The 144179-nt window shown below is 36.3% G+C and overlaps 1 protein-coding gene across 4 annotated transcripts; it reads right to left on the bottom strand.

Annotated features, from left to right (window-relative positions):
- Positions 1-45715: 45715 nt before the first annotated feature.
- On the bottom strand, positions 45716-129530 carry UBE2E3 (ubiquitin conjugating enzyme E2 E3). 4 transcript variants are annotated; one of them, XM_025404905.1, is made up of 7 exons: positions 129366-129530; positions 128940-128971; positions 127673-127891; positions 125817-125867; positions 50989-51121; positions 48002-48149; positions 45716-46350 (listed from the first exon to the last, which is right to left on the bottom strand). In XM_025404905.1, exons 3-7 carry the CDS (start codon positions 127864-127866, stop codon positions 46253-46255), a joined length of 624 nt encoding a protein of 207 aa, XP_025260690.1. In that variant the 5' UTR covers positions 127867-127891; positions 128940-128971; positions 129366-129530; the 3' UTR covers positions 45716-46252. The 4 variants fall into 4 exon arrangements, with proteins under 4 accessions (XP_025260690.1, XP_025260692.1, XP_025260691.1 ...); XM_025404907.1 differs by lacking the exon at positions 128940-128971; XM_025404906.1 differs by lacking the exons at positions 128940-128971; positions 129366-129530 and adding an exon at positions 128430-128781.
- Positions 129531-144179: the final 14649 nt, after the last annotated feature.

Raw genomic sequence — 144179 nt, 5'->3', positions numbered from 1 at the left:
GTTTGAGTTCTTTGTAGGTTCTGGATATTAGCCGTTTGTCAGATGAGTAGATTGCAAACATTTTCTCCCATTCTGTAGGTTGCCTGTTCACTCTGATGGTAGTTTCTTTTGCTGTGCAGAAGCTCTTTAGTTTAATTAGATCCCATTTGTCAGTTCTGGCTTTTGTTGCCGTTGCTGTAGGTGTTTTAGACATGAAGTCCTTGCCCATGCCTATGTCCTGAATGGTATTACCTAGGTTTTCTTCTAGGGTTTTTATGGTTTTAGGTCTAACATTTAAGTCTCTAATCCATCTTGAATTAATTTTCGTATAAGGAGTAAGGAAAGGATCCAGTTTCAGCTTTCTACTTATGGCTAGCCAATTTTCCCAGCACCATTTATTAAATAAGGAATCCTTTCCCCATTTCTTGTTTTTGTCAAGTTTGTCAAAGATCAGATGGCTGTAGATGTGTGGTATTATTTCTGAGGACTCTGTTCTGTTCCATTGGTCTATATCTCTGTTTTGGTACCAGTACCATGCTGTTTTGGTTACTGTAGGCTTGTAGTATAGTTTGAAGTCAGGTAGCGTGATGCCTCCAGCTTTGTTCTTTTGACTTAGGATTGTCTTGGCAATACGGGCTCTTTTTTGGTTCCATATGAACTTTAAAGCAGTTTTTTCCAATTCTGTGAAGAAACTCATTGGTAGCTTGATGGGGGTGGCATTGAATCTATAAATTACCTTGGGTAGTATGGCCATTTTCACGATATTGATTCTTCCTATCCATGAGCATGGTATGTTCTTCCATTTGTTTGTGTCCTCTTTTATTTTGTTGAGCAGTGGTTTGTAGTTCTCCTTGAAGAGGTCCTTTACATTCCTTGCAAGTTGGATTCCTAGGTATTTTATTCTCTTTGAAGCAATTGTGAATGGAAGTTCATTCATGATTTGGCTCTCTGTTTGTCTATTACTATTTGGCTCTCTGTTTGTCATAAGAATGCTTGTGATTTTTGCACATTAATTTTGTATCCTGAGACTTTGCTGAAGTTTCTTATCAGCTTAAGGAGATTTTGGGCTGAGATGATGGGGTTTTCTAAATATACAATCATGTCATCTGCAAACAGGGACAATTTGACTTCTTCTTTTCCTAACTGAATACCCTTTATTTCTTTCTCTTGCCTGATTGCCCTAGCCAGAACTTCCAACACTATGTTGATTAGGAGTGGTGAGAGAGGGCATCCCTTGCCCATTTTTTATTGGATTATTAGACTCTTTCCTAGAGTTGTTTGAGCTCCTTATATATTCTGATTATTAATCCCTTGTAAGATGAGTGGTTTGCAAATATTTCCTCCCATTCTGTCGGTTGTCTTTTCACTTTGTTTGACTGTATCCTTTGCTGTGCAGTAGCTTTTTAACTTGATGTGACCCCATTTGTCCATTTTTGCTTTGGTTGCCTATGCTTATGTGTTATTATTCAAGAAAGATGTGCCCAGACAAATGTCCTAGAGAGTTTTCCCAGGGTTTTCTTGTAGTAATTTCATAGTTTGAGGTCTTAAAGTCTTTAATCCATTTTGATTTGATTCTTGTATATGGTGACAGACAAGGGTCTAGTTTCATTCTTCTGCATGTGGATATTCAATTTTACCAGCACCATTTATTGATGAGACTGTCTTTTCCCCAGTGTGTGTTCTTGGCACCTTTGTCAAAAATGAGTTCACTGTGGATATGTGGATTTTTTTCTGGGATGCTATTCTGTTCCATTTCTGTATGTGTCTGTTTCTATACCTGAACCAGGCTTTTTTGATTACTATAGCTCTGTAGATCATTTGAAGTCAGGTAATGGGATTCCTCCAGTTTTGTCCCTTTTGCTTAGGACAGTTTTGGCTATTCTGGGTCTTTTGTGGTTCCATATCAATTTTAGGATTGCTTTTTCTATTTCTGTAGAAATAGAAATAGAAAATGTTATTGGTATTTTGATAGGGATTGTACTGAATATGTAGATTTCTTTGGGTAGTACAGACATTTTAGCAATACTGATTCTTCCAGTCCAGGAGCATTAAATCGTTTTCCAATTTTGTGTCCTTTTCTGTTTCTTTCATCAATGTTTTGTAGTTTTTGTTATAGATATCTTTCACTTCTTTGTTTAAGTTAATTCCTAGGTATTTAATTTTATGTGTGGCTATTGTATTTTTTTTTTTAATTTCTTTTTCACATTGTTCCCTGTTGGCATTTAGAAATGCTATTGATCTTTGTATGTTGCTTTTGTATCTTACAAATTTACTGAATTTATTTAACAGTTTTAATAGTTTTCCTGTGGAATCTCTAGATTTTTCCAAATATGTCATATCATCAGCAAACAAGGATAAGTTGACTTCTTCATTTTCAGTTTGGATGCACTTTATAGCTTTCTCTTGTCTGATTGCTCTAGCTAGAACTTCCAGTAGTATGTTGAATAACAGTGGTGACAGTGAATATCCTTGTCATTAGAGTAAAAGGCTTTCAATTTTTTTTTTCCCATTCAGCATGATACAGGCTGTGGGTCTGTCACATATGGCTTTTATTATGTTATGAAGTATGTTCCTTCTACACCTAGTTTTTTAAAGGTTTTTACCATGAAGGAATATTGAATTTTCTCAAAGGCTTTTTCAGCATCAATTGAGATAATCATATGGTTTTCGTCCTTCATTCTGTTAATATGATGTATCACACTGACTGATTTGCATAGTTGAACCATCCTGGCATCCCAGGGATAAATCCCACTTGGTCATGATAATGATCTTTCTAATGTATTGTTAAATTTGGTTTGCTAGTATTTTGTTGAGGATTTTTGCATCAACATTCGTCAGAGATATTGGCCTGTAGTAGTTTTCTTTTTTGACAGTCTTTTTCTGGTTTTGGAATCAGGATAATACTGGCCTCATAGAATGAATTTGAAAGTATTCCCTTCTCCTCTATTTTTCAAAATAGTTTCTTTTCTTTTCTTCTTTTATTTTTTCTTTCTTTTTCTTTTTTTCTTTTCTTTTCTTTCTTTTCTTTTTTTTTTTTTTTTTAACAGAGCCTCACTCTGTTACCTCAGGCTGGAGTACAGTGGCACAATCTCAGCTCACTGCAACCTCCACCTCCCAGGTTCAAGTGAGTCTCATGCCTCAGCCTCCTGAGTAGCTGGGATTACAGGTGTGTGCCACCACACCCAGCTACTTTTTTGTGTGTGATTTTTTTTTTTTTTTTAAGTAGGGTATGGTTTATATACTTTTTGCTGGGCCACAGTGGATTTGTACCAAGTCAAGTGTATTCCTTAACCCAGTCTTCCCTAGGGCCACTGTTGTGTGTGATTTTTAATAGATACAGGATTTTACCATGTTGGCCAGGCTCAACTCGAATTCCTGACCTCAGGTGATCCACCTGCCTCAGCCTTCCAAAGTGTTGGGATTACCGGTATAAGCCACAGCACCCAGTCTCGGAAGAGTTTGAGTAGGATTGTTATTAATTCTTCTCTAAATGTTTGATAGAATTTAGCAGTGAAGCCATCAGTTCCTGGGCTTTTCTTTAGTGGGAGACTTTTTATTTTTTTATCACAGCTTCAATCTCCTTACTTCTTGTTGGTCTGTTCAGGTTTTGGATTTCTTCCCAGTTCAGTATTGGTAGATTGTATGTTTCTAGGAATTTATCAATGTCTTCTGGATTTTCCAATTTATCAGCATATAGTTGCTCATAGTAGCCACTAATGATCCTTTGATTTTCTGCAGTATCAGTTGTAATGTTTCCTTTTTCATTTCTGATTTTATTTATTTGGATCTTCTCTTTTTTTTTTCTTAGTCTGGTTAAAGGTTTGCCTTTTTTTTTTTTTAAACTTTTTGAAAAACCAACTTTTGGTGTCATTGATCTTTTTTATTTTTTTTTTAATTGAGTTTCATTTATTTCTGCTCTGATCTTTTTTCTTTTTCTACTAATTTTGGGCTTGGTTTGCTCTTGCTTTTCTAGTTCTTTAAGATGCATGATTAGATTGTTCAGTTGAAGCTTTCTTCTTCTTTTTTTTTTTTTATAAAGACACGCATAGCTATAAAATTCCTTCTTAGTATTGCTTTTGCTGTATCCCATAGGTTTTACTATGTTGTGTGTCCATTATCATTGTTTCAAGAAGAAACTGATAGATTAGCTATGTGTCCAACTTTTATATTAAGAGGATGTTTAGAGAGCTAATAAATGTTTAGAAATAAGTTATCAATAAGAACATAGCAAGGCAAGTAAGCAAAATAAAATTAGGTGATTTTCAGGAGGAGAAAGTTGTATAAGAAAGAAGATGCAGTTATACTACACTATATTGCTTTGCTATCGAAGCAATATAGTGTACTACATTGCTATATTTATGCTGGCATATTAATGTAACATTCAATATATATTTGACTCAAATGTGACATGATTTGAGAAAAATGCAGTAAGAGAAATTAGAAGAGTGTATGGGACTGGGTAAGGGGTTAGTATAAATATCCATTTTCCATGGTAGAATGTCATGTCAACAGATAATGTCTGAAATAGGAAAGGCAAGAAATAGCAGTGCAAATGTGTTATTCAAAACATAGAGTTTAAAACCAGAAAAATTAGCTAAAAGAGTTGAAAGTGAATGCCTGTGGGGAATGTGAATCACAGCATGGGGAGGGGTAGAAAAGAGGCCTGTGAACTTCCTCATGAGCTTTGTAGTACTATTTTACTTTAACTATATGATGTGTTATTTTGGTTAAAATTAATTTGAAAATAACAATGCACTCAAAAAATAGGAGCAATACAAAATGGTACTTACCCAAAATTAACTTTCTCCCTCTTCTCCGAAGTCTAAGGTGACACATTCTCTTTAGATGTAAACATTCTAGTGTATATTCTTCCCAAGATTTTTCTCTGCACACAAAAATATACATCTAAGAAAAACAGCAGCTGGCCGGGCGCGGTGCCTCAAGCCTGTAATCCCAGCACTTTGGGAGGCCGAGATGTGCAGATCACGAGGTCAGGAGATCGAGACCATCCTGGCTAACACAGTGAAACCCCGTCTCTACTAAAAAAATACAAAAAACTCGCCGGGCGAGGTGGCGGGCGCCTGTAGTCCCAGCTACTTGGGAGGCTGAGGCAGGATAATGGCGTGAACCCGGGAGGCGGAGCTTGCAGTGAGCTGAGATCCGGCCACTGCACTCCAGCCTGGGCGACAGAGCGAGACTCCGTCTCCAAAAAAAAAAAGAAAAGAAAAGAAAAACAGCAGCTTAGGAGTAAGTAGTTATGATGGTTAATTCTGTCTGTCACCTTAGCTAGGTCACGATACCCAGAAATTTGGTTCAAACAGTATTCTAGATGTTTCAGTAAGGGTATTTTTTGGATAGAATTAACATTTAAATCAGTAGACTTTGAGTAAAGAAGATTGCCCTACCTAACATAGATAAACCTCATCCAATCAGTTGAAGGCCTCAAGAGAAAGCGGTTCCCCAGTGAAGAGGGAATTCTGCCTCCAGGCTGTCTTAGAACTCAGATAGTAACTCTTCTCTGAGTCTCCAGTCTGCCAGTAGACTCTGCAGAGTTTGGACTTGCCAGCCGTATCATGTAAGTCAACATCTTAAAATAAATCTCTCTTAATGTACACACACACACACACACACACACACCCTATTTGTTCTGTTTCTCTGGAGAACTCTAATACAGTAGTGTTTAAGGACATACGGAGAAGGGACTTGAAGGCTGGGAGGAATGAGTCTGAAACAAGAAATCTGGGATATTCTCTAAAGTCTTTCAAGAATGGAACGATCTACTAGTTAGGTATTTTCCGTGATTGGAGTACAGAAAATTTGCATAGTAAGGCTCATAATATGAGGCACATTTGTGGAAATATTTGAATTTTAATAGTAATTTGAGAGATGACATACTGGTAGCTATGTTACACTAGTGCAGCTGTAATTCTTTCAGTCGAGCCAAAGATTTTAAAAAAATGAGAAGCTGAAATAATAGAAATATTTCAAGTCAGACAAACTTGCTTTCAAACCCCTGAGGACAGAGTTGGTTTCAAAGCCCTACTCTGTCTTGAGTTTGCTGTGTTGTCTTGAACCAGTTATTTCCGTAATCTTGTGTTACCATATTTATAAAAATTGGGGCCGGGTGCGGTGGCTCACGCCTGTAATCCCAACACTTTGGGAGACCGAGGCAGGCAGTTTGAGACCAACATGACCAACATGACGAAACCCCATCTCTACTAAAAATACAAAAATTAGTTGGGCATGGTGGTGCGTGCCTGTAATCCCAGCTAGTAAGGAGGCTGAGGCAGGAGAGTGGCTTGAACCAGGGAGGCGGATGTTGCAGTGAGCCAAGATTGCACCATTGCATTCCAGCTTGGGTGACAGATCGAGACTACATCTCAAAAAAAAAAGGGATAATTGTACCTCTCTCATATGGTTATGGAGGTAATTAAAGAAGAGGATGTATATGAATGTAAAACCCACATTAAGGAGGGCAAGAAGTCGTGAAAAAGTAATGAATATTAGTTGCTTCCAAGGAGCAGTTTAAAGGACACCAAGTCCTAAGTGACTTCCTGACAGGGAGAGCTTAATATCCCTCTCATGGTCGCAGAGGAGAGGTGGGGGGAAAAGGAGAGAGAAGAAGGAAAAGGGCAGAGAAAGAACACTGACCACCCGAAAATAATGCACTGTCATTTTGAAAGAAAATGTAGATGGAGTGTTCAAGTTAGTGAGGCAGAGACCTCAGGAACAAAAGGGGATTATACTTACTTGTTACATTTGTCACTTGTCATTGTATGTGCAATGAGGTTAAATTTTTATTAAGATTTTAATAGCCAGCAGCAGAATTTCTGTTAGGAAAAAAACTGTCTTTATTTGAAAATAACTTGATTGGTTACTCCTTCCCAACTTGGAGCAGAGCCTGGATGTCAGCAGTAAACAAGACATCAGAGAAAGGGGAAGCTGTCAGATGAAAGGAGGAATTTCTTGTGTGTTTGTTTGCTTTTTCTCCCTCGGGATAAAAGAAGCAAAAATGAGTAATGGTTAGAGAAAAGGAGGGAAGGAGAGAAGCCAGCAAGGTAGAAAAAAAGCCTGGAAGGAGGGACGTGACTCATCAGTGAACCCTCAGATAGTAGAGTAGCTCACAAATGCAATGCCTCATACATTGGAGTTTTGTTAGATGTCACTGCTAAGATGCTAAGATGGGCTCTCATTTGTGCATAGGTACTTTTATTCTCAGGGGCATATATTTTAAAGACCCCAGAACAGAAGGTGTTGTCCCATAAAGTCTCAAGCAACCTACCAGTTTTCAATGAATTCGCTTTTTCAATCTGATTTCTTTTCTTTTTTTTTCATTATTATACTTTAAGTTCTGGGATACATGTGCAGAACATGCAGGTTTGTTATATAAATATACACGTGCCATGGTGGTTTGCTGCAACCATCAACCCATCATCTACATTAGGTATTTCTCCTAATGCTCTCCCTGCCCTAGCCCCCTACCACGCAACAGGCCCCAGTGTGTGATGTTCCCCTCCCTGTGCCCACATGTTTTCATTGTTCAGCTCCCACTTATGAGTGAGAACATGCAGTGTTTGGTTCTCTGTTCCTGTGTTAGTTTGCTGAGAATGATGGTTTCCAGCTTCAACCATGTCCCTGCAAAGGGCGTAAACTCATTCTTTTTATGGCTGCATAGTATTCCATGGTGTATATGTGCCACATTTACTTTATCCAGTCTAACATTGATGGGCATTTGTTTCGTTTCCAAGTCTTTGCTATTGAAAACAGTGCTGCAACAAATATACATGTGCATGTGTCTTTATAGTAGAATGCTTTACAATCCTTTGGGTATATACCCAGTAATGGAATTACTGGGTTAAATGGTATTTCTGGTTCCAGATCCTTGAGGAATTGCCACACCGTCTTCCACAATGGTTGAACTAATTTACACTCCCACCAACAGTGTAAAAGCGTTCCTGTTTCTCCACATCCTCTCCAGCATCTATTGTTTGCTGACTTTGTAATGATCGCCATTCTAACTGGCATGAGATGGTATCTCATTCTGGTTTTGATTTGCATTTCTCAAATGACCAGTGATCATGAGCTTTTTTTTCATGTTTATTGGCCGCATAAATGTCTTCCTTTGAGAAGTGTCTGTTCATATCCTTTGTCCACTTTTTGATGGGTTTTTTTTTTTCTTGTAAATTTGTTTAAGTTCCTTGTAGATTCTGGATACTAGCCATTTTTCACATTGCAAAAATTTTCTCCCATTCTATAGGTTGCCTGTTCACTCTGATGATAATTTCTGTTGCTGTGCAGAAGCTCTTTAATTTAATAAGATCCCATTTGTCAATTTTGGTTTTTGTTGCCATTGCTTTTGGTGTTTTACTCATGAAGTCTTTGCCCATGCCTATGTCCTGAATGGTATTGCCTAGGTTTTCTTCTAGGGTTTTTATGGATTTAGGTCTTACATTTAAATCTTTAGTCCATCTTGAGGTAGTTTTTGTATAAGGTGTAAGGAAGGGGTCCAGTTTCAGTTTTCTGCATATGGCTAGCCAGTTTTCCCAGCACCATTTATTAAATAGGGAATCTTTTCCCCATTGCTTTTGTCAGGTTTGTCAAAAAACAGATGGTTGTAGATGTGTGGTGTTATTCCTGAGGCCTCTGTTCTGTTCCATTGGTCTATATATCTATTTTGGTACCAGTACCATGCTGTTTTAGTTAATGTAGCCTTGTAGCATAATTTGAAGTCAGGTAGAGTGATGCTTCCAGCTTTGTTCTTTTTGCTTAGAATTGTCTTGGCTATACGGGCTCTTTTTTGGTTCCATATGAACTTTAAAGTAGTTTTTTCCAATTCTGTGAAGAAAAGTCAGTGGTAGCTTGGTGGGAATAGCATGAATTTATAAATTCCTTTTGGCAGTATGGCCATTTTCATGATATTGATTCTTCCTAACTATGAGCATGGAATGTTTTTCCATTTGTTTATGTCCTCTCTTATTTCCTTGGGCAGTGGTTTGTAGTTCTCCTGGAAGAGGTCCTTCACATCCCTTGTAAGTTGGATTCCTAGGTATTTTATTCTCTTTGTAGCAACTGTAAATGGGAGTTCACTCATGATTTGGTTCTCTGTTTGTCTATTATAGGTGTGTAGGAATTATTATGATTTTTGCACATTGATTTTGTATCCTGAGAGTTTGCTAAAGTTGCTTACCAGCTTAAGGAGTTTTGGTGCTGAGACGATGGGGTTTTCTAAATACACAATCATGTCATCTGCAAACAGGGATAATTTGACTTCCTCCTTTCCTATTAGAATACCCTTTATTTCCTTCTCTTGCCTGATTGCCCTGCCCAGAACTCCCCATACTATGCTGAACAGGAGTGGTGAGAGAAGGCATCCTTATCTTGTGCTGGTTTTCAAAGGCAATGCTTCCAGCTTTTGCCAATTCAGTAAGATATTGGCTGTGGATTTGTGAAAAGTAGCTCATTATTTTGAGATATGTTCCATCAATACCTAGTTTACTGAGAGTTTTTAGTATGAAGGGCTGTTGAATTTTGTCGAAGGCCTTTTCTTCATCTATTGAGACAATCGTGTGTGTGTGTGTTTTTTTTTTTGTCCTCGGTTCTGTTTATGTGATGGATTACATTTATCACCAGCCTGGCATCCCAGGGATGAAGCTGACTTGATCGTGGTGGATAAGCTTTTTAACGTGCTGCTGGATTCGGTTTGCCATTGTTTTATTGAGGATTTTCGCATCAATGTTCATCAGAGATATTGGCCTGAAATTCTCTTTTTCTGTTGTGTCTCTGCCAGGTTTTGGTATCAGGATGATGCTTGCCTTATAAAATAAGTTAGGGAGGAGAACCTCTTTTTCTATTGGTTGGAATCGTTTCAGAAGGAATGGTACCAGCTTCTCTTTGTACCTCTGGTAGAATTTGGCTGTGAATCCGTTTCATCCTGGGCTTTTTTTTAGTTGACAGGCTATTAATCACTGCCTCAATTTCAGAACTTGTTATTGGTCTATTCAGGGATTTGACTTCTTCTGGTGTAGTCTTGGGAGGGTGCATGTGTCCAGGAATTTATCTATTTCTTCTAGATTTTCTAGTTTATTTGCATAGAGGTGTTTATAGTATTCTCTGATGGTGGTTTGTATTTCTGTGGGATAAGTGGTGATAACCCCTTTATCATTTTTTATTGTGTCTATTTTATTCTTCTCTCTTTTCTTATTTATTAGTCTAGTGAATGGTCTATCTATTTTGTTAATCTTTTCAAAAAGCCAGCTCCTGGATTCACGGATTTTTTGAAGGATTTTTCGTGTCTCTGTTGCCTTCAGTTCTGCTCTGATCTCAGTTATTTCTTTGCTTCTGCCAGCTTTAGAATTTGTTTGCTCTTGCTTCTCCAGTTCTTTTACTTGTGATATTAGGGTGTCAATTTTAGATCTTTCCTGCTTTCTCTTGTGGGAATTTAGTACTATAAATTTCCCTCTAAACACTGCTTTTGCTGTGTCCCAGAGATTCTTGTACATTGTGTCTTTTTTCTCATTGGTTTGAAAGAATTTATTTATCTCTGCCTTAGTTTTGTTATTTACCCAATAGCCATTCAGGAGAAGGTTTTTTAGTTCCCACATAGTTGTGTGGTTTTGAGTGAGTTTCTTAACCCTAAGTTCTAATTTGATTGCACTGTCTGAGAGACTGTTATAATTTCCATTCTTTTTTATTTGCTGAGGAGTGTTTTACTTCCAATTATGTGGTCAATTTTATAATAAATGTGATGTGGTGCTGAGAAGAATGTATATTCTGTGGATTTGGGGTGGACAGTTCTGTAGACGTCTATTAGGTGCACTTGGTCAAGAGATGAGTTCAAGTTCTGAATATCCTTGTTAATTTTCAGTCTCATCAATCTGTCTAATATTGACAGTGGGGTGTTGAAGTCTCCCACTATTATTATGTGGGAGTCTAAGTCTCTTTATAGGTCTCTGAGAACTTGCTTTATGAATCTGGGTGCTCCTGTATTGGGTGCATATATATTTAGGATAGTTAGCTATTTTTGTTGCATTGATCCCTTTACCATTGTGTAATACCCTTCTTTGTCTTTTTAAATCTTTGTTGGTTAGAAGTCTGTTTCATCACAAACTAGGATTGCCTTTTTTTGGTTTGTTTTCCATTTGCTTGGTAAATCTTCCTCCACCCCTTTATTTTTAGCCTGTGAGTGCCTTTGTATGTAAGATGGGCCTCCTGAATACAACACACTGATGGGTCTTGACTCTTTATCCAATTTGCCAGTCTGTGCCTTTTAATTGGGGCATTTAAGCCAATTACATTTAAGGTTAATATTGTTATGTGTGAATTTGATCCTGTCATTATAATGTTAGCTGGTTATTTTGCTCGTTAGTTGATTCAGTTTCTTCATAGTGTCAATGACCTTTCCATTTTGGTTTGTTTTTGCAATGGCTGGTACCGGTTTTTCCTTTCCATGTTTAGTGCTTCTTTCAGGAGCTCTTGTAAGGCAGGCCTGGTGGTGACAAAATCCCTCAGCAGTTGCTTGTCTGTAAAGGATTTTATTTGTCCTTCACTTGTGAAGCTTAGTTTGGCTGGATATGAAATTCTGGGTTGAAACTTCTTTTCTTTAAGAATGTTGAATATTGGCCCCCACTCTCTTCTGGCTTGTAGGGTTTCTGCAGAGAGATCTGCTGTTAGTCTGATGGTCTTCCCTTTGTGGGTAACTAGACCTTTCTCTCTGGCGGCCGTTAACATTTTTTTCCTTCTTTCAACCTTGGTGATCTGACAATGATGTGTCTTGGAGATGCTCTTCTCAAGGAGTATCTTTGTCGTATTCTCTGTATTTCCTGAATCTGAATGTTGGCCTGTCTTGCTAGGTTGAAGAAGTTTTCCTGGATAATATCCTGAAGTGTGTTTTCCACCTTGGTTCCATTCTCTCCATGACTTTCAAGTACACCAATCAACCGTAGGTTTGGTCTTTTCACATAGTCACATATGTCTTGGAGGCTTTGTTCCTTCCTTTTCATTCTTTTTTCTCTAATCTTGTCTTCACACTTTATTTCATTTAGTTGGTCATCAATCTCTGATATCCTTTTTTCTGCTTGTTTGATTTGGCTATTGATAATTGTGTATGTTTCACAAAGTTCTTGTGCTGTGTTTTTCAGCTACATTGGGTCATTTGTGTTCTTCTCTAAACTGGTTATTCTAGTTAGCAATTCCTCTAACCTTTTATCAAGGTTCTTAACTTCCTTGCATTGGGTTAGAACATGCTCCTTTAGCTCGGAGGAGTTTGCTATAACCCATCTTCTGAAGCCTACTTCTGTCAATTAATCAAACCCATTCTCCATACAGTTTTGTTCCTTTGCTTGTGAGGAGTTGTGATCCTTTGGAAGAGAAGAGGCATTCTGGTTTTTGGAATTTTCAGTCTTTTTGCACTGGTTTTTCCTCATCTTCTTGGATTTATTTACCTTTGGTCTTTGCTGTTGGTGACCTTCAGATGAAGTTTTGTGTTGTTATCCTTTTTGTTGAAGTTGATGTTATTGCTTTCTGTTTGTTAGTCTTCCTTCTAACAGTCAGGCCCCTCTTCTGCAGGTCTGCTGGAGTTCACTAGAGGTCCACTCCAGACCCTGTTTGCCTGGGTATCAGCAGCAGAGGCTGCAGAACAGCAAAGATTGCTGCCCACTCCTTCCTCTGGAAGCTACGTCCCAGAGGGGCACCCACCAGATGCCAGCCAGAGTTCTCCTGTATAAGGTGTCTGTTGATCTCTGCTGGGAGGTGTCTGCCAGTCAGGAGGCACAGTGATCACGGACCCACTTGAGGAGGCAGTCTGTCCCTTACCACAGCTCGAGCACTGTGCTGGGAGATCTGCTGCTCCCTTCAGAGTTGGCAGGCAAAAATGTTTCAGTATCCTGAAGCTGTGCCCACAGCCCCACTTCCCCCAGGTGCTCTGTCCCAGGGAGATGGGAGTTTTTTCTATAAGACCCTGACTGAGGCTTCTGCCTTTCTTTCAGAGATGCCCTGCCCAGAGAGGAGAAATCTAGAGAGGCAGCCTGGCTACAGCAGCTTTGTGGCATTGCAGTGGGCTCCACCAAGTCCAAACTTCCAGGGGACGTTGTTTACATTGTGAGGGGAAAACCACCTACTCGACCCTCATTAATGGCAGATGTCCTTCCCTCCACCAAGCTTGAATGTCCCAGGTCTACTTCAGACTGCTGTGCTGCCAGTGAGAATTTCAAGACAGTAGATCTTACCGTGTTGGCCTCCGTGGGGGTGGGATCCTCTGAGCACGACCACTTGGCTCCCTGGCTTCAGCCCCCTTTCCAAGGGAGTGAACAGTTCTCTCTTGCTGGCATTCTAGGTGCCACTTGGATATGAAAAAAAAAAAAAAAAAATCATGCAGCTAGCTTGGTGTCTGCCCAAACAGTCCCCCAGTTTTGTGCTTGAAACCCAGGGCCCTGGTGATATAGGTACCTGAGGGAATCTCCTGGTCTGTGGGTTGTGAAGACATGAGAAAAGCATAGTGTCTGGGCCAGAATGCACCGTTCCTCATGGCACAGTCCCTCATGGCTTCGCTTGGCTAGGGGAGGGAGTTCCCTATACCTTGTGCTTCCTGGGTGAGGTGACACCCCACCCTGCTTCTGCTTGCCATCTGTGGGCTGCACCCACTGTCTAACCAGTCCCAATGAGATGAAGTGGGTACTTCAGTTGGAAATACAGAAATCACCCACCTTTTGCGTTGGTCTCGCTGGGAGCTACAGACCGGAGCTGTTCCTATTCTGCCGTCTTGCCCAGGAATCCAATCTGATTTCTTACTCCTTCTCAACACACATATTTTCCTAAAACTATATTTAAGCACATAATTTACCAAATGCACTTTTTCATATCACCCATGTTATTACCACTGTCTTCTTCCATCTTCTGTTCCCCGATTCCTATAAAGGTTCAGCTCAATGGCCCCTTCTTCCAGGAAGCCTTCTTGATTATTCCAGCTTAGAGCTATCTCCTCGCCACCCTAATGTCTTTAGGATATGGATATATATATATATATATATATATATATATATATATATATATAAAACTAATTTGATTTCTCATTCCTATCTTTTCATATGTATATATGTTAGGGAAGGTGCTTGTAAGTTTAGTAAAAGTAACTGAAAACATCATTGAGTTCCATTGCTTAATGTTATAGAGAAAAATGACAAGGAAGCTGCCTGAGCTTTTCCACTTTTCGGCTATGTTTTAAGCAGAATTATATCTAATAATAAAATCTGGTTAATTCTCATTTCTTTGAGTTTTTAATAATTTTGTGGCACAATGCTTTGGCTAATGCTTGAAAATGGATCTTCATCATAAGCCCGGGCTACAAAACATTTAATTTGGGGTGCATAGGACTCAGGCTCTACTAGTGTGTAGAGCACACCCATTGTGCTTATTTATCAAATGCTCAGTGAATTATCTCTTTACAGAAACTCCCGATTAGCACTAAGCATAGTTTCCTAGGCACAACGTATTTTTGACTGAGGGTTTTCAATCAACATCGAATCCCTTTACACACATGGAATCAATCAAATTATTTTGTTGATCTTTCTATAAATGTAAAAATGGAATTTTGGAGCCATAAAGCTGTCTCCACAAACACTTTTTGTACTTTTTCTTGGTTACTTTTTGTTTCATATCACTTAAGAAATCAGAGTGACCATGGCATGCTGTGCTCTGTATGGGACAAATTTTTGCTTCATTTCATTGATTGAGCATTGTATTTGGGTAGCACTAAACAGCACTATTATAGTGCACTACTTGGGAGAAACATTTTTTTGGCTAACTCCATGAAAAATCACTGAAAATTACAACTACAGAAATTTTAAAAAAGAAAAAGAATAAAGCTATGAAAATGGAACACCAGTGTTTTATGGCATATGAAATGCCCTCTCACACAAAGCACATAAATGTTTAACCAGCAAGAGGCATCCTTTTAGAAGGCTGTGACTATAGCAGGTATGCTATAGTGGTTGTTACCAAATAAAAAGCAGTGGTTGTTACCAAATAAAAATGATGACTTTCTTTTTTTGTGTGCCCCATCTCAGGATGTAGAGAAGAAAAATGAACAACAGATGGCTGTAGAGAAACTATTTCTATGGACCTGTTCTTGTCTGTTACTCTGGGAAAAATACCTCTACTGTTGAAAAGCACTGTATGGCCACGATCCACATCTTGACCAGTTGTTTCAACCATTTGTATGCATAAAAATTATATTGGACATTTAGTAAAATGCACATTCCTGGGCCACTTTGCAATAATTTCTTTTAGAGATTTGGAGCAGAGCCCAGGTGCCTGGATATTAACTATCACTAAAATGATGTGTTCTTGGACCACACTTTAAGAAACACTGCTTTGGCTCTTGTACAACATAGACTCTACATTGTCTAGGATAGGAAATAGAAGTAATGATGAGTTGCCCCCAATACTGTTTAGGACCTGAACCAATCTGTATTCTATGGCAGTTTATCATGTCTGAAGCAACATGCTGAACTGGCGTAGGAAGGATTTCTTTTTCTTTTTCTGTTTTTTTTTTTTTTTTGCTTTGTTTTTTTGTTTTTGAGATAGAGTCTCATTCTGTCGCCCAGGCTGGAGTGCAGTGGCACTATCTCAGCTCACTGCAACCTCCGTCTCCTGGGTTTAAGTGATTCTCCTGCCTCACCCTCCCGAGTATCTGGGACTACAGGTGCGTGCTACCACGCCCAGCTAATTTTTTGTATTTTAGTGGAGACGGGGTTTCATCGTGTTAGCCAGAATGGTCTCGATCTCCTGACCTCATGATCCACCTGCCTTGGCCTCCCAAAGTGCTGGGATTACAGGCGTGAGGCGCCACGGCCAGCCAGGAAGGATTTCAAATGCAAAAATTTCCAGGAACGAAGGTTCAATATAAGAACAGCTTACAAACGGCAGTTGGTTCAGTACAGGAATGTTTGATATTTAGTTTCAAGGTCTATGGCCAATTTTATAACTATTAAAACAGCAAAACACTGCAGCACTATATTTTCAGTGATTCAATTGTGTGCCCAAGCAAGTTTCTCTTTAATTAAATGTGTAGCATTTGAAACAAATGGAGAAAGTATGACTAGGCAGGTTGTTGCAGACATTGAGTCTTTACAAAAACTATTACTTTCTTTTTTTGGCATAGTTCTATTCATTTGACAGGTTTGTGTTATAGAATTGGGACACAATTCTAGTAGCGTCCTTACCAAGATAGTGTGGCTTATGTTTCTCTTCACCATGATGTTGTAACAAAAGGCCACTGGCTTTGCAGTTAAAAGGTCCTGAACTTGAATCCTGGTCTCTTTAGCTTTGTAAACTTGGACAAATCACTTAGTCTTATTATGTCTCCCTCACTGGAATTTTCAGAGAATCATGAAATCACACATGGCAATGACCAGGTACAGTAACAGTGAGTTCTCTCCTTTTTCTGCTCTTACTGTTTTCCTTAGTGATAATTCCTTTCTTGATTGATATAGCAAGTTACCTGAACTAAAAGACGTAGGGTCATTTTTAAAAATCCACCTCCTTCTTCATATTTCTTATCCAATTAGTTACCAAGTATATCAACTTTGCTCCTAAAACGCTGACTGACTGCTATCTGCTCTATGAGGCCTCTAACCGTGATGTGTCCTTTAACTAGAATGTCCATCCTCTATTCCTCTACAGGGAAGGCAGCGATGTTTCATGCTCTGAGTGTCACAAAGCCTTTGATTATTCAGTGCAGCAGAGTCTTCCCCAGGGTAACAAGCAAGCTGAATGACAGTGCCACAGTCGAGACTATGCCCCGGTGCACCTTGGTTATTCCCTGTGGTTGTGTTCCTTCATCTGGATCACTGCTGTAGGAGTTACAGAGCGACCTTTTAATAAGAGCTCCCAGTAGAGTCCTAAAGAGTCACCATCTTTAATGTATATAATCAATACTTACCCCTTCCCTCTTATGCTGCTCCTAAGGCCACCTGTGCAAAAGGAAAAAATAAAAAATAAAAGCCCACTGTCAGCTTACTCCTCGGGTAAGATAAACAAATCACTCCTTTTACAGACACTATGAGCTATAAGCCACATTGTTTCAACTTGACTGAAAGGAGTTTTGTATGAATTTGTTTTAATTAAGGGAATCAAGATACAAAAAAATAGCTATGTTAATCAGAAATGTGGATGCTTGGAAAAAAGGAATCAAGAGATATTTTCAGAGAAAAAAATTTCTCTAAAAGTAGAAAAAAAGAATGATGTATGTAAGAATGAATATCTCAAAAGATTTATCTTAAAGTGTAACTATCCTACCTTTTTACCTTGGTTCTTCCAAATCATTTCTGAAAGCTAAACAACAGAGACTACACATTAGAAAACCAGTAAACGTTTACTAAATGATTTTCAGAAATTAATGTATCTGTTGTACATGTTGAAGCTAAATAGATATTAAAGAGTACAGTTATACAAAATATAATCATCCAAAAAGGAGTGATGTCAATTATTGACAGCACAGTTATAAAACCAGCAGGGGCAAAGTTAGATCTAGTAGGAAAAGAAAACCAGCCTGCTTGAGGCCCTGGGACAGGTTCATTGTATATGGCCCAGGAAATCTGCCCTCAGAAAGGATAAACACATTTAGGACTTCCCGGAGAGTAACAGATTTATTGAAACATCTGCCGAATACAAGGCAGTTTGATGAGGTTATGACAAGAGTGCATTTTAGGATTCAAGGAGAGTCATGTTCCTTCTGCAACTTCATGACAATGAGGCATATGACAATTTACTTGACTACTCTAATCTCCCATTTTTTGTGGGTTTTTAAAAAAAGTTTACGTATGGTTGGAAATATTTATGCCACTTCTGCTTCCACTAAATAAATAAGCTAGCTTATTTATTAAATAATAAATAAATAAATAAGCTAGCTATGACAAAGTGGAATCGTTTCAGTTAATCAAGAGATTAAAGCAAGAGAAAGAACTGGATTGGTCAGATTGTCTAGGAAATAGGGTTTCTTTTCTGAAAACGAAGACTTGAAGGAGCTGTTTGATACTTTGTTTTTTTTTACAATCATTATCTCATTCAATCCTTATAGCAACTCTACAAAATAGTACTATTGACATTTGCATCTTACAGATGAAAAATTTAGACCAGAGAGTTAAGCAATGTTCCCAAGGTTAAACAGCTGGTGTGGGTCCGGGAGCCCAAAGCTCTGCCATGCTACATGCCCAGTCTTGTTATCAAGTTTCCTCTCAGCAAATTCTGTTTGCTTCTCATAAACTAGAAACAAACAAACAAACAAACAAACAAACAACTACCAAAAATCTTGTTAAAAGCTTGAAGGCAACTACCAAATCATTCATCCTCTCTACAGAGGATAAAATTAAAGATTTAATTAATACAATTAAGTGGATTATACTGTAAAAAAAAATAAGGATAAAGGAATCAAATGATTAGATGAAAACGACAGGGATGGCCAGTGTTCTTGAGGTCTAAAACAAAGTTTTCCTATTAATGAAAAAAGGAATTCAAACTGTACAGATGGCCCAAGATAATGTGAATCCAAGACCTGGTTTACATATCTTTTAATTTTAAACTTGCAAAAGTCTTCGTGTATTTTATATCTATAACCTCAAAGAAATAGCAACAATACTAAATGTAGAAACAATTTGATGCAAAACATTGCCTCTGTATATTTCTTGATGTCACATTTTAAGATATGAGTTCACACTTTTGTAGTCAAAAGTCCTCTTCCTCTCTCCCACAGGAAATTATGCCAGGGAGTGGGAGACACCTGGCTGACCAGGCAGAGGATCCAGAAGGGAAGGAGGGAGGACACAGAGGGAGAGGGAAAGAAAATTCTTAGGCTGGGCTGAGTTGAGAACAGTCAGAAACAACTCACAAAATGACTTCAGAAGCGGTGGAAACAGTGTGCTTAGGTAAACCTTTAGGTGATAGGCTCTGGAGAATTTTAGTTTACCAGAAGAAATAGACCTGAAAGCCCCAAGTCCCTGGACACAGAAGTAGGAAAATCTCTCTCAAATATGCTTTGTTAGCATCATTTGTTACAGGCATAAAAATGTATGTCATCAAGTTAGACAATGAATATAGAAAAATGACAACCCTGTCTCCAAGGAGCCTATTTGTAGCATAGGATGAGATAAATACAATATTTCAGCAGTCCCTAGCTATGGAGGGTCTGCTGGGTTTACAGGGAGTGGAAGCAGAAAAGTATGGACATGGAGGAGAAGGTTGACTCTGCAAGCATCTGACAGCTCCCTTGTCCTTGGTGAAGGCAGCTTCATGTGAAGTGAGGCACCCCAGGTCCAGGGGAGGTGGGAGCTCCACCTGCTGCAGCAGCCATGGCCTATGGGTTCTCAGGGCTACTCTGGAGGTTAATCAGAGAATGTCAAAGCAACCACATTTTAACAGAAGGAATATGGCAGTTGGGAAGTTTCCAAGCAATCAGTCCTCCTTTATTTGAACTAGAGGAAGAAATTTTGGGGACTGAGGCACAAAATAACTACTAATACACATTCTGACTGGCTCCCAAGACTGACGGTCTAAGGAAATAACATCTGTTACATATGAGTATAGGTAAGTCTTTAATACCAAATAACTACTAACTATTTATTGAGCTACTACAAAGTAAGACAATATGCAGGACCCTGGAGATGCAATGAAGAGTAAGAAGCTTCAGTCCTTGAGCTCATGTGCTTCAGAAGCCCAGGCAGGGAAGACAATCAGATAGTCACACAAATGAGGAAGTACCCTAATGACCGACTGAAGTCATTTCTATTAAGGAAAAAGCCTGGTTATAACATATAACAAAGGACATTGGTTAAGCAATGTTCCCAAGGTTAAACAGCTGTGAACTAGGTGGGTTGATGAAGTTGAGGAGCTTTCTCATTTTAAAATCTTTCATAGTGTTACAATAGTATGTAACTAAACTATCAACATTGAAAGTTATCCAAGAAATAATCCATCCAATGTAGTAGATAACCTAGAGATTTTTACATTATGGAACGAAAAAAAATATGCTTTGGATAGATTTGTTCAGAATAGCATTGCTATTTAGACCAGCCTCTAACAAGCAGTATTTGGTAAAATCTTATTATTGTAGTTTTCAAATAGTACATGTTGTTATGTTATGAAACCAAGGTTGCTTAGCTATTTCCAATTGTAGTGACCAGTTGTGGCATGGAATACTTTATTAGTTCTCTCACAAATCTCCAATGGGGAAAGCTAATATTGTTAATTGCATGACCACTGAGAGAAATTTTACAAATTGCAAAACACTACAGCTCAAAAAGAATAACTGTGTATTAATGAAAGAAGTAAAACTGATTTTAAAAATGAAAAAAATATAATTTCCACATTGAACATGCTTTAATCTTTGAGAAAAGTTAAAATTTGATAATACTTAAAGAGATTATCAAATACTGCTATAAAAATGTCAAGGAACTATAAGCATATTTTCTCATAATAAAACATTCAAAGACACTGAAGAAAATAAAACTGATTAAAATAAAAAGGGGAGGGGGACACCCAAGTTGGCCGAATAGAAACAGCTCCAGCCTCCAGCTCCCAGTGTGAGCCACACAAAAGACAGGTGATTTCTGCATTTTCAATTGAGGAACTGGGTTCATCTCACTGGGGTGTGCCGGACACTTGGTGCTGGTCAGTAGGTGCAGCCCAACCAGCGAGAGCTGAAGCAGGGCGAGGCGTCATCTCACCTGGGAAGCGCAAGGGGGAAGGGAATTCCTATTCCTAGCCAAGGGAAACTGAGACACACAACACCTGGAAAAATCGGGTAACTCCCACGCTAATACTGCACTTTACCAAGGGTCTTAGCAAACGGCACACCAGGAGATTATATCCCATGCCTGGCCCAGAAGGTCCCACGCCCATGGAGCCTCCCTCATTGCTAGCACAGCAGTCTGAGATCTAACTGCAAGGTGGCAGTGAGGCTGGGGGAGGGGCGCCCGCCATTGCTGAGGATTAAGTAGGTAAACAAAGCTGCAGGGAAGCTCAAACTGGGTGGAGCCCACCGCAACTCAAGGAGGCCTGCCTGCCTCTGTAGACTCCACCTTTGGGGACAGGGCATAGATAAACAAAAAGCAGCAGAAACCTATGCAGATGTCAATGTCCCTGTCTGACAGCTTTGAAGAGAGCAGTGGTTCTCCCAGCATGGAGGTTGAGATCTGAGAATGGACAGACTGCCTGCTCAAGTGGGTCCCTGACTCCTGAGTAGCCTAACTGGGAGACATCCCCGACTAGACACATACTGACACCTCACACCTCACACAGCTGGGTACACCTCTGAGACAAAGCTTCCAGAGCAAGAATCAGACAGCAACACTTGCTGTTCAGCAATATTCTATCTTCTGCAGCCTCTGCTGCTGATACCCAGGCAAACAGGGTCTGGCATGGACCTCAAGCAAACTCCAACAGACCTGTAGCTGAGGGTCCTGACTGTTAGAAGGAAAACTAACAAACAGAAAGGACACCCACACCAAAATCCCATCAGTACGTCACCATCATCAAAGACCAAAGGCAGATAAAACCACAAAGATGGGGAAAAAGCAGGGCAGAAAAGCTGGAAATTCAAAAACTCAGAGTGCATCTCCCCCTCCAAAGGAACACAACTCATCGCCAGCAACGGAACAAAGCTGGACAGAGAATGACTTTGACGAGCTGAAAGAAGAAGGCTTCAGTCGATCAAACTTCTCAGGGCTAAAGGAAGAACTATGTACCCAGCACAAAGAAACTAAAAACCTTGGAAAAAGAATGGAAGAATGGATAACTAGAATAACCAATGCAAAGAAGTTCATAAACGAACTGATAGAGATGAAAACCATGACACGAGAACTACGTGACAAATGCACAAGCTTAAGTAACCAACTCGATCAACTGGAAGAAAGAGTATCAGTGAGTGAAGATCGAATGAAATGAAGTGAGAAGAGAAGTGTAGAGAAAAAAGAGTAAAAAGAAATGAACAAAGCCTCCAAGAAATATGGGATTATGTGAAAAGACCAAATCTACATCTGATTGGTGTGCCTGAAAGTGATGGGGAGAATGGAATCAAGTAGGAAAACCCTCTGCAGGATATTATCCAGAAGAACTTCCCCAACCTAGCAAGGCAGGCCAACATTCAAATTCAGGAAATATAGAGAACACCACAAAGATACTCCTCCAGAAGAGCAACTCCAAGACACAAAATTGTCAGATTCACCAAGGTTGAAATGAAGGAAAAAATGTTAAGAGCAGCCAGAGTCAAAGGTCTAGTTATCCACAAAGGGAAGACCATCGGACTAACAGCAGAGCTCTCGGCAGAAACTCTACAAGCCAGAAGAGAGTGGGAGCCAATATTCAACATTCTTAAAGAAAAGAATTTTCAACCCAGAATTTCATATCCAGCCAAACTAAGTTTCATAAGTGAAGGACAAATAAAATCCTTTACAGACAAGCAAATGCTTAGAGATTTTGTCTCCACCAGTCCTTCCCTACAAGAGCTCCTGAAGGAAGCACTAAACATGGAAAGGAACAACCAGTACCAGCCATTGCAAAAGCATGCGAAAATGTAAAGACCATCAATGCTACGAAGAAACTGCATCAACTAATGAGAAAATAACCAGCTGATATCATAATGACAGGATCGAGTTCACACATAACAATATTAACCTTAAATGTAAATGGACTAAATGGTCCAATTAAAAGACACAGACTGGCAAATAGGATAAACAGTCAAGACCCATCAGTGTGCTGTATTCAGGAGACCCATCTCATATGCAGAGACACACATAGGCTCAAAATAAAGGGATGGAGGAAGATCTACCAACCAAATGGAAAACAGAAAAAGGCAGGGGTTGCAATCCTAGTCTCTGATAAAACAGACTTTAAACCAACAAAGATCCAAGCAGACAAAGAAGGCCATTACATAATAGTAAAGGGATCAATTCAACAAGAAGAGCTAAGTATCCTAAATATATATGCACCCAATACAGGAGCACCCAGATTCATAAAGCAAGTCCTTAGAGACTTACAAAGAGACTGAGACTCCCATACAATAATAATGGGAGACTTTAACACCCCACTGTCAACATTAGACAGATCGACGAGACAGAAAGTTAACAAGGATATCCAGGAATTGAACTCAACTCTGCATCAAGCAGACCTAATAGACATCTACAGAACTCTCCGCCCCAAATCAACAGAATATACATTCTTCTCAGCACCACATTGCACTTATTGCAAAATTGGCCACATAGTTGGAAGTAAAGCACTCCTCAGCAAATGTAAAAGAACAGAAATTATGACAAACTGTCTCTCAGACCACAGTGCAATCAAACTAGAACTCAGGACTAAGAAACTCAATCAAAACCACTGAACTACATGGAAACTGAACAACCTGCTCCTGAATGACTACTGCATAAATAACGAAATGAAGGCAGAAATAAAGATGTTCTTTGAAACCAATAAGAACAAAGAACAAAGATACAACATACCAGAATCTCTGGGACACATTTAAAGCAGTGTGTAGAGGGAAAATTATAGCACGAAATGTCCACAAGAGAAAGCAGGACAGATCTAAAATTGACACCCTAACATCACAATTAAAAGAACTAGAGAAGCAAGAGCAAACACATCTAAAAGCTAGCAGAAGCCAAGAAATAACTAAGATCAGAGCAGAACTGAAGGCAACAGAGACACGAAAAATCCTTCAAAAAATCAATGAATCCAGGAGCTCGTTTTTTGAAAAGGTCAACAAAATTGATAGCCCACTAGCAAGACTAATAAAGAAGAAAAGAGAGAAGAATCAAATATACGTAATAAAAAATGATAAAGGGGATATCACCACCGACCCCACAGAAATACCAACTACCATCAGAGAATACTATAAACACCTATATGCAAATAAAGTAAAAAACCTAGAAGAAATGGATAATTTCCTGGACACATACACTCTCCCAAGACTAAACCAGGAAGACATTGAATCCCTGAATAGACCAATAGTAGGCTCTGAAATTGAGGCAATAATCAATAGCCTACCAACCAAAAAAAAGTCCAGGACCAGATGGATTCACAGCCGAATTCTACCAGAGGTATAAGGAGGAGCTGGTACCATTCCTTCTGAAACTATTCTGATCAATAGAAAAAGAGGGAATACTCCCTAACTCATTTTATGAGCCCAACATCATCCTGATACCAAAGCCTAGCAGAGACACAATAAAAAAACGATAATTTTAGACCAATATCCCTGATGAACATCGATGCAAAAATCCTCAATAAAATACGGACAAACTAAATCCAGCAGCACATCAAAAAGCTTATCCACCATGATCAAGTGGGCTTCAACCCTGGGATGCAAGGCTGGTTCAACATATGCAAATCAATAACGTAATCCAGCATATAAACAGAACCAAAGACAAAAACCACATGATTATCTCAAGAGATGCAGAAAAGGCCTTTGACAAAATTCAACAGCCCTACATGCTAAAAACTCTCAATAAATTTGGTATTAATGGAACGTATCTCAAAAAAATAAGAGCTATTTATGACAAACCCACAGCCAATATCATACTGAATGGGCAAAAACTGGAACTATTCCCTTTGAAAACTGGCACAAGACAAGGATGCCCTCTCTCACCACTCCTATTCAACATAGTGTTGAAAGTTCTGGCTAGGGCAATCAGGCAAGAGAAAGAAATAAAGGGTATTCAGTTAGGAAAAGAAGAAGTCAAATTGCCCCTGTTTGCAGATGATATGATTGTATATTTAGAAAACTCCATCATCTCAGCCCAAAATCTCCTTAAGCTGATAAGAAACTTCAGCAAAGTCTCAGGATACAAAATTAATGTGCAAAAATCACAAGCATTCTTATACCCCAATAACAGACAGAGAACCAAATCATGAATGAACTCCCATTCACAATTGCTTCAAAGAGAATAAAATACCTAGGAATCAAACTTACAAAGGATCTGAAGGACCTCTTCAAGGAGAACTACAAACCACTGCTCAGTGAAATAAAAGAGGACACTAACAAATGGAAGAACATACCATACTCATGGATAGGAAGAATCAATATCGTGAAAATGGCCACACTGCCCAAGGTAATTTATAGATTCAATGCCATCCCCATTAAACTACCAATGACTTTCTTCACAGAATTGGAAAAAACTGTTTTAAAATTCATATGGCACCAAAAAAGAGGCCGCATTGCCAAGACAATCCTGAGCCAAAAGAACAAAGCTGGAGGCATCACGCTACCTGACTTCAAACTATACTACAAGGCTACAGTAACCAAAAAGCTTGGTACTGGTACCAAAACAGATATACAGACCAATGGAACAGAACAGAGCCCTCAGAAATAATACCACATATCTACGGCCATCTGATCTTTGACAAATCTGAGAAAAACAAGAAATGGGGAAAGGATTCCCTATTTAATAAATGGTGCTGGGAGGCTAGCCATAAGTAGAAAGCTGAAACTGGATCCCTTCCTTATCCTTATACAAAAATTAATTCAAGATGGATTAGAGACTTAAATGTTAGACCTAAAACCATAAAAACCTTAGAAGAAAACCTAGGTAATACCATTCAGGACATAGGCATGGGCAAGGACTTCATGTCTAAAACACCTACAGCAACGGCAACAAAAGCCAGAACTGACAAATGGGATCTAATTAAACTAAAGAGCTTCTGCACAGCAAAAGAAACTACCATCAGAGTGAACAGGCAACCTACAGAATGGGAGAAAATGTTTGCAATCTACTCATCTGACAAAGGGCTAATATCCAGAACCTACAAAGAACTCAAACAAATTTACAATAAAAAGAAAAAAAACAACAAAACATCAGAAGTGGGCAAAGGATATGAACAGATATTTCTGAAAAAAAGACATTCATACAGCCAACAAACACATGAAAAAATGCTCATCATCACTCACCATCAGAGAAATGCAAATCAAAACCACAATGAGATACCATCTCACACCAGTTAGAATGGCAATCATTAAAAAGTCAGGAAACAACAGGTGCTGGAGAGGATGTGGAGAACACTTTTACACTGTTGGTGGGACTGTAAACTAGTTCAACCACTGTGGAAAACAGTATGGCGATTCCTCAAGGATCTAGAAGTAGAAATACCATTTGACCTAGCCATCCTATTACTAGGTATATACCCAAAGGATTATAAATTATGCTGCTATAAAGACACATGCACATATATGTTTATTGCGGCACTATTCACAATAGCAAAGACTTGGAATCAACCCAAATGTCCATCAGTGACAGACTGGATTAAGAAAATGTGGCACATATACACCATGGAATACTATGCAGCCATAAAAAAGGATGAGTTCATGTCCTTTGTAGGGACATGGATGCAGCTGGAAACCATCATTCTCAGCAAACTATTGCAAGAACAGAAAACCAAACACTGCATGTTCTCACTCGTAGGTGGGAATTGAACAATGAGATCACTTGGACACAGGAAGGGGAACACCACACACTGGGGCCTATTGTGGGGAGGGGGAAGGGTGGAGGGATCACTTTAGGAGATATACCTAATGTAAATGATGAGTTAACGGGTACAGCAAACCAACATGGCACATGTATACATATGTAACAAACCTGCATGTTGCGCACATGTACCCTAGAACTTAAAGTATAATAAATAAATAAAAAAAAGAAAGAAAAAAATACAAAAAAAAAAAAGTGTATCTGGCACCTGTAATCCCTGCTACTTGGGGGGCTGAGGCAGAAGAATCGCTTGAACTGGGGAGGCAGAGTTTGCAGTGATCCAAGATTGTGCCACTGCATGCTAGCCTGGGCAAGAGCCAGACTGTCTCTAAAAAAAAAAAAAAAGGAAAATAAAATAAAATAAAATAAAATAAAATAAAATAAAAAGGGAACCGCTGGTTGGAAACAAAAATCAAGTAACAGTTTTGTATTTTAAGCTATTGCAATAATAATTGAAATTTTCTCTCAGGTCAATTTATGTGAAGTTAAAATACTTCTATATTTAGCTCCATCTTTATCCTTTAAGAATGGAATAATCATTGCGTTAAGGAGATAATAACTTTAAGAAATTTTCCCCAGTTGCCTATGGATATTTTTTCAATACATTTCCAAGTTCTTAATATATTTCTATCAATTTTGGAAAGATTTTGCCAAGAAAAGTCTGCAATATTTAGAACAGTATCATTGCCAACTCTGGCTAAATGTCCTTAAGCAAGTTGTGGATTTCAAACAATGCAACACACCGCAGCCAGGAAATGATGATCTAAATGTTTTCAGTTCTAGTGCCCACTGAATTTCTTTTCTTTATCCTCCCGATCACAGTATACAAGCCATCAGCAGTAAATCTTGATCTTCCTGTTAGTGGCTCAGCTTACAAAGACACAGAAGACATCTTGAGAGCTTGAATGAAAAGATTTGGATGATTATTATTTTGGCAAAAATGAAAATGTTGGGCTCACATTTGCAGCATGTCACAAAACACCTATAACTTAGAACTCAATGATATATTGGAATATCAGGTGCTCTGTCAGGATTGCACATATGGCTTGGGAATGTCTCATCTAAAGCATTTCTACTTGAAGTCTGACCCCAGCATCAGCAGTTAAAAATACAGATTTGTGACCCTCACCTGCTGAATTAGTATCTCTGAGAGGGGCCTCAGCGATCTCTGTTTTAACAAGGTGTCCAGGTGATTCTTAGTCTCACTTAAGCGCTAGAACTTCTGGTTTAAAGGACTTCTGGGTGCTGGGTTACAAGACTTGCCATGGACAATCAGATTGTTCCCCCATAACAGCAACATAGACATCACCTGGAAACTTTTGAGAAACACAGACTTTTCTGCCCTAGCCCTACAGAGTCGGTCTACATTTTAGGAAGGTCCCTATGGGATTTCAAGTCCAAGTTGGAAACTGAAAGGGCGCTGATCGCCTGTTTTCCGAGGGAGTGTTCCCCCTGAGGCCTCTCCTCTCCAGCAGTAGCTAGAGTGCTCTGGGCCTCTCTCCCCTCTCCCATACCAAAATCCTCATTTACCCAACGATGTGTTTCAGGCAGGCGCAGGGACAGGAAGTGATTTGTATGAGCTAGTAAGTTTTAGTGTATAGTTACTGGTAAAATTCAATGTGCTTTGAATTCCTACAACACTGGCATTAAAAGAAAAGATTTTTGGAGATGACTCTCTCTCTCTCTATATATAAATACATTGCTTCTATAAAAAGGCTTTATTTTTTATCTTATGAGGCTTTTCTTAAATTAATACAATAATTGTACATATTTATGGGGTACAGTGATATTTTGATACACGTACACAAAGTATAATGATCAGAGTAAATTAATTAGCATATCCATCACTTCAATCATTTATCATTGTGTTAGGAGTATCCAAAGTCCCCTTTTCCAGCTATTTGAAAATATACAATAAATATTGTTAACTATAGTCACTCAAGAATGCTATGAAACACTACACTAGAACTGATTCTCTTATCTAGCTGTAATATTTTATGTCTGTTAAGCAACCTCTCCCTAACATCCCTTCTCTCCTGCCCTTCCCAGCCTCTAGTAACCACTATTCTACCCTCTCCTACCTTTATGAGATCATGTTTTTTAGATTACATGAGTGAAAATGTGTATTTCTTATGGCTAAATAGTACTGCGTTGTGTATATACATTATATCCATTCACCTACTGATGGACCCTTAGGATGATTCCATTATCTTGGCTACTGCTGCAACATGGGAGTGCAGGTATCTCTTTGATATACTGATTTATTTTCTTTCGGATAAATACCCAAAAGTAGGATTGCTGGATCTTATGGTAGTTCTATTTTTAGTTTTTCTGAGGAATCTCTGGACTGTTTTCCAGAATGGCTGTACTACTTTACATTCCCATCAATAGTGTGGGAGGGTTTCCCTTCCTCTAAATCCTCGCCAGCATCCATTGTTTTTCGCTGGTCTGAAAACAGCCATTATAACCAGGGTAAGAAAATATCTCATTATGGTTTTGATTTGCATTTCCCTGAAGATTAGTGATTTGGGGCAGTTTTTCATATAGTTATTGGCTATTTGTCTTCTTTTTGGAAAAATGTCTAGTGAGATCACCTGCCCATTTTTAAACTGGATTTTTTTGTGTGTCATTTTTCCTTGAATGACTCTCTAATGTGAGATTCTAGGCACAGTGAGAAACTGGTGGAGTAACTCAAGGTTTGGGGGGGCTAGAAGTTTTTTGTATTCTACAAATCAGGCATGATTTGTAAACATGAAATTCTTTCTTTTATAAACAAGAAATGATTGCACAAATAATTCACCTCCACTGGCCGGTCACCTAGATTTTCTTCAACTATCTGATAACCCCAGACCAGTATGAGCCCGGTATTCTTGGTGGTCGGTCTAGCCAGTAACACTGCAGTGGTTTCAAGAGACCAAAAATTACATATACACCTAGGGGTTGGGGTGATTTTGAAAGTCCTATACACATTGGCACTTTACAGCACCCTGAAAAGTCCTGGAATCAAATACTCCTGCCTCCTCCAACCACCCTATGCCCAAATCTGGAGATCCCGGTTTCCAAATATTATGATTATAGGATGGAGATGGTGGCATGGTTTTTAAAGTTTTTTAGCCAATTATAATACACAATTTTAGGCAATTCTGATAATTACTGATCAGTTGTGTTACTGTTCATGAAGTTTTCATGCATAATTCAATGGTGACTATACTGTTATTACTTGAATAAGACATATAATAGAAGTTTTCTTTTATATATATGAAATGCTACCATTTTATACCTCAATCTGATGCATGCATGATTTGTTATAACACAAGTTCTGCATCTAAATATAGGTCCAAGCACGCAAAATAAACAGCAATTGTAATTTTGGTATTACCTTGCATTTTGCTAGTAACTGTTTAAAAAAGTAAACCATTGAAAATCAAAATACAAGCTGAGGATGGCTACATTTATTAAGCATTTCTTCATCAAAATTTACTGAACACTAACTATGCACTAAATACTACAGCAAAGAGCTAGCTGGGATTTGGACAATCATTGATCTTTACCTAAAATTTAAAGTTTGAAAATCTGACTAGGTACTTCTACTTGCATTTTTATAATTTAACTGAAACACTGGTAAACAAACTAAGCATGAAGCCTAGCTTCTTGAATTACAATTGTTTACAATGTACCTCAATGATATGAGTAAGCCCTTCTAAAGTTGAGATTGTGGCAAGTTTTTACAATATGGACAATAAAGGAGAAACAATTTTTTCCCATTGTATTTATGATAAAAACAATATTGCCACATAAAGAGGAAATTAAATTTACCCATAGTTCCTTTTTTTCTAGGTATTCTCTTAATCTTTATTTTCTAACCTTTTTAGAAAGGTTATTCTCTAACCTTTTTTCAATGTATTCTTAATCTTTATTCACAACATACTTTTTACATAGTTGTAAGCATGTATTCATACAATTTAGAGGAAATCACTACTTACGGGGTAATATAAAGGGTTTATGCAGACTTCTCTTTAAGGAAAGTATACAGTGTAAAACTTACACCATAATCCTCATAGACTTAAGAGTTTCAACTATCAGACCTAATTACAACTTCCCTTCCTTCCTTCTCCACTTGAGTAAATGAACTAATAGGAGGCTTTCATTAGTTCGAGTGCACTGTCCCTAAGAATACATGTAAAATATTATCTTCTTGCTTAGCATTATCTTTATGCAATCATCATAAAATCTTAAAATTATGAATGCAGATTCTCAAATCTGCATAAAACAGTGTAAAGTTATCAAATGTCTTTTCCACAAGTAATTTTAGTACTTTTTCCTGTATACACTTTGCTTTTTAAATTTTCTGGTATAAACATCCCCATAGTAACTTAACCAAATATCTCATTGTTCTTATTCCTCTCTTGTTGAATAAGGAAGGCAAACAGACTTCTTCAAAGGACATCCGCATCTAAGTACACTACAAACACCAAAGGAGGGGTAGCATTATCTAGGTAGAATCGAGTCTGCAATTAAAGAAGTACGAGCCTGGTTCCACCGTACATCGACTGTGATTGATCTTGGGCCTATCATTTTGGCCCCATGCAATTCAGGTTAAGTCTACTGTAAAAGGAAGATCTTACTGGCACTCCAATTCTTTGTAGATATGATGGCAAAAAAGCAAGAATATTCATAAGCATTTCAAAATCCTCAGATGAAAGATACTGGATTTTTTAAACAGAAGATTTCATTTGTTATTAAAATTCATTAGAATAAATACCACTTAGTACTAACTTGTCCTACTAAAACATCTCTGTATCATTCTGATTAAAAATTATAAATGAGTTTACCTTTCCAATATGTTTCAAGAATTGTCTGGAGAGCATGCGAATCTGTTTTCATTTAGTGACACACTGACATCTAGTGGAGATTTATGGTGTGCTAAAGGATATCACACACCCAAAAATAACCACAGTTCTGATGGGGCAAAGAAAAAGCACCTTTTGTTTTTTATGCAAGGCATCAAGAAAAAGATCTTTAAAAGATTAAAGAAATGTATATTTCTCGTATACTTAAGTTTTGCTTGTTCAATTAGAAACACTGGCCAATTCACAAAACATAAAATAAAAACATGGAATATTAGAGGTGGGAGTGGTGAAAAACTGTTTCATGTTGTGGCTTGAGAGATCCCAAAAAATATCTCACTAATTCAGAATTTAAAGGAGCAAGATGTAATTATGTGCTCACTTCCTCTTTACTTTTTATAGTGAATGCAGGCAAGGGTGGAGGGAAGAAAGGAAGGAAGGGGAGCGGGGGAGAAATGAGGAAAGGGCACGTGGGAAGCAAGCCTTCCAGGATTTCCACTACATCCCTTGAATTAACTTCTGCATCTCCTTGTGGTTAGAATTTTATTAATTCCAGAAGGAAAGCTCCTTTAAGCAAATATATGTGTAAGCTATTTGGCATGTCACTAAGCATTTATCTAAACCTGCTCATTTAATATACTGTATTTACTTTGGAATAAAAATATAAAACAAAATGTTTCTATTACCCTGGGCTTTCCCAATGCTTAGCACCATCAGTAAAAGCATGGCTTTTGTGTTACCTTTCTGCCCTTCCACAGGTAACAAGAAATAAATGCTAAGTGGCCCCAGGAGGAAGTCAATTTAACATCTGCATATTTTATTTAACATATAATTATTTAAATTAGGTCAGATTAACAATTATTCATTGGAAAATTATCACAATCATATCATATCTGTACAGTTAAATCTAAAACTGTGTCTCCTCCTCCCCCTTTAGTGAACCCGGGAAGGACTCGGAGTGCAGATGGTATATTTGATATACATCAGCCTATTTCCTTGTTTTCCATTGAACTTCAACCACTGGATGGAACTTCTTTACACCACTGTTTAATTGCTTCATTATTCCAGTCAACAGGCAAAGCTGAAGAGGAGGAATTCTGGAAGCTGGAATAAAGAATTTATATTTAAACTGCTGTGTGCTTAGCCTCTGCTTCTGGAAGACCTTTCCACCACACCTCTTCTGAAAAAAAAAAAAAAAAAAAAAAAGGAAAAGAAAAGTGAAAACATCTTACTGTTGGCCTGGAGGAAACATGGAACTAAAAGAAATCCTCAAGAACTAGGAAATATGTGATTTTTCTCTTAACAAGAATGTGTATGACGTTGCTCCTGCCACACCCAGAATGCTTCTAAATTCTTTAATTCGCTCTTTCAATGATGTCTGGAAATAAGAATCATCATCCAGAAATGGTTAGACCAGCTCTCAAGTGGAAAATCATATATATATATATGTGTGTGTGTGTATATATATATATGTGTGTGTGTGTATATATATATGTGTGTGTATATATATATATTCTTTTTGAAATAGGGTCTTGCTCTGTCATCTAGGCTGGATACAGTGGTATTATCATGGCTCACTGCAGGCTCGACCTCCTGGGCTCAAGCAATCTTCCTGCCTCAGCCTCCCAAGTAGCTTCACTATAGGTGTGCTCACTATGCTTGGCTAATTTTTCAATTTTTTTTTTGTAGAGATAAAGGTCTTGCTATGTTCCCCAGGCTGGTCTTGAACTCCTGGCCTCAAGCGATCCTCCTGCTTAGTCTCCCAAAGTGTTGGGATTACAGGCACGGACCACCACACCTGGCCCTAAAATAATCTTAAGGCAGCCATGTTACTTAATTATAACCAAATGTCCTTAAACAAACATGTATCCATTGATGGTGTTGTTAAATTTGTAAAAAGAAATATACTCACTTATTTCCTTCTCAGCAATTAACAAACTTCAATCTTCAGAGCCCAGAGACAAAAACAAACAAAAAAAACAACAAAAAAAGATGCGACACAAGCTATTAGCACAAGCAAAAACAACGTTCTAACAGTGAAGCTTCATGCTGCACTCCAATGTACAATTACCCATATAATTAAAAATTTTTTTTTTTTACTGCTTTAAAAAAGTCTTTCAGACACTTTACACTGCCCATTGTTTTACCACTATGTAAATTTTCCTTTCACTACATTTCTGCAGTGTTGTTCATTGTTTTTAGTTCAATTACATAGTTGAGAAAACTCAGGCCCAGAGAAGTAAACAAGAATTCCTTGCTACAGAGCAAGACAGCGAATAAGGCATGTGAAAGCTTACTCTATTATAGGCTGGTGGTTGCATTAATTAAACTACTCTGGCTCTGGAATTCAGTATTCTCAAGACCCAGAAGTCAGATTTAAAATATCAATTATTATTGAAGTGTTTTACTCACTAAGAAACTACTGCGATAAATCAATAACCAATAATTACTCCAAAGATATAACTAACATTTAAAAGTTGTGATCTCCACATTCATTTCTTTCAAGAGAAAGTGTCAAAATGTGTTAGGCCACAACCCTTGGTAATTAGTTTTTATATATGTGTAACATAGATTTTATTGGATATGTTCTACAGATAGTGATTTTAAAGATTTCCCAGCAGGATCCCAGCTTTGGAACTAAGGCTGCTGTCCCTACAGTGCATAAGCAGCAGATTCCAGTGATTCTGAGAGAATTCACAAATTGTTTGGGGGGAAGGGGGCATGCGTGTTTGTGTATCCTCCTAAATAGATCTTCTAGTTCCATTTTCCCAGGACATGCTGCCATGTCCTAGACAGGAAATGAGTCTTCCAGACATGTCCAAAGTTGCAGATTCTAAGAAGAGGTGGTTATTCAAAGATCAGTCCATGGGTAGGTTACATAAAATGAATCCAGAGATGTGGTCAGAGTACTTGTGCACAATATATTTAATCTTGGAAAAAGCATTTACAGTAATATTATAGAATCAATATCAATATTCCCACCACCAGAATCAACCACTTTTTGTGATATTGACTTCCCTGGAAATGTTAAGAAAATAGAGACAAGTCTGACTTACAGAATCTGAGGAAACTTTATTGATCTCTTTATCCTTCCAGCATTATGAGAGCAGGCAATACAATGTTTTAACCCAACCAAGCTCAAAGGAGTAAACCTTTTTCCCAAATCATAAATGGGCTGGATATTTCCTCCACATTATAATAAGCTCTCCTAAATCAACCTTCATTCACCTCCATGACAATAATAACCCACAACTCAGTGCAGGATGGGGATGCTTTTGCTGTTTCTCTTCAGAGGTCCTCACCGGAGTGTTCTTATCTTCTTGTGGGCTTCTGGCATCCTATGATATTTAACACTCAGTGCCTCCTCAGTGACAACCACATGGTTACATAAATCCTTCTTTGAAATTACACGAAGAGAAAAAATACATTTCTAGCTAATGACTAAGAAGCCTCTAACAAGCTGCAAGTCAAAAGAAATACAAATGATTTCTAATTTTAGTTAACAATACATAGGATTTCAGAGATGCTATTCTCTAAGTACAGACTTCGGAGATACTATTCATGGCAATATTCCAGTCAGGCCTTAAATAAGAAAATGTTGTTTTAGCAAGGTGCCTGAGGAGAAGTATTAACAACATGAAACAGGAAAGGTGATCAACATGAGATTTAACATTCTCTGGTCTCTTAAACTCACTTCATTGAAAAGCCTTCCCTCTGAGCTTAACTAACATTAGCCTGTTAACTTTAAATCTGGAAAGTTTGGGCCCATGTTTAAATGTGGCCAAACAGGTGACCCTTGAAGAACAACACAGGGGGGTGACCCCACACAGTGGAAAATCCCACATATAACTTTTGATTTCTCAAAAGTAGTAGCCTACAGTGGACCAGGAGTTTTACTGATAACAAAGTAGGGTAACACATAAATAGACTAATATCTACATATATTTTATGCATTCATGATGTAACTATTTTTAAATAGTTTGCAAGTTTTTTCAAATTGTTATAAATTTCCAAAAGTTTTCTGATACATTTATTGAAAAAAAAATCTGCATATTAAGTGGACCTGTGCAGTTCAAACCCGTGTTGTTCAAGGGTCAAATGCACTTGTAAATCTTACTGGAAACATATCACTATAATAAAAATAAAAACATGTGGCACCATATGTCAAACTGATATACAGTATTTATCCCAATCATGTACTTGCTTACACCTGTAGTGTCATTTTTTAGAAGGTGCTACATATAGCTAGCATGTAAGCTAAAACACTTCCAATACTCAAATTCAGCAAAACAACAACAACAACAACAAAAAACCCTCAAAAAAGTATAAAGTTGTCCACTCATCAGTGAATTATTTTGAACTGAACAGAAGGCTCAATTTCAGCACTGCCAAATGCTCTTAGGCACAGAAGCAATGCACCATCTGTCTTGAAGCACCAAGTATATCCATTCACATTTAAAATACTGGTGTGCCTAGCCAAGTATCTTGAGCAATCCATTTTCTGATGCTTGATTGAAACTTAACATGGCTAGCAACAAGGTTACATGCATCAATACTTTCAACTGCTAGTAGTAAAATTATAAAAACGTCAAAGCATCAAAGAGTTGTAGTCCTATGAGCAGAAAATCTTGAAGAAGAGTCAGTGAATTAAGGAAATGTTCTCAATGAGTCACTATCGCTTTCTCTGAGGAAATATTTTTCCGTGATACATGGAACTGCTGCCACTGTTAAGAGTGACTCTGATATTTCATTAGGAAATGAGTGTATCCGAAGCTGCTACTGAAATAGATGCTGCTTCATCCAGGGAGTACACTGATATGATGACACAAAGGCTTCTGTGGAGTGTGGAGTTTATTCAGTAAACAACAGGCAGCCGCTGAAGTTGGAGCAGGGACTGTCCTGGTAAAGAGTTTACTCTGGGAAGATTAATGTAATAGTGGTGTGAAGAATGGGTTGGTGTTGTTTGGATGAACAAGAGAATAACTTTTAAAAGGTTCCTTTAGATAAGGAATAACCAAGGGCCTGAATGAGACAGCAGGAGTGGAAGGAAGAGAACAGAATCAAGACATGATTTCCTTCAGAAATAAGAAAAAAAGAAAGCAACTACCAGTCTAAATGTGAAATATTCTAAAGCAAGCTTGTCCTACCTGCAGCCCATGATGGCTTTAAATGCAGCCTAACACAAATTCGTAAACTTTCTTACAACATTGTGAGATTTACGCATGGGCGATTTATTTAGCTCATCAGCTACCGTTACAGTGTTAGTGTACTTAATGTGTGGCCTAAGACAATTATTCTTCCAATGTGGCCCAGGGATGCCAAAAGATTAGACACCCCTGTTCTAAAGAATATTATTGTAATCAGCTTACGAAAGTGAAGAGTCATATCCTATTTGTTTTTCAGATAAAAACTATAGTTGGGCTTCAAGGTGCAATAATCACAGCGGAAGTATTGTTCAGAAAGACCCAATCAGGAAGAAAAAAAAGAAAAGTTTCACTTCTAAGTATTTATTAACTCTTAACTCTTGGCTTTCTAAGTTAAGTAGTTGAGCCAATTAAAATTCCAACCTTTTTGCTGACTAGTTTTTCAGAGAAAATAAGCAAAAAAAGGCCGCACTTCTTACATATCAATCTTGGGAGGCAAGAAGTCAGGACAATAGCAGGGAAAGGTAAGCAGAATAAAAGGTATGAGCCTTGGTCACAAGTTGTGACTGCCCTATAGATTTTTTGGAAATGAAACCTATCTTCAAATGCCCTACTTCCTGAGTGAGGTACAGTCCAAAGGGACAGAAGGCTTGTAACTGAGTCTTGACATGGGACCAATGGTGGAAGGGAGGATCACAGAAATTGGTGTCACTATGTCCTTCTCTGACCACCATATCCATAAAATAGAACTGGGGTAAAGAATACTCAGTTTTCTAAAGTCATTTTTCCTCTAGCAAACTCAGAGACATCATCTGCCACATTATCCACTGAGGCTTTTCCAAAGCTCTGTGTAACTCACCCTGGACATCCCTCTTCCTGACTAGACTATGATGACCTCCTTGGGAAACACAGCATAACTATTTTTTGTGTCCAGCATTTAAAGCAGTATTAACTTTCAGCAAATAATCGAATTTCTCTAGTTAAAATTGGTGTCAATGTAGATTCTTCAGTGATTTCAGGAAAATCATTTGAATGAAACAAAAATTAAGATGCTAAAGATTCAAACAACTGCTAAACTATGCCTGATGAAAAAGAGGGGTCATTCGAGCTAATATGGACGTTTTAACTGCATGTTCGTTAACATGCTAACTATGAAATGAACGAAAAGGTTAATCCAGATAGACAACTCAATCATTCATTTTTACACTTGACCAGGAATGACTAGTTACTCTGCTGGACATTAATGGGTCACACAGATAAATGAACTGTGGTCTCCCCATTCTCACTTTCAGTCAATAACATCTCTTTTCATGGAGGAGGAAAAGCTACCAAAGGACTTCCTATTAACCACATCTACCCTCCAGTCTCACCTATGCCCGTGTCCTCTGCAAACTCACAAGGGCCAAACACCTCGCTTGTGCTAGATCCTATCCCCTCTTGCTTATCTAGGGGAACTCAAGAATTTGGTGAACGACAATGCTGCTGTAAGTGCTGGATGCCGCACTTCACAAAGAGCTTCTACTCTAGTCAGGGAGAAAGACAGATTTCCAGGGTAGTGTGCATAGAGCTTTGAAAACATCCCGAATAAATGATGTAGCAGGTAACTTTTTCAAGGACACTGCTCCTCCTCCCCTACACCATCCACTTCCTCCTCTCTAATCTTTCCTATCAATATACAAACATGTTGTAATTTCTCCCATCCTAAAGAAATTCCAACTACTCCCCACTTCTCTATTTCACTGCAAAATTGTCAGGAGTCTCCAAGTTCTCTATTCCTTGTTACTTTCTTCAATCAAGCTTTGATTTCATTGCTCCAATAAAATTGCCTATAAAAGTCACCAGTGTCTATGACTAATGGCTAGGGTCCTTATCTCATTTGGCTTATCGGTAGTCTTCCCACCTCCTTGAAACTTCTCAATTCCTTTTCAGGTTCTCACACTCTCCTGATTTTCCTTTCACTTCTTGAGTGTTCCTTCCTGGATTCCTTTGCTGACTCATCTCTCCTCAGCCTCCTAATGCTGGGAGTGCCTAGGCTTCTTTCTTCTCTAGCAGCACGCATTCCCTTGAATGAGTGATCATAGGTCTCACAGCTATAAATACCAGCTACACACTCATGTGTCACAAACATACATCCCTGGCCCAGAACTCCTGAATTCCAAATTTGTATATCCAGTCTTGCACTTCCATTTGGATGTTTAATAGGCATTTCAAACTTAACCCGTTAAAAACTAAGCTCATAATCTTTCTCCCTATCCTGCTTCACCCTCGAGTTTTTCACCTTGGTTAATGACTATAGCCTACTAGTTTGCTCAGGCCCTACACTGTAACTCCTTTTTCACACTACATATTCAATCTCTCAGCAAATCTTCTTAGCTCTATTTTTAACCAGAATCTGACCTTTTCTTACTACTTACACTACCACTAGCCAGGTTGAAGTCACTGGTATCTCTCACCTGGATTACTGCATTAGTCTCCTAACTGGTCCCCCTGCTCCCAATTCCTTAGCCCCACAGCAAATTTTTTCCCTGACTGATCAGAGATTCTAATAAATCATGTCCTTTTGCTCTTTGGCTAAAAACAGCTTCCAAAATACCAGCCAAACTCCTTAAAATGAAATACAAGACCCTATGTGATCTGCCCACCTGTCATCATCTTGACCTAGTGTCCTATTCCTCTCCTAGATGCTCACCTGCTCCAGCCCTCCTAAGCACTTGCTACTTTTTGAACGCATTGGGCATGCTCTTGCCACAAGATTTCTTCAGTTGGTATTTCCTCTGCCTGTAAGACTCTTTCCCTACGTGGCTTATTCCTCACCATCTTTAGCTTTTTTTTTTTTTTTGAGACGGAGTCTCACTTTGTCGCCCAGGCTGGAGTGCAGTGGCGCGATCTCGGCTCACTGCAAGCTCTGCCTCCTGGGTTCATGCCATTCTCTTGCCTCAGCCTCCTGAGTAGCTTGGACTATAGGCGCCTGCCACCATGCCCGGCTAATTTTTTGTATTTTTAGTAGAGATGGGGTTTCACTGTGTTAGCCAGGATGGTCTGGATCTCCTGACCTCGTGATCTGCCTGCCTCAGTCTCCCAAAGCGCTGGGATTACAGGCGTGAGCCACCGCGCCCAGCCCCATCTTCAGCTCTTGACTCATCTTTTAGGTGAGGTCTTCCCCAACTACCCTTGTTGTAACTGTAATTCAACCTCCCCTTTCTTTCTCCCTCGCTGCACACACTATTTCCCTTGCTTTTCTCCACAACACTTACCATCTAACATACATATATGTGTGTGTCTGTGTGAGAATGTGTGCGTGTGTGTATGCATACACACACACACACACACATATATATACTTTAACATTTTTTTGGTCTGTCTCCTAGCAACTGAAAGTAAACTCCATAAGGGCAGGAATTTTTGTTTTATTCACTGTTAATCCTAAGTATCCAAACCAATATTCAGTGGACACAACTAATAACTTACTGAGTGAAATAAATTGGATCCCTTATTTCTAGGGGCTCATAATTGAGATGATATACATACACAAGTAAAATATTATATATGTCCTTAAAAAAAAAATGAACTATGGAAGAAAAAACATGGTCTCTCATGCATATTTAAAATGACCTTCACCATTTGAGAGTTGTGTGATTACAGCAAGAGTGTAGCAGAGGGCTAAAAAGTGCTCTTCAAACCATGATAAAGGAAGTCAGGTAAGGGGTGCCAGTGAAAGCCCTATAGTGTTATCCCCTCCTACCCTTTATCTCATAAATTATGACTCTTCTTCATCACTTTGTAGATGAAAACTTGAAATGCTCATATGAAGACTTAACTACCCCAATCTCAACCACTAGAGAATCCCTGACTTTCCTTACACACCTGGGCCCCTAACTGTCAGGACTTCTCAGTACCACACACCTCTCGGCAACTCATTCCTCCACAGATTTACCTTTTCCCTCTCTTGGACTGAGGTGGGAGCAGCCAACACATCTGAGTTTGCTAAGCTAACAAGAAATATTCATGGTGTGAGATAAAATAGAAGTTGCTGAAATTATACTTCTGAAACTAGGGCGCTTCTTACCCAGGTAACTTTCAATTCAACCTACTGGCAAAGAAAGAACATGGGGCAATACAGAAAAAAATGACCCTGTAACTCTTCATCGTCCTCCATTTCCCTTTTCTCACTGAAGTGAAAAACACACACGACATACAGAAAACAAAAAGACTCGAATAATATTTCAATAAATGACCTCCAACACTCCAGAATACTCCGTTCCACATTACCAAATGGTATACTAGTTCCCTTTCCCTAAAATATTTATCTTAAAAGATTTTCTCAAAGGCCATCCGTTTTCATTTCTTCTATTAGATTTCCCTAAAATACTGCAAGCAGATACATGTATTTAGTTGTTTTCTTTTTACCAATAAAAAAGGATAGGAGAAATATCAATTAAGAAGACAGTAATGATAATAAGAAATTATGTAAACTTTGTAGGACAGAAAGTATTCTGGTGAATTTAAGGAAGTTTAAAATTACAAGATTAACTCTCTCTCTATTTTAAACACATTGTCATTAAGTACGTTATATGAATAACCCATTGCTATTTCCCACATTTCAATTTAACAGTTTCAATTTAACAATTTAAATATATGTGGCACCAACCACATACAAAACACTGAATCAACATGGAGAATTAAAGGAGACACGACAGATATGCTTCACATGGTCTCTGGATAACCTTATGGAGAAGACTTACACCCATGATATTATCATTCACTCAACAAACATATATCATGTTACATATTGGGCTAGATACTGAAATAAGGAGACACGGGGCATAGATATTATCCTCCAAAAGCTCATTATCCAGAAATATGGATATGGAATAAAATTGCATAAAATGCCAAAACACAGGCTAGAAACATGGGTTACTAAGTGTAGTTTAAGAATTATTTTAAAAGCATCAAATAGTATTAAGCGTATTTAATATATATAGAGTAAAACAATATTATACTAATATTTTCATTGCTAAATCATCAGGAACATCTGTTCAGTTTCTCATTCAATAAAAATGGATATACATTAGCAAAGATGTGTTCTCTGCTAAAAAGAGGGAAAAGTCTATCTGGACAGGTAAATGATAAACTGTTTAAGGGTGTGAAAATGTATTCATCTCTGTATGTACCACAGTGACAGAAAGAACCTTGTAATTAGCAAACACATAAAATTTGTAGAGCAAATAAACTCAGAGTGAAGATCAGCTAAGGAGTTATATAGCATAACCACCTTTCATCTCCCCCAATCCCTTCCAAAGAGAAAAAAGAAAAAGGAAAAATTCTTGGCTTTAGGGCACACATTGTTGAGGAAGGCACCTAGCTTCTTGTTGGCACTTGGAAATATGCATATGCTTGACTTCCTTTTGTTATTTCTGATGTTTCTGAAGAAGGCATCTCAGAGAAACAGACCAACAGGTACATGACAGTAGTATAACAGAAAGGTTTCCATCGAAGGAGCTGGACTTGAGATAAACTTGAGGGATTTAGAGATTGGAGGATTTGGAGGAAAAAAATGCTTTTAGTGACCTGTGTTTGGAGGACTTGCGTAATTGGCTTTAGCTTCACCAGATTTCAACAAGGTAACCTATAGATATGAAGAGTTAATGTGAACTTAAATTTCCATAAATATATGTCAATGATAATACCTACATTCGTCAAAAATTCCTTTTGCTATGCATTGTTCTGTTTACTTCAAAATATATCCAGGACTAGGTGCCAAAGCTCTGCTGCCTAATCATGGTTGAATCACTCTTTCTCATGTATAAATTAACAATGAAGATGATTAAAGACTATTTATACTGTACTTGTGCCTGAATCTGGGTAATCTATTGCTTATTTTTTTCTTTTCAAAACTTAGCTTTTCAATATATGGTCTTATTGACATATTGGATGCTGCCATTTAAAAATCACCTTGGGCTTCCTGTTACACGAATAACCAGAACCACAGAAGTTGAGAGCCCGGCAAGGCGTAAACTGAAGTAAGAGAGATACTGCTGGAGTTCCAAGGATATTCCCTTAAGAGAACTGCTTATGAGTTTAGGAGAACTCATAAGAGAGTCAGGGAGAAAAAGAAGAAAGTGAGACTAGTGTGTGTATGCCTTAGATATGATAGGCATACATCTTACAGGATCACTCCTCATTTCTAATTTAACAAGATTGATTCTGTTTGACAAAGACAAAGGCTTTCACATTACCTATTGCTGTCAGCAATGCAGTTATAAACGCCACTCCCAGTCATTCATTTTATAGCCATTTTGAAAGGACTATCATTTTACTCTGTAGAAACATCCCATTACACATTGCAGATACACATTTAAATCACTGAAGAACTTTACAAGAAAAAGTTGACAAACTAGTTAGAAAAATTTTGTTTCATTTCAAATAATGAGTATCTACTAGAATGTAACTATAATTTTTACTCGGCTATTACTTGAGAAAATTTAGTATTTAAATATGAAACAAATGAATGTATTCGTATATGTTATTTACCTAAAATAAAGACCACTAACTGTAATATAAGTAGATAATGCTTATGTAGAACCATTATCTCACTCTCTTAAGACAATTTATAAACACTTGAGAAAAATAACTGACGTTTCACATCATGCCATAATTCCGTCCAAAGACCTCAATGTAAATGTTAACAAAAATGTGTTAACGTGGTGCACACATATCACTATAACGTAGGTTACTATCTAAAGTCACAGGACTGAAATGGACTGAAATCTTACCATACAGTCACATTCTTATATTGTTGTAAGAACACTTAGACAAGTTAGTGGGGCATACTCCAAGTTCTTTACGTATCAGAAAACATCACCTTAAAATTTCTTATTACAAAGGGTGGCATACACATAGGTCAAATTTTAAGCATCACATGAATTTCATTCCTGTGATTAATTAAAATTTACTCATTTTTTAAAAAGGCAATGTCTACATAACTAAAATTTCTGTTTTGAAAAAGGTATTCCATTAAATGCTTGCTTTATTTATCAACACAAATTTTCTGATGTGGTTATGCAATATATGGTTAAATAAATTTGAAATAACATTGTTTATCTCATTTCCCAAATTGATAAAGGAATATCAGTGATGTTGAAAAGTATTTCTATGACAAATATCTAAGGGAGAATACAAACCTACCTAACTCATATTCACTGCAAACAGCAGTTATATTTTATAAGGTTCCATTTGAGACTAAAATAAAATATTGAAAGAAAGATTTGCTAAAATGAAATACTGTATAATTTCCATAAGCTATAATCTATGAATATCTACTTTTATAGGGAACAGTTATAACTTGTGTATGTGTACATACATATATGTGTGTGTGCGCGCACGTGTTCAATATAAAGTTGTGACGTTATAAACAAAAACTCTTTGCCTAGTGGGAAAGCATGAAGGTGCAGGGGGAGAGGAAGTATCGTATTGGCTGTGTAATATAGAGCAAGTTATTTAAACTTGTCTATGTACACTGTCAACTAAGGATCATCAGTGTCTGCTCTCCTAAAGCTCTTTAGGTGTCTCAAATGAGATAAGGCACATCAGTGACTGAACAGTGCCCTGGCATGCAGTGGCTCTCATGTCATAGATTGATCTATTCATTAGAACACCAAGATACTACTAGTCCACTTCAGAGAGTAGCCTGTTCTCTAAAAGAAAAAGCAGGATAAGCACAACAAAATTTACAAGATTAAATTTACTGAGTTTGAGGGTGAATAGAGAAGAGGGAAATTATCTAATCGACTCTTCTGTCTCATATATAAACAAACTAAAACTCAAAGAGTTAAAGTGTCTTATTTAAGGCCACAGTGGTAGTTTGTGGAAGAGCTGCAAATATTTTAAGTAACCAATTCCCTCCACTTTATCCCAAACCAGTATGGACACAGCCAACAAGTAAGCAAAATAGGTTGGCAGTGGTAACTAGGCTTACAGTAACTAAAAGAAGTCTAATCATAGCATCCCCAAATATCCTAACATTCAGTATGATTTAAGTTTTTCTAGCACCAAGAGACAAGTTTATTACTCTAAGACGTAGAATATACAATTTGGGCAGTGGAGGAAAAACTACTTTCTACAGCTCACCCATGGTTGATAAAAACCCTTACAACTTAAAAACCGGTCTCCACTTTCATCACATTGACTTGGACTCCATTATAAACTATTAGTTAGGTTTTCACAGAGGTGAAGTCTGAATTCTTCAAAATAGTCCCTTGGTATGGTGTTCCTCTGTAATAACGTTGGGGGGTAGGGAGTTCAAGTGAAAAACAGATATGTACGTGTAATTTTAATTTTACTTTGCTATAAGACTTCTACTGACAAATAGGAGTCTGCTACTCTAGTGACACACACAACTACACGTTTTACTTTATCTTGAAGCATTTTTTATGTTAATATTTTCACTCTACACATTTTTAAGATGATACTTCATTTCCATATTGAGGACTGGAGAAGACACCTGCCCCATAAACCACAACCTTGAGATGATTACCTTAGTCATAGGGAAACAAAACAAAACAAACCACACACAATGATACTCTGTTTAGCAAATCTAAATATTGCAAAGTAATTCTAACTTTCAAGAAATCTAGCACTTCACAATTACAACTAGGAAGAAGAAATTTAACCTTCTAAAAACCTTACAATTTGGTATTTTACCAATTGAGAAATATCACATTGTACACTAACACAGTTCTAGTCTACCTTCAAGGCAGACAAAGATTTCTGTGTTCACCTGTGCCTCTGGCTGTATTTGCTGGCCACCTGCCATAGTAAGAATGGTAATACACACCACGAAAATTCAAGACCAGGATTAGAAGTAAAAAGTACACTAGCTACCACATCAAAGTTACCATCTAACAATACTGCCCAATGCTGAACAAAAATCACCAATCTGGAAGCAACATGTTCCATAAGATATTACCAGACGCATTTTGACTTAAGCATCATATTACCAAAATACAGCTTTATGTGTTTGAGACTAACGGGTTAAAATCCACTTTTGATTATTTACGGTCATTCTTTCAATAACAAAGGAAAAAATCTCTACACATTTAATAGGACTTTAAATGTTTTCAATTTAAGAATTGGTTTATTTGTGCTAGTCTTTAGTAATCTTCATAGACGCATTTTTATTTCATCAACAATCATCTCAGACACACCTTCTAACAAGACTGACGTAAAATATTACGACAGGAAACTATGCCTTCAGGAGCATGTTTATTGTGTTTGAGATGATACATCAGGTGCTCGCTGAGCTACAAAGGGTAAAAGGAAATCCTCTCATTACAAACTGACAAAGGTAAAAGGTAAAACATTTTTCACAACAGCATGAACCACATACTCAGAAATAGATCTGGGTTTAATACAAATGACATAATTCCTAGTCATCTACAGCTACTTTTATAACTTCATACAGATAATGAATTAGGCTAAAATGCACTATAATATTTGGTAGACTTCAGGACCAGTATCCTTAGTACATCACAAAATACATTTTGATATCCCAAAGAAGCAAGACTTGCAAGTAGGCGTTTTAAACATAACTAATCTACAGCTACAAAGTTCTACTCTTGATAGCATTTACCTTTTTGGGGAGTCTCCCAGGCTCCAAAGGATAAAAGCAGAGTAGAATCAGTATAACATATACACAGAAGTCCGTATTGTAAAGGCTATAAAGATTTGCAGCACAGTGAGAAGATGCCTTCTGCTCCTTCACACTGCATACAAATTATGTGAATTATGTTGCGTATCTCTTGGTCCACTGTCTGGCTATCCTGTCGTGTTCTGCTCTGTTGGTCAAATACTGAGTGGCTATGCTTCCAACCAGAGGATCCGCTGGAAAAGTGGAAAGAACATTAAAAGCTATTTTGTGGTATCTTCTTCAAGGTATAGTTCTAATATTCTATTAAAAAGAAATGCTTACTTTTCCGCAGTATCTTCACATATAATAGCTAGATTTTCAAAAGAAAAAATTTAAAGTAACATGATCATATGTATATTTTAATATTCAAGTTAGGAAAGCCCCCTTCAGCAAAACAACAACAACAACAACAAATTTTGAGCTATATACAAAAATAGTTAGATTTGACTTTCATGAAAGATACAGGTCTTTAATATACAAAAACTATTTTATAATTTTGGCCTTTCATTCAACAATGGAAGTATACTAGGAGGTTATATTTCTGCTTATGAATAGTTCAAAAATGGCAATTTTTAAGTAAAACCCCAGTCTTACGATACTATGCTATTTCAAATACAATGCTTCCTTCATTCTGTGCCTGATATGACTCTAATCACTATCTATATTTCCACTTGAAATCTTATTTGCCATTTTGTTTTAAGTAGAATTCTGAACTAGAGAGTGAACCTGATATAAATTTTTATTTTGATGTTTAAAAAGAAAAAAATATGTACATATGGTACAATATTTGAACTGTACCAAACCATAGCCAGTAAAGAAAACTCTCTTCCTTCCTGACTCCAACTACTCAGAAGTTTCTTTCCCTGGCAAACAACTGTTACCCATTTACAACACTACTTTCCAGAGTTCTTACATGCATTGACAAGCATTTAGAATATTATGTTGTATATATGTATTTTTTCCAGTGCCTTTTATACTTAATATATCTTGAAGATATTTCCCTATGAGTTCATATAGAGTTGTCACATTCTTTTAAAAAGTTACATCAATCAATGGGCATTGAGGTTGTTTCCAATACTCTAATAATAATGATACCACAATGAATATCCATCTGTCTCTATCTATTGTATATGTATCTCGGCCAAGCACAAGGTAACAACAGTAACAGTTTTCAGTGACTTATCAAATATTTAGAAAAAGTAAGTCAACTTAAAAAAAAAGTCACATAGCAAAACAAAATGTGTGAAATTTCAGGTCTAAACATCATTTTATCAAGTCAGCTACTCAAGTTTCTGAAGTTCACATGTGGCAGGCATTTTTTAAAGTTATGAATTATACGCAAATGATTTTATCTCTGAGTTTATATAATCATAATCTAGTTCAATTCTCATTGGCTATCATTTTAATATTCATTACTACTACACCTAATATAACTAATTAATTCAAAAAGGAAGGGAGAACAAGAAGCCCTCTATTATTAAAGTAGTTGCTTAAAAGCATATCGCAGAATGGAAGGAGCAGGAAAAGGAGGCACTGGTTTCAGAGACATTGGTTTACTCTTGGTAGAAGTAGTCTGTGCACCTAAACAGTTTTAAAAGTAAAGATTCCATTAGTGATGGTGACAAAATAATTATAGAGTGGTATGCTATTAACAAATTAAATGAAGGTATTGAGAAACTTCTGGCCTAGTCTACTTCAAATGGCACTGGTAATTTCCTTACAAACTATTTTACGGAGATCTTCCTATCAATAACATTTACCTCTCAATCTATATTTAAAGCTAACTGAAAAAAAAAAAAAAAAAAAAAAAAGCACTGGTTTTTGTGTTAATAAAGATTTGCTTACCAGGGTTGCAGTCTGTCAAAAGGGAACAAATAGACAGCAAAACTTTTGAAATAGTCAAAGCGGGACTCCAGTTGTCTTTAAGGATGTCCAGACAGATGACTCCCTGACTGTTGATGTTGCAGTGATAAATTCTGGTGCGGAAAGTAACCTAAGCACAGTCACATTAAAAACAGAAGGAAAATGAATGCTATATTACCAACTAAAACACTAGAAAAAGATGAAGGGTAATATATCATAGAAGATACTAAATTATCTGACTGGAGCTAACCTTAGATTAGGTTTAATAACAGAATTAAATGGTTTTGACTCAGTTGAAATCTTTATTTTTACCCTGTATAGAAAGAACTAAAGTAAGGAATTGATCAGTTATACTTAAATAACTGATACAGTAATTCTATCTATGTGTGTGGGTACGTGTGTTTGCATCATATACAACTGTGTGTGCACACACACATACAGAAAGACAAAGTGAGGAAGAGAAATATTTTGGTGCCAAAGGTAAGAGGAACTGATGAAGATTTTTTTTAAAACATAAAAGTTACATCAGTTTCTTAGTAGAAAAGATCAGTACCAATTCAGCTAATTTCCTACCAAACGTTAGAAAATACTGGAGGATTTAGAAGAAGGTTGGTAAAATCATTTACACTACCACCTTTCTGTTTCTTAGCCTTTTATTTCTACAGCTGGTTCACTGTCTTGTTAGACTAAAATATTAAAATAAAATAAACAAGGTTTTTAGCTACTGGATAAAGGAAACTAATATATCCCTGAAATGTGTGAGAGAAGAAGATAAATCATAAGAACAAACACCGCCAAGTCTCAAAACAATCACAAACACTAATTGGATAGTTAATTCATAATTGGAGTTGCTGAGAAAAAAAAACAATTTCTGATCATTTGAAACTAGCAGTGTACTGTGGGCACAAAAGTGGAATCTGGGAAAAAAATATTAAATGCTCTCAAAAGTGTCTTTCTGAAAAGAATGCATGATGGGGAGGGGGTGGGGGAGCACCACACTAGTTTAGTGGGGGAGGAAGAGAGAATGCCCTTCCAGAACTGCTCTGACCAATACAGCATATACTAGCTACATGTGCATATACAGCTCTTAAACTGTGGCAAAGTGAATTGAAACAAACTAAAAGTGTTGTAAAATAAATACCAGATTTCAAAGAGTTAGTACCAAAAAGAAAATGTATAAGATTTCACTAACAATACTCTTACATTGATTACATGTTGAAATGACAATATTCTGAATATGTTGGGTTAACTAATATAGTATTAAAATTCTGGTTTTTACGTTTTATGTGGCTAGTAGGACATTTAAAATTATACATGTGATTTTACTATATTTCCATTAATGCTGTTCTAGAATATAGAAATAATTTATGTTCAGATCACTGACATTACTACTCAATACACATGTGATTTACAAACATATTTTCAGTTATAACTACTGAACAGAGTAGCATTTATGAACGGATTTCTATTAAATATTTATTATCCTTCAAGAAGTTCAACATTTTTTCCAAACTTCAAAAAGATTTAGCATTGTAGAGAAATAATTGTTCCAAATACCAAGATCATACCAGAAATCATTTTTCACTTGTCCAACTACAGATCTTAATAATGGTTAATACTGTATATCTTAGCAACAGAGCGAACTAACACTAAAGAATTAGAAATTTAATATATTGCAATTTCAGCAAAAAACTAACATGCTAAATTTATAATCATTATATTAATCAAAATTATTGGCAAATCATATACAGTACTATATACTGTGAAATTCTTTTATTAGTCAATTTCCATTTTCCATTAAAAGGTGTCAGAAAAACTTAGAGTCTTTTTCTTCAATTAATTTTCCCCATATGCAGAAATAATTTCAAGATCTTACATTCTGATGGGACCACACGGTTAAAGCACTTTAAACACTAACAGCTGTAACTGAGAGTAAACGGTGTCTGCGGTTTGGGGTAAATACCACTAGATGGAACTCTTGCTACCTTGTTAGATGATTCATTACTGAGAAATAACCCTCTTTTATTCACAAAATAAATCTGTTTATGTGCACATACACACAGGCTACATAAATTTTAAATGGTATAAATTGCAACATAAACTTTATAAAGTATAGAGAACAAAAGTTACCATGTTGGAAAGAAAAACATTTCACCGTAGGTAAGGGCTATGGACTTGAAAATATACTTTCCTCTAGTATGTCAGACATCTCTGTAACAAAAGCATAATAATGCTCATACTTAATTCCAGTGGTTTTTACCTGCTGACTTGACCATCGTAGAAACAGAAGTTACGGGAGGGAGCCATTCAAGTAACTGTTATGTTTAAGCTTTGCAAAGTTGACGGTCATTACAAGGCACAACTCACCCCGTTCTCTGTTATCCATCTAATTCATACTTCAAATGAACTCAGAGCCAACAAAACTGAGGCATTCCGTTTCCATTACTACATCATACCCACAGAAGGTACAAAATGAGTTTACTAAATATTATTCATTTCCCTCTTCTTGGCTATGAAGTTTTTGCTTATCTATAAAGATAAGGTATTCAGCACAAAATTCACATTATTAAACACTTATTTCTGGAAGCTGTCAGTTTTACTTTTTATCCTAATAAATATCTTCATTAATACCTTAATAGTTAATTAAGGTATTATTAATTAAGGTATTAATGAAGGTTCATAGGATATTTTCTCTCATAAGCATACAATTTATCTGCTTTACTGAGGTGCAAGGTATAGTTTTATTTACAATTAAGAATTAAACTCTTTCTGCTTATTACAAATTATTTGTGAAAGGAGTCAATTACTTCCAGTTTTAAAATTCTTGATTACATGAAAATTTCCATATCAATCCATGAAAAGCAATGAAATAAAAATAATTGCATCAATACACATTTAAGTTTTAGAATAACCAATTAAATTTAGAGAAGGAGGATTAAATATTAAAGAATGCACTTCTAGCTTCTTACCTTTGGTGGCTTAAATGGATAATCTGATGAAAATGTGATATCCAGAAAAAACACACCACCTTCATATACAGAACCCGGTGGACCAAGTATAGTTGATCTCCATTCATAAATGTTATCTCCTTTAGGCCCAGCACTATTTAAAAGAAATTAAAAATCAGTATGTACATATATTAGCAATTCATGTTAATATCCTAAAACCAGGGAAGTGTTAAAGGTAAATTAGCAATCTAGAGCAATAAGAAGTGAAATAAGTATAAAAGAAATAAGCCCCAATGTGTTTGCATGTGCATGTGTGTAAGAACTTATTTGGAAATATTACAAACTTACAGAGGAAATGCAAGAAAAGTACAAAGAAAATCGGTATAACTTTACCCAGTCTCCATTAGCATTCTGCTTTGCCCCATTTGCTCCTCTCTCTCCCCGTAACACACACCCCTCTAAACCTGCAAGCATGCATACAGACACGCTTTTTTCTCAGTCATTTGAAAGTTGCACACTTTATGGCCTTTTCCCCATAAACACTTCAGCGTGCATTTCCTAAAAATAATCTCCTATAAATCACAATACAGTTACAATTTCAGTAAATACATGAATACAATTCTTTAAACTGCAATTTGTATTATAATGTTGTCAACTGATTCTCTAATATCCTTTTAAAAAATTAATTTTTCTCCGGATGCAGGACCCAGTCTTGGAACCATGTATTTCCTGTGTCTTTATTCGCCTTTAATATGGGTCCTTTCCGCCTTTCTTTAACTTTTGTAACATTAACATTTTTTGCAGAATCTAGTCGTCTTTTTTAAAAAATGCTCATCATTTTGAGCTTTCCATGTTTCCTCATGATTTGACTCATGTAATGCATTTCTGGCTCAAATAGTATGTGATGTGTCCTTCTCATGGTATCACATTTGGAGGCACACAACATCTACCTGTACCTCATTGGTGATGTTAAGTTTCATCATCCAGACATAGTGCTATCCAATTTTCCTACTGTTTAGTTACCATTTTTTCCCTGCAACCAATAAGCAATCTTTGGACAGACACTTTAAGACCAGGCAAATATCCTGCTTCTCATCAAAATTTCTTCCCAATATTAAGCATCCATTTGTGATTGCTATGGTTTGATCTGTCCCTGCTAAAACTCATGTTGAAATCTGACCCCCAAATGTGGCAATGTTGGGAAGTGTCTGGGTCACAGGGGTAGATCCCTCATGAATAAATTAATGCCCTCCCTCAGGGGTGAGTCCTCACTCTAGCAAAAATGAATTAGTTCCCAAGAGAACTCACTGTTAAAAAGAGTGGCTTTCCTTGGTTTCTCTTTCTTCCTTCCTCTCTTGCTTTGTGATCTCTTTGCATTTGATGGTTGCCTTTCCACTGCAAGCTGAAGCAGCCTGAGGCCCTCACCAGATGCAGATGCCCCTCAGGTGAACCAAATAAACCTCTTTTCCTTATAACCTACTCAGTCTCAGGTATTCTGTTACAGTAATAAAATCATGATTTTCCAATTCTAGAACTTTCTCTACACTTAACAGTTACCCCATGAGCCCTTTCTACTGCCTGTACGTATGTACAGAAGTAAGTATTATTGGTATGGTCTCATTTTTTCCCAATGCTTTGTAAGTCATTACTGCCTTTAATTATTTTGATGCCCAAATTACCGCAGGCTTGGCCAATGGAGAACTCTTTCAAAATGACTCCCATATCCTTGCAACACGTTAGCATTTTTTTTTTTAAAGCATTTCCTTCCTTTGGCATAAGGAATCCCATCCTTGGAATCAGCCATTTTTCCAAAGAGCCAGGGTTCCTTTCAATGGGCATGTTGTCAGAAAAACCAAGATCTGAGTCCTAGGTGCTACTAAGGTGCTACTAAGTCTCAGTTACATTTTGGTGCATTGTGCTTAACACCATTACTTTATAAAATACAAAGGAGAGATAGTTCAAATAAAATCTAAACTCATAATTACTTGTTGGTAAGACGACTCATATGCCTTAAACTCTCCTCAAATATATTTTACTGCCAGTTGGTAGAAGAGCTTGGATTCCCACACCAAATTCTTAGTTCTTAAATGTGCTCTCTTCCCACTTATCATGCTGTTTGCCATAGGACAAAGTGTACATTTAATTACAGGACAAAGTGTACATTTAACTACTACAGCAGGATAGTAAATAACTTTTCCTATTGTCTCGGAGTAGACTAAGCAGAGAATCTATGGTAGTGTGATTACTTTGCTGTACCCAAAGATACCTAGCTTAGGGCAAGTGAGGGCTAAAATCCAGTCCTAAAATCCAAGTAGTTTTGGCTACCTGTCTGGAGTTAGGGGTCTCTTTTCATTCTCATAGATGTACCATCTGTTAGACAAAACATGGGGCAAGATGGGAAGGCGTCAGGAAGGGACATGAGCAGCTGCAGGGCTGAGTCCACTGTAATTTAAACAAACCATATTAGAGGCTAACAGCTGATTGACACTCTCTCTGCCTCTTTCACTGTCTTGAATCATCCATTTTTCCTTCTCTGGTGAGTGATGCCAACAAGAATCCAACAATGCCATTTCTCCCAACTTTATTATTATTATTTTAAATCTCTATTTCTCTATCCCTTCCAGCTTCCATCTCAATCATCTTTCCTTTACAGCAAAACTCCTTGGAAATCTTATCTACACTTGCTATCTTCAGTTTCTCTCCTCTGTTGTCACTTGAACTCATTCCAAACAGGCATTTCCTCCCATTGCTCCACTGAAACAGCTCTTATCCAAGGTCACCAGTGACCTCATCCCTACACCCGATGATCATATCTCAGTCTTCATATTATTTGATTGGTCCAGCAACATTTGACACAGCCAATCACATCATCCTTGATACACTTTCTCTTTAATTCCCAGAATAACATACTTTGTTAGTTTTCCTACATTTCCTGGCCCCTCCTTCTCACTCTCTATTCCTATTCCTTATCTCCCTAAACTTTAAATATTGCCAGTCCTCCAGAGCTAAGACCTTACACCTCTTCTCTTTTCTACCTACCTGTACTGTTTTGGTTATCTTATGCAGTTTTATGGCTCCCAATAGCATCAATATGCTCTTAACTTCCACATCTGTAACTGCAGCCTAGATTGTTTTTACTCTGCAAGACTATGTCAAGAGAAGACGACAGGCAACAGTCTTCAAGAAATTATTTGCAAAAGAACTATTATCAAAAATATACAATGAACCATTAAAACTCAAGAAAATGAACAACCTGATTATAAAACGGGCAAAATACCTGAACAGATACCTCACACCAAAGATAAACAGATGGCAAGTAAGCATATGAAAAACTGTTCAACCTAATGTCATTAGGGAATTTCAAGTTAAAACAAGAAAAACATACCACGACACAATTATCAGAATGGCCAAAATCCAAAACACTAACAACAAATGCTGACGAAAATGTGGAGTAACAGGAACTCTCATCCATTGCTAGTGGAGAATACAAAATGGTACAGGAAATGCAAAATATTTAGATTCATTTTTACGCATCTGGATGTCCACTTTGGAAGAGAGTTTGACAATTTTCTTATAAACATAAACATATCTTACCATAAGATCCAGCAATCACACTCCTGGGTATTTACTCAAATGACTGAAAACTTATGTCCACTCAAAATCCTGCATGCAGATATGAATAGCAGTTTGATTCGTAACTGTCAAATCTTGAAGGTGATCAAGATGTACTTCAGTAGCTGAATGGATACATAAACTGTGGTACCTCCAGACAACAAAATATTATTCAGTGCTAAAAAGAAATGAGCTATCAAGCCATGAAAAGACAAGGATGAAACTTAAATGCGTATTACTAAGGAAGAGAACCCAATATGAAAAGGCTACATACTGTATGACTCCATCTATATGACATTCTGGAGGCAAAACTACAGAAACAGTAAAAATATCAGTGGTTGCCAGGGGTTAGTGGCGTGTAAGGGATGAAGAGGCACAGCACGGAGGATCTTTAAAGTAGTGAAACTATTCAGTATGGTATGACATGGTGGATATCTCATTATGTATGTGTAACAATCCATAAAATGTACAACATCAAGAGTGAACCGCGATGAAAACTAGGGACTCTGCATGATTTTATTGATTGGAATGTAACAACTATACCATTGTAGTGTGGGACAATAATAGCAGGGGTGATTGTGTGTCTGTGCAGGGGCAGAGAGACAAGGGGTTTTCACTCAATTTTGCTATGAACCTAAAACTCCCCAGAAAAAGCTATTAATTTAAAAAATACAAATAAAGTTTAGAACAAGCAAATATTTATATATTAAAATAAGAAGTCTGTGTTTCTCTAAGTACTGGTTTATAAAAAGATTTACTAACTTTTATAAATGAGTATGTTCCAAAAATTTGTTTTGAAATCAGGTATTTTGGAACTTGAAACACATTTTGACCACAGAACTAAGGTGGTTTAAATCCTGGTCCACAAAATTTATTTAAACTATTTCTTCCATAACATTAAATAAGGTACTGTGTATCTGCAGTGAAAAATACTGAAAAGTATTGATATATAGTTAGACATTTAAAAAATACATAACCCAGAGTGTCTTTAAATTGATCACTCTGGCTCTCAAAGTTCATGTAGTTGGCAGGTATTCACTCTGGCCTCTGATCTTTTCCTACTCTTTCAAACATATGTTTATAAACCAAGGAGAAAAGATGTAAAAATAAGGAAATTCTGGTCACAAAAGAATGAGAGGAAAAGAAAAAGATTATTCCTGGAGACTTAAAGGGTGCTGAAATGACTAAGAAATGACTAAGAAGGAACAGCACTGTAAAAGCAACGGCGAGGTGTCCTGTGCACAGAGAGGCACATGGAAAGCCCACCAATAGGCCAGATAAAAGGGAGGTAAGGATAAAAGAAAACTAAGGTAGAAAAGTGACCAGCAAGCATTTCACAGCAGATAGGAAAATGGAAACTCTCCTGGAAAGCAGAGGCAGAAGCAGCAGAACAAAGAAAATAAAACAAGGAATCTACCCCTGGCCTTAAGAGTGGGCACACCTTTTAGCAAAAGTGATTAAGAACTAGGTCTTGATATGATTAGAAACTACAAACTGGGAGGTAAGCAGGAAAGGAGTATTTCTGTGGCTATTACTAGACAATAAAAAGGACTAGCCAATGTTGGTGGTGTTAAATTAATGTGTGAAAGTCAGGTATTCTCATTGAGAATTGAGTGCGCTGTTAACTTTCAGCACTCAACCATTTCCAGATATTCTTAAAATTCAAAATTTCTGAAAAGCAATAAGCATATACCTTAAACAAGTTAATAAAGATATTTAAATGCCACATAGACTCTAGCAAACTTGTCCAATCTGCCTTATTTTGCTGTTATTGTTGTTTTGTTTTATGCTTTTAGCAGCCTAAAGCCATGGTTTTTTTGTTTTTTTTTTTTTGTTTTTGTTTTTTTTTGAGATGGAGTCTCACTCTGTCACCCAGGCTGGAGTGCAATGGCGTGATCTCAGCTCACTGCAAGCTCCGCCTCCCGGGTTCACGCCATTCTCCTGCCTCAGCCTCCCGAGTAGCTGGGACTACAGGCGCCTGCCGCCTCGCCCGGCTAGTTTTTTGTATTTTTTAGTAGAGACGGGGTTTCACCGTGTTAGCCAGTATGGTCTCGATCTTCTGACCTCGTGATCTGCCTGTCTCGGCCTCCCAAAGTGCTGGGATTACAGGCTTGAGCCACCGCGCCCAGCCAAGCCATGGTTTTTAGTTTCTGTCTCTAGTGATAAAAGAAAAAGAGGATGAGGACGGGGCTTTACTGGCCTAACCGGAAACAGAAACTTCAAGAACCTATGACTGTATTCTTTCTCCTGGACAACCCCGTGAAGTATTTTAATTAATTCTTGACATTACCAACATCCTAACTAAATGGGAGAATTAGTTACACCTTAATGACTGTAATTTAAGCATTACATTTTCTTATAGGATGTGGCTGTGTCAGCCACCTTTCTTTTCTCAACCTTAACAACTAGATAAGATTCACTCAGATTAATAATATGGCTAATGAAAGGAGGCATTTCAGCACCATGATTCAGTCATAATTAAGTTAAATCACGTAACTTTTACATTGTGCCAAACTATATGGAAATACTTCAGTGATTCAGAAACGTATCTAGTGTCTGCAGGTTCTATACAAAATAATTTTATTTGGAAAATGTATTTTTGACTTAAAAACAGAGATACAAAATTTTAGGTATGATGCCATACTGCATAAAAAAGAAGCAGTCTAGAAAACATAGAGAATAGTAATTATAAAACCAGCTCATGTATTCACTATAAATACATATTTAAAAAGAAATTACATACAAAAGGTTACTCCATTAGGTTGGACTAAGTATTTTAATAGTCATAAGAATTTGCACACATATTCTACTGCAAAAGTATACTTTAGAACTGGTATGCTTAAAATGTGTAATATTGAAAATTAAAATCAATCACTATTAATATCACCAAAATAAACAATAACTGTTCCTAATGTTGATATGACTTTTCCCACAATGAGGTTATCAAGTTAGCATCTCAGTATGAGTAATGGGAGTAGGGGAGATTAGAAAGAAGGGCCCTTAAACTAGACCAATCTTTAGAAAAGACTGGAATGAGTTACATAATTAAGATTATAAATAAGTTCATTTATAAGTAAGTTCATTACAAACATCTGTAGGTCAGTAAAACACATTTCAGGGATTAAGATGTGACTCAATAAGCAGACCTGAGTTCTAAGAAGACTATTAATACGAAGATATCCAACTTAGCATTGTTTAAAATAATGAAAAAACTGCATAAAACCATTATGTCTACCAATAAGGAAACAGATAATTACACAGCAATTAAAATGAATGACCTACATTTTCCAGCAAGAGATAGATCTCAAAAATAATGCTCAGTGAAAAAAGTTAAGTTGTAGGATTAAACACGTAATTGAATACCATTTATTCACATTTAAAAAAAAAACATTTAAAAAATCCCACATATTGTTTATGAATGCATACATACACACACAGTGAAAGTATGAAAACATATATAGAAATCATGGACCAAAAATACAGAACAGTTATTGCCTCTGGGCAGGAAGGAAAAAGAATGAGACTGGGAAGAAAGTATGAAAAAACTTCAACTATATATAGTTTTACTTCCTTTAAAAAATATGTTCAAGCTAGAATATATGAAAGGATTATTGGATTATTACTCAAGTCTTACCTACTACTGTACGTTGAAACAAAAAAAGAAGTTTCAAAGCACACCAGAGCTCTATTTTACTATTAACATAACTCAAGAAAGAAATAACATTTTATGGAGTGCCCACTCTATGCCAAGTGCTTTGTATCACATCTAACTCGATAGTAGTAATCCTGTTCAAGTATTTTTTATCACAATTTCATAGATGAGAAAACGAGCCAGAAAGGTTAAGTGACTTGCTTAGGGTCATATATGCAGTATATGCAGAGCTAAGATTCTCTTCTAAAATGTCTTCATCACAAATTTTAAAGCAATAAATCCATACAAATGTTTTTAATTACCCAGCGCCTGCCAAAAATTAAAGGTAAACAGATTCAGAAATAAAGGTATCTAATCATGTACTAAAGGTGATTCTGTAATGGCTTCTACTCTATAGACTTTTAAATGCTTCATATAATTTGGATTATTAATCCTTTGTTCCATCTCTGTTTTAAGTGTCCAAGAGCTCCTCTCAAACTTTAGGAGTATATTTCTGAAGAGAATCCTGTTGAACAAAACAGCAGGTGACAAGATGAGTTTTAGAGCCTTTTTATGTTTAGCGCTTAGAATGTGGGGATGGGAGGAAAAACAAAATGATATAAAATTCAAGTTTTGAAAGAGTAGAAGAAAATCCACAAGGTATCACCTTCGAAACAAATATGGTCATTTGCATTAAAAATCTACACTAGCATGTAACCCTTGCCTGAAACACCTTCAATAACTGTTCAGAAAATAGTGATCAGAGTACTGCCTTGCAAAGAAGTGGATTCTTTTCCTAAAATTTGTATTAAGCAGATTCTGATTCATAAGTTTTTGAACCATCCCTTATCAGCTTCACATCTTTTACATAAATTACTACAAATGCTTGTGTAACTTCTTGGCCCTTTTGTAAATTACTGTGATGCTTGCAAGTATGATTTTTGAAACCTAGTCTTCGTTTCATATATTGAGTGTATGGCAAATAAATGTATTTTTTCTTTCTGTCCAGCCCTAACAACCTTATCACATGGTCTACAGAATAGTAGTATTTTCATAGTCTCTTCTTTAAAGGAATTAGATTGAACACAAAAATAAAATGGCTGGGTGTGCGTGCTATATACATACATATAAATTCAGTCTGCAAAACCATCTTCATTAAAGAATTAATAACTATTTCTAGCAGAAGTAAAAAAAAAATACTTATGGCATCGCCTAAAGGCTTCTATCTGCACAGATAATGCAATAATGCTTTACTGATCTAGTAATTACCATACAGTCTTTCGTCAAAACTGCTACTATAAAGCTTGCGCTTTGTGTATCTTAAAGGCCTTTATGACATTCATCATCCAAATGCAGTCAAATCTATTGTGTATAATCAGAAGAAACGCTTTGTAAGAGAAGAATTCTGGTACAGGTATTTTTCATTGCAAAGTACTGTACACTTATATAAACATAGGTGAAAATATTTCTAAAAGTAAAACCATACACAAGGTGAAATAATTAAAAACACACACACACATCCAAGTCCAGTCAGTTAAACAACATTGTAAATAACTACTATGGACCAAGCACTGGGATGCCAGAATAAACTGTGGGTATGGTGAAATTAAACATCAACATCTGTAAGTATATTGTCTTTCACTAATACTGTGGTCACAATTTCACACTTAAATCCCTTGCTTTTTATATTCACATTGATTGTGGTGTATAATATCCGACTTAGCTAAAACACCTACACTCAAAAAGCTGCTCTGTCCAGAAGATCCTTGACTTCTCTGCTAATGATGACATAAAGATACATTTATCCTGTAAAGCTTCTCTACTTCCTCAGCTGAAATCTCCAGAAATCTCAACCCACCACTCTTTCTTCTCCTAATCGCCTCTATTCCCTCTCTCAGCTGAGTTCTATCTTCACTGCCCAAGAGAGGGAGAAAAGGTAATCTTAGCAATAAGTTGTTCATTTTAACAACCTTATCAAGGTGGTTGGGGCTTAGGAATATCCTTAGGATGCAGAACAAATTTAATTATATGAAGTACATCAAATGCTAAATGGGCATGTGTGAACTAGACAGAGAATATAGGTGGCTTTTGTAATGTTTTTCTAAAGGAAAGTCACATCTCTATATTGCTTCCAAACTTCAAAAGCTGTTTATAAGTGAACAGTTATTATTCCTGAGTGTTTTAGAAAGAATTATATTTATTTAGGTTGAAAGCATTTAGGAGTTCACAATTAGGGAAAGCTATAATACAGACAATTAGGGTGAGGGGAGAGAAATAATATAGAAAAATAATTCTACTAACTAACAGGGCAGACCTAGGTATGTGCTAGCAGTTCCAATGATTTTATCTTCCTACTCCTCTTCCCAAGAATGACCTCTTTTTGGTAAATGTGTGAATTCTTATGTAATCTCTATTACAACCAACCAGGAAATGGTATTGCTTATTAATCCATACTGTACCTTGTGAACCTATGAATTTGCTTTGAAATAAAAAAAAGTATTTAAGCTTTAACAATATACAAAATATAGTACTTGATAGATTCAATAAAGGAAACAAATTCATTCATTCATCAAGGAGTTACCGAGTGTCTACGATTTGGGGCTAGGAATCTGTACAAGGAATACACAATGGAGATTTCAGCCTAGCTGAGGATATAGATCTTAATCAAATAAACTCACACACACACACAAAAAAAAACCAAAAAAAAAACCATAAAACAAAAAATGCTACAAAGGCAAGATTCTTTGTTGAATGCCAGGGAAATGTTAGAGAGGTAAGGGAAGAATCAGAGGAAGCAATACTTAGATTACTTCAAATACCCCAGTCGGGGCTAATCAGGAGAAGGTGAAAGGAAAGGGCTGGGAAAGAGGAATTCATAGCATATGCAAATGCCCTGAGGCTATTAGGAACAAGTAGCGGGGTCTGGAAGGACAATGTGGCAGAAGTGAAGGGAACATGGGAAGTACAATGAAACAGGACCTGACAAGGGAAGCTGTAACCAACATCTAGGCAGGACCTTGTAATGCTACATGAAAGATACTTGTCTTTATATTAAAAGCAATAGACAGCTATCAAAAGATTTTAAGCAACAAAGGGGGAGTGTTAAACTAATATGGACATTTTGCAAAGCCGCCTCAGGTTGCTCTGTGGAAAATGGCTTGGAAGAGGCCTGGAGGGGTTGTGGGTGGACCACTGCAGTAATGTGGGTGAAAGATGATGACAGGCTAGACTAAGGTGGTACCAGAGACAAAGAGGAGAGACTTGAGAGTTACTTAGGAGGAAAAAAAAAAAAAAAAATCAACCAGACTTACGTTTTGAAATAGGGCAAGTGAGGAAAAGGGGGGTAGTATCAAGAATAGCTTATGGTTTTCAGACTGTATGACTGAGATAATGTATGTGCCATTAACTAAGATATGGACGTTGAAAAAAAGTTGGTTTTGGACACACTGGGACTAAGAAGTTTATGAGATATCCAAAAGATAAATATGTCAAAGAGACAGACAAATAAGATAAAGGGGGCCGGGCGCGGTGGCTCAAGCCTGTAATCCCAGCACTTTGGGAGGCCGAGATGGGCGGATCACGAGGTCAGGAGATTGAGACCATCCTGGCTAACACGGTGAAACCCCGTCTCTACTAAAAAATACAAAAAACTAGCCAGGCGAGGTGGCGGGCGCCTGTAGTCCCAGCTACTCGGGAGGCTGAGGCAGGAGAATGGCATAAACCCGGGAGGCGGAGCTTGCAGTGAGCTGAGATCCGGCCACTGCACTCCAGCCCGGGCGACAGAGCAAGACTTCGTCTCAAAAAAAAAAAAAAAAAAGATAAAGGGGACTGGTCCTATAGATATAAATTTGTGAGACTTTGATACACAGGTCCTTAATGTCCTGCAGGTGGGATGCACCAGACTAGGTAAAGAGTACAGAGTAAGAAGGCGAGATGATGCCTGAGATGAGACCACCACACCTAAGTCCCAATAACACATGTCAGACCTGTGACAGGTGTATAAAAGAGGGACAAAAAAGCAAATGGAAACAAAGCAGAGGAGAGATTAATTACATGAAGAAATATGGAAAGAAGCTGGGCTTGAAAAGTGTGTTAGAAACTAAAGAAGACGTCATCTAGTCATGTGGGGATCATACCAATAAACTGCAAAAACTATCTGCATGTGTATGCTGGCATTATGAACTAATTCTTTCTGTAAAAATACAGAAGGAAATACTAACAGTGGTTATCTCTAAGAAGGATGTGGTGCTCTGGAATGAAAAGGAAACCCAATTTTCACTGTATACTCTTTCCATTCTGAATAGTTGTCTGTGTTAAGTTTCAATTTGAAAAATAAGAGGGACCGGGGCCCAGTAAGTCAAAACTGGGGCTATGACTGAAGCACTAAGAGTGTTGTAAAAGCACTACAGAAGAAAGTCTAAACCAGAAAGGATTTTAGGTAGGCAGAGTAATTTCTATAATATGCTTTCTTATCAAACCCCAAACTGGCGATCTCTGACAACAGAGATTTTCCAATTCTGAAAAATCAGATTAATAAGAGCTTTTAGAAATCTTGGCTAAGATTACTTACCCTTCTTGGGTATCTTCCCTCCCCCATTCTTTGCATACTTTACAGTTTAAGGGCTCATCCAAAATTGAAGCCATTTTACCAATATATTGTAAATCTGAATTACAACTTAACCATATATGACAGATCATCTTGCTTTCATTTTCTGCCTTTAACTTTAAGACAGGCTATGATAAGGTAAAATACAACTAACAGTTGATAAATGTGTCAAGCTTTAGTCCAGTTTATCATGAGGTTTAAACTAAGCACAGACTCCAAAAGTACCTGTTTGTCCATTAGTTTTTTTCTGTATGTTTTGCAGTTTGATATACGAGGGCAGGTATGGAAATGTATCTGCCACCAGGAAGTATTTGTGTTTTGTGCTACATTTTTGTTCAAAATCTTAATGCCTACACAGAATCCCTGACCTGCAAAAGACTCAAAATTCAATAAATGTATTTCCTGCTTATCTTTGCCTTTATGGAAGATCTTTTTCCTTGGTGGACAATGTAATTACAAAGCTTCATAACATAGTTGGCACATATGTGAGGTACTCAGTGTTACTGATTCACTCTTCTAACATCTACTGATTACCTACTATGTACCAGGCACTAATGGGTACTGAAAATACAGTGATGAACAGAACATACTAGGTCCTTGCCCTCACAGTGATTATACAAATACTGAACAACACAAAATTATTCACACAAAATAATGCTGGATAAATACAAAGTCACTTAAATAAGCAGACTATATTCCAAAGAGTGTACAAAAAATAGTACTTAAAAAATTGATGGTCTTTTTTTTTTTCCTGTCCCAACATATCCAAGGATATGTCTATATTCCCATCAGTTAACACTGGCTCACTAAAGTAATAAGGGAAGTGGGCGGGAGGGAACAGTGTGGAGAAAATCTCCCAGGTTATTCTAATAAGCAACCTTCTTAAGAGGTACTAAGTTAACTGATGTGGTTACTACATCTAAAACCATGGATCCCAACCTTGGCTGCCAAATGTGATCACCCGTGGAGTTTAAAAACTTACCCAATACCAGCTCCTACCCCTAAGAGATTCTGATGTATTAGTCTGGGGCTTGGTCTGAGCTTACAGAGGCTTAAAAACTCCTCAGGTGATAAAATGCTCAGCCATGACTCAAAACTGGAGACGAGGAGAGCAGATATGCAGAAAGAATGGGAAAAAAACAGAATGGAAATAAGAAAGTATTCCAATCCTCAGATATGACATAATTGCCTGGGCTCTGTAACTGTTACTCCTATTGTGCAGAAAGATGTAAGAAGCTATTATAACTTCTGCCAAAACTCATTAACATCTTTAGATTGTGGTGAATTTATTAAGGTAATAGTTGGGCTCAGCCAGGGGCACGCCAGCCTCCTTGGAAAACTTCCCCATCGCCACCTCAAAAAGCTGTAATGATCATCAGCATAATGTAACAGCTTTTTAAAACTGATCAAATGAGAAAATGTCTCTATAATCTTCTTTCTCATACACAGCACAAGTAATTTTGCCTACACATTTGTCTTTAAAAAGTAGATTATGACAGTTTAAGATTCTCAGCTCTTGCTGCTGTATGCTTTCTTGCCATTTCCCTCCCTTTCTTTCTGCTTATAAAGCAGCAGACTTAAAAGCATAAACACAAGGTATGCTATTAGAGAAAGGTAAAATCTTACTTTAGTATCCTATGTAAACATTTAGTAAGTTCTCTGACTTTAAATTCTAACATTTAGAAAATTCTACATAGTATGAAAATAAAATGTATTATTATTATTAATTCTAGAACATTAACCAGTGCACCACTGACATTATATGACTACTATGCCATAAAATACTCCTAGAACTGAACAGTTACTGGAGAGTACAGTAAGCTAAATCAGAAACTAGTGAGCAATTAAGACTTTTGAACATAGTGGTTAACATAAGAACCATTCACAGAGACTTTAGGAATTACGTTATCTATAAGCATACAAAATAGCAAAAGGTACATTAAGAAGATCTATACACTAATCTAGCGACATAAAAAATTATATCGGTATAATAGTGGAATTATGTCACAAATCTTGAAATTACAAAAAGCAGTTTCTACACAGTAAGTTAAAACTGAATCTTCCTTAGATAAAGCCTTACAGAAAACACAATCTCCTATTAAAGTAAACCTGCACATTCTGTCACTTCTAGTATTCTCCATTACCATTAAACATTCTTTTTTTCCACTTCTATCCCTTATGATTGGGGTTTGCCCTGAAGTTGTCTTTGGCATCCTTCTTGCTATACACAGTGCCATAGATAATACAAACTATACATATTTATCGCTTAGAGATTTCATCCTGTTTTATATAAACTACATATAATCAGTTTCTAAATCTTTAGTAGCAGCACTGTGTATTTTGCAATATTCACTTTTTAAGTACTTATTGTACATTATACTTTTCCGACCAACCATCACCTCAAACTCAACAAAATCAAAATTATCTTTAATATAAAACCTGGCCCTACCAAAGACCAGAAATTGTAGTACTTGGGAAAAATGTGGAGGGATAGTCATGCTCAAATACCACTAGATCGGAGGAGAAATACAGCTTTTTAAAAATTCTTAGCCACATGTATCAAGAGTCATTTGATCAAGTAATCCCACATCCAAGAAGCTATCCTAGGACAAAAAACAGAGATGTGAATAAAAGTTTTTGTATAAGGAGGCTCAAAGCAAAATAACAATAGGGAAACTCAAAATAGCTTAAATGTCCAACTAAATCATAATGGTTAAATCACAGTTCTCAATCAATCATGATGTAGGCACTCAAAAAAAATTCAAGATTTTGAAGACTGTTAGATGACATGGAGAAATGTTCATGACAGATTAAGAGGGAAGAGTAGATCACAAAACTATATATACACAGCAGTAATCGTATTGTGTAAACAATTTGTGTATGTGTATACAATATGTCTACGTGTATTTCCTTTTATATCCTCATTTCCACTTGCTTTCCAGTTTAAATTAGGATAGATATCACCATAATGTTTATAGTCAACAGTACTAGGGTCTGCTGAGATGACTCTCCACACATGTGGACAATCTGGTTGACTGGCATCACCACCATTCCTGACTCTTGAATTTATATGCTACTGGTAAGCATTCATTTTCTTATATTTATTTACATGTAAGTATTTAGTAAAAAGCAGAACATACGATGGATACAATGAAAAAATGTGTTCAGGTTAACTTGTGGCATCATGTTGGAACTCAAAAAGTTTCAGGTCTTGGAGCATTTCAGATTTCAGATCAGAGATGCTCAACCTGTTATACTTCTATTAAAAACAATTTTTTTAAATGGCACTTTCATTTATTTTTCCAGTTGTGCAGGCATAAAACTTGACTTTTAAGCTTCCTTGCTCACCAGACATCCTGAAGGTTCTTCTGAATAATCTTTCTTATTACAATAGACAGGAAGCAGTAAATTGTATTGAAAAGGCTTGGAAATCACACAAGATCTAAAATCTGGTTGCATTTACCAGATGTGTGACGTCCAAATTACTCATTTTTTCTCCATCTGCATGTGATGGCACCTGCCTTTGGAGTTATAGTGAAGTTGACAGCTCCTACTATTATGTAATTTTCTTTATCACTACTTCCAACCCAGATACTTAGCACATTTGACCTGGGACTCAAATATGGATGTTTAGAATTGACAGGTCTTTAGATGTCATTTACTATGGGTCCCTGGTTTGACAAAGGAGGAAAGTGAGGTCAGGTGCTTGCTCAAGGCTCCAGAGCTAATACGCGGCAGAACCTGAATTCTAACCTGTTCCATGACTTCCAGTTTCGCACTCTTTCACAGGCATCCTTGGAAAACTTCTCAGGACTTTGCTCATGCCATTCTTTCCTACCTCCCTGATGACTACTGACTCTTTCAATATTCTTTATCTGAATTCAATTAATAAATAGAAGGCCTTCCCTAATTCCAAAAGGGACTTCTCCCTCTTTTGAACTCTAGTAGAGATTGCTGTTTGGCTTTTTGACTAGGTCACATTGACGGAGGGCTAACCAGAAGAGCACAGCCGCTTAAAGTTAAATCAGAAAACATCAAACATGTAAATAGCCCCTGAAGGCACAGAATATTAACTGATGTTTCACAATACCCTTGAATTAACAAGGAAAGACTTAGCAACACTCAGCACATATTCTCTGATTCCTAAGACAGGCAAATTTTCAAACATCTGGAAAGCTTAGAACAACTGATGGGCATAAGGTAGACTTAAAAGATGTGACAATTAAATGCAATGTGATATCCTGAAACAAAAAGGACATTAGCGAAAAAAACTGGTATAAAGCCAGGAGTTTAGTTAATATTAATTTGCCAATATTAATTTCTTAGTTTTGACAAATGTAGAAGGCTCCACAATTATATCTTCATTTCCACTTGCTTTCCAGTCTATGGTGATAGGTATCACCATAATGTTTACAGTCAACAGTACTAGGCTCTGCTGAGATGACTCTCCACACCTGATGGCAAGGATGAGGTGTTTTGACTCACACTCCACTGTTCTTCCAGACCACGCTGCCTCCTGACAGTGGTTTGGCTGTCATTCAATTCACCTAGCGAAAGTACTGGCCAAAAACATAATTCCTATTTGACAAAAGCTTATTACCACAGTTTCTGTGAGCAGTGTGCCACATCATGCCTGTAATCCCAGAACTTTGGGAGGCTGAGGCAGGTGGATCATGAGGTCAGGAGTTTGAGACCAGCCTGGTCAATATGGTGAAACCCCATCTCTACTAAAAATACAAAAATTAGCCGGGCATGCTGGTGCGTGTCTGTAATCCCAGCTACTGGGGAGGCTGAGGCAGGAGAATTGCTTGAACTTGGGAAGTGGAGGTTGCAGTGAGTCGAGGTTGTGCCACTGTACTCTAGCATACGCGACAAAGAGAGACTCCATCTCAAAAAAAAAAAAAAAAAATCCTTACGTTGCACACTGCTCACAGAAAACCCTGACATCCATTTTAACAATTAAAATAGATCTATACTGATCATCTATATAAAAAGTAGTACGTTACGTTCTAAGTTTCTATTACTGTTAGATGCCCCTACGAGGAGAGGTAAAGGGCTTTGGGTCAAGCGCTATTTGACACTCTATACGAAGATTAAAAAAAAAAATGCATTTTTTTTTTTTTTTTTTTGAGACGGAGTCTCTCTCTGTTGCTCAGTGGCATGATCTTGGCTCACTGCAGCCTCCGCCTCCCGGGTTCAAGCAATTCTCCTGCCTCAGCCCCTCGAGTAGCTGGGACTGCAAGCACGTGCTGCCACGCCCGGCTAATTTTTGTATTTTTGGTAGACGGGGTTTCATCATGTTGGCCAGGATGGTTTTGATCTCCTGACCTCGTGATCCGCCCGCCTTGGCCACCCAAAGTGTTGGGATTACAGGCGTGAGCCACTGCGCTCGGCACTGAAGCATTTCTTTAGAGAAAAGGAATTGTGTTGAAGCATCAGAAGGGAGCTCTAAGAGTCTACTTACGAAACTTCAAGTCTTCTGCTCTTCTAAGGTAAAAACTAGCTCATTTACTGCACAGTCTAACTCTCCAGATCTAACAATATGACAGTAAGGAGAACGATTTTATACAAATTCCGGAAACTGTTAAATGACATTTTAAACTATGATTATTTTGAATACCACAGCTACTAAAAAGTGATTTTGTCATCAGACTAAACTGTTTTTCCAGTATTTTTTACCTATGATCCATCTGAAATTGCTATAATTTGTAGTGTACCTTATAGTATTTGTATTTATACATATACCTTATAGTATATATGTATAGTAAAATACATACACCTTATAGTATATGTACTTCACCTATGTTCCATCTGAAATCCTGTACTTTGTAGTATACCTTATAGTAAATAGAAATTACATTTCATTCTAACATTACATGTTTAGATGTTATAGTTCTTTTATATATCCCAAAGCAGCCAGCATAACGCTTTCCACATAACAGTTGCTCAATAAATGCTTGCTGACTGTCAACCACGGAAAACTGCACTGTGGCACAAAAATGATTCTTTATAAAAAAAATTTTCCTATCCACTAATATTTATTTTATGTACATCATAAGCCAGGCACTCTAGTAGGGATAAAAGGAATAAATGCCATCTAATTGAATTTATTGTTATGAAGAGGCTAAATGCAATACAGTGTAACATGTGCAGAACTAGAGACAGGTCAATGTCCCGTGGAAGGACGAAGAAGGATATATCAAAATTGCTTAAATGGGTAAATCAGAAAGTTCTATGAATATATGACTAAAAAGCTATCTTCCATTTACCCACTAAGAACACCACAAACATATTTTCCTCCCCAATTTAAGTATATACATTTTTAGAAATGTCAAGGAAACAGTCAAATGACCACTTCAAATACTTATTAGTTTAGCTACAGATATTAAAAATCACCCCATATAGTAAATTATACAGTCAGCCCTCTGTACCTATGGGTTCTACATACACAAATTCAACCAACCACAAACAGAAAATATGCAGGAAAAAACTAATAAGAAATAATACAAATAAAAAGCCAATACAGTTTAACAACTATTTACACAGAATTTATATTGTATTTGGTATTATAAGTAATCTAAAGATTACTGAAAGTATACCAGAAGATACATATAGGTTATATGCAAAACGTATGCCATTTTATACAAGGGACTTGAGTATTTTGAGGATTTTGGTATCTGTGGGAGTCCCAGAACCAATCCCCCAAGGATACCACGGGATGACATTTTATGAAAATTTTATTCAACTCCTAGACATCAGTGTCTTTGTCATTACTAAATTATTGAGATGAATTTTTTGACTTTGCAATTGACACTATTAGAAATTTTATCATGACCAAACTTAGCATTTGTACACTTGTTTTTTTTTGTAGAGATGGGAGTCTTGCCATGTTGCTCAGGATGGTCTCAAACTCCTGAGTTCAAGCAATCTGCCCACCTCGAAATCCCAAGTGCTGAGATTACAGGCGTGAGCCACCACACTAGTCCTTGTCTTCTCTATAATCACATTTTATGAAAATTTTATTCAATTCCTAGACATCAGTGTCTTTGTCATTACTAAGTTATTGAGATGAATTTTTTTTTTGACTCTGGAATTGACACTATTAGAAATTTTATCATAGCCACAATTAGCATTTGTACACTTATTTATTTTATTTTTATTTTTATTTGTAGAGATGGGAGTCTCATCAGGTCGCCCAGACTGGTGGCTGGCCTCAAACTCCTAAGTTCAAGCAATCCTCCCACCTCGGCCTCCCAAAGTGTTGGGATTACAGGTGTGAGCCACCACACCCGTCCCTGTAGTACACTCTTAAGACAATGTTTTTACATTTGACACCTGGGCAACCACAGGCATTCTAGTTATAAGTTGCCCTCCCAGCTGCTCTAGGAGCCAGAATGCTCATCTGCACCCACTTTTTAATTTAAAAGTATATTCATTACATTTTCAATGTAACCATTTATTGTGTTTTTCAAATGCTTTTAATCAGCTTTGTTGAAGTATATTTACAATAAAATTCACCATTCTGAAATAAACACTGGTACGACAAATGTATACAGTCCTGTAACATCACTATAACCATGATATAGAACATTTCCACCACCCCAAAAATGTCTCCTCATCTTCCTCTGAAGTCAATGTCCTCTGTCCCTATTCCCTACCCCTCGTAACCACTGATCTGCTTTCTGTTAGTATAGTTTGGCCTTTGTTAGAATGCTGTTATTGGAGAAACATACAGAGCATAGACTTTTATTACTGGATTCTTTTATACAGCATAATGCTTTTAGACTTCTACATGGTGAGTGTTTATGTCTATCAATAGTTCATTCTATTATATGGATATAGCACCCAATTGCTCAGATGATAGACACCAGGTTGTTTGCAGTTTTTCACTATTATAACCAGAACTACATAAACATTCAAGTACATCTTTGTGTGAACATGTCTTCATTGCTCTTGAGTAAATGTTTAGAAGTGGTACTACTGGTTACTGGTTTCCCAAAGCTGTCATATCAAAATATCACAAACTAGATGGTTTAAAACAATAGAAATTTATTTTCTCACAATTCTAGAGGCTAAAAGTATGAAATCAAGGTGTCAGTAGAGCCATGCTCTCCTGAATCATCTAGGAGAGTCATTAGAAAAGAACGTTTCATGTTTTTTCCTTAGCTTCTGCCATTGCCGGGAATCCTTGGAAGTCCTTGATTTGCAGCTGTATGAAAACAATCTCTTCCTCTGTCATTATGTGGCATTCTCTGTAAGTCTCTGTCTTCACAAGGCCATCTTTCCTCTGTTATCTCTCTTAAGAACACAAATCCTTCTGGATTAAGAACTCCCTACTCCAGTATGACCCCATCTCTAACTATTTACCCTGCAATGACTCTATTTCCAAAAAAAAAAAAAAAAAAAGGTCACATTCTGAGTGCTGGAGGTTAGGACTTAAACATACCATTTTGCAGGACATAATTCAACCAGTATCACTGAGTCACATGTAATAAGTGTATGTTTATAATAAGAAACTGCAAAACTGTTATCCAAAGTGGTAGTACCATTTTGCCTTCTCAATGGTAATGTATGAGAGTTTCAACTGCTACATATCCTTCCTAAAACTGTTTTTTAAAAATTATTTTAACCCTTCTAGTCAGTATGTAGTTGTATCTCATCATGGTTTTAATTAGCATTTTTCTATGTGTAAGCACCACTGTTATTCATACAGCTTCATCAGTAACATGTCTATTCAAATCTTTTGTCTATTTTAAGTTGGTTTGTCTATTAAGATATAAGACTTATATGTTAAGACTTGCATGTTCTGGATACAAGTCTTCTATCAGACAGAGGTTTTCAAATTATTTTCTCCCTTTCTGTGACTTGCCTTTTCATTTTCTCAACAGTGTCTTTTACTTTAAGTTCCATTTGTCAATTATTTTATTTCTTGCTTTTGTCCTAAGAAATTTTTACTTAATCCAAGGGCACAAAAGTTTGCTCTTGTTATATTCTAGAAGTTATAGCTTTAGCTCCTACATTTAGGTCAATGACCCATTTTGAATTATTTTTTGTACAGTCATGTGTCACTTAATGTTTAACAACAAGAATATGATCTCAGAAATGTGTCTTTCGGGGATTTTGTCATTTTTCAAACATCATAGTGTATTTACACAAACCTAGATGGTATAGCCTACTACACACTTAGGTTACATAGTATAGCCTATTGCTCCCAGGCTACAAACTCATACAGCATATTATTCTACAGAATAATGTAGGCAACTGTAAAACAATGTTATTTATCTAAACACAGGAAAGGTACAGTAAAAATTATATTAAAAAAAGTGGTACACTTGTATTGGGCAGTTACCACGATGGAGCTTTCAGGACTGGAAGTTGCTCTGGGTGAGTCAGGGGTGAGTAGTGAAGGCACAGGATATATCTGTGCACTACTGCAGGCTTTATAAACACTTAGACTATACTAAATTTATGCAAAAATACTTTTCTTCCACTACAATAAATTAACTTTAGCTTACTATAACTTTTATTTTTTGTTTAGAGACAAGATCTGACTTTGTCACTCAGGCCAGAGTGCAGTGGTATAATCATAGTTCACTGTAATCTTGAACTCCTGGGCTCAAGTGGTCCTCCCACCTCAGCCTCCCAAGCACCTGGGACCACAGGCATATGCCACCATGCCTGGCTAATTTTTAAATTTTTGGTAAAGATGGAGTCTTGCTATATTACCAAGGCTAGCCTCAAACTTCGGCCTCAAGTGATCCTCCCCCCCTCAACCTCCTGAAAGTGCTGGCATTACAGGTGTGAGCCTGGCTGTAACTTTTTTACTATGTCAACATTAAATTAAATTTTTTAACTTTCTGACTCTTTTGTAATAACACTGAACTTAAAACACAAACACATTGTATAGCTGTACAAAAATATTTTCCTTTGTATTTGTCTATAAGTTTTTTCTTTTTTATTATACTTTAAGTTCTAGGGTACATGTGCACAACGTGCAGGTTTGTTACATATGTATACATGTGCCATGTTGGTGTACTGCACCCATTAACTCGTCATTTACATTAGGTTTATCTCCTAATGCTATCCCTCCCTCCTCCCCACCCCACCCCACGACAGGCCCCGGTATGTCATGTTCCCCTTCCTGTGTCCAAGTGTTCTCATTGTTCAATTCCCACCTATGAGTGAGAATATGCGGTGTTTGGCTTTCTGTCCTTGTGATAGTTTGCTCAGAATGATGGTTTTCAGCTTCATCTATGTCCCTACAAAGGACATGTACCACATTTAAGCTTTTTTATTTTTAGAATTTATTTTGTTTAATTTTTAAAACTTTTTTTGTAAAAACTAAGACACAAACACACACATTAGCCTAGGCTCACACAGGATCAGGAGCATATATATCACTACTGTCTTCCACTGCCACATGTTGTTCCACTGTAGGGTCCTCATCAACAATAACATATACAGAGAGCTGTCGCCTCCTAGGATAACAACGCCTTCTCCTGCAATACCTCCTGAAAGAACTGCCTGAGGCTATTTCACAGTTAACTTAAAAAAAAAATAAGTAGAAGGAGTATACTCTAAAATAACAATAAAAAGTACAGTAAATACATAAACCAGGAACATAGTCATTTTATCAAGTATGTATTATACATAATTGTACGTGCTATACCTTTATATGACCAGCAGCACAAGTTTGTTTCCACCAGCATGCACTGTTTGACAATGCTACGATGACTACAAGCTCAATTAGGTGACAGGAATTTTTCAGCTCTATCATAATCTTCTGGAACCACCATCATGTATGTGGTCTGTCGTTGATCAAAATGTCATTATACAATGCATAACATATGGATGATGTGAGGTAACAATCAAGGTTCAATACAGTAAGTCTTCACTTACAATTGTTGACAGGTTTTTGGAAACTGCAACTTTATGTGAAATGACATATACTGAAACCAATTTAACCACAGGCTAATTGACATAAACAAGATTCAAGTTCCTATGTCATATTTCTGGTCACAACAACATCACCAAAATTTACTAAAGACCAAAATATTTCTAATATCAAGCATTGAAATAAATGTATAGCTATACATCCAGTTAAGAAAGCTTAATAAAAAAAGAAATAAGAGTATTGTTTACCCCCTTATTGCAGTTCAGGGTAGACGGTGGCTGAAGAGTTCCAGCAGCCCAGGGCACATGGTGTGAACCATTCCTGGACAGGATGCCCCTGCATCACAGGGCACACTTTCACATACCCCCCACACCCACTCACTCAGGTGGGGACAATTTAGACACACCAGTTTCCTTAACGTGCACATCTCTGAAATGTGGGAGGGAACCAGAATACACAGAGATAGCCCACACAGACATGGGGGAAGATGCGAACTCCACACAATGGCCCCTGCCAGGAATCAGTTTTTTCCTCATGAACGTTATAACCACAACATAATGTTGAATGAAACATTATTCAAGGACCTGCTGTATTTTGTGTACAGACACTCAGTTATTCTAACACTTTCTGTCAAAATCCTTTCCCTACTGAATTACCTTGGCATTTCTACTGAAAATCAACTGACCATTTACGTGTGGATCTACTTCTGGGCTCCTTATTCTGTTTCACTGATACATATGCCCATCCTATGCCAATACCACACTATTCTGATTACTGTATGTTTACCTAGTATGTCAGAATCAAGTAGTATGAGTCCTCCAACTTCGCTCTTTCTTCGCAAAAATTAGAATGTACAAGATGTTGCCTGCTGTGAGCCAAGTCCTTCATTCTGTCCATTTCAATAAGGAATTTGATATTTCAAACATACCACTCAAGAAATCAGGATTGACTCCACTGTTTGAAGAATGTACTGTGCTGACATCACTTACCACATTGGAGGCTTACTTTATACCTATAGAGTTCAATACCAAACAAAATAAATCTTAAATTCTAAGACAGCTGGCCATTAAATTATGAGTAAAACTTATCATCAGCTTCTGTTACCTATTATGTGACCTTCCTCTGTCCCTGTGGTAAAAACCCTTGGGAACAATCAAGTACGACTATATATCAGGGATGTCCACACTAAAAGAAGAATTGTCTTGGGCCACACATAAAATACACTAACATTAACGACACCTGATGAGCTTTAAAAAAATTGCAAAAAAAAGAAATTGCAAAAAATCTTACAATGTTTCAACAAAGTTTCTGAATCTGTGTTTGGCTACAAAGCCATCTTGGGACGCATGTGGCCTGCAGGCCATGGGTTGAACAAGCTTGCTATATATTATTACTGATATATTACTATATACTATTACTAATAAGTTTAGCATTACATGTTTTTTACGTTTACTAACATATATATATATATAATATTACTAAGAGTAATATATAATACATCTACTAAGAGTAATATATATCATTAGTAAGAGTGGTATCAGCAATAATTATTACTATTTAAAAAGTAATTCATATTTTTTATAAATACATTTTAAAATAAAAATAAAGAAAATGGTAATTATTTCCAGGACAACAACAAAATCTATGTCTAAGTTCAAAAGGAAAAATCAGCAGCTGACAGAACTACTGCAACTATCAAAAGAATAGTTCAGAAAAAGGAATATACATCTAAAGCCCTACATCATGCAAATCATAGTATAACAGGGGTAGGTTTTACTTTGTATATTTCACTTTTTACAGTTCAAAATGTTGTTATCCCTTATATAGAACACATACAAATATTAAAACAAAAGAGTTATTTTGCTATAATGTACATTAATTTTAAAATATGAATACTAACCATAAAGCACCTAAGTGATCCCAACAGTTTACAAATTACTTGTATATTATATATATAATGTAGCTTTTCCAAGGTGGATTTTGTCATTTATCTAAATAGAATTACCTAAAATATTAGTTGTCCTTCCCCTCTCTCTAATAGTTCCTAAATTAAAAGTATCAAACTAATTCTCCCTGATGTTGCTATTTCATATTCTTCAAATATGTTAACTTTTTATATTCTTCAAATTTTTCAAATTCTAATTTTTTCTATTACTCGAATCATTTCACCTGTTAAAAGCCACATTTGTTCTTGGAAACTTCTGTTCTTTAGAAACTTTAATATAAATAGAAATGAAAATAAATATAAATGAAATAAAATTCAATGTATACACTAAACATTAAGCTGGGAATAAAATGGTATTGTGATATGCTAGTTCCAGGAAATTTCAGATAGTGTTTGATAATCCTAAATTAAAGCACTTGCCCATAAATTTCAGTGGTTCTGAATCAGCTGGGAATAAGGAGGCATATTTAAAAATTACATTTTTTCAGCTTTGTTTTCTTTGCATGTCCAAATTACAGTGGTAACATTTATTTTTTCAAAGAGATTGTAAATTTTTCTTACTTAGAAGAAAAGAAATATCAAGTTTAAAAAATCTAGAGTTAAGAATAAGGAAATGGGTCAAATGAGACACTGACAAATGAGAAAGTCCTAAGATATAAAGATATTCAAAACTAGTAAACAACTCAAATGTTTCTTTGAAACTTCATTATCTTATCTACACTATCTACTACAGAGGTTCCTTTAAATAGGGGCCATTTGAGTAAGTTAGTCAAATAATTTTGTAACCCATGTATATAAAAGGATAATATACATTTTTATCAGATAGCAAAAGCTGGCTCTCCAGAGGAAAAAATATCACCGATTAAAAACTAATGTTGAATACATGTTATTTTATGCAATTGCTACCAGGTGAATAAGACCATATTTTATTTTACTTTTCCTTTGAAATAATGATGTTCACTTTAGCTTTCGTAACATACTACTTCAACAAAAAAAGTTAATTTTGCCTCTAAACCCAAGGAAAGCTAGGCATAAAATTTGTTCAAAGGGAGACTAGCAACTTTTGCTTCTTCAGAGAATAAAAACCTCAGCAGAGTGATTATCCAGGTTTTGGTTTCTAGATTTTGCTAACGGAGCACCTCCCTGAAGCTGCTTTTCCATTGCAGAATACTGTTAGATTGTAAGAACAGGCTACATGGCATTTCCAAATGGCATTTGTGAGCCGGGCAAACTTTTGAGTTAAACAGAAGCAACTGGCATTTTAAAAGTCACTAGTCTGGAAACATTTAAATCAGGAAAGGAGTTGATTAAAATTAAACTATTTCACAATCATTGTCTTATAGGAGACTGAGTTAAGATTATTAACTTACGACTTCTTTTTAAGTAAGCACAGTAAAGGTGCAGAACCACTAAGGATACAGAAATAGTGTATATCCTCCAAGAATGGGTGTAAAGAAGGAATGGAATTATGAGCAAAACAAAACAAAATACCAAAACTGATAAGCAAAAAGTCCTCAATCAAAAAGGCAAGGCAAGGAGGAGGGGCGCAGAAAGAGAAAAACAGAAAGTAGTAATAAGAAAATGGTAGTAACACACCCCTATCATAATGAATACAAATGAACCAAACTCTTTAAAAACACACAGAGTAATGTGGTATTTTAAAATGACAAAAAAACAAAAGCGTTAAAAATAAATGCTACTGAAACATCGTAAGCTTGCTCTGCATAATAAAATAGCCTCAAGGTATAGTAATACAGCAAAGATTATACAGCAATATATAAATAAAAAGTAATACAGCAAACACATTTCTACATATCTTGTTTTGTTTTTGATAACCAGAGGGAAAAAATGAAGATACAGAATATCTGAACCACACAATAAATGAACATGATTTAATGGAAACATAGAGAAGCCTATATGTAACAATCAGAGAAGAGGTATTTTTCTCAAGCATACTGGACATATGTATAAAATCTAACAATACATTAGGTCCAAAAGCAATTCTCAACACATTTTTTAAAAACTTAGGATGAGGCCGGGCGCGGTGGCTCACGCCTGTAATCCCAGCACTTTGGGAGGCCGAGGCGGGCGGATCACAAGGTCAGGAGATCGAGACCACGGTGAAACCTCGTCTCTACTAAAAATACAAAAAATTAGCCGGGCGCGGTTGTGGGCGCCTGTAGTCCCAGCTACTCGGGAGGCTGAGGCAGGAGAATGGCGGGAACCCGGGAGGCGGAGCTTGCAGTGAGCTGAGATCCGGCCACTGCACTCCAGCCTGGGCGACAGAGCAAGACTCCGTCTCAAAAAAAAAAAAAAAAAAAAAAAAAAAACTTAGGATGAGGGGCCACAGAATCAGTACTTAGAGGTAAATGTACAGCTTTATTGCTTGTATTACGGAAGAAAAGCTAAAAATTAAGAATCCAATCTAAAAAACTACAAAAAGAACAGCAAAATTAGCTCAAGTAAATAGAAAAGGTAACAAAGGTAACAGTATAAACCAGCGAAACACAACACAAATACAAAATAGTGTCAATAAAGACTGAAAGTTTTTTTACAATTTTTGGGTCAAGACTAATAAAACATACAAACCTTGTGACAAGACTGAGAGAAGACAGAAACAACAGACATGAAAAAAACAAATGCTCTAATTCCTGGAAAAATTTAACCTACTAAAAGGAACAGACTACGTGAATATTGGTTATACAATATAGAGATGGACTGGTAGTTAATTTCCACCTTTCCCCCTCATCTTATCCCAAATACAAAACCACCAGGTACAAATAGTTTTTACAGGAGACTTCTATGAAATTTCAAGTGAGACCATTCCACTCTTAAAACTCTTCTGAGAAACAAAAATAAAAAATAAAAAAATACATATATTTTTTCTCTGAGGCCAGTATTAAAAACAGGCTAATTAGGTGTAAGAAAAAAAGAAGCCAATCTTAAATCATGAACATACATGTAAGATTCTTAGTAACAAATCACATCCAAGAGTGTTCATATTGAAAAAGGATAATATATATTACCAAATTGGAAATGCAAAGTTAGTCTGACATTAGAAAAATACACACATTCAATTCATCATATTAACAGATTAAAGCAAAACCATATGATTATTACTTTAGTAGATAAAGTATTCATTACAACTTAATGCCCAATGAAGACTTTACATAAGGCCACCACCACCACCAAAGAGAACCAAAGTGCTTTCATGGAAAAATAGAGGAGCTGAGTGCGGTGGCTCATGCCTGTAATTCCAGCACTTTGGGAGGCCCAGGCAGGTAGATCATGAGGTCAAGGGACCAATACCAACCTGGCCAAGATGATGAAACCCGGTCTCTACTAAAAATACAAAAATGAGCCAGGCATGGTGGTGGGCGCCTGTAGTCCCGGCTACTCGGGAGTCTGAGGCAGGGGAATCACTTGAACCCTGGAGGTGGAGGTTGCAGTGAGCCGAGATTGCGCTACTGCACTCCAACCTGGCGACAGAGCAAGACTCTGTCTCAAAAAAAAAAAAAGTGACTGAATTAATTGATAAAAAGTACCTCTTCAAACACCCTCACCAAACATCAATATTAAAGATGACAAGTTTATACCGCTCCATTTAAAATATGAAACAAGAAAGAAAGCCCAATTATGACTTGGTCGTCCTGGACAGTACAGTAAAGTAGTAAAGCAAAAAAAAAAAAAAAAAAAAAAAGAAGATAGACTGTCTACATATAAAAATCAAAGAATGTATAAGCAAATTATTAGAATTAAAAAGCATTTATACAAGGTTGCTAGATATGACAAAAATTAATTTAAAAACTTGTTTTTAGATAAAATCTACAATAGCATCAAAAATATTAAATACCTAGAAATAAATCTAGCAAAAGATGTACAATATTTGTATACAGAAAATTACAAAGCAAAATCAGAATTAAAGAAATCCTAAATAAATGAGGGTGATATGGTATGTTCATGGAAAAGGAAACTCATCATTTTTAAGAGTTCCACTTCTAATTTCTCAAATTCAATAAAATTCTAATGAAAACCACAAGAATACTTTTCCAAGGAATTTGATAAGCTGATTCTCATTTTATATGAATGAGTCAGGCAGCTCCTAATGAAAATACAGAAACTTGTCCTACTGGATATCAAGACTCTTTAGAATTATAGTAATTAAAACTATATCATATATTATTTGTACAGAGATAGACAACTTGATGAATAGAATAGAAGAGCCCAACACAGAACCAGGCAAAAAGAATCATGAAATGACAGATGGCACTCTAGCCACTGGACCATTCGATAAAGTTACTAAAACAAATAGTTATCCATATGGAGAAAAATGAGACTGGACTACCACCTTACCCTTTTCAAAGAATCAATTCCAAATAAATTTGAAACACGAAGGGTAAGCCTTTGAAAAAAAAAAAATAAAGATATTATCCTCGAGACCTTGGGACAAAGAATAATTTCTTCACCGTGATACAAAAAGTGCTAATCATATAAGAGACTGATAAATTTAACTACCATTTAAATTCAGTTTTCACTAATATACCACAGAAGAGCCAAGTCATTAACAGAGAGAAGATTTTTGCAACATATAAACAAAAGGCATCTGTATCCACAATACATAAGAACTCCTAATAAAACAAAATTGGGGGCGGGGGGACAAATAACAAATACAGGCAGTTCACAGAAATGGGAATGAAGACAAACATTAAAAAAAAAGTTCAACCTCACTATTAGGAAAATGCTAATTAAAACCATGATGAAATACTATTTGTATACTCATAGATTAGGAACAATCAAGAAGTCTGAAGATTGTCAGAGTTGATAAACCTGTAGTGCAAAGAGAACTACTGCACTTTGCTGGCAGAAATGTCTACCAGTGTATCACCAATTTGGCATTATCTTGCGTGGCTGAATATGCACATACTCTGTGAGACTCACCTATTCCACTCTTAGATATACAATGAAAGAATTTACTCACATATACTAGAACACATGTTCAGTAATCTTCACAGTACAATTGTTCATAATGACAAAAAACAAAATAAACATAGAACACCCAATACACCCTACTACAATGAATCCGAGTATATCCACATAATAAAATCGTATACAGCAATGAAATTTAACTATAGCTACATGCCAAGACTCAAATAAATCTTGGAACATTTAAGAGAAAAAAGTATAATTACATTATAATATAATTTTAATATAATAAAATTACATTAATATGTACTTACATTATATCATGTATAATGTTCAAAATTAAATATATACTATTTAGTAATACATTCAGAAACCATTATTTTAATAAGAAGTAAAGAAATGAATGAAAAATCTTAAAATAATGATCACATCTGGGTGAAGGGAAAAAGAGTGACTGAATAGGGACAGACAACATACAGAGATTCAATGAAACCATCTAGTTTTCAAGCTAGGTGAGAAATCATCAGTATTGTGTTACTGTTATGCTTCAAAAAATGTTACATGTATTCTTTTCTACACATTATGCAGTACATGATTGATGATAAGGATATACTTTTTCTGTACAATCAAATGACTAGGAAAGTAGAGTTATGGCAATGTTAGAGTGACAGCAAATAAAGCTTAGCTGGACTATATTCAGTTTCAATACCTGATTTTAAAAATGACACTAGGAGAGAATTTGGGCTTTTCTGTTACTCTCAAAGATCTTTAAAAGATACAACATGTTGCAGCACTCTTGCTTCTCACAATTACATACTGTTTTATTAAGGACCTTCAAATTAAAAAAAAAAAGAAAAACACAAAATTTCTAGTCTCCACAATGAAAAAAACTACCCATAAATAATTATATTAAGTTAAATCTCAAGAATTAAATAACTTTACAGCTAAGAATTATATTCCTGGGATCTTTTTATTTAATGGGTCAAATAGTTCCTATTTCAAATTTATTTAGCATTTTTAATTATGGTTAACTATGTCTCTCATTTAAAACAAGAGGTTTGGATGACCATGATGAAGCTACCAAGTCTCTTATACAGAAAAGCAAAAAGTAGGATATTGTAACTATAACACTTTCCCACACTTGTTGCAGTCCATCTTTTAGTCAAAAATTTAATTTATGCACATACGCACACACATAAATATACACACATATACATGTTACAAATCCGAAATTCACGTAAGTTATAAAACAGAGACTCTCTATTTAAACGGCTGTACACCACATTTAAACACAGGTACAGATAATCTAAGAAACTGAGTAAATTTTTAATAAAGATTATTAAGAACATTCCTAATAGTAGGGTAAGTTAGAATAAAGTTAAGATACTTTGTGCAATTCTCTGCACAAATATTTTTTACTAATTTTTTACTAATAATTACCTTCATGAAGAGACATTTCTAGCTGAATAGTAAAATCTACATAACAAAATTTTAAATGCAAATTGCCTGAGTAACTGGTTATCAATCAATCTTTATAATAACCACAGAAATTACACAAAATATTATATGATCAATAATAAAAGTTGGACATGAATATCAATCATTAATACAAGTTTACTGATGATATATGTTCAGTAGATCTAATATTGCCATTGGCATGTGTAAAATTAAGTATAAGTATAACCATATTGACTGACACAAAAGTTGTATTTAGGCAGTCCAGTTGAGGTAATGAAATCTACCTGAAGTAATGGTGGAACAAATCTCATACACGAAAGGGCCAGAGTCAAATATTTAAACTAATGGCATTAGTGAAACTTTAATCTCCAGCTAATCCCCATTATATATGGTTTTCGCTCCTCTCTCACTTTGTTTCCTCAGTCTTTGGAAAGCATGTATCAACGATTTAAATAAAAAAAAATAGTTGAAAGATCTAAGAACCAGCTGACAGAAAATACAATACACAGAGGTGTCTCTGCTCTACCTTCAGACAAGCAAGATAGAGAAACCAGCAGGAATCAAAATGGTCTATGAGAGACTGCAGTTATTTTTTAAGGGAATGGAACTGAAAGAGTTACCTAGACTTCATTCATTATCTTCTGAAATTGAAACAAAAAATCAGATTACAAGAAAATGCCATGACAATCTACAGAATATGTAATCTATACTTGCTATACTAAACAATCTGTATTTCTATTTCTATGAGAATATCTAAAGTATTAGCTTTAATCACTCTTTTCAAAATTTAACTCAATCTTCCAACGGGTTTCAGTGTTGTTTCAGCTTTTCCTGCTGTTTTAATTAAAACTATTTAAGTATTCATTATCCCAACACAGTAGTTTCTACAGCAAAAGCTTCCCCAGATATAGTCATTGTATTAACCGCTCTGCTGACCCTGTCAATGAGATCAAATTGCTTCTTGGTATTATTCAAAATTTACCACATTTTTTGAATGACATTAAGAAAATATTTTTACACTTTTTAAACAAAATGTGATTACATGTTTATGTGCAAATTTCCATAAATCCACTGCCTGCTCTTCAGAAAATTGCTTCCATATAAAATAGAACTATCTTAGAGAGTTTTAAAAACAAAAAAGAAAGAGCTGTACATTGACAGTAGAATTGTTCTTATAGAAGACTTGGTATTAACTCAGATTTCTCTTTTTTCTCTTTGAAGACTAACAAATGGTCACTAAAATGTTTCTTCACAGATAATATATGTAGATGTGACTGTAGAAGATTAACAGCCAACGATATGATTCAAATACAAAATTAATAATGGTCTTATATTTCCCTCATTTCTGAGACAAGTCCAGTAATACAGGACAATGGTCATTTAAATGTAGAAAAAAATTAACGTGGTATTTAACAACTATTAACAACTTAGACAACTCTTCTAAAAGAATACCCTTAAATACCATATATCCCAGGCAAATATACCTGTTTACACAATAAATATGAAAAGGAAGTATCAAAATTCTCTTACCTAACAAAGCTAAATGCATTTTAACATGAACTGTCAGGGAAAAAAATTGGTAATATCTTCAATGACAAAATCAAGGTTATGACACTGTGAAAATTGCATTTATTTGCATAGTGGTAATAAAAATAAAAGCATTTCTAGAAAGCCAGACACCCCACTGTCTTACATGTTACGAGCAAGGTTTCTGTGGTCTATTTAAGACAGTAGGCTAGTGGATATGATTAGGAATTCAAGCATAATTGTGCAAAGTAGTCTGGTTTCTGGACAAATGCCAAGACCCACGCTAATTCTAAACTGTACTTCAAACCACTCGTGCCCCTAGAAATTATTTGGTATTTTTTCTTCTTGAGAATACTTCCAACTTTCGTCCCAGAACGTATCTCCATATGAGTAACTAAAGCCACATGAAAGGCTTAAAGTGAATTCTAAAAACCTTTATTAACAACTTTTTAAATTGTCTGTCCTGTCAGAGATCCTTTATAACTATTCTACTTTTATCAATAGAGCTGATGTGAAGCAATATGACAATACACCAGAAAATTCTACCTCTGAAATTGCTACATCTGAATTACTACAGTTCAAGCAATACTACTTAAGTTAAAAAAAAAAAAAAATCCTTATTTCATTTCTGTGATGCTGGAGATCACAAATTTGGTTTTCATAGTGTAGTTTTTCATTTATAGAGTGGTTACATCAATACCTTTATAAAAATAGATTACTCAAGGATAGCATCTAGATGATGAGCATATAGGTAGTCACTAAAATTTTCAGTTTTATTGTATGTTTACACATTTTCATGATAAAATGTTAGAGAAAAATAGATTACTGTAACACTGATTCATATCTACACAGCACATCACCATTACATGTTTATAATCATATATATTAAAAGTCAAGTTTGAAAATACATTTAAAAAACATTCAAAGTCTAATGTATAGTTCTGTTACAATTTTAATTTATTGGAGCAATACCTAATCTGGTTATTGCTTGTTTACTCCATGATGACTGGAACTCAGTTTCCAAAATACTTGATTGAATTTTCCTTCCTTTTTGAAAATGTTTCTAGATTATATTTTTTGCAAAAGGTGAGTGGATAATAGGATGGTAGAATGCTAGGATGAAGTCTTACTTTTTTGTAATCTATCTGGCTTTAACATAATTCATAGCTCACTTTAAGAGTTAATCTTACATGAAGTGTCAATCATTTTCTGAGAAGAGTCAGTCAAGAGGCTAATCTTGGAACATGACAAATGAAGATATTAATGAACTTTTTAACAAATCCTTTGGGGACTCAAAGCTAAAGTCTTAAAATGAACTTTTGGCTCATTCATAATGAAGGACTGAACATACATGTTTACCTGACCTACAACGACAGTATCAATAGGAAAAAAAATGACTAACCATATTAATAACAAACATGAGTGCTAGGAGAGGTTACAAATGCAAGAAATATAAAACACAGGTATTCCCATTGCTTTATCACTCGTGACAGTAAGGATTGGGGAGAAATAGTCTACTTAAATTAAGGATAATAATAATAGTAGTAATGATTACAGCTAACATTTATCGAGCAGCAACTTATGTGGTGGGCACTGGTTGATCCACTTTCCATGTATCAATTCATTTAACGCTCACACCAATATTATGAGGTAGACATTTTATCATCATCATTTAAAAGAAATCAACACACAAAGAATTTAAGTAATGAACCTAAAGCCATACATCCAGTAAGTGATGATACCAGGATAGAGTCCACGCTCTCAACCCCTTTGCTACGTTGGATGCCCCCAATTTTTATGCCCAGAAATATTTCAAGGTTGTCAGAGTAGAGTTACTTAAACAGCATGGCTACTGTTGTATCAGGCAGCTGTGTTAAAGAAGGTAAGGGATGCCTCACACTGGCCAAATTCCTCCGTCTTCTTGTGCCACAAAGCAATTCATGATTCCTTTAAGTAGCAGACTCCTTATCATCAAATGAAAGTTGAAAGCATTAAGTATTTGCACAAATATCATTGATAACAAAGTTTTTGTGGCAATATATATTGAGAAATTAGAAGACAAAAGGATGTTCTATTTACTATGAAAGATTAAGAAATTCAAGATAAAAGTAACTAAATCAAATTTTAACAACTGAAATACGAACTTAATCCAATTCATTTTCTCACTATTCAGCATACAGTTAATTCTCATTATTTGGGGATTTTGTGTCTGTGAATTCATCTACTCCCTAAAATACAGAGATGGTTCCTGATGTTTCTACTTAATGTTTTTTAGATGTTACGATGGGTTTATTGGGGTATAGCCCCACTGCAAGTCAAGGAACTCCTCACAACTTACTCATGATGGGGTTATGGTTTCTACTGAATGCATGTGATTTCTACTAAATGTATATTGCTTTCCCACCATCATAAAAAACATTCAGTGAAACCACTGTTGGTCTGGGACTATCTGGTTTATTACCAGCATTAAATGTATTTTTGACTTCCAGTAGGGCTTATCAGGACATAGCCCCATTGTAAGTTGAAGGACATCTGGTATTTGCAAACCAAAAATCAATACTAGGAGCTTTTGTAGTCATTTGCAGACAATACGCAGAGTGGAGAAAAATTTGAGTCCAGCTGAGGTTGAACAAGGCAGCACTCTGCCTTCTGTTCCAGCTCTCATTCTGTAAACCTGTGTGTGTGTGTGTTTTTGGAGCCTACTTGGTACCATGCTTTTTGCATTATTGTGCTTTTTGTTAGTAATTTCATTGTTTGAAGTGGTGCCCAACATAATGCTGAAGTGTTATCTAGTGTTTCTAAGTGCAAGAAGGCTGTGACATGCTTTACTGAGAAAATACATGTTAGATAAGCTTCCTTTAAGCTTATAGTTGCTGTTGGCCATGAGTTAAATGTTAATGAATCAACAATATACATTTAAAAGATGTTTTTCAACAGAAACATAAAATGGTTATGTATTAATTTTTAACAAAAATGTTCTAACTAGAAGATCAAAAAAGATAATCCTTTATCTCCCCTAGGAGTAATGGTTCAGTATTCACTAATTCAGTGTTTGACAACTTTATGGAACATAACACCACTGAGAATAATGAGAATCAACTGTGTTTATTTTTCTGTTTGATATATCTTCCTGAATTAGACACAGCTAGCAACAATACTAATCTTATTTTCAAGAGTCTAATGAAAAGATTAAATTTCCTATAAAATAACTATTAACATTCATAAAAAATGGTAGTCTGACTCCTAAACTTACAGTATGTTTGCCATAACAGTATTAATCATAGGACATCAAAGTTTAACGTTCCATTTACGTTTCAATATTACTGTTAATGCTATCTTATTACATCTGTACTGCATTTTACGATTTCCAAAATGTTATGTACATTATTATTTTACCTTCACAAAAGCTGTAAGGCAGAGCAGTTTTTAACCTTAACAGTAAAAAACTGACCAAAAGGGAAAAATTGGTGGTTTCACATATAAGGAAGACTAAGGTCAAGGATTCTGGGGACTTTTACTCTAAACTTTTAGATGCATTTAAAAATCACTTAAGAAAGCAAAACCCAGAAATATTTTCCAACCTACATATCATCCTTGAAAAAGGTAAAATAAAAACAAACAGAAAGCTAGTCTGCAAAAGTATTAAGAAATTCACTGGTCAAAAACTGCTAAATTACTTTATATGGTTCCATGACCACAGACACTAATAGATATAGTATATTTAAAAGAAAAGTGGGAGGGGAGGGGAGAGGGAGGGAAGGGAGGAAGGAGACAGGAGTACATTTAAAATAAAAGTTGTAAAGAAAGAAAAAAAAAGAAAAGGGGAGAGAGAGGAGAGGGAGGGGAAGAGAGAGAAAGAAAGAAAGACAGAGAGAGAGAGGAAGGGAGAGAGAGAGGAAGGGAGGGGGGAGGGGGGAGGGGGGAGGGAGGGAGGGAGGGAGGGAGGGAGGAAGGAAGGAGAAAAGAAAAGAAAAGAGAAGAGAAGAAAAAAGAAAAGAGAAAAAAGAAAAAAGAAGAGAAAAGGAGAAACATCGTAATGGGGAAGTTATATGGACAATCAATTTGTAAAGCTCGCATAAAGACAGAAAAATGTAACTTAAATGAATACATGCCTTCACAAGGGAAAACAATAGTCCATTAGGATTAGTATCTTATTTGTCAGCAAAAATATCACAATCCTGACTAATCTCATGTTTTGTAGTCACAACTACGTTAATACATGTGAAAGTCCACAAAGACTGGTATATTGCTGTAGCAATTATCCTATTTCTGTAAACCACCTTTCCCTTAAATAATCACTACTTTTCACATATAATAGTGTACGATATCATTGACAAAGTGTGTAATAACCCTTTCATTAGTTTCAAATGCATACACAAATATTGAAACATGTCCAACTAAAATATTACAAAACAGGAAGGATAAAAATTCCCCTTTTCTATCCCCTACCATTTCGTAACTCTAAAAACTTAATAAATAATTTAATCCATCCAGTCATCTACAACCATATCACTAGATTTACCCGTGTCAGGGAAATCCAGAAATAATGAGGTGAATTTAAAGTTGTCTACTTCTTATGACTACTTTATTTTTTTTCTTACGCATTACATATGAAACCCATTTTAACCATTTACCTTCTTTCCCTTAGCTCTATATGAAGACTAGTTTAGGCATTCCCTCTGAATCCATACTATGGCTTTTATTTGAACTTAGACACAAGAAACAAAGAACTATTTGATAACATTTGCTCAGCAGATGGAAAAGTGGTAGTGGTATTATTGAAATGACTATGAAGTAAAAACAAAGGAAATAATTCTAGTTTTATTACATTATTATTAAAGATCAAAATCTTTTCATCAACTGTGACAGGTTGAATTGTAGGCCCCTAAAAGATAATGTTGAAGTCCTAACCCCCAGTATCTCAAAATGTGAGCATATCTGGAAACAGAGTCACTGCAGATATAATTAGTGAAGATGAGGTTATACTGGAGTATGGTGGCCCTTAATCCTTACGGCTTATGTCCTTACAAGACGAGAAGAGAGACAGAGATACTCAGGAAGAAGGCAGTCATATGACAATGGAGGTAGAGTGACATCAAAAACACAACCTAATGGAGGCAAGGAAGGATGCTCCCCCTACAGATTTCAGAGGGAGCATGGCCCTGTCCACACCTTACACTGGAGAACTAGCCTCTAGATTTGTGAGATAATAAATCGATGTTCAAAGTCACCCAATTTGTAGTACTTGGGTATGGCAGCCCTAGGAAACTAATACATCAACCTTCCCACAAAAACGGACAGGAAATACAAGTAGTCAAACTCATAGATGCAGAGAGCAGAACACTAGTTGTCAGGGGTTGAGGTACAGGGAAATGGGGAGATATTGGTCAAAAGGTACACAATTCTAGATATGCAAGTTGAGTAAGTTCTGGAGAGCTAATGTACAACAATGTGTCTAGAGTTAACAATATTGTATCACACACTCGAAATTTGCTGAGAAAGTAGATCTTAAATGTTCTCACCACAAAAAAAGGAAAAAAAAAAGAAAAGAAAATGGTAAGTATGTAAGGTGAAGGCTACGTTAACTAGCTTGATTATGGTGATTATTTCACAATATACATATATCAAAATATAGATACCAAAATATCAAGCTGTATACCTTAACTATATACAATACTTAAATTTGTCAATTATCTCAATAAAGCTCATATTTTTTATGTTTAAAAAAACTAACAGTAAGTGACTTTTAAAAAAAAGTCACTGGTACATTGTGTCCCCAATGAAAATAATTTTGGAGATAATTACAAATGAAGCTCCCATCTCCTAAGAGTTTTCTAGTTTCTATTATTCTTTCAAAATGCAAAATGAAAATAAAATATATGCTGTGGTTTCTCTAGTAGCAAGATGAAATAACCACTAAGTTAAAAATGACACTGAACACTGAATTTTGAAAGTTTAAAAGTTTATATTATAGGTAGAAAAAAGATTAATGCAAAGTTAATATGCTTCCTAGTGACATTTATGGGCAGCACATTTTGAGCACTGGCTGAACATCTTCCAATGATTTAATGTCTATTAACTAAGAATTTCAGGGACCCATATTCTCATAAATTTTAGAGCTAGGCCGGGCGCGGCGGTTCATGCCTGTAATCCCAGCACTTTGGGAGGCCGAGGCAGGTGGATCCTTTGAGGTGAGGAATTCGAGACCAGCCCGGTCAACATGGTGAAGCCCCATCTCTACTAAAAATACAAAATCAGCCAGGTGTGGTGGCGCATGCCTGTAGTCCCAGCTACGAGACTGAGGCACGAGAATCGCTTGAACCTGGGAGGCAGAGGTTGGCAGTGAGTGGAGATCACACCACTGCCCTCCAGCCTGGGTAACAAGAGCAAAACTCCATCTCATTATACATATTTATTATTACACTACGGCCATTTGTTAAGATGTTACCAACTGTATGAAATCAAAGATGAAGAGTCCTAGTGGACTGGGAAAGTGTAAGGAAGAAGCCCTAACTCCTTCAATTAAAATGACTTCTTTCAAGCTCTTCAGAATCAGCTTACTAATGAAAAAACAAAACAAAACAAAACAAAAAACAGAAATTGAAACAAAATGCAGGGAGATCAGCAAATAAAAACGGCACACAGTTTTACTACTATACTCCCGAGTCCTCGGGCACAAAAGTTAATCAACAGATTAACTGCACTGAAAGGTAGATAGGTATCTGCACCCAGATAGATATACTACACAATCCTAGGTCAAATATATATGTATACACAGATAAAAATATTATCTTCCTAGGTCAAATATATATGTATATACAGATAAAAATATTAACCACATGTGTAAACATAGGTGCTTATATGTGTGGATGTGTATTTATGTATACAGGTATATCACTAGAATGCATTCCTCCAAGGTGGACAGAATCTCTAAATATAAGTAGTGTTCTTTATATTTTATTGGCATAAATTGCTATTAGAGTATAACTGTTTTTATTATACATTCAAGATTATTCATTTTAGAAGATAGCCAGTAAAGTACCAAGAAGAGCAAAGAAAATGAAAGTCCCACAGGCATAAACAAAGCCAAAGCACAATCACTGTAGCAGTCCCATAACGTAGAGCTAGGTAAAAACTACAACGAAAACAAAATTAGGGTGATCTTCTAGGTAGAAAGAAAGAGCAAAAAGTAAAGACACTGTAAAAAGAAATACAGACAAAAGTGAGTCACACTCAGAAGACTGAGCTGGAAGATGATGGGTGACATGAAGCTGGGATTCCTTTAACCAAAAAATCCTGTAGCAACAGGGCTCTCGTCAATCACTTCCTTTAAGAAAGCATCTTAAACCCCCTATCCTGTAGTTAGCAGATCCCCCTGTTTTAGTTCAGAGCTGAAAGACAAGGGAAGCCTAAAGCATACTAGATCTATTACTTAAACAAATTAGGAAGAAAAACAAAAACAAAAACAAACAAAAAACCTTTTATGCTGTTGTTAAATAAGCAACATGTGACACTTCTATATTTAAAAAAAAAAAAAAAATGGATCAAGGAAGAGTCCACAGTAGGAAGGCACAGATGAATCCAGTCTAGAAAAAGCTATATTTCCCAAAAGGATGGTGTGCATATTACTGCATTTCCATGAAGTGACTTTAGACAGTACACATACATGCTGTCTTCCCTTGGAGAAAAGTTCTCAGAATTGTCACATTCACAGTCCAGTTTCAGAAGAAAATGTGTGGGCTTAATCCAGGAGGGATCATGCTTGGTTCCCCCTCTCTCATGCTCCTAACTCAAAACTTACCATTCCAACCTCAGATGCACCCATCTCTAAGGCTTCATTTTTGAGCCCCCTTTACTGGTCCTACTCTAAACTCGTCCCACTGGGCCTGTCAGGACCTCAGCCTTCACCTGCACACATCTATTTCCAGGAGTCCTGATCACTGTATCCCACTTTAATGTAAACTTCCAGCCCCTGTGATTCCTCCACACTTCCCAATCCCTATGTCCTTCCTTCAGACTTTAACCTTCTCCTCACTTCCAGGGAATGTACTATCCTCAGTCTCAGGCCCTTCTATAACCCAGGTTCCATTCCTGGCCCAATTCTGTCTCCACCTCCAGTTTTCTCTTTTAAATCAAATCCAGGTGCTTCTCACTCTCCCTACTCTGTCTGTGATATAAGGTTCTTAATTAGATGGGATCAAATTACCAGTTTCAAGCACAATTCTTTGAACAATTATGGCATTTCCAGGCTTTGGTTTCTAACTCAAAGAGATTCCCTCTCTCTGGGCCCTTGGTCCTTCCTACCTTTCATATATATCCACTCTGCTGCCCCTCAGAGGAAAAAGAAAGAGTTCCTTACCTTTTCAGACTTTCATACCAATTTTTTGTTAAGTTTTGTTCTTATTTATCAAGCAGTTTCCTTCTGAAATATATTTAAGTAAAATATACGAATACACATTTAAAGAAAAATATGGAGTAAATCATAGTAGTCGTGACACTGATAGGGCAACAGTTGTTAAAGTTGTACAAAAGTAAGGTTTGGGAGACACTGTTGCTGTGCAACAAGCATCAGTTTGGGGGTCAATAAGCTTGAGCTGGAATTCTACCTCCATTACTTACAAGCCGGGTAACTGTCAAGTTATCTAGGCTAAACCGTAAAATGAGTCTGACATAGGCAGTCTTATAGGGTGTTACATGTTAAATAAGAAACATTAAGAAAATGACATGACCTGCCACATAGTTGGTGCCCAATAAATTTGAGTTTTTTTTATAGCTCTGACTCCAACCCTGTCATTTTATTAATAGAGACAAAAAGGTATTAGCCAAGCATGGTAGCTCATGCCTGTAATCCCAACACTTTGGGAGGCCAAGGAAGGAGGATCGCTTGAGCCCAGGAGATCAAGACCAGCCTGCACAACACAGTGAGATTCTGTCTCTACTAAAAATTAAAAAAAAAAAAAAAAAAAAAAAAAAAATTTAAAACCCAAAAAGGTATAAAGAAGGTAAAGGTTAGTGTCTTGCCCAGACTCACAAAGTGAAATCAGTGGCAGATTTAGAGTTAAAACTCAGTTATCTGAAACCGGGCCCACTACATTGTTCACTAGCATTTATTTCAAGTTCTGCCATATGAATGCCAGAAGTAGCATGTGGTTATCTTTCTAAAATTTCCTATAACTTTATAAAGCTAGTTGAATTGAACAAATTTTAATCTTCATTGCTAATTACTCTGGTCTCATTCTCATTGCTCTAACATGCTCCATGCTATTATGTAACAGAAACAACACTTGCTGGTAAGAAGAGTACCCAATTTCTAGTTTGGGCACTTGCAGTATAGTTAGCTGTAAATTATTGAACTAGTGACTTAAGTTTTGTGGGTATTATCTCTAGTATATGGAACAAGTACCATGTGATCGTTTTAGTGATTATACTCCAGTCCAGGCTTCTGTGCATTCTTTTAAGATTTTCTGTTATCATTTGGCTTTGACGGAATTTGTGGTATTTATTTTTTAAATGTCAATTATTTCCTAGGGACTTCCTAAAACCAATTAACTTGCTTTTATTCCATTCTTATCTGTTATTATAAAAACTTTAAAGTAAAAAATAGTGTTACCTTTATCATATAATGAAAACTGTTCATTTTCCAAGAATTCTGACATTGTCTTTTAATACTGCATTTCCTCCAGATTATACTTTATCATTTATTTCACCACTTAGTCTTTTTAATAAGTAAAATCTTTTTGTTTTTGTTAGTCTTTATTGCAAAAATCATTAAGTACTATCATCTATCCCTACTTTGTCTCAATAAACACTGTAGTTACTAACAAAATGTTCTAGATGTATTGAAATAAAAAAAAAAGTCACCAATTTAGTTCACAAAGAACACATATAAGCTACGTGATAAAGCCCTCATTTTAAAATGTCCTTATGTGACTATATGTAGGCTTAATACATTGGGCCATAAATGCTGTTTCAATTTTTAAATATGTTTTTGCATGTCTTGAATTTTATACTAAATTCACATGTACAGGATTTTACCCTTTTTGCTCTCTCCCCGATCCTTACCATAAGCATATAAAGGTGTTGAACTCCTTCCATCTTAAAAGGGAAAAAAATACTAAGAAAAAAGCAACTTTTTACTTTGTTTTTCTTTGCAGCTATTGACCTCAGTCTCTAATGCCTCTTTGACCAACATCTTAAGGGCTGCCTCATCAGGCATCACCATTCTCTTCCTTCCCACTCACTTTTCACACCATTCTAAATCGACTTCACTTCCACTTCAATAATACAGTGGGAAATTATAGTTAATAACTTACTGTATATTTCAAAGTAGCTAGAAGACAAGATCTGTAATGTTACCAAAATAAATGTTTGAGGAGACAGATATCCCAACTATCCCCATTTGATGATTACACATCATATAAAGGTATCAAACATTACACGTACCCCAAAAATATGTACAGCTGTATCAATAAAAATTTTAAAAATAATAAAACAACTCTGCTGAAATCACCTCCAAGAGACAAAAATTAATAAAGATTATCCAGTCTTCAACTTACCTGGCACACCTATGAAACACTTTCTACCTCAGGTTTGCATGACACACAACCTCTTTGTTTTCTTCCAATTTCTCAGGTCAGTTCTTCTCAGCCTTGCTTGCTCGTGTAGCCTTCTCTAATCAATCATTAAAAGTTGACATTTCTCAAAGCTATTTTCCCCTATTTTCATCCTCTCAGTCTACACTCACCTAAGTGAACTTTATTCATATATACTGCCATCTATACAACTACAATTCTCAAATAATTTCCAACCCAGGCTGCTTCTGTGAGTTGTATCAGAATGAATGTAGCCAACTAGCAACATTCCATTTCCACTGAATATCCCTCAAGTAACTCAAACTCACTTTGCTCAGAAATGAATTTAAAATGTTCCCCCACCCACCACAACCACAACCGCTGAAAACAAAAACTAAAACTTACATCTTCACACCCTCCAGGATTTCGTATCTCTGAATATGGCACTGCATTCATTTAATACTCATGTCAGAAACATGGGGATCATCCCTGACATACCCATCTCCTTCACCATCCACATCTTTTCAGTCAATAGATGCTATCCACCCTTCGGCACATCTTTTGTATTATCTACTTCTTACTACCTCCACTTCCACTACCATCAAATCCTTCCTAGACTACTAGAAGCATGTTACTGATCTCCCAGCATCTGCTCTTGCTCTCCCTTCTGTGGCAAAATGTATTTTCCAAAAATGACCACATCAATACTATTGGTCCAAATGCTCTTCCAGAACCTGGCCATTCCCCATTAAGAAGCATGGTCTATTTCTGCTCCCTTTGAATCTGGGTGGAACTTTCTGATTACCTCCACCAAAAGCAGCAGAAGTGATGCTGTATGAATTCCAGGCTAGGTCAAAAAAAAGTAATGAGGATTTCATCTGCTGCACACACATACACACACATGAGCTCCCTCTCTTCTTCTCACTTCCCCTGCTTCAGAATATTTGCTCTTGAAATCCAGCCATCAGATTTATAGAAGTCCAGGTTACATGGAAATGTCATCCCTCCCTCCCTCAGGTCACTTACTCTAGAGGAAGTTAACTGCCCTTTTATGAGAACACTTAAGCAGCCTACGGGTAGGCCAACAAGTCAAGAAACTAAGACGACTGCCAACAGCCAGTGAGGCACTGAGACCTTCTGTCAACAGCTTTTTATGTGAGTGAGCCACCTGAAAATAGATCTTCCAATCTCATCAAGTCTTCAGACAGCTACAGCCTGCTGATACCTTAACCGCAATTTCATGGAAGACCCTGAACCAGAATCACCCAGCTAGCAGCTACTCCTCTCCCAAACTCTTGTCTTACAGAAAGTATGAGATAATAATGTTTTCATTTAAAGCCACTAAATTGTGGAGTAATTTGTTAAGTAGCAACGTATAACACAACTCCTATGGTTCACTATCATAAACACTCAGTATTTTTCCTTTGTTTCGCTTAATATATTTGCAATTTTAAAAAAAGTAACGTAGCCAGCCAAGGTGGTGCATGACTGTAGTCCCATCTACTCGGGAAGCTGAGGTGGGAGGATTGCTTGAGTCCAGGAATTCAAGGCCAGCCTGGGCAACATAATTAGACTCCCATGTAAAAAATAAAAATTAATATGCATGTCTTCCTGATCCCTTGTTAGGAAGGAGTATATGGGAATGGACAAGGCCTGACTTTGTCCACTGGTATATTCTAAATACCAAGCAATGTCTAACACATAGTAGGGGCCCCATGTATATTCAATATGAGAAACACCAATACTTAGTATCTCTAAATTCATGCCTATACATGTGTTAGATAATAAAACTTTAATGTGTGATGCCACCAAATGGTTTAACAACGTAATTCAGAACCTAGATTGTAATTACAACTAAATATCTGTATAACAACAACTAGGGATATGGGATATATGCATATTTTGAACTATTAGTTTACACAAAATATACTGCACTCATTTTACTCAGTCAGATACTACAAACCGGCTTCACAGACAACAAAGAGATTACTTTGTGGGCATTATGTTAAACCTCTTGTGTGCTTATGTAACAATGTGTGGCTGTCAAATAAATGACTTAAAATCAATTACACTCACAAACCGGAATCCAGGAGTGACCTCATGTATGTGTGTGTGTGTGTGTACACCCACCTACCCACACACATCCCTTGATATTTTTTAATTTAAAGAGCTATTAAAGTACCTAAAATACAAAGCAAACTATCTAGAAAATAATGTAAACAAGACAGCACTGATTCGAATGACAACTGTAACTGATCAATACCCCGTCAACTGCATAAGACAAACTATTTGCGTGTTATATTTGCAAATTTACAGTATATACTAGTACATGTACATTTTGTTATACATGTAGATTTACTGAAGCTAATCAGTGTTACTAATCTAGTAAGTGTTGGCACAAGAAAGGAACATGCATACTATTAAAAAATGTCATCACAAGTGACAAAAATCTGGAGTTGCTGACCCATCATATTGCCCTCTCTCAAAAGAAAACATCAATTAACATGTTTCCTTCCTGCCTAATAACTGAGCCCTCTACCTTGCGGTAGAGCAAAGCGGAGCTACGCTTCCACATAAAATGATGGTTTAATTCTGAGACGCTAAAGTGACAGGAAAATATGACGCGCATTATGGAGTCCATTTTGCCTAATAACCCTCACTCAGGAAATTTTAAAACAAATAAAAATCACTATTCATAAAGTGAAATTAAATAACCGGAAAAAAAATGTTACAGTCCATCCTTATCATTTGCTCTTCCTAAAATCAGTTAAAAGGAGGACACATGGTTCATTCATTTTAAAAGCCAAAATAAAAACAATAAATAATGATATGATCCAATTTCTGTAACACTACTTGCCAGAGGACCTCAATGATTAAATTGTTACAACTCACACAAGGCTGGCATTAAGCTGGAAGTTAAAAAATAGAAAGGCATTACCTAGCAACTAACAGTTAAAATGGCACTTCTATACCATCATTCCTGTGCAGCCAGTGCAATATTTTTCTTAAAATTTTTCTGGCTTAGTTTTGATGTAGGTGCACTGGGAAGAGTACTGGACTTGTTATATGGGTTGAATGTTTGTCCCCTCCAAAACTCAGGCTGAGATTTGACTGACACTGTGACAGTGTTAGGAAGTACAACCTCTAAGAGGTAATTGGGTTGCGGGGGCTCTACCCTAGAGTGAGTTCATTATAATAGACTGAGTTTGGCCCCCTTTTGCTCTTGTGTGCAGTATCTCTCTCTCTCCCTACCTCCTTATCACCCCCATTTTCTCCCCATCCCCTATCTCTCTTGAACTTTGCCATGGGATAAGCAGCATCCTAGAAAGAAGGTCCTGCCAGTACCCTGATATTGGATTTTCTAGTCTCCAAAATAATGAGTCAAATAATTTTGTCCCTTATAAATTACTGTCTCAGGTATTCCGTTACAACAACACAAAATAGATTAAGACAGGACTGAAGCCTAGAAATCTGAATTTTTGTTCTGGCTCTAATTAAAAAAAAAAAAAAAAGTCAATACCTTGTGCTCAAGTCACCTAGTCTCTCTTTAATTTTATTACATGAAGGGCTTATATTAAGTCTGTGAAAGCTCTGGCTGTTGTATGATGCGAAGTTGAAGTTGGCAAGTCTTCAGCAGGAAGTTTTAATTCAAGACACTCACTAGTAAAGAAATCAGTAGGTTCATTTTTGCAAAGAGATACTCAAAGCACACACAAAAGTCTGAGGCAGATTTGAATGTTGCCAATAAACACATCCACGCAAAATGTAAAAAAAAGAGAATATAACAAAAACAACCAACAGGAGGTAAATATTTTCAACATTCTATAACATCAGACATCTTCTTAGCAAAGATTTTTGTACCTAAATTGATTGTATTAGTCACAGGCTGTTTTAGTTATTTTCAAGTCCCACCAGAAAACACTGTTTATACAAATGTAGAAAAAGTAAAGTATAAGATGACATTTGGAAAAATTCTGCTAGCTACTATTTTCCTTTTATATCTACCTGTGAAACTCAGATCTTCTTTCTTATATTAGAGAACACAGATTCAGGAGGATAGGCAGAATCTAGAAATATGCAAATATCCCTTTGATTTCCCTGATTTCTTCTACAGCTAAGAATATCAACAACTGCTCTTCAGAGTATGAGACTGACGTGTTGCCGGCTGCAATAAGAGCACATCCTGTACACCCACTACTCTTTACCCAGCTAAAGTGACCACCTCAAAAAAAAATCCTTCCCAAAAAAAAAATCTGTATTGAAAACACAGAATACGACTGACAAGAAATAGTATCATAGTAACATATTAACCCCGTAACGAGCTGACACACCTGAAATTAAGCCTACTGATTTATCTGAATGAAAAAGAACAATATAGAGAACCACAATTAATAATATAAAATAATAAAGCCTACTACAAATATATATTTTCCAATTATTACACCTTTATGTAAGGAGAAATAGTATGTGGTGGACTTTCATCTTACTTTGCTTCTGGTTAGTAAAACATTACTGTAATCAAGAATAGGTAAAAATTGCATGTGACCAGAATCTGTTTACACTTGCAACCACATATCTGGGTAGCATAAGACAAAGCAGAAATAGCATTTAAAATATGAAAATACAAGTATGTTTGAGAAGAATAAATGAAGAGTAAAAAAAGTATTTAAAAAATTGGAAAATCTAGCTTATCAAGAAAAATAGGCTATACATTAAAAATAGAAAAAGCATTTACAAAGTATATAGCTAAGTGCCAGTGTACTTTATTAATACCACCTTGCATTCTAGTTATCAACAAATCCATAAAATAGTACATTTTACATTTCATAAAGGAATTAGCCTTAGCTTGTACTTTACAGTATGGGAGTCAGAAGAAACTGTCACAATTATCACTTAAGAAATCAGAAAAACAAACACTAAAATAAAGAAAATCGTATGTTCACTGACCTCAAGTAGTGTTTATTTTGGTGTATACTGAAATACATTTGGCTATTTGAATGAAAAAGAACTATATAGAGAATCACAATTCATAATATAAAATAATAAAGCCTAGTACAAATATATATTTTCCAATTATTACACCATTATGGTAGGAGAAAAAGTATGTGATGGACTTTCATCTTACTTTGTTTCTGGTTAGTAAAACATTACTGTAATCAAGAATGGGTAAAAACTGCTTTTTATTTTGGTGTACACACCAAAACAAACAAAAATGGTAAGATAATTTAATAATTCAAAGTTTGTTTTATAGATAAATAGTATAAAAGGCCACTTATTTTCAGTTATTCGTTTTATACTGTGTCCAATCTCTTAGCATCAAAAATATTACAGGCTTGGGGAAAAACATCATTCTGGCATTACATTAACAATTACTAAGGAAGAAAATCTAGGACTAGATAGAACATTCTAAAGGAGAAGGACAAGTGACAAAATGTAGAAGACCTGGCTAGAAGACATAACTACTTCCGTTACCTTTTAATGATTTTATACAAATGGTATCTGTTTATGTTGTTTTAGAATAACCATCCTTAGCGCTGCCATAATATTTAATGCCTCACGATCCAATGATGTTTCATTCAACTAAGTTTACATTCCCATGAAAAATAAAACAAATTATAGCCTAGTGTGATAAAGAAAAAAGCACATACTGCAAGACTGACGTTGTCAAAGACTGCAAGGGAGAATCATGGTCACTGTCTACAAAATTATTTCAAGCTTAGCTGTAAAGAAATTAAACCATCACTCTCAATAACTGTTTAATGTTTGCTTGTGCGATACAGACCTGACTTAAGCACACCCAGTGCTCTCTGACCTGCTTTAAGCATTCCCACTGACACTCCCTTTAGCCCAAAGCCACTAAGGAATTCCTCCATCCTCCTCTCACCACTAGAGACTCCGCCACAGCCAGGCCTAATTCCTGTCTCTGCTAGAACCTGGGGCTGCCCCTACTGCTGCCCCGAGAATGGCTTGGAACAGGGAAACCTCCCCTTACCCAATCAGGACAGCCATATATATCCAGTTGGACCTCAGCCAGAACTAGAAATGCACAAACGAAGCGTCTATGACCACTTTAAGAACAACTTACAAGACTAGTGCAGTGTGGCAGTAAAAAGCATGAACTCTGGAGCCAGACTGCCTGATTTCAAATCTTGCTTCCACCTTTCACCAACCATGTGATCCTAGGAAGAACTTCTCTCTGTACCTCAGTCTTCTCACCTCAAAATGAGGATAACATTCATAAGGCTGCTTTGAGACTTAGATTATCGCCTGCCACATAGTAATTGGTCAATAAATATTAGCAGAATTATTTGCACAGCTTCCAATCAAATCTCATGCAGAAGAAACAAAACACCATAAGCAAAATAACATATGCGTGATTGGCATACCCATATTTGTCTACACTGCAGAGATCCCATGTCACAACTGGTTATTTTATCACCAAGGCCAAAGTTCAAACTGATTAAATCTCAATACTTTTCAAGTCCTACTTTTTTAAAGCCAGATTAAAACCACAATTCAGAATACAAAGTACTGTATTTGTTTGGCTTTAGCTTCAGTGGATGCTTGCAGAATAAGGATTAACAAACTTCTCCTGTAGAAACCTTCCTTGATAAGGGTTCAAGACTTCATTAAATAAGTTAGCTACTAGCCACAAGTGGCTATTTATACATTTAAAATAATTAAAACTGAATAAAGTCAGTTTCTTACTCACACTAGCCATATTTGAAGTGCTCAATTCCCACATGTGGCAGATATCAAGCCCTTCTACCATTGTGGAAAGTTCTCCTGTCCGGCACTAGTGTAGACAGAAACCTGCAGCAGCACTTCTGGCTCTACTGGCCTCCATTCACTGTTGGGCCCCCTCGACAGCAGTGGCAGAAAGAATACACTGACGCACTGCCCCTTCCAGGATGGTAAAGCTGGAGACCAAAGTTCAACCAATGGAAGGTCAAAAAGGACCAATTAATTCCAGCTCCAATTTGCATCTCATTAGGGAACAATGTTCTATAGCTATCTGCCCAGGTATTTCCAAGCATAAAGAAAGAAAAAACAATAATCAATTATACTTACTTCCCAGTTTTATTTATTTCCACTTCCTCTTCTTTTCCCGAGTCCAGTCTACTCTCATATTTATAAAACGATGGAAGTACTCACAAGGTCTGATTATCAATAGGGAGCAACAGTGTAGGGCTAAGTAACTGCATGGAAAACACGCTAGCCATCTTTCTCCCCAGGCCATACCACCTACTGTACAGATGAGGGAAAAGGATAAGGAAGCAAGCTATCTTAATTAGGCTCAAAAATTCTAAAAACCTGAAGGATCACTTCTTTCTTTCCGTTTACTCAAACGGGTGGTGGGCATTAGCATCTTATCTATCCAAATTATAATCCCATAGTTATGAAATCACTAATAAAGTCACCACATACTGGAAAAAAATATGATTAAATTTGGGTCAAAGGAGTTGGAAGAACTTTGAAGGACTGGGGGATGAAAGAGACCTGAGACTGAATGGTTCAAAATATTACCTGTTCAGAGATGCCTCAAGCTAAATTATTTGTTTCCTAACATTTCCAATGCAGTATCTTGCTAGAAAGATTAGATTGTTAGGTATTATAAATTCTGTATGGCTTTTAAAGTAATTTTACTCTAAGAAATTGCAAATGTTTAAGTAATTTTAGTAGTATCTTACTTTAAAAACTGGTCTTTCAAAAATCAGTCTTCTCTAAAGTATCATAGGATCCAAAGGGTTTCTAACTAGATTTACTATTTGCAAAACACAAATGTTTGGAGGTTGGGTTGCTTTATGATGAAAAGACCCAGAGAGGGTTGTCAAATTTAGCAAATAAAAATACAGAAAAAATCGCTGTGAATTCTTTCTTACAACTACATATGAATCTGTATCAAAATCAAACGTTTAAAGAAAAACAAAAACTACTCAGTTAAATTTGAATTTCAGATAAACAAGAAATATTTAGCATGTTCCTAATATTTAATATGCACATAAGTATGCTCCATGTACATTTGGGACATACTTATAAAAATTACTGTTTACTTGAAATTCAATTTTAATTAGGTATCTTGTATTTTATCTGGCCATCCTAGATCCAGAAGTAGTATCCTTTGTGGAATCTGGAAAGGCAAAAGGTGGAAGGCAACAAAATCTGAAATCACAAACAATATGAACAGAATGCATATACACTGAACAGGGAGGTGTGCCTTTACTTTAAAACAAGTGAAAGTATGTCTATTTAAGCAAACTCTACGGCCTTAAATCTAATGCTAGCTAAAGGGAATCTTGACAGGGGAATTTTTTCTGTACTACTTGTGCTCAATTCTAGCTCTCACTCTTTGTTCATTTTATCCTGGTGACATGAATTCTGATCCCACAGACTTTTGCCTCCTTACCCTCTCCAGTTCTGCCTTGCTGTCAAGAGTAAGGGACTCTGGAAATGCCTCCCAATTCTATTCCTGCAGAAGGACTAGGCTTGGATCTCCTCTGTTCCAGCTATGACAGCCTCCCAGCCCTCAGCCCATAAACTGGTGTTTACATCAGTAGCTCTTGGCTTAGCTATAATTATACACATGAGCCAAAATCTGGGCTACAGCCTCTTGTAAGAAATTGCCAGAAGCAGTTCAAGACTACCAGCTGAGCTTTAACCAACACATAAACCTGTGTTTGGTAAAGTCATTTTAAAAAACTAATTAATCTGACCCTTTATAAACATCCTTGCCATTTCACAACTGAAACAAATATAACTTCAGATTCATAAAAATACTAAATACATAGATACACAGAAGATTAAAGCTATAAATGTAGGTCTGTTAAATAGAAAAAAATATGTAACTATATAACCATAACAAATTATTCAATAGATAACGGGAAATTATAAACCAGAGGAATCAAACCCAAATGTCAGTAAGGTGCCACACAGGTAATGTAAATTAGTTGAGTGACCATCATAATAGAAAGAGGTAAGGACTATGGGGAAACAGATAATGCCTATCACTCCAAAAAGATACATACTAATTTTGCTACTCAGCTTCATTTACTTAACTTGTGGTAACCCAGTTCATCTTTGCACCCTTTCTAATAGTCTATATGCTTCCAATGGAATTAATGCCATTCCTATCTTGGGGATAGAGCAGTGGCCTAGGCATGAACCATATGTATATAATACACCCAACTGGAATTAATGAAATGCATTAGACTTCTGATGAAAAAACTGGGGCCAAGATTCACGCTATTTCACACTGCATCTCAATCTGAAGAACGTAGCTGGGAGGTACTACCAGTTATCTTATGATCACAAGGAGTAAGTCTGTCTAAACATGGAGTCAACTAAGAGGAAGGAGAGCAAGCAAATGGAAAGGTAAATTAGATGCTGACAGCATGTCGAATGTCAAATCTACTCTGACTTTATCAGTTATGTCAACCAACAAATTCATGTTTTACTTAAGCCAGTTTGGTTTGAGTTGTATGCCGTTGCAACCAAATGAGTTCCGATACAGGTATTCAAAGTCAATTTTTAAAAGTAACTTACACACACACAGTGCTGAGTTTGTCTTATATGCTGACAGTATGCAAGCATATGCAAACGTAAGTTTTGGGTTTTACTTAAAATCCTTTCAAAATATTTTCTTTGTAAGACATTGTCTGAAGATTTATCATACAAACACTAGCCTTCAAAATCACATTTGGCAAAAGGCCAAGAAACAATAAAGGCCTTGGTTGTCACCTACTACATAATATATATATATTGCCTTTTTTCACAATATAGGAGGCTATGATGCCTTAGCTTCCTTAAAAAGAAACATGCTGTAAGCACGTGCAAAGGACACATACATAAACTGACAAGTATTCCTGATATTAAACATATTTAGTCCCAAATCAAAAGTTACTTAACACAATTTTTTTTTTTTTTTTTGAGACGGAGTCTCGCTCTTTCGCCAGGCTGGGGTGTAGTGGCACAATCTCGGCTCACTGCAACTTCCGCCTCCACGGTTCAAGTGATTCTCCTGCCTCAGCCTCCCGAGTAGCTGGGACTACAGGCGTGTGCCACCAGGTCCAGCTAATTTTTGTATTTTTAGTAGAGACAGGGTTTTACCATGCTGGCCAGAATAGTCTCGATCTCTTGACCTTGTGATCCGCCTGCCTTGGCCTCCCAAAGTGCTGGGATTACAGGCACAAGACACCACACTCGGCTGTATTGTTTCTTAAGCTATTGCTAATAAGGTAGTTAACTTTTTGTGTACAAATAAGAAATTTAAAATATTAGCATTATGTTATCAAGTTTTACAACTAAAACTACTACACACTACACCATTGGTTTCAACTCTAAAAATTATAATTTCTGAAAGTTGCTCTGAGTCAATTAATTTCAAACTCTGTACAATACAGAGGAAAGTGAAGAGAAAAGCAAAGTATTATGCTGTACTGATTAATTTAACTTCACAGTAGTAGATATTTCTTAACTCTCCACTCCAGGCTCGCAAAGACCTTCCCGAATGCACATTCACACCTGATGCAGGCAGTGTGATGAAGAGCATGATCTTTAGTCAGACAGACCTAAGTTTGAATCCTGCTTCCATCATTTATTAGTATGTCTTTAGTTATATAATTTCTGAAGGATTTATTCTTCTCATTTCTAAAAAGATAACATCTTCCTGGGAGAATGCAGAAATATCAACAATACATGTAAATTACCTAGAATAGTACCTACCACACTCAACAAGTAATGTCTTGAAACCATATTCAAATGGGCATATATAGCTGCAATTAAGTGATACTTGTAACAATTCATCACATAAGGAAAAAGTAAATGTCAATGAAAATGTCCATGGCTAGAAGTCTTAGAAAATACAGTCTGGTTCCACAGTGTACTATGTGCAAACAAATAAATTATGTTTTATAAAGTTTTACAATATTCAACTTCAGTGTTCAAAGCCAGCAAACTGACTTATGACATTCGGGTACTGAGTAAAATCACAATCCAAATATCCAGAAACTCCATCTTAATTTATATCAAATCGTAATTAGATTGTTTTTAACTCTTGAGACAGCGTCATCCCTCCTGGAAGTTCTTCAAAAGTAGACATAAATAATTTGACTTAAAGTTATTTACAAAGTACTTCTAGAAATGTCTCAAGTGACAATACCACATTTGCTCATTAGAGGTCATCTGAAACATGAGTACTGCTAATGGCAAGATTGCCTATAATGTGATAAAGCAGTTATAAATACATTATTAGCTCATGTTTGCTTAACGCTGTTAATATAAAAAAATTAAACTCATAACAAATAACATTTCATCTCAGAACACCAACGAAAATATATTTAGGCTAATATAAGCTCCTTACTAAATAAACTCCATCTGGGAATACTAATTAAGCTACATATATTCTACTTCCTGTCACAAAAGTGATGTTCAGGACATATACTCCATTCTCAAAAGGAACAGAGAGACTCTCTCAAACAAAAAGCACACATGTACTACACAAGATACCAATAACAAAGACATGGGCAGAGACATGTGTTTCAAAACAAAAGTCTTTAAAAAGAAGCCTGCATTTTTGTACAGGATGTTGAGTTTTCTTTCAGACTTTTCACATCTAATTACCTTTAGCCAAGAAGGGTTGTCCAGCTTTTTACAAACTGGGGTGTGCCCCAGTTCCTGAAATCTATGCACAATAAAAAGATGTAAGAGGGAATAAAAGATAATCCATGATAAGTGGAAGAACACAGAGCAACAATTGTAAATCTCTGCTGTCTAATACAGTAGTCACTAGCTACCTGTGGCTATTCTAAGCCCTTAAAAGGTGGTGTATATTTTAACACCAGATTTCAAAAACATTGTACAAAAAAATTATAAAATATCTCCTAAATTTTTATATTACATTAAAATTAGTAATTTTTCATATTTGAGTTTAAAAAACTTAAAATTCATTTCCTTTGTTTCAATTTCTAATGTGGCTACTAGAAAACTGAAAATTACATATCTGGTATACATTACATTTTCATTGGAAAGCACTGTTGTAAATCATGGCAATTAAATCTATGAATTTAGAGGATTTTCTTCATTTGTAATCATTCCTAAGTTTGTCTTTAAAAAAAGTATTGTGAATTGATAGGTATCCGCCAGTTTAAATATTCTGTATGTACTTTATCCTTCCATACATTTTCATACAACCTCTTGGGATGCCTTACCTACCGCAGTGAGCAACAAAAAATAAACATATTAATGGATAATATAGATTAAACATGAAATTAGATCAAAAGGCATTATATTAATTGTATACTAGTACTTTTATCATGCAGACAACAAGCTACATGATTTTCAGTAAAATAGAAATCCATTAAAACAAATTCATTCCAAGATGTGATCGGTAGGCCAGCCATTAAGTCAACCTCATCCCTACTATTTCATTTGCCAGCAAATGCTAGGTGTGGAAGGCCGTATGTATTTCTAGCTAATGCCAACTAGGCTTCTATGATACTGTACTGTCTGCTGCTTAGGATAGTCAAGCCCTTCAATCTCCATATGCAACAGGTGGAAAACTACAACTTCTTTGCAAATTTCTATTATTAAAGCAAAGACATGTAAAAATACATTTCTTTTCATCAACAAGTATTTAATAGTAAAGACAGTCTTGCCATTTTAGAGGATTAAATAATAAAATTTAAAATCCCCTCATCCATACTTGAAAACAGTATATTAACAGATATGAAAGCTGAATTGCATTCAGCCTGTTTTCTTTCTCTCCGCCCTCCCCAGTTTGTTAGTTACCCAAGTCTCTTTAACCACCACAACTCAAGTTATATGCTAATCTGTCACCTTCTAAATCCCAGCTCCTCTTTTCAATACCCTGTAAAGATTTCCTATGGCCCTTACATGTCAGAATCCTTATCTTCGGTTTTGACAGGCCTCTTAGGTCATTTCAGGCTCCTAATCTCCTTTATTTTTTTCTTCACCTTTCTGCCTATTCCTTCTCTTGTGCTTAAGCAAACCTACTTATCTGGTGCTGTATCAATTGACTCCTTTTCCAAATTGTCTCTTTTGTTGTATCTCCACGTCTTGATGTCCCAACATCTACATTCACAGTTGGGGGGTGGGGGGTGGGGGGTGGGGGGTGGAGGACTTCTGGGACTCAAGGCAAAACATAATTGTATGTTTCTTTTCCCCAGCCGTTTAAGAAGCTAGAAAATTCTACTTTGGAAATCCCAGCTCTCAACTTTCTGGAGGCTACTGTGTATTTCTCTCCCACCTCTCTTTCCTGAATAAGTGACATATTTTACCTCATTTCATTTCTTCACTCTAATTTACATTAAATGTAGTAATTCATGTTTATAAAACACTAGAGCTTGAAAGGAACTCTGGAGTCCAGAAAACCAAAAATTCTTAAGCATTCTTCTGAAGTGGTGGTTCAAAACTTCCAACAGGTTTTTGAAAGAGTCCAAGTAATGCAATCGTCCCAAGTTGTTTCCAATTTTTGCCTCTTTAAGAGTCAGTGTGTCATATTCTCCATCCCATCATTGTAAATCTTAATGTTTTTATTACTGATATGAGTTAACGATGCATAACATATATTCTTCGTAATGCTGGTGCAAATATTTTAAACACATCAAATACTAATGTGTTTAAAATTCTGTTCTTTTTCAAAGCCCAAGAATTCTTACTTTACACAACAGAGTTTCAATCAATGCCTTCATGATTTTGCTTATGAATTTAAAAAGTTATTCTCACTTTGGAAGGCCGAGGTCGGTGGATCACGAGGTCAGGAGATGGAGACCATCTTGGCTAACACGGTGAAACTGGTGAAACTCCGTCTCTACTAAAAATACAAAAAATTAACTGGGTATGGTGGTGAGCGCCTGTAGTCCCAGCTACTCAGGAGGCTGAGGCAGGAGAATGGCATGGACCCGGGAGGCAGAGCTTGCAGTGAGCTGAGATTGAGCCACTGTACTCCAGCCTGGGCAACACAGCAAGACTCCGTCTCAAAAAAAAAAAAAAAAGTTTTTCTTTAAGGTCTAATCCTGGCCACGACACTATACAACTCCATGGATACCATTTATACTATACTTACTCTGTGCTGTGTTATGCTGAATACAGAGTACAGTGTGAATGGTACATCCTGGAGTTGTACAGCGTTAACATTTTAGATTCAACCAGTAATATATATGCCTATTTGCAAAGTTTTTCAATAGCTTAATCCTTTACAACATATAAGATTTTCATCCATCTAGAGCTTATATTATAAAAGTTGTGATTAACAATTTTTAAAATCACTATTCACATATTCCTGTCACTTAATAATCTTAACCCCGTGTTTTAGAAAGCTATTTAATAGATTTTTTAAGAGGTGTTTGTTTTATAATATACTGAGTCTTATTCTGAACATCTAGTGAACAAAACTTCAAAACTATATATATGTATATATCTAATACGTCTAGAAATTGGGTTAAATGCCAAGAACAAAAATTGCAACAGGCTGCTGAAAACACAAAACGATTATCAAACTGTATTAGTACTTTATTCTGTATCACTGGTCAGTGCTATTTGTGGGCCAGAACCACTTTCAAAAATATATCTTTGTATTATAATTGGTTCTAATACTTCATTTTTCAAAATGTTCTTTCATAAACATGCCTGTTTATTTGTCCATACAACTGCTTTTTATATCATTATATGTAACATATACCAGTTACATAATATCTAAAACACTTAAGAACAATGAAACAGGATTATTCACATTTCTGAGAATCAGAGGCGATAACTTGCTCAAGCTTTTACAGTTACTCAATTGTAAAGCCAGGACTTGAACTTCCATTTGTCTAACTCCAAAGCCCTTTATCTGCGTCATGTGGATGTCCCGGATGTACAAGATCTGTTTTTTATTTTGGCTTTTTCTTTTTTTGGGGGGGAGGGGGGCGGCGGGGAGGGTGCCTATAAAGAAAAAAACAGAAAATAAGTATGGCAAGGATGTGGACAAATTGGAACCCTAATATGCTGTTGGGAAAGTAAAATAGTACAGCTTTTGTGAAAAGCAGTTCAATGTTTCCTCACAGAGAAATTATCATATGACACAGCAATTCCACTCCTAGGAATATACAGTGAAGAAATAAAAACACGTATTCGAAGAAATGTGTGTTCGTGAATCCTTCATAGCAACACTATTCACAGCACCCAAAAGGTGGAAACAACCCAAAGGCTCACAACTGCTGAGGAGACAAAATTTACCAAATCCTTTTTTGGGTATTGTGGTATTTCTTGAAATGTTCAGTTTTTCTTCTTTAGCCTACTGTGGTGTGTCAGAGTACTGGGAACTGCCACTCTTCACGGTCTTGTAATACCCTTCGTGGACAGGTATTATTCTTATCATAATAAATAAATTTGACCTTTTATAATTTTAATATTTTTGTTCATCAGTAAGATTAGATAACTGTCATTCAGCAGTACTGGTGTTACGCTTGGGGATGCTTATGACATTTGCTTCAAAACAAGTTTGAGGTAGCCTCCCGTCTTGTCTTATGCTCTAGAATAAGACACACGGGATATTTATACCACTTACACATTTAAAATATCTTATAGAGAAAAGTAATTTAATAAACATTAAAAGTATAAATTGAAAAAAGTTCTTTTACAAACAACCTAGTTAATTAATGTTTTCAAATGAATCATCTGTTAGTTATCTGAAGGAACTGCTGTTGAAGATTTTTTTGTTTTACTCCTTTTCAGATAAAAACATACCTGTTGCTTTCAGCTCCTCCAAAGTTGCATCTTATTATGTTCCGATTTACTTCTACTTTCAGCTGTTTGCACTACAATTTGATGCTTTCTCGGTCTCTGTAACTACAGACACGCTCACACACAGGGCCTTAATATTCTTGTATAGACTCCTCCCCCCAACATTATTACCAACGGTTATTTTGCATTATGACGTAGGTAAATTACACGGGGTGCTTAGATTAAGAAATGACTAGCCATTAAAATCAAGTAGGAAACATGATCGTAATTGTTCTTCCATAGCTTCATAGAGGATAAATGAATTTCATCATCTTCCCCCTGCCCCTTCCCAACTCTCCTTATCCTTACTAAGCCCACTCTCCTTATCCCGACTAAGACCACTGGCCTCAGTACCAGACACAGAGTACTGCTTCTCACATTACTACCTGAATCCTTAGATAGGCCTTCTTAAAATGCACATTGTCAGGCCACCCTTGGCCCACTAAATAAGAATCTCTGATTTGGGTAATTGCTAATTATAAGAATCTCCTGATTCACCAAGTCCAACCAGAGCGCCACCAATTTATAGCATGAGGGTAAGGTGAACCTACAATTTATCACACAAACTCGGGTATTTCTAAAAGTGAAAGGAAATCCTATTAATATTTTTGTCAAGACAATAGATGTAAACCAAGGCATATGGTCAAACACTGTTGCTGCTGTGCTCTACACTTTGAGAATCTGGCAAGTTTTAGAACTACTTTCAACTAAGTTAATTAAAATTATTCTCATAGCGCTACAGCATTTTACTGACATGAAAATGTAAAGAAACGTAAGAGGTATACCCAGTCCTAGCGCCCAGTTCAGCTGGGAGGAAAGGGCACATGACAAGAGGCAGTACCGGTGAATTAAATATTAGTAGTACAAATGTCTTCCAAAAGAGACATGTGCAGGAAAGATGCAAAATTTGAAATAGACTTTAAAAGATCACTACCACTTGAAGGATGAAAGCCATTCTAGGCAACGAGAGATGTAAACAAAGATGCAGAATCTAGAAAACCCAAGTTTTACTCAGGTAGTAGGAAACAATACTTTTGCTACAACATAAGACTTTTCTACATAATGGGAAAAAAAATAAAGATAAGATAAAAATAAAGATCAATTAAGAGAGCTAAATGCAGGTAATTTTGATAGACAACCACTGGGACTCTGAGGGAAATCCATCACCAAAAAGCAGCTATGATACAATGTGGCATGAGAGCCTAGGGGAGATGAGAAGGGATAAACGACACAAGGGTGAAAAAAGAATATATATCACATACATGAAGAAATATTAAATACTAAAGGAGGGTGGGAGAAAGAAGAGACATTTCAAGTACATCAGAAAAGATGAAACTAAAGAGAACATGGGCATATAAAACAAAAAAGACACAGAATAAGTCATATGAAAAAATACTAACAGCTAATATTTCCAAATGACCTTTCTAAAATAAAATGAAAGAGGAAAAGCCAGATAACAAAAAGATGAAAGAAATACAAGACACAAAACTGGACAAAAAAAATTAATACCGATAGATAGATAAATGGGATAGTAAGTAGAGAAAGATGAAACAATTAAATGAGCTTAAAAAAACTCTTAGAAAAAGAAAGAGGTTAAATAATTGAAGAGAGATTAGAAATAAGAGTTAAAAAAAAGTGTAGTTTGAAGCAATGGGGTAAACAGAAATCCTTTTAAGAACAAAAGTTTTCCTGTAAATGAAAAAAAAGAATTCATTAATAATAAAAAGATCAAAGGGATACACAGAGTCACATATTTATAAGAGCCGTGTGTGTTTGCGTACGTACACATTAAGCTCATGCACAAAGTTCAAATGTACTATGAGAGTTCAGAATTGCGGGGAGGTGTAAAAAGTAAAAAACTAGAGGAAGAATTTTTTTTTTCACATATTAGACAATTACATATGCAGTAAAAATCACACAAACTTAGTCGAGATACATTTTATGTAAGAAACACAACTATTACAAATTATTACATATTACTCAAAGTAATGCTATATAAAATTAGTTTCTTACAGCATTATGATTTGCTATCACTGCAATGTGGAATCTAGACCAGTAATTTGCAAGTGCAAGTGATAGCCCCTCCCCTCCAAGATATCTGGAAATGGGGGGAAGAGGCAGGTTTTGGTGGCCAGAACATAGCATTTAGTTAGTAGAGTCCGAGGATGTTCAATGTCTTCCAAGTCAAAGCACAATCCAGTCAAAAATAACTAAGATGCCCCTGACGAGAAACACTAAACAGACAAAGGAGGCTGCTTCTTGTATATTAACAACAGAGTTAATTTTTAAGTTCAATTATTGTGACAAATTAATTTGATTCTGATAAAGGTTTGCCTTCTACCTTAATCTACCCCCTCAGTTTAATTCAAAACTTAAAGCAGATCTATAGTTTTAATAAAGATATCTCAGTTCTCCTAATGCCAAGACTTAATTATCTCTGACAACTGACAAGGAAGTGGCTAGGAGAATGTCATGTTTGAAACAACAGCTTAAATAAGTATTCAGTTTTCAAAATAATACCTAGAGCAATGGTTAAGTTGAATGTATACACTTGCATTGTTACACACCAAATAGGTCCATATGACTTTTACCCTCTAAGGTTTCCTAGAGCAAAGCAATTTAAGCTGAAGTTATTTTTAATTAAGAAATTCTATAAAGATAATAGCAATAAACTGAAGTACTACAATGGGTTGAAACACAATTATGAGTTGGCAATCATTCTGAAAAGGATACTAGGACACCAACTCGTTATTTTGAAAAAGAAGAAAAAACTGGTAAGGGAAAAAAACATTAAGCACATATCATACCTTTAGTATGCAACTTGCATGACTTGGTAACCAAATAGGAGATGAGAGTAAGTTTCTGTTTAGAACTGTATTCCAATGGCTGCTAACATCACAAAACAACAACCAGATCTTAGGTGCCTTTTGATACAAAAGCACATCAGGAGTTTTGTTTTGTTAAAACAAAACAAACAAAAAGTAGTAGTAGTTAGAAGAAAAAGAAATCCAGCCTGAATTTGATCAAGCCTCTTGATCTAACTCCCAAACATACAAGAAACACTAAGGATGAAGAAAGATATTAAACTACACCACAGAAATCCAATAAGCAAAACAGACTCTAAGAAACTCAGCCCGGTTTCTTCAATAAACAAATTGCAAAAATGAAGAAAACACTGAGGAGAACCTTATAGATTAGAAAATAAAAAAAGAAAAACCCTGAGTATAACTTATGATGCCCCAAAAACTTAACTACTAATAGCCTATTCTTGACCTGAAGCCTTACCGATAACAAAAACATTTTGTATGTTACATGTATTATATACTGTACTCTTACAGTAAAATAAGCAAAGGAAAATCATGAGAGATAAAATACATTTACAGTACTATACTGTATTTATCAATATTGTAAGCTCATCTGAAACAGCAGACACCTACAGCTGCAGATTTCAACCTACAGTACATGACAAGCAATTCAACTTTTTCTTGTAAAGTCATGACTTTTCTCTGCCTCTTGGAAGCATTTCCAGCATCACTAGCGCCACTTCACATGGGTCCCATGGTGTTATTCAAGGTTTACAGTATTGCACTAAACACAGTAAAATACACACAAGAACCAGGAGAAATCACTTTTTACTGCAATACCCAATTTACTGGAGTGATGAACTGCTTATACAGAAATGATCAGCATCACATAGTTTTAAGCAGATACTTGCAACACTAGAGCTCACTGCAACAGCAACAGGAGGTGGCTACAAAATTACTGCGGTAATACAGTATGTACTATAGTTAATTTTATGCAGTTATGATTTAATATTTACATTTGTTTACGTTTCTCTTGACTCCAAATGGCACCATGTATGATCTGTAAATGTCTATGTAAGTTTTGATAAATTCTAACTTTTTATAATAGATTTGTGTATTACTTCACAGTAGTAAATGATAAAACAGACTAGTATCCACATGTGTTTTGTGGATTCATGACAAGCTTAACCTTTTCTTAATATTTTCACTATTTCTAGGCTACACCATTCATCTGTAAGTTTTTTCAAATTGTAAATCTCTAAATATTTTTCCAATACATTTATTGAAAAAAAGTTATGTATAAATGAATAAACTCGTTCAAATCCATGTTGTTCAAAGGTCAACTGGACTTTACTTGTATCCTCATTCAAATAACTGTGGGGAAGGAAGGACAACACCCATTTGTAAACCTAAACAATGACTGATTACGGAGCTACTGAAAATTTGTAGGCATGCTGATGTCACAATGGTTAAGTTAAAAGGAGTCTTATCTTTTGAAAGTGCATAGTGAAATACTTGCATATTTTAAGATACAGATGAAATGATGTCTGAGACTTGTTTTAATGTAATAATGGGAGAGTGAAATGGATGGGGGCATAGATGAAGCCAGATTAGCCATGATTAGGTAACTACTGAAACTGGATAAAGGTTATATTTATGGAGGTTCATCATACCAGCCTGTTTACTTTTGTGTATGTTTCAAGTTCTCCAAAATTAAGAAACCTCGGCAGAAGGGAAAAGTGGTAATTGCAACATGCTTATTTTAGGGTTTTCAAAAGAACAAAACGAGTATTTGGCATCTTCTAATGGAAATGGGGATAGTAAGCATCTGGGAAGATGAGAAAAATGTCTTTTAAAATTTAACAAGGACACTGGTGTAAATATAAAATGAATAAAAATTAAAGGCACACTAGTTAAAACTGCCATTGAATTCCACAGATTTACATGCCTCTGAGTTTGTGTTCAAAGCCTTCAAATGCCAGGTTTCTTCTCATTGTGATACCAGGTAAATTTAGTACAAGCATATATATTCCAAATCTAACAAATAACACCAATACCCTAAGAAACAAGCATGAGGCAAGAATAAATCATAAAGCCAATGCCTTATGCTACCCTCTACATTTTGTTATTGCTACTGTTTAAATTGAGAAGGCTACAGAAAGCAATAGGAAGCCATAAAAAATATGTAGCCACAATCTTCTGAGATCGATTCTCTTTGGGACCCTGAATAAATGGATTCTTGACCTACTAAAATTTAATGTGAAAAAATGATCCATTTGTAAAGGACCTATAAGACTGTAAATGGTAAAACTAACTACAAATAACCACCCTCAGAAAGGGAACAAACAGTGTTTATAAAAAGTGAGATGCATGGATGTAAAGGGAGGATCATGATGATGATTTATAAGTGAAGGAAAATAAAATAAAAAGGTAACAAAATTCATGTTTCCCTAGGCCTTTCATTCAGACCAAAAGATGTGGAACTATACTCCCAAAAGCAATTTTGGACTAGAGATGTCTTTATTTTTCCCCAGACAAGCTGGAAGTTAAACAGAATGACTGAGTATATTTGCTCTGGAACATTAAAGCAGCAAAAAACTTTGAAATGGCATAACTAGTCCAAAAGCTTCCAAAAAAGACAGACTACACCGCAGTTCCTTTCAAAGCTTCATTTGTTGTGAATAACCATAAAATTAAAACAGTTATTATACACATCAAGGACCAAAAACAAGGAACTGGGATGTTTAAAAACTGAATGACCCTAAGCTGATCCTCACTATTGGTATTACTTTATCACCACCTACTGACAGGCACATCCAAAATAGATGCAATAAACAAGCTTTTGTTATTTCTCTATACACCCTTATAAAACCGATAGAATGTCAACAGAGAGAAAAATCTCAAGGCTTTAGAATGTAACTTTACTACTGCATTTAGACAAGATGCAAGGCATGTATTTGCTTAATAAAATTCAATAATGTCATCAATTTAAAATGAAATATATAAATGTGGTAGATCACCCTGAGAACATTAGTTCTGTTTTATAAAGTGGACCAGCCACTCTTCCAAAGAGACTCACTGGAAAAAGCAAATCCCAGCCTGATCAACATGGTGAAACCCTGTCTCTACTAAAAAAATACACAATTAGTCGGGTGTGGTGGCACATGCCTATAGTCCCAGCTACCCGGGAGGCTGAGGCAGGAGAACTGCTTGAACCTGGGAGGCAGAGGTTGCAGCGAGCTGACATTGTGCCATTTCACTCCAGTCTGGGTGACAGAGCGAGACTCTGTCTCCAAAAAGAAAAAAAAGTTAGCCGGGCATGGTGGGGTGCACCTGTAGTCCCAGCTACTCAGGAGGCTGAGGTGGGAAGATAGCTTGAGGCTGGGAGGCAGAGGTTACGCTGGGCCAAGATCATGCTGCACTCCAGCCTGAGTGACAGAGTGAGACCCTGTCTCAAAAAAAAAAAAAAAAAAAAAGAAAGAAAGAAAGAAAAGAGAAAAAGCAAATCCCCATACTAATGATCACAAGTTTACATAAATTTAAAAGTACAAATTCATAAGTTTAGGAGAAACAGTTTAAATAAACTATGAAATATATAAAACAAGACAAAATTAAGAGGAACCTAATAAAAAAATCCAAATTTCTGCAAAAAAACATCAGAGCTGTTATCAATATTAAAAGATAATACATGCTCACATTACTGAGATATCAGCTTTAAAAATCCCTTAAAATCCTACATGATTGGAGTTCTTCCTCATAAAACACAAAAATTCTTATCTGCAGAGAGAATTTTTCCAATTTCAAAGCAATTCATAAACATGGAATGTTTCACAACACCCCAGAGAAAAAAGTAAAGGTAGATTTAAAAGTTACTCCTCTGCCTGTAAGAAAGCCATACATAAAGAACTACAAGGCTGCAAACAGATCTACCTTTTCCATTATGATCATATTCAATCCCTGACAGTCTTCCTACAAAGAAAGAGAACAAGACAAGACAGCTGACCACTTGGGGAATACTACCTGAAAAGAAAATGCTTCTGAATGATAATTTTTAAAAGATAAATGTAGGAAGGGCCTGGCATCTCCAAGCCAAAGAAGGAAACCCTCTTCTTTCTCCAATTCACCATCTGGACTTTATTTGCCAGATTCTAAAGCCTGACAGGAACAGTATTTTGGATCCTTTGAGAAATAAGCAAATGAAAGGGATATACTTACACTAAGCATGTACTTATAGATCTATATGAACTCTGCTTTTACAAGATTTTTCAAACGGCACTGTACAAAACCAAAAATGCTTTCATTTCAAGTCAAAAACTAGGTTTTTGCCCTGGATCTGTCATATATACATACACACTGCATGACATTTGGCAATTTTCTCATCACTCACATTCAGTTTTGAAATTTAAACGGAATAATAATATTTACTTCATAGAGTTGTTTTAGGATTTAAAACAAAATATTGTATTATTAGGTTACTATACTGTGGAACCTAGCACAGTGCCAAGCTGGTACTCAATTACTTCCTCTTTAAGTTTTTGAAGCGAGAGTGAAAGTCACTTATTCATAGAGATAGAGAGAGAGAGAGAGAGAGAGAGAGAAAGAGAGAGAATGTGTGTCTACTTTGTGGCACGGAAATTGATTTCTCACCAAGTATCTGTACACTTCTACACATTTTTCAGCTACTTTGCAGTTACTCTACACGGATGACTAATTCATGCCTTACTTCCAGACCAAAGCACTTGAAAGTTGCCACATGACCCTCCAGGTGTCTTGCCTGGACACATGTTCCAAATGTCAGAGCTACAAGATACATAGATACAAGTCAACACAGAGAAGAGCTACCCAAGATAGTCTCTGGACCCACAGTGGACTTCACATGAGTGAGAAATAAATCTTTATATGTTGAGCCACTGAGCCTTCTAGTTTTGTTTGTAATCACAACACAACCAGCAAAATTTAATGTCTCCTTTTATAGTCTAATTGGACTTAATGCAAGGCAAAATACATACATAAGTATTAAGTATTACTTAATACTTGTGTTTAAGTATTAAAGATTACCTTCCTTTCTGTGTAATATTGTGCATCTAGAATGAATGGAATGATTTAAAGACAGTATTTGAAAGCAATGTGAAAAAACAACCCAATATACAAAGAACAACTTAAAAACAAGTGGACACTGATAGTTTCACCTTAAGAGAAAAGAACTCTTAAGCATACAAGTTGCAAAACAAAAAACCCAATAAACCAAAAATAACAACTGAGAAACCAAAATCAGCTATTAGCAAACAGGTAAAAAAGAAAGCAAAGCAAATAAAAACACCCTTTCATCATGAGTAGTAAGTAATTTCAGTCATGGTCATGTAACAGAAGTAGCAAAGCAGTCCCTATTTATCCGTGCAGTTCCACTTCCCACAGTTCCCGTTACTCTAGGTCAACCACAATCCAAAAATATTAAATGGAAAAATTCCAGAAATAATTCTTAAGTTTTAAATCGCACCTCATTCTAAGCAGCATGATGAAATCTCACATTGCCCTGTTCCATCCCACTTGGACTTGAATCATACTTTTGTCCAGTTTACCCACACTGCATATGCTCTAGTCCAGAAGTGTCCAATCTTTTGGTTTCCCTGGGCCACAGTAGAAGAAGAACTCTCTTGGGCCACATAAAATACACTAACAACAGCTGATGAGCTAAAAAAAAAAAAAAAAAAAAAAAAAAGAGAAAAAAAAAAATCTCATAATGTTTTAAGAAAGTTTATGAATTTGTGTCAGACCACTTTCAAAGATGTCCTAGCCACCATGTGGCCCAAGGGCTGCAGGTAGAACAAGCTTTCTCTAGTCACTTAGTAGTGGTCTTGACTATCAGACTCCACTATTAGAATTGGTTATAGACTACTGCAGTGCTTATTTTCAAATAACCTTCATTTTACTTAACAATGACTACTATGTCAACTTTCAGGCATCCACAGAGGAGTCTTGAAATGTATTCCCCACAGATAAGAGGGAACTACTGTATAGGGCCATTAACTGCTTATCTACAATTCTAGTATCTCAAAATTCCAGAAAAAAAAAAAAACGAAGTTTTAATAAGGTTGTTACAAAATAATTTGGTAGCAACCCTAAATCTGAACTGACTTGAAACTATTTGTAGCTTCTATTTATCCCACCTGTATGAACATTAATACATTTTTGGTGTGGAAACAGTAATGCAGAGAAACAGTAATGCTGTGGAACAGATTACATAAAGTACCACAAACACATCATATTACCTTTCTAAAACATGAAAATTTCTGCATTCTGAAACACATCCGGCCCCAAGGGTTTGAAATAAAGGATTGGGAACTTGTAAAAATTGAAGTAACTTGTGTATTGTCGTAATGATGAAAATAAAACCCAAATGAGGAGCACAAATTTCTAACCTGCGTGTAACTCAATGTCAAACTGAATTTTGATGACTGTCCAATGTTATTTCTCCATGATGTTATTTTAATACTCCTAGTAGAATAGACATAACCAGCCTAAAGTTAGATCATGCAGGGATATAATTAACTGGCACAAGACCTAAAAGAAATAAAAATACTGCTGTAAGCATTTCTGGCCTCAGAAGACCATAATTTAGCAGGTACTCAAGGTAGCCATTCCTGTGGTTTCGCATAAAAAATAATACATGCGTATGTCAAATAATGTAAGATCTGTGTAAACTATGCACAGAAGTAGCAGGAAGTGAAGAACCAGCTGAGGAGCGTGTAGGTGAATATATTAAGGAGGCATCACTAATAAGACAGGAAAACAGTCAAAAGCAAACTACTCAAACATTCAAGAGGCAAAGTACAGGAACAAGTATCTATAGGAGGGTCTCTCAACTTCAGCACTAGACATTTTGGCCCAGATAATCCTTTATTGTGGGGGGTCTGTCCTATGTATTATAGGGTATTCAGCAGTATCCCTGACTTCTACCTACTAATGTCAGTGGTAGCCCCCTTCTCCCTCAGTTATGAAAAGCAAAAAATATCTCCAGGCATTACCAATTGTCACCTAGACTGGGGGGGCTGGGGAAGGGCAGGACAAAAATTGCCTCAGTTGAGAACCACTGATGCAAAGGCAAAAAAAAGATTAAAAGTTTGAAGATATTTCAGCTTCCAGATTCCAATTAAAATGCCCAAATATACTTACCTGTCAAAATTGGTATGTGGAAAAAAAAAATCACTTTCTATTTCTCTAGATTTACAAGTGATTTTATTATGTTTTCATCTCATATTGATAGGGAAGAAGAGACTGAAAGGTCAAGTTCTTCATTCTCAATCTGAATGTCCTTACACTCTATGCAAGACTTGTTGATTTTCCTGAAAATTAAACATAGCCATAGTTGCTGTTACAGCAACACATTTAAGGAAAGAATAAAGTACTAATTGGTTATGAGAGGAATATGATTTGCAGCATGTAGCTGCAAAGTAAACACATAACTTTTCTAAAAGCACACACTGTTTTACCCACCTTCTAATTACATTATCTGCATTGAACTTAATAGATCCTTAACAAAAATGTGAAGTTTAGAGGGAAGAATATTATTTTCACTTGGTCACTCCTTTGGAAAATGTTTCTAGTCACACAGGGTACTAAGCATTTTTGCTACACTGGCATGTATGGAGGAAATAACTAGGCCTACTGTGAGTATCAATTGCCTCTCATAAGCAAAAACAGTAGCTAGGTAAACTTTGAATAGGTTATTAAATATTAAATATCATAATTATGAAAAAGGTAAAGAACATATAGGATATTTAATAAATTTTCTCTGAAGTCATTGTTTTGCCTGGAATTGCTATTTCGATGTCAATTTGAGAAACTTCAATTTATTTATTAACAGACCTTCACATGCAAAGCACCATGTGAAGGAAGGAAGAGATACAAAAATGAATAAGACAATCTCTGCCTTCAAGGAACACTCGCTCTTGCAGAAGGTAGATAAGTATTATAATACAGCATGAAAAAAGTACTTTATTACAGTTGTGTTGAAAAAAACTACTGGCTTATTGAGAAATAAAACATCAATTTGCTTTGATCATAAATCATTTAAAATTATCACTAACGCCCAAGTCCTCAGAAAAATCCTCACGACTTTTGAGGTCTACACTGATGCCAAAATGAATTTATCAACAATAAAACTAATAATATAAAGTACCTGTAGATGACCACGGCACAGTGGGATGAAAAATACTTTGTCAGAGTAGTTCTATATTTATCTGTTTTACAGTTGAGCTTCCAATTAAGATTTAATTTTTATAAAAAGGGGCTTCCAGGATCTTTTTTTTTGAAGAGTTGAAAATAAAAGGACTAGATAACCAATGAGATACAATCTTGTAGCAAACACCAAAACAAAAACAATCAAATGTATTAAGAAAAAGTAATCTATCTGTATGTGTGAGAGAGTTTACAACCAAGTACTCTACAATCAACCAACAAAGCTAATATACGGATCACACGTTATTTCAATTATTACCTGCTTTCATATGCCAATTAGAAAAAAGCTTTCAAAATTTCTCCTTAGTTCACAGACAAGGAAAGAATGCTATGGGGTTAGGTAATGCAGGTAACAGCAATCCAGAATGTGAATTTTAGAACTGCTGATATAATCCCATTCACAGTAAAATCACAAATTCTTATATTTTAAAAGGGGAAAACACAATCATTACTCTTATCTAAAAATTGTTTATTATACTTTACTGGACAATCATAATATTCTCTATTGAATTAAATATCATTGACCTTACGTATGTTCCTTTAAAAGGGATGCAGTATTTGTTCATCTATGCCTGAAGCTTTTAGGTTTATTTTCTTTTTTACACAAGTTTCTAGGAACTACTTTTACTGATAATAAAAAACAAATTGCTTGTTATGTACTTGTACTCAATAATCTGGTGATGAATTAAGATAAAATTATATAAGACATCAATGCACTGGAGAGAATGCCAGCAACAGTGAGAGCACACCACTACACTGTGTCTCCCATTTTTATCTTGCTGTGGCCACTTTACTGACTCCATTTACACTGCTACAAAACTTAAACATATTAATTCGTTTAATCCTCACAATAACCCTATTATAAAGGGGGGGTATTAATTTAATCCCCACTTTACAACTGAGAAGAACAGAAATATTCCAAAATGTATCTAAAGTAACACAGCAAGTTAGTGGCAGAGCATGGATCTCAACCCAGACAGTCTTGCTCCAGTACCAGAACTTTTCAAACCTACTTACATAAGCAATTCACCAGGAATCTTGTTAAATTCAAATTCTGGGTTGGGGGTTGGGGGAAGCAAGAGTCTGCATTTCTAACAAACTCATCTGTGACGCAGATGCTGACAGTCTGCAGGTCACTCTTTTAAGTAGCAAAGTTCTAGTCTACCCTAGAAAATGATGGAAAGTGGTAGCAACCCTCAGAAGAAAGTAGAAATTATCCTCAGACAATTAGACTAATGAGGAAGCTAGAGATTACCAACTACTGGTTTAGAAACAACTGCTTCTTTTATGATTTCATTATTTTTTTATTTTTAAAGAAGAAAGTCAACGACATTACCTCATCTCAGGTTTTGCTAGTCAGTATATTCATACTATAAACTTGAAACTGTAATACATATCCCCCAATATGGCCTTTCCCACATCAATAAACTATTTATTAATACAAATACCCCCGAATATCTTCAGAATAGATTCACTCTGAACATACTGATGAGTATTTTAAGAGTGTATATTTGTGCTTCTTCCTATATGGAAAGAAATTAAGGGTTAAGTTAGAAATCAAGTACCTTTCTAAACTTTTGCTGTTCGCACAAGTGGTGACTAGGAGAGGACAAGGACACCCTCTGGGAAACAGATGGAAAGTAAATGTCTTAATAACACATCACTAAACAATTCTAGTCAATAATTCTCTCTAAATACAAATAGGGAAATGCCCATAACACAATTTCCCTTGACTCTCATTAATGTATCAATTATTTATACTCTATGTAAACAGTATAAACTGAAACCAATAAATAATATATCCCTATGTTTAGTACACTATGGTCCATGGCCCTCCAATACCTAAAACCTAAAATAACATCAAATCACTGGAAATAACGTCATTATCAAAGTTTTACATTATCAGGAAAAGAAATATCAATGCTATCAAAATATACTAAAACATGTATAAAGCCATACACAATACTAACATCACCCTGGGTGTGTATGTACTAGATGTAACTATATACTAATTAAACAATATTTCATTAATTAAAAAATAGGAAGGGATTTTAGAGAAATCGTCCCAGTCTGAATAATTTTTGTTTTGCTGAGTTTTCTTGTATTTCATTCAACTTTTTCCTGAATGTACACAGATATACTTTACATTTCTTCCCCGAGGAGGAATTAAAGCTGTCACGTACTTTGACAAACTTGTAAAAATCGTATTCAAGACTGTAATGGAATTCTGATTAAATAACTACACATGAAAGCCAAATGTATTAGGTTTCATAGATCTCAGGCAATATGAATTCACATATTCTAGAATTTATGGACATAGATCCATTTTTAATTACAGCATAAATTAATAAATTTAAACTGTACAATCACCGTAAAGCTAAAATTCTCATTTACGTACTTGTGAATTAAAAGAACATAACACCACAGTCTGTCACAGATCTGACACAAAGGCAAAAATATAATACAAATTCAGGCTTCTTACTTGTCAAAATTCTAAAACACCTTTACTGAATACTCAGTATTCCAATTCCCACTCAAGGACAAAAAGTAGGTCTTCTTCCACCCAAAAGAATTTGAAGACAAACAAAGTATCTGGATATTTTACATGTGAGGCATATGGAAAAACACTGCCTCCAATAATAAGCAACAACTTATCCTGGTTCCCTACTAAGACATATTTTATGTCTGTTTTTCACATACCACAGCCACACATAAACTCATCTATTAAAAGAACTTGAGAACTAAAAGATGTCATTTGCAATAGGTGAGAGTCATCACAGGTTGTGACAAGGGAAAGCAGGGATGAGGTGTTCCATGTTATTGTTCACAGAAAACCCCAAGTTTTGATGTTTCACTAGTCTAATCACTAAATGAGGAAGCATTACTTCAAGGACTTAAATGAAATCTGGTATATAAAGAGAAAGACAAGTGAAACCACCTATCTCGTGGAAAGATTCTACTCCCTCTAAAATAATCCTCAATGACCTTGAGGAAACATTCCCAAGTTAAACATGTAAAGCAGATTTCTCTGGTAACTGCAACAGCAGGCTATTGCTCTGAGGGCACTCAACACATGTCTACTAGGCTTTCTAGATTTATGCATACACATTAGTTTCTTCCATTTGCAGAAAATCAACAGAAACCTTTAAAAATGTTTGACCTTACATGCAATTTTAAAACATTTAACAGTTCTGAATTGATAGATCTTTACATTTTTCATAATGGGAAATATCAGAACACACTCTGCAAGTTAAGTGATTCTTCCAGCGAGCAAATTTAACTTGACCTCCCTAAATGGCTACAGATTTGACACACCATTTAGAAGGCTGGAGGGAAAATACTTTGATTTGCTTGTTCTCTAAAGCAGCACTGTTCAATAGAAATATAATGCAAGTCACATATGTAATTTTAAATATTCCAATAACCATATTAAAATAGTAAAAAATTGAAATTCATTTTAATAACATTTTATATAGCCAAATACATCCAAAATATTATTTTAACATGCAATGAACATATTTTTTAAGTCAATGCAATATTATACATTCTTTTGTTGTACTAAGTTTTCAAAATCCAACGTGTATAAATTTTACCCTTATACCACATCTCATTTTGGACTAGCCACAACTGAAGAGGTCAACAGCCACATGTGGCAAGTGGTGACGTTACTGGACAGCACAGCTCTTAAGTAATACTTTGAGATCTCACATACCACTATCTCCTTAAAATTAGTTTACATTCATGTTTCCTGTTTGAACTGAAATTACAAATACAAGCAAACTGTTCATTCAATGGATAAATCAGGATCAAATCACCTTATCTGAGGATCCAGTTAACATACACAGTAAGAAGCAATTGGATTATACCCTATTATATATCACAAGCAGACTTCAGAGATAGGGTCTATCATCCCAAGTGAATACAACTTGTAACAGAAATACAGGTTAAACACGAAAACATTTTCCTATCAAACCATAAAACTGCCTTATTTCTTGCAGCCGTTTGCATTATTGGGCACATATCTCTTCACAAATTACCTACAACATTGTTTTCTATGTGTGTTCAATTTTGTAAGCCATATAGTCATTTAAAAAAGAATAGAGCGCTATACAAATGAAATGAAAAAAATTATTGGAGAAAAAATACTCAACCAGATACTTTTAATGTATCTTATACCAACCAATAATCTTAAATTCATCTACCTGAGTTCCACTGAAATGAATTCCCACAATTCCAATTCATTTACTGCTTTTTATACACATATTCCAACTACCAAAATTACTAAAAATTTCCTCAAGCCATCCGGACATTGGCTTAACACGTAAATAATTCCAACAATGCATTCTGTAGAAAACGAGGACTAAAACCATTAGCTTAGCCCATAAAATTTATCCTTAAGGCTAGTAACTGAATAAATCAAACAGAACCAACTATATGCTTGTTTACTGCATTTACATTTTGTAACACCACATTCAGCAATTTCTAAATAGGGAAGGTCAGTACAGATTGCACACAAGCAGTAACTTTAAAGCTGAGCAAAATTTTAGAAGTTTCTTCAGTATACTTCTGAATAAACACCCTCTACAGAAATACATCAGAACAAAAATCAGCACCATTCATAAGAATCTCAGAAGCACAAAATCAGTATATTCATAAATCCACAAAGTATACTTATGCTAAAAAGTATTTTTCTCCCAATTTTATCTAGTTCACCTTCTACAATTTTTGTTTAATGCACTTGCAAAGCTGTAAAGAAGCAAACGTTGTCTCCTCTGCTGCACACATATCCAGACAATACATCAATCTCTTGATATTTTTCCACGATTTGAAACCAAAACAACAAAATTCATTTCTTACCTGCAATTAGGAGGAGGATCAAGGGTTATTTCAGCTAGCTCCTTCTGAATTCTGTTAGTGAAATGAGAAGAGACAAAAAGGATTTGAGATAGTCTACAGAATAACCAGGGAATTACACTGCCCTCTACCACCATGCAGTTAAATGCAAGGCTGGCTCTGCCTTCAGTAATGCTAACATGGCTGCTTCCTCTTTGTTCTCAGAGGCATAACCCAAATCCCTTAACAGAAACTTTGCAGCTTTTTTTCTCACTTGCTGCTGCAAATAAGTAAGTCATTTACACTTGATTTGAGAAATACTCATCCACTAGTACTCAGTAAAGAATATAATATCTATTTCAAAACACTTTTTACCAAAGAAATTCTCTTTTCAAGCTTATATGCAAATGAGACAAAAAGGGAGGAGGGAAAGCACTGGAATATTTGACAAGGACTTCGAGTGACTTTTACTGAGGTAAAAATTAACAGGCTACTGCAAGAGCACATTAACCGTTCTGACAATATTTTATCTGTCAAAAAAAAAGTTTAAAATTTACAAATATCTTTACTGGTGAAAAACTTTCGAAGACTACCTGACATTCTAATTTACCCATTTCTGTTTTCCCTGATCGTAGGCACAGCACTTAAATTTAGTAAATATTGACAGAAAGAGAAAATACATAGGCCTGAGTTAAGGGGGAGAAAAGCAGTTCTCTGATTTGATTCAAATTTAAGATGCTTTCAAAACTTTAGACGTGTCTAATATGTTCCGCATCAACACTATACCAAATTGAGAAGGATTTTAAATTATGTCAAAGACTGCTGCCATTCAAAAATATTCTCAAGTTATTAATACATCATTACTGAGACAATAAAGGTGAAAATCCATAGAAAAATATGAGTATTTATGAATCACCACGGAATGTAGTATTTGATCAGTTTTTACATTTTTTTCTTTAGTTGTGATCAATAAAAATTAACAAAATGTCAACATTGGCTAATGCTGTAGAGATTATACATTTTATGTATAAATACTAGAGTTTGTGGATGTTCCACTACTACTACCACTGACAGAGTCTCATTGACAGAATCTTTTCTTCTCTATCAGAAAATATAAATCAATAGGAAACAAATGATCTTCCACTTACATCCAATTAAATATGTTTCTCCTGTTGTTGAGTATTAACTTGTCAAGCACATCCACAAGTTTCAGAGTGAAGAGGTCCAAGGACAATGAAAGTTTTCTATCACCAGTGACACCTCAAATTGTAAAGGGCTACTTTTCAGTTTGATTTGCCCTCACAAGCACAGGGAGGGATAATCATAATTTAATCACGATAGTTACCTGTGATACATGATTTAAAGTCATGTTTTGTAAAACTGTAAGCAGATTTGCAGCACGATTTTAAATCTGCTTTCAAACATAGCAAAGGCCTGAATTTGCAATTTTCTAGCAAATATGATCATTTCTGATCATTAAGTTTCATGAAGAGAGGCCCTGCTAATCTCTGGAAGTGTCAATTTCATTAAAGAAGATTATGACTCATAAAAGGAAACATCCCCAAAGTACCATCTAATTTGGGTTCACCAAATTTTCCTTGCCAACTCCTTAAACAATCTGTCAGAATGTTAGTCTAATCTCTACTCAAGGACACTCTTAACTGAAGTTACCGAAGTACAGAATAAGTTTGCTTAAAAGCATAATTCTAGCAAGGTTGCATATATACCACCTAAAGAATGACAACTCATTCAAGTACAAATAAACTGATAATGAAGTAAATATTTCTGAACTATTGCTATTGATGTAAAACCAACAAAAGCGTCCAACCACCTGGAAGACAACCTGACAAAGTGTGCTGGATCCTTCTTTTACACATTACCTTTTAGCACTAGTGGATAACTTAGCAGTGGTTTTGCTAGAGAGTTTGGTGTTTTTCTTCTGCTGGGCGGCAGAAGGTTTTCTTTCCTCTTGTTCTTCAGGCTCTGGAGCGGCTGGGTCTCGCTGGTCCGCATCTGAACTGCCACTGCTGGTGCTGGGGCTCTCATCATCGGACCTTTGCCTATCACTGGACATCTTGGTGAAGTTATCTCTTGGAAAACTTTTAAAGAGAACAGGGGAGGATGGGGAGAAAATGTTAAATCTAGGAAATAAACCAACAGCATTTTCTTCTATTCATCTAATATCGTATTGTAATGAAAAAGCTTCAAAAGTGTTCACACTTATTTCATCATACAACAAGGGTTACAGGGGAGGTGATGTGTCACACAACGCCAGCGTTCAGGGATTTGCCGAACTCAAGTTAGAAAACCCACTCACATTTTTTTCCATCTCTTGGACAATCTATCAATTGTCTACTTTCTCAGAAGGCATGAAACAGATTTGCCAAGGAACTTAGGCAACAAGCATTAATAACATATGACATACTGTAAATAACAGATCTCGCTGAAAAAATGTTTAAAAGTCACTAATAACGTCTAAATATTTACACACTGACATTGGTCAAAGCTACCAAATTCCCTTTCCGAGAGGAAAACACACCCTGTTAATCGCCCATATGCTTATTTAAGGTGGCGATTCCTTCTCAGTGCACGTAAAGGCTTTAAACACAACACTTGGAAATTTAAAAATCAACTAACGAGCTCTTCTAGCTGTTTCCACCGCCAGCAGCGAAGATTCATCCGGCCAAGACCTAGCTGCCACCCTGGGAAAAGCAGAATTCAAACTGCACCTTCTGCAAAGCTCCCAATGCCACCAAGGTTCCTCGCTCAATTTTTACATCACGGACCGACATTTTGTCCAAAATAACGAAAAAAATAAGAAACCCAGAGGAAAAACAAACAAACAAACAAAGCCCCAAGAAGTGCAACAAATTTCCGCGCCCGCGGAGGCGAGCCGCGGCCGGCGGCGGCGGCGGCCACGCAGCTCCGCGGCCCTTTGTGGGGAGGGCCGCGCGGGGGCCGCGGGCAGCGCTCGCAGCGCCGGGCGCCAAGTGATGCGAGCAGCCCGGCCGGCCCCGCCGCGGCTCGCGGACACCGGCGGCGCGGGCGCCCGGCGCGAACAAAGCTGCCCGCCCCCGCCCCCTCCCCCACCGCAGCCGCCGCCGCCCCGGCCGCCCCCCACGCGGCCCCCCGGCCCCTCCGCCTTACCTCGGCCGCCCGCCCGGCCCGCTCGCGCGCCGCTACGGTGTGGGGGAGGGAGAGAGAAAAAAACCCTTCCTTAAGGAAATGGAGGCAGCTGTGGGGGGGGGGAGGGGGGGGAGGGAAAAAAAGAAGCCGAGGAGGCTCTGGCCGGGGAGTGTGGAACATTGAAAGTCGGAGGGGGTTGTGCAGTGCCGGGCTCCGGCCGGAGGGTGGCGCCGCCCAGCGCCTTCGGAAAAAAGGGGGGGTGGGAGCTCGGCTGGGCGAGGGCGCGAGCTCCCGGCGAGGCGGAGGGGACGCGGGAGACCCCCGCGCGCTGTGGCCTCCCGCCGCCGCCGCCCGGCTCGGCTCCTCCCGGCCGCGCAGTCAGCAAGTTCCGAGGCGAACGCGGGGGGAGGGGCGGGCGCGGCGGCGGCGCGCGTGCTCGCTGCTTGCCTGGCGGAGGGGCGCGCGCCGCCGGCGCCCGGCGGGCGCGAGCTGTTCCCGCGCGCTCCCGCGCGCGCTCCCCGCACCTCCCCTCACCCGGGGGGTGCACGCGTCCGCCCGCGCGCGGCCAGGACAAAGAGCGCGGCGGGGACCTGGCGGGCTGGCCCCTGCCGCCCTTGGCCGCGGAGCCTGTGCCAGAGAAGGCGGGGGCGCGGGCACCGTATCGTGGGGCCGCTGTGCCGCGGGGTGGCTTCCGGCCTGGGCCCGCCTCCGGGCGGAGGCTGCCCATTGGGCTACCCGCGTCCCCAGGGCTAGTTCCATCCCGTCCGCCTGCGTGGGGGACGTCGTGGCTCCCGGGGCCCCAGTACCTGGGAAAGGGCCCTGGGCGCGTGGTTGGGAGTCCCCCGCCGCCCCGGGAGACGGGAGACTAATGGGTGTTGTTGGCGAGGCCAGGCACGCAGGCGGAGAAGAGCTGCCACTTGCCCCTCGTGTAAGCTGGAGGAAGGGACAAGGTGGGGTCCTGGGCATTGAAGAGAGTAGAATATATTTGTTGATTAGGGGACCAACCTCTATTTATTTTTGGCTCACAGCTTGCAACTGTCGCTGCCAAAAGAGACTGTCCTTCGGATGCTTTGAAACCTTAAAAATCCAAAACAGTGTTTAAAATGTCCCGCTCAACATTCTTAAAAGTGAAGGAGAAGAGTTTGGGGTTGTGGGGTGGCGATGAGAGCTAAATACATGACACTTTTCTGCGGGACTCTTCTGTCTTGCACGAGGTGCCAGTTCCGGAAAGAAGTCCTGAGTGATGGTGGGTCAGAATGTCCACCCAGAAAAGCTTTAGGTGGAGATAGTGACAGTTTTGTTTGTTCTACCATTCTTTATGCAGTCTCCAGGTGGACTGTGCGGTTTTTACCCCGCGGCACAAAGTAGCCAGAATACAAAAACTTCCTGTTTGCCGCCCAGACCTTCTCCAGCTACTGAGAACTTGTTCCGGTGATGGAGCCTCAAAGGAATTTGTGGATTCTTCTCCCACAAGTGTCCAGGGGCAGGGGTGCTGTGAAAATGTGCAGTTCACAGAGGGAGTGAGAATGGCAGAGTCAAAACATGTACCAGAGTTAAGGGAAAGACGAAAAGACTGAGTGAGCCAACTATTTGCTTATTATTTCTCCTAATAGAAAACTTTTGGTAAAAGCTTGATAACAACTCTAAAGAATAGGTTACATTTACGTAATTTTCCAAAGACACAGTCATTCAGTTAACTTTATTGAGGGCTCTATGTTGCTAGGTGCTGGACACACTCATTCAATTGCTGTGTGACTAAAGCCAGGTCTCTACTCTGTGCTAAGAGCTCCTCATCCAGAAGGGGAACAGTTCATTAAAGTTCACTAGATTCATAAGCAGTAAGGATATTCCACTCAGAATGAACAGATAGAATAACTCATGCCTCAAAAAAGAGCATGGTCGGTCTGTGGACGAGCATTTTGATTTGGCTGGGTCAAAGAGTGCTTGTGGGAAAAGCTTGTTAGTGAAAATAAACGCAGAATTTTCCCCCAGCTTTACACGATGTGATGTTACAGCAAAAGCCAGACAATTTGGAGTTCAAGCTTTGCTTTGTTTGGAATGGGGAGATATAAAAGGAAAGCTGTATGCTAAACATGGGTTCTTTTAGGAAATTTAAGAACACAGAAATAGCCTGAAGGCCCAAAGGCCAGTTGCTGATAGGATTTAGTGGGGTGAGGAGCTTAGGGGAGAAAGATATTTAGTTGTGTTTGGTAACGTCTTCAGAAATAGTATTGGGTTGAAAAGCAAGGTAAGTGTATTCTAATCCTCATTCTACTAAGTTCATATGACCTTGGGCAAGTTAAGTTATTTCAATTACTCTTATGTAAAAGGAGATTGTATCAAAGGTTCTAAACCCTCTTCTACTCAAAAATTCCATGATTCCAAGATTTTTTGGTGAGTTTGAAGTCATGGAGTTTAACTTAACTTTCACCCAACAGAATATTCAGGATCTACTAACTGCTTGGGAAACTGGAGTGAAACATGGGTCATGCTCTTAACCAAGCTCGATTGTGTAGCGGGGCAGCCAGAAACGTAGCCTGCAGAATGAGAAGTGCTATATTAAAGAAGTGAATGAGAATAGAGCATTCTTAATCATCAATTAATTAATAATGGAACTATTAATTCAGGTTGGAGTTGTGGGGCGTGAGGTAAACGTCAAAGAAGGAAACATTAGATTAGTCCTGGAGAGAGCACTAGGGCTAGTGATAATGTAGATAATATAGGTAATACTCTTGGCAAAATACCTGGAACTTGGGTGTTCAACAAATAATACCTATTGTTAAAGTCACCATAAAGGTAATAAATGGTTCCATGAGGTTAGGGGCAGTAGTGCCCTGCCCCCACAATGTGAGGTGCCTGGCTCCCTTCATTCAGCTGACTCAAGGGGTTGCTCAAATGATTTCAACTCACAGCTCCTCTCCCAGATGACATGGCATCACCTCCACCAGACGTAACTTGTAAGGTACAAATTGCTTCTAATGTTTAGTTCTTCCTCACGTGACAACCTGTTTTGTAATTATTTTCTCTCTCTCTCTTGTTTTTGCTATGTCAGTCCTTGAAATTAGGGTTCATGTTTCACGGGCACTCTTGGGAGCATATAAATTTGACCTAATGCAATTATTTCATAAAATATATAATAAAAAGGGCCCTTTTCCCATAAGGTCCCTCAGAATAGTTTCACAAGCAGACACCAGCTACCACAAAAAGATTGTTTCTTCTCAGTCTCTTTTCTTTTCTCTTGTTGGTGTGGGGTCCTGCCAGCCTCTCACTCACAGCCCTGAGAAGGGCAGTAGTAGGAGGGAAGATGCCGAATCCAATTGCAGTATTACAATGATTATCTCTTATCCCCTTATCCACCAAATGTTGTGACAAAAAGAGGCCTGCCTAAGGGCAAATAAGTCAGACCCCAGAATCCTTTGCACCTCTGTAGTTTGGGAGATGCTTTTCCTTTCAATGAGTCTCTGTTATCTGTGTACATAATTGTGAGTATGTGTAACTAAGAATTTCACAGGATCTCTCACTGAATTACCTGAGAAGTTTCTTAATTGAATGATTATGTAAGCTGGGGTATAGACCTCAATTCATCCACCATGACCAACAGCATCCCTCACACATAGAAGATGTAGAATACATATGAATTTATTTTGTTGATTTTAAGGTGCTTTGTTTCCTTCCAGTCAATAACTTTTCTGAGTGTCCCTTCAGTTTTACTGGCTGTTTCTGATGCTTTCCAGTTACTTGTATCCTCAGTCCTCTGGCTAAGCAGTTTTCTCTTTCTACCCATAAACACTGGATTGGTTTACTAGGAAGGTATTTCTTGGCTCAGCCTTAGTTTACACAGCCTTGTTTGTCATTGTTAGTCCCAGTGTCTTTGGACCGCCAGAATCCAAGTGCACCCAGTGACATTTGGGTGCACTTCCACTGCATCCTAAGGGGAAAACCTGCTGTGTGCTACACCAAGGGCTGAGCCCTGGAGTTCGAAAGGTGCATAAGCCTTGGTTTGACGTCAGATAACTCAGTGATTATTTTCTGTATTTCTCTTTTGAGATAACTCTAAGGGAAGGTATATACCCAGAAAGGCTTATGTCATGGTAAGGAGCCTGTACACGTGAAACAAAACCATGAGCACCTTAGTATATCAAAAGGCATTACAGAAAAATTTTTAAAGAAATATTTAACATTATAACAAAAATTTAGCCTTGCTAGTTATCCAGAAAGGAAAGTTGAAATGAAATATCTACCAAAATAGCAAAAACAATTTTTAGTTGTTATAATAATTCCTGGAAAATTGGTTTTAAAAAAAAAATCCCTTTGCCCATTTCTAGTAGCAATGAAAATTGGTACATGTTTCAAAAAGCAATTTGGAAGTTTTTTTCAGGAGCATTAAATGTTGCCATACCCTTTGACCAGATTTCTCCATTTCAAGAAATGTACTTTAAGGAAACATTCTAAAAGTGAGAAAAATGATATTGAAAAATTGGAAATGTCCAACAATATGCAAATGATTACACATACTGATTCACCCACATAATTAAATTTGCCATTATTAAAATAACAGTTGTGCAAAGCAAGCTAAAATACAAAACCAGATTATGATAAAATACACTTAAGGTATAAGTTTGTCTATTTTAGTCACTGAAATCAGAGCCTGCCTCAATACCTCTCAAGGTACCGAGCACAAAGTAAATCCTCTATAAATATTTGTTGAATTAATATGCATTGTATTTTTACAATAAGCAAAACAAAAATGTCTGAAAACAAAAGGTTGACCAGTACCTAGATTTTAGAATGACTTTGAATATGAACAACTTTATATTCTTCTTACTATATGCAGTGTTTTTCTAGTTTAATAAGCAGGTACTACTTTTATGAGGGAAAAAAAGATGTAAATAAATGCAGAGGTGTAGATTTGGCAAAAATAAATGCAGTTTTAACAGTTTTTTTAAAAAAGTTATTACATAAATTAAAAGAAATGATGAAAGTTCAAGCAGACTATTTTAGAATTTGTCAGGATTTTAAAGTTGATATAAGAAAAAATAGGGAAGACCAATTTTAAATACTGAAAAAAGCCATATGAAGAGACTCCACATTAAATAAAACAAGCTCTGGCTCGAGGACAGATAGATCACTGAAAAAGATGTAACCAAGAATTAGATCATTTAATTATGTAACAGATGAGATTTTACCTAAAACATACAAAATAAGAAGTATTATGCAATAAATGACTGAGATAACTAGTTACCAATATGGAAAAAGATCACTTAAAATCATGCCTTATTTCATACATCAGCATAGTTATAAGCGAGTTCAAGAGTTAACATTTTTAAAAGTCACTACTTAAGAAAATCAGAATAATTTGAGTACATGATACAGAGAGACAGAGTTATGATATACTATGCTAAAAAGCAACAGCACCATGAAAAATTACAGGAAACAACGCATTTGACCAGGTATACAAATTGAAGCCTCAATATGCCTTCCTAAAGGAACCACGTACATATACATGTAGCAAGTTGAAACAACAGGCTAGATAAAATGGTTTGTATAATACTATGAATAATGATTAGTATATATCACATGTAATTCTGAAGAGGCTTATAAAAATATCAAAACATAGTTAAAGAACATGTTAGAAATTTGAAGTTATTAAACTGTATGTAAAAATATTTATCTTTGCCTTAAAAAATGTAAGAAATATATATATTAAAATGGGGTACAACATTCTTGCCTTCAAAATTTGCAAATCTAAAAACTATGTAATGCCAAATACCTGGAGGAGTATCATGAGAAGGGCACTTTCCTATATTGCTGATGGCATTGTAAATTGATATAACCTTTTTGGGAAGCAATTTGGCAATGTGCTGCAAGAATCATAAAAATGTTCATACTCTTTGAACCTAGTAATTCTACTTCTGGGAATCTATCCTAAGGAAATAATCCAAAATATTTTTTAAATGCTATATGCCTGACAATGTTTATCCCAGTATAATTTATACTATATAAAAATGGAAACCACTCAAACTGTCCAACATAAGGACTATGCTTGGTAAATTACAGTTCATTCACTCGATGGAATATGATACATGAATATAAAATGGTGAGTATTATAACTAACAGTTTATCAATTCCTCCTTGTCGGAAAATCCTTTTCTATGAAATCAGCTCATGTCCTGCTTAGTTAAAAAGACTAACAAAAGTGTCATACATCTTTTTTTTAACTTATATTTTTACTTAACATCATCACTTACATTTTTCTGAGATGCCTCATAGCATCTTCTGTAAAATCAGGTTAAATGTATCATGTCTGCTTCAGAAAACAAAGTTGTATCCATGATGGTTGAAAAATGTATAATAGAGATTTGGAAGAAATATGCAAACAATCATTTTGGAATAAGTAGCCTGATTGCTTGTGATTCTGGCTCCCTCTACCATATTGCATAAATGGTTATCTAATTAGAAAAGGCTCAATAAGGAGCAGTGTGCTTTCTTTTGGGGCCACAAATAAAGTAGTTTAATTTGATATGATAATCAGGCTTATGTGCCAGTTGAACATCTATATAACTAAAGTAGTAAAACAATATTTTTACAGAATGTTTCTGTTTCAAGAGTAAGACTTTTAGTGTTTTTCAGGTCCATTTTAAAGGCTCATTATAATTTATAAAGATCTCAAAAATCTTTTATGCCTAGTAAAATGTCAGGTGTATATGATTTTAACTTCTCTGGATTATAATATCCCAAAATAACTCAGACGAAGTAAATATCCCAGAGTAATGTGAATGAGTTAAAAAAACAATGATAAAAAATTTTCAAAAAGAATATATATTCTGTGTGGTAGAGGTAAGGAACATCTCCAACTTAGATTCATAAAGGAATGACCACTTAGTATTAGTACTAATAATCCAGAAAAGGATGTTGAGGTACTAGACTTTTTCTACTGGTGAAATTAAGGATTAGAGACAATAAGTCACTTTCCTAAAGTCTTAAAGGTAGCTCTTGACAGAACTGTAGAGAGCACTTTGGAATTCTATGCCCATTCTGCTATGCTGTCATATCTACTAGGGCAAAGAGTCCAGTCTCCCAAGTCACCAGCTCCTGTAGAGATTGTCAAAAGACTGTCATCAGAAAGTTTTTGTAACTTTAACAGTCTTTTTGCACCTTTGTTCATAAACATGAAAGAGACCTTCTCTAATATGGTAGTATAAATTCAGTAATCCTATTACAATCATTCTCTACATAATCATCCTATATATTCTTGATAAGACTTGTCACAATTTATAAGTAAATATTTTTTTGTGTTATTATTTCTGCAATATTTTTCTCCCCCTACTAGAAGGAGGGAAGGTCCCATATCTATTTTTTGTGCCTAGGACAGTATCTTGGCATACTTGGCATATAATATTTAGTAAAATAATTCTTGAATGAGACCACATTACCTTCATTCACAGTCAAAGAGAGCCAACTGAAGGAAATGTTACGGAATAATAACAACAAGAAAAATTATCTTTTCACACTGCCTAATATATTTATGGAACCAGTTTCATTAAAGACAGCATAGGCCGAGCATACAGGAATTGAAAGATATTTAGAGAAATTAAAGGACAATAGTTTCATACAGTGAAATAAATTAAAGATGTTTGGTATATGACTCTAATCTCTGAGATAAATGTCAGGGAGAACAATGACTACATTTTCTCACTCAATTTCTAATAAGATCATGGTCAGAGAATGAATACTGGGCTATAGGCTTATGCTGTTTTCTAAAAGTACAGCAGGGTAACACAGTTTTTCTAACGTGTTTAATAAAATGTCTGCATAGAAGAAATCAAGTTATGTGTTCTATAAAGCTAAAGTCTGGCAGTTAAGATTAAAATCAATCACCTCAATCAATCTCAGACTCTTTGGCAGAGCAATTTAAAAGAACTGATGGAAATAAAACTGTTACACATTTGGTCCAACTTTCTCTACTACTTTATCAAAACATTGTGGTCACTGACCCGGAAACTCAACATCTTAAGTTTAAGTCCTGGTTAAAATGCTTCAGCCTTCTAGATGCCAGTTTCTTTATCAGTAAAATGAAGAGTCTGAAAGTCCTTTCCAATTCTGGAATCCGTATGATTTATGCTCTTGTTTAAATAAATAATGTTGAACACACTGAATTAACTAACATGATTGTTAGCATCTTTAAAAACAGAAACAACAACAACAAAACTAACAATGCTTAAAGGCACCACTTACGCCAGTGATGATTTAAGGCCATATGTATCCACATGAGTCAATTAACTGTTAAAATTCAATTTAGCTTTTAAAAATTAGAATGTCTTATGTAAAGGATACTATAACCAGCGCCACCTTTTCCCCATTATTTTGGCTATATGAACATATGAGTATCCAAACCAGCTGTCAATTTAAATGGGAAAAAATACAACAGCAATTCAAGTTGTTTAGAATTTTGTAAAAAATAATTGATGTCATTTTTCATTTTTAATAAGGTTGTTTCTGTCACGTGAGTTTTCCACTTTCTGGTTAGATTAATTCTAAACTTAATTTTTTTCTTGTTCTTAGAAGAATTTCTTAAAAAACAAAGTTATGACTACCGTGTGGCTACTCTTGCTATACACACAAAAAGTCCCATAAAACTGAACGTAGGAAATATAATTACATGCATATCTGAGACTTTATTTATTCAAATAATAAATATAATAAAGTCCTTTTAAAGGACAAAGTACAGTGGTAGAGGATAATGTGCCAAACAAGATAGGACAGCATCTCTGCTCTAAAGGATTTATAATCTAGGAGGATAGTTTAAGAGGGATGGCCTCAAGGCCTAAAAACAGGGACTTCCTACCTAAAAAAGCAATGGCTGAATTTCATTTTACCTATTCTTTAGGTAATAAGTAGCCCCTTGGAATTGTTTTGCTGCCTTCAAATGCATTAGAGGGTAGGCCAGAGGATATGAAAGGTAGCTTTATATACTGACTCAGCCAACAAATATTGAGTACCTATTCAACAAATGAAAAACTGTATTTTGTAATACCTAGTCCTGCAGAGAAAACTGTATTTTTGAATGTAGGTGACATGTTCATTAACACACACATGAGCACATGCATGCATGCACACAGAGCAGTCTCTGAAGAAATAGGCACTAGTTGAGTAGATAGAAAACAAGTTCTATCTTAGGATAATTATATGGTGGTTAAATAGCAGCAGCTTAATTATTTTCACATTGTGGTAGGTTATCTTTTTTTAAAAAAAAAAAAAAGAATTCAGAATTCAACCTTTCAGCTGGGAAACTTCAGATGTTGGACTCTCACTCACTTCTTTTATGCTGTCTTTTATGTACATTGCCTCAGGTAATACCCCCAATAACCCAAATTATTATATGTTAATAAATACAAATGAGGAAACTGAGGCACAGAGAAATAAAGCAACATGCTCGAGGTCACATTACATGACTAGTAAATGTTGGGCTGTGCCCCAAAACATATGCTCTTGGCTGCTGTGCTCTGCCATTTCTGAAGGAAACAGTGGCATTCCAAGTGAAGAGATGAGAAGGAGGAGAAGAAATTAACAGCATCATTGGCCCCACAGTGGCATGAAAGGATTGAGATGTCTAGGACAGCCTGGATATGTTGACAGCCAGTGAAGAATGGGGAAGTGCTGTGGTTTCAGGCATCCCCAGGAGGTTGCTTTTGGACAGTCTTTGGATAGTGGGATTGACAGTAACTCTCCGATGAGGAAGAAATGTGTAAAGAAGCTCCTATAAAAATCAGAAACAATTTGTGGTCTTCCTGGGCAATTTTTCTTCTACCAAACTCTCTCTAGTTCATCCTCTTTCTTTATGACATTTTCTTTCTTTGTCCTTTTCCTCTCCTATCCCGTTTAGCCTATTATAATGTTGACCACAATTTTAAAGTATTTATTAAATCAAATGTCTATATCATCACACTCTCTCTCTCCACTTCCATTAGAAGAAAACAACTGAAGTAACTTAAAAATGATTTCTTATTGGTGAGGAACATGCAGGTCAGTGACTCTTAACAGATGAATAGTGTCCCCAGGTGGACTAAAGTTTTAAAAAGTAAGAGATTATGAAAAATAAATCTTGGTACTCTGTCACTTCAGTATTAGAAGATATGGCCAAATCTTAAGTACAAAGCATTTCCTATTAAAATTTAACATTTTATTTTACATTTTTTAAAAATCCCGACATTTAGATTTAGGAACAATGATTACACCTTTCACTTTATACTGGGAACAAGAAGTTCTTGTGTGGCTAATGTAGGCCGAGAGATAGTTTATAGAATGCTGAAATCTCTGCATTTCTGTAAAGAACACTAAATCACTGATAAGCTGTATTTGTGCATTTAACTGTGAGTCTATAAACATAATTGTTAGTTATTTAAAGGAGTTGTCTGGGGAAAATTCCCAGCATCACCAGGCATCTGTGTCTACTGTGGCACAAATAGTGTTTGGACTAATGACTTAATCTGAGTGTACTTACTCTAATCGAACAGAGTGCAAATATATATATAATATGTATACGCATACATATATACATATAAGTGTGTGTGCACAGATGGTCAGTTTGCTACAGGAACAAGCACTTGTTTGTTAAAGACACTACAAATGAGACTAACATTGCAGCAATCTCAACCACATAACTTGACAAACACATGTAACTTGAGTGCTGCAAATATTAAATAAGTTAAAACCAGTATCAGGGACTGACATCAGGAGCACATGCACAGGTTCTATATTGCCTAGCTACAATGTGTTGTAGTGTGGTATGTGCAATGGAAAATCCAGACAACAGGGATCCCAGTTTAAAGAGATTGATTTGGGGTGAGGAAAGGTGATACGGTATTCATCTCTGTACAGCTTCTTAAAACTGATTTACTGCAGTGGCTTATGGAAGTAACAGATGTTTATTTGAATGAATATTCATTTGCTGACATTAAGTCCCAGTAGATGACACTTTCCTCTTAAGAGGTCATATTTTCCTCTTACAGAATATTTGCTATTGTAGTTGCCAATTGTCTATTTAGAAGGCATAATATTAAAGGAGCTATTTAAAGTGGAGTATTGATGTATAATCTGAACTAGAGGTAAATGTGCTAGTTAGAAACTGCAATAATGCTAGATATAAACATCATAGTGACTTACCTTAACTTTCTTGACAGCATCATGACAACTTCTCATCAACCAATCATGAATTTTCTTTTAAATTACCTTATTAGTATACCTCTTGAGCTGGAAAGATATTTATTTGAGAACATGACCAAGGAGTCAAGTGACTTTAAATAACCATAGAAACCAAATAAAGAATTTTATTGTAAAGAAGCTTTACAGATTATAAAGTTATATGTGAATAGAAAGTATTATTTGGGGGCCTAGCTGCATCTCTACCACTTGTTATACAAAATCTTACTTTATTCTAAGTATATTTTTCAAGAAAACAGTAATATCAGAAGTACAGATAGCCTGTTACAATTGTTTGATTCATAAGTTCATGCACTGGGGCCAGCTTATCATACCTAAAGTTACTTTGGCTCTGCAAAAGATTATTTTGGCAGAAGTTTTATTAGTGTATCAAATTGTCTTTTAAGAAACTTGGCCAGGATTACTGCCCAAGATGGCAAGTTATAAATTTTAAACCTTTTTACTACACACTCCCACCCACGCCCCCAAGACAGTAGTACTATTGGATTTTATGGTGCTATGATCCAAACACAGATTTGTTACATAATTCTAAAAACAAATAAGATAATTTTAGGAGCAAAGTTGTAATGAGATAAGGATCTGGTTATATTTTTTGGTTCATGAAATGCCTAGAGTATTTGGCAACATAACTAAGTCTCCATTATCTATGGTGTTATAAGAACATATATAATATATACAAAGAAATCTGTAGCTAATTCAAAAATATCACTGTTAAGCTATTTGAGTCAGCCTTCTTTCTCAAACTGACAGATGTGTTTTTGATTATCTAACTCTTCATATTAGTGGTTGTCAACTTTGGCTGCACATTAGAATCATCTGGGGATGATTGAGGAGCTTTTAAAAATCCTGATGCACAGGCCATACTCCCGATCAATTAAATCATAAGCTCTGGGGTGAGACCCAAGCATTAATATTTTTTTAAGCTTTCCTAGGTGATTCCAGCGTATGGTCGAGGTTGAGAATCATTGCTTTACATAACTTAATGGTAGGGATGTGAAGAATCAGTATGTACGAAAATAATACCTACTTGCTAAATTAAAGAATGAACATTAGTGATTGTTCAAATTGCCATAGACCAGTGATGTATAGAAAGAGATTATTAGACTGTTTTTTTCTGATTCATTGAAATATCCTAACTTCAGTTCCATCTGTTGCATGAAAGAATAAATTTACAAATTATAGAAATGTGATCTGAAGTACACCAGTAAATCGCTTGCCCCTGTATTTTAATCTATGATAACTATTTTTTCCTATAGATTTCCTCTGTGGTCATATAAGAACTATTTTTAATTTGTTTAGTCCTTTTTGAAAAAAGTGGTTTTGAAGTATAATATACACATTATTGTGTAGAAGTATAATATACACATTATTGTGTAGTCATGAGGCAGAATGAATAATTTTCAAATGGGTAATTGGAGGTGGCAGGTGTCCTTGGGAAATTGGTTTTTAAGCCATTCTCAACTTAGGGAAAAAAGATAAATCTATGCTTTGTGCTATTATTCCTTAATTATATTCATTTTCATAAAGTATGTTTTCCTGAGGTATCTTAGAGTTATCCAGTAAGAAAAATTAGTTATAGTAGAGATATAAAAATTCCCCCAACTTTAATGTAAGCAGTTATTTATTTGATTAGATATAATCAATGTAGAATATAGAAGACTGTGTAGTACACTGATTAGACTAAAACGAGGACTCAAAACCTAGCTCTGCCCCCTCCTAGCATGTTTCCTGGAGCACATCAGTTAACTAGTCTATAGTTTCACTTTTTTCATCTGTAAAAGGATTATATTGATATCTTCTGTGTAAGGTTGTTAGTTGTGGGAGATTAAATGGGAGAAATGTTGACAGAATCCTTACCGTAGTGCCTGGCATGTGGTAAGCCCTGAATAAATGGTAGCAATTTTTAGTTATTCAAACAGGTTTTTTGAAAACCTGCTTTTTTTTTCTCCCTGGGAATATATGCCTATTTTCTATAACTACCCACGGTAGACCTTTGCCATTTATTAGGGCTATAGGAAGTCTTTGCATATACTTAAATTTAGGCATCAGATGGCAAGGAGAGTACCTGTTTCTGCATGAGTGTGCACTCATGGCTGTGCGAGTTGAGTGCATAATCCTTCAGGCTTATTCACTAACTGAGGAACCCTGTCCTGTGCACCAGACAGGAAACATGTTCAGTGTGTTTCCCAGCAAAGCAGAAATCACCTCCCATCCCGGACCATCTCAGTTACTGCTGAAGAGTGAGAATCAAGAATCAACATATTCTAACAGTCTCCCTAATATATATAATGTCATTGATTCTAACATGCGCATTTTAACATCTCTGAAATCAAAATATACCTTCCAATCAATGATGTCTTAAATCACTCTCAGCCAGGCAGTATTGGTGATGTAGTTGTCATTGCCTGTGACTGCATGAACTTGGCCATAGCTCTTCATATTGCTATGATGTATAATAACAATATAAATCCAATTAAGCTTAAGAAAATTCTTTCAATAAACAAAGTAACAATTCTAAGTAGTAAAAAAAAAATCATAGTTTAACTGGCAGTGACTTTTCTTCCACAGCAGCACATAAAATAATGATTCATCATAGAATCAAATTTTTAATTTGATTTAATAGTGGGCTATTGTTTATTTGACAACAATTTTTCTTAGAAGTTTATAAAATAATGACATATTTTAGAATCAAATTTTCAATTTTATGAAATACAGTAAAAGCACATACTAATTTTTAAGATTAGTCATATTTATCAAACTGTTGAATATGATTGTTAAATAACTCAGAATTAAATTTTTAATTTAATAATACAGTTCTTAAAAATGGAAAAGTGAGGCAGAAGTATAGAGTCAAAGAAGGACTCAATTGCTGTTGCTGGCTTTGAAAATGGAGGAAGGCGCTATAAGCCAAGGAATGTGGGAGGTTTCTAGAAGCTGGAAAAAGGAAAGAGATAGTTTCTCCCCTAGAGCCTCCAGAACTGAATGAACTTTCTTCTGGTGAGATCTACCTCAGGTGTCCTAACTTACAAAACAGTAAGATAATACACTGTTGATGTAAGTTTGTGGTAATTTGATATGTCAGCAATAAGTAACTAATGCAATTAATAAGGTAGAAAAATTCTTGTGATTATCTGCATTAGGTAAATGGTTACTAAACTTACGAATTTAATAGACCAGTAAAAGTTCCAAAAAGTGCTGGAACCAATTGCTAGCTTTTAATTTTACTGCCATTCTAAACTTATTGCTTAAAATTATAACACGACAGCGGCATATATAATTTTACAAGATAATAATATAAATATAACGTATAAGAGCAAATACATAATTACATTTAATTTTGAAAAATCTCATTACATTGTCTTTATTTTTCTCACTTCATCCAAGGACCAGTTAAAAATATCCTATGCCAGCCTCTTTCTGTGGTCAGACATTTGGAAACTACATACTGACTGCATTTTGTTGATTTTAGTGTGCAGATTTTGGAGTTGTCTGAAAGGGAGATTACCATTAGAACAACAACAAACATCCTCAGTTTATAAATTCCTAGTAAAAAATTCCCAGGGGTTTGGAAAATTTTTTTCAATGATAACATTATCATCACCTGTGCGGCAACTTTTTTGATTTCCCCTATCTTTTCTTGCTATGTATCCAAAACATGTTGTATTAGTTTCCCATGGCTTCTATAACAAATTACCACAAAGTTGGTGTCTTAAAATAACAAATACTTATTCTTTTACAGTTATGCAGGTCAGAAGCCTGAAATAAGTTTCAGTGGGCCAACATCAAAGTATTGTTGGAGCCATGCTCGCCCCAGAAGCTCTAGGGGAGAATCTGTTTCCTGGTCTTCCAGCTTCTAGAGCTGTGGTCCTTGCACTCTTTGGCTCATGACCCCATTACTCTTTCTTCAAAGCCAGCAGCATAGCATCTTTATTTATTTATTTTTTTAATTGTTATTTTTAATTCGGGAGTACATGCTCAGGATGTGAAGGTTTGTCACCTAGGTAAATGTGTGCCATGGTGGTTTGCTGGACGTATCAACCT

Source organism: Theropithecus gelada, chromosome 12 (genome assembly GCF_003255815.1).
Source record: "Theropithecus gelada isolate Dixy chromosome 12, Tgel_1.0, whole genome shotgun sequence".
Lineage (NCBI taxonomy): Eukaryota > Metazoa > Chordata > Mammalia > Primates > Cercopithecidae > Theropithecus > Theropithecus gelada.
Note: the sequence above shows the minus strand (reverse complement) of the source record. Positions and strands in the feature narration are given on the sequence as shown.

Coding starts and splice junctions, on each gene's coding strand:
- UBE2E3 (XM_025404904.1), bottom strand. CDS start 128,584: ATGTCGGTCCGTGATGTAAAAATTGAGCGAGGAACCTTGGTGGCATTG. Junction 127,892..128,519: donor TTGGGAGCTTTGCAGAAGGT/GCAGTTTGAATT, acceptor TCTCTTTAAAAG/TTTTCCAAGAGATAACTTCA. Junction 48,150..50,988: donor ATCCATTTAAGCCACCAAAG/GTAAGAAGCTAG, acceptor GACTGTGCTTAG/GTTACTTTCCGCACCAGAAT.